Raw genomic sequence first — 144179 nt, 5'->3', positions numbered from 1 at the left:
TTTTTCTTTCTTTTTAATTCCTGGACAAGTTGAACCGATGATTTGCAAACAAAAGAGAAAACTTCTAAGGGCAGCTTGCTGTGGGGTTTTACGAAAGCCCTGGCAAAGGCGAAGATAACAACTCAATTTAGCATGATATTCTAATGTGCCCTTGAGAAAGTGCCCTCATAATTAAGGATTTGCACAATTTCTATTGGGATGGGGGAGGAATCGTGTGCCACATTATTTATCAATATCAAAAGAGTCACTTTGGAATTCAGCAGTCTGGAGTGCCTGCAAACAACAGATATTCTCACCCAATGCTAATCTCAAGCCACATTTAGCCAAAATGCAAGAGGTTTTTACCGGCACATGTGGTGCCCTTGGGTGGCATTGATTACCATCGGGTTTCTAAAGGATTATTTGACAGGGCTTAGCACAATCAGCTCATGAGCTGCCCTCCTCTGCTCCGCCTCTCCCTTTTGCATCTTGTTGGTACAGCTTCCTGAGAAACGCTGGTTGTCTGCCTGCCGCCAGCTCAGTTCATGTAACTGCAGAGGGAACAATCTGGCCCTTTGCTCCACAAAAAAAAAAAAAAAAAAAAAGAAGAAGAAGAAGAAGAAGGAGAAAAGAAAGAAAGAAAAAAGAGACTGTAATTGTGTCATTCCTGACTGCACGCCCTGATCCCCTGGAAACCAGGGGCAGGTGTGTTTCAGAGGGTTGGGCAGGCTGGGACCAAGGTGATCTCTCACTCCCAGTCCATTGGTGCAGCTCTGCTCCTTAGCTGTGCTTTGGTTGCTAATACTCTGCCAGGGGCAAAAGGAAACCCAGATCACTGCCAAGAACTAGCTTGAGCTTGTGGTGCTGACACTTGGAAAAGTCTTGCTTTGACTTGCATATGGAAGGAGCACACTTCAAGCTGAGTGTCAGTGATGGGCAAAAGGAGAAGTGCTTGCAGTGGCTTTCCCACGAAATGCCCGCTTCATGTTAATAGCACTTTAAGAGAGCATGTTCATGAGCAAGTCAGATTTCTGCTGGGTGCTTTGCCATCTCATCGCCTTTACTTTCACCACCATGAGCAACGCTTCCACAGCTGCTCACTCTCCAATGCAAAACCTGGCTGTCTCCAAGTGGTACGGATGGAAAATGATGATGACTTTGCCAGAAGCGTATAACTTGAAGCAACCCAAAGCAGGCTGTCGTGATTGAGAATGGAGAATGGATCTAAAACCAGGAGAATCGTTTTCCTTTGGGAATACATTTTAATAAAGATGAGGACAGACACACCAGCTGATCAATGTGCCCAACAGACACGGCATCAGCCATCTCTGAAGCAGCCTCCACATTGCCAGCAGTAACCTTGCATGAGGATGATAAATGGGAACCCAAAGACAAAATTCCTTCCCTCTAAGAGGGAGTGATAAGGAGCAAAACTAACAACTTGGAAACTCTGAGTAGACTGTAAGTGACCTTCTTCTTAGATTGTGAGGTCTCTCAGGGCTGCCTCTGGTCTCTGTGTTTCCAGTATCCAGCATGGAATTCCATCCTAGGGGCTCAGTAAATATTTCTAGAATGAATGGACAGATATAAGACAGACTGTAATTAACGCGAAGCAAAGATAACCACTGCTATAGCAGTTAAGAAGGGGATGGATAGGCTAGTGTGGGACTGAATGAGGAAGGATCCTGGAGAAAGAAGCCTCATTTAAGAGAGTGATCCTCTCATGAGGTCAAGAGATCAAGACAATCCTGGCCAACATGGTGAAACCCCATCTCTACTAAAAATACAAAAATTAGCTGGGCATGGTAGCACGAACCTGTAATCACAGCTACTTGGGAGGCTGAGGCAGGAGAATTGCTTGAACCTGGGAGTTGGAGGTTGCAGTGAACTGAGATTGAGCCACTGCACTCCAGCCTGGTGGCAGAGTGAGACTCCTTCTAAAAAAAAAAAAAAAAGAGAGAGAGTGGTCCTGGATATCCCGTGGCCCATACATCCCCTGATTCCTATTCCAGGCCTTTCCCTGACTCTTCTGAGCTTCCTGAGACCATAGACGGTCTCAGGCTTCATTCACTCACTGACAAGAAAATTTGATTTACACACTTCTAAACCCGCTGCCCACATTGGGTAACAATCTTAGCATCTCGTGTTTAATACATGCAAAACCTAAAAGACCATAAAAACAAAAAGAGATGCGAATCTGTGTTTTGTTTGCTGCACCAAAGAATTTTATCTATCAAAACTTTCTAATCTTATATTTTACACATATGCAATATAATGCATACATCAGAATGTTTAAAATACTTTCAAATGTAATTGTTTAAATAAGATATAGTTAAAATACATGTTGTATCAATCAGGATAGGTTAGGCTATGAGTGGTAACAAATGGTCTCTGAAATCTGGATGGCTTAACATGCACAAGTTTGTTTCTCACTCTGCTGGATCTTCAGAGGTATGGCAGGGAGAGGAGTTTTGCTTTATAGAAATCAGGCCCTACGATGTCAAGCATCTCCAGACCCCACAGGAAGAGAAGAGACAGCTATTAAGGGTCACACACCAACTCTTCCATGCCTTAGCCCTGAAATGACATATGCCATTTCCACTTGCAGCCCATCGGTCAGAGCTAGTCACATGATCTGCTTAACCACAGGGGGCTGGGCATGGGGGACAGTTGATGGAGTGTGTGTTGAGCTCCATCACCTCTGCTGTGCACATTTGTTCATTCCCTCCTGGAACCACTCTCTATCATGACATTTCAGAACCACCAAAGGGGTGGATTCTTTGCTCTAATGAAGAGTCATCCCCAAAGAAAAGATGTTTCCCTTCCCCTGGAGTCTTGAGAGACATGGCGTGGTGGGTAAAGGTTATGGAATAAAAACCAAATACTTGGTATGGAATTGCCACTGGCATCCCTGCTACCCTAGCAGATGGGAATTCCAAAAACAAAATAAAGAGGAAAATGCTGTCACCACTGGGTTTAAAACTTACCAGGAAAGTCATCAACTCTTACCAGTCAAACCCCGACTACTGGCTAAGAGGTCTCTTTGATCTTCTAGGCCTCCATGTACCTCTCAGTTGGGTAATACAGGTTTGGGAGGCTTTTTTGTTGTTGTTGTTATTTTTTGGGACGGAATCTTGCTGTGTTGCCCAGGCTGGAGTGCAATGGCACGATCTCGACTCACTGCAACTTCTGCCTCCCAGATTCGAGCAATTCTCCTGCCTCAGCCTCTTGAATAGCTGGGACTACAGGCACGTGCCATCATGCCCAGCTAATTTTTTGTATTTTGAGGAGAGACAGGGTTTCTCCATGTTAGCCAGGATGGTCTCGATCTCCTGACCTCGTGATCTGCCTGTCTTGGCCTCCCAAAGTGCTGGGATTACGAGCATAAGCCACCGCACCCAGCCATTCCCTAACAGGTTTGACCACAGGTCAGAGTCTACAGAGGACAGGCAGGCTCAGGAGCCAGCAGGGAGCTGCTGAGGCTAGAGAAGCTGTTGGTCCAATCTTCACATCAGGAGAGCTCTGATTTTGTCTGTGTTGTCATTTCTAGCTAGGGATAGCATACAATTCCAGAAATAGACCAAGTAGATTGAACATTTAAAACATATCATAAGGTGTTTTTAAAGACCCATTTCTAGGCGTTTCTTCATTTTTTAAAATACTGGAAACCTTAAAAAATGGGAAGTTTGAAACCTCAAAACTCTCTGGACCTCTGCGATACCTAATCAGGGATAGATAATCCAGTGAGTTGGTTGGCAAAATCCATTGCAAATACGTGTGGCATCGGCCACCTGGAGATGAGCTGCTCTAATTCAATACCGCTGCACACTCATGAACAAACCACCTCAGCAGGGGGATCAACCACAACAGAGAAAGGCAGGGAGACTTAACCACGGTGCAGACCTTCAAATACAGGTTTCCACCCGGATGGCTTGTACTCAGCCTGCAGCACCTCCAGGGGTGGTGGGGAGATGGCAGCGAGGAACGGGGGCTCTGGCTGCCAAAACTTTGCAGTACAATTTAGAGAAGTTTGTCGGATTTGGGGGATTGAGAAAATACAGGATTCAGCCAGTGTGAAGACTCTATTGCCTTTCATTGCTAGAAGGGTGGTCCCTGGGGGTGGAGGTCTGGCCCAAGGCCCACTCAAATCCCATCACCTGAACAAATATCTCCGTCACGTCGACGTCACTGGAGAAAACAGCTGAGGTTCAGCTAAAGCATCTGCTAATGAATCGTTTACATGGTGTCAGCTCTCCCGCTGGGGGAGTCCATCCTGTACTCTGACACTATTTTTCTTAAATGAAAAAAGAAAACTGAGAGTGGTATTTAGGTTAACTGACTAAGTCAGCACAGTTGGCTCAGTCAGCTTAAAGAGACCTCAGTGATCACCAGCTCCAAACAATCTCAAAGCCAGCCTCTGCATCCTCCTCCTCTGAAGGACAGATGCAAACCAAAGGCTAAGTCCTCTGGGTACCAAAACCACTGCTGCCCTTGATGGGGAGATGCAAAGATGAGCTGTCTCCAAAGGTTCCCAACTAGGTGACAAGCAGGGGAAGACTCTGCCTGGCCTTCGGGTAGAGCCGGGGAGGCTTAATGGGAAACTGGGTGTTCTCTGTGCCTCCATCCCAGGGATGCCTGGGAACTTAGGGAGGTGTAGGAGCCCAGGCTGCAGGCATGTGGCATAAGTGTAGACATGCTGAACCTGGGCCAACTTCAGCAAAGGCTAAAGTGAAACTGGGTTGTGCGGGCAATTGCTTTGCTTTCTTCTGCCAGTGGTAACTTGTGTTTTAAACTGCATTTTGCATTAACATATGGAAAATGGGTTGAGTTTCTTGTACAAGGTAGCGGACAGGGCCAGTTTCAGGCTATTTTCTAAGCTAAGAAAACACTTACTTGAGCTTTCTAAAAGGTATTTTTACCCCAACTTTTAAAGGTGTGTCAATTAAAAGCATTTAATAAGTGCCTGATTGGGCATAGCTGTAGATACATTATGTAACAGAGGGTTCACAGGCACAGATTTATGAAGCTTTATTATCTGGCATCAATGAAGCCAATATGGTGTATATTTTGCAAATCTGAGAAAGTTCAAGGAAGTCTTAGATGGTAAATTTATGATAGACGATGTCTCTCACCTTAGAAGAATTCTTTCATAGTTATATACTCAGTCATCTCCTTTATAGGCACTGTACTCTCTAATTCTTTCCTTTCTTACAGCTTAACAATTCCTTATACTTCCAGAAAATTCTCCAAGAAATGTTGAGGCTGTGCTTCTATATTTAGAAGCACTGAAAAACCCTACTTTTGGAAACTTGGGGATTTGTTTGTGTTTGGGAAATAATGTGCATCTGAACAACTCCTGTAGTTGTGTTTCTCTGGGTTACATCACCCCTAGAATAACTAATTTGAAATATACAAAGTAAAGAAAGCAATGCCAGGTTGAAGTTTATCCAAGCAAATGATGAGGTTAATACAGGGTCAGACTCTTCTGCAAATCCCTCAGCTTCCGTGACATCATCCTCCAGGATATGGACAAACCATGTGACCTGTTACTTATCGCTGACCAGCAAATGGACTCTTGCCAGTAGATTCTTCAAAACCTTCTTTCTCTTGCAGCATTGTTCCATTCCAATGAATTTATACAGATTATGTCTATTAGAACAAAGAGTTGGAGCCATTCATTAAAAACCACGAGACTCAGAATAATGATGCTAACTCATCTGCTTGAGTTGGGATTCTCTGTAGCAGTGAACATAGAAGAAGATCAGAAAGAACAGATTTCTATTTTTCAAAGACACATGGATATACATCTCTGGGTCTGTGCAGTTTACTTAGCATCTGCATGCTTTCTAAAGTAAAGTACATAAGCCAAGAGTATAGTTACTGCCAAACAAGCTCTCAAATTCCTGTATTTATACTAAAAGGAAGCAAAATTCTAAGCAAAAAGAAGAAGAAATTGTTTATAAAGATCTAATCAGAGAAGAAAAACTTACTCATTGGGAAGGTATGCAAACTCATTCTAAAATAATAAGCCAATGTTAGGCACTATGATTTTATATTTTTCTTTAACAAATATATTATGAGCACTTCTTATATGTCAGGCACTGTGACAGGTGCTATCTTAGATACTACGGTAAGCAAGGCAAACTTGGCTTTGCTCTTGGAGTAGTGACAATAAATGAATTTGAATAAAAGGACGTATTAATAAAATAATTACAAATTGCAATAAGTGCTACAAAGGAAACTAACAGAGGACTGACTTAGAGACTGGCATGTTATCAGAAAAGGCTCCTCTGAGGATGTCATACTTTAGCTGGGGTCTGGAGTATGAGGAGGGAAGAGGGCAGAGTGTTTCCAAGCAGAAGAACAGCACAGTCAGAGACTCAGAGGCAGGGAATCATTGCGCACATTTGAGAAACTAAAAGGCCAGCATGGCTGAACTTCAGTGATCAAAGGTGAGAATGAGGTAAAGCACAGTTAGAGATGAGCAGGGGCTGGATTGTCAGAGCTTTCCACACCACTGTGGAGTGTGGATTTTACTCCATGTGCAATTAGAAGGGTTGTAACTAGCAATCATGATAGAACCTGGCTTACATCATTAGATTATGCTGAATGCTGTGTGGAGAATGGGTGGAGGGTAGGGGTCTGTTACTATAACTCAATACTTAAGACTGGGCATTTATAAAGAAAAAAAAGTATGTCTTACAGTTGTGGAAGCTGGGAAGTCCAAGACTTAGTAGCTGCATCTGGAGAGGACCTTCTTGCTGGTGGGGACTCCCTGCAGAGTCCTGAGGTGGTGCAAGGCACCACATGGTGAGGGAGCTCACAAGAGATAGCCAAATTGGCTTTTATAACAGATCCACTCCCATGATAACTAACTAATTCCCTCCATAACCCACTAATTTATTAGTCCATGACTAGATTAATCCATCCATGAGGGCGCTCATGACCCAATCACTTCTTAAAGGCTCCACTTCATAATATTGTTACACTGGGAAATCAATAGTGAGCTGTGCCATGCTGTCCCTGGCAGTGATTCACTTACCATGAGGGAAAACTGTCTTACAGGAGAAAACACATTTACTTTGGTTCTTTCACTGAAGGCAGTTCTTTAGTTGATATTCTGCTGTATTTATTGGTATGTGTTGGGACCCTACCAGCCTACCTGCTGGAAGACCCACGGTACCTGATCCATAAGGACTCGGCTGCTTTCCACTCCATCTTCCACTTCCCAATAAGCACCTCTTCATGCTCAATTTCTTTCTTTCTTTCTTTCTTTTGTTTCTTTTTCTTTTTCTTTGTCTTTTTTTTTTTTTTTTTTTGAGATGGAGTCTCACTCTATCACCCAGGCTGGAGTGCAGTGGCGCCATCTTGGCTCACTGCAAGCTCCGCCTCCCGGTTTCACGCCCTTCTCCTGCCTCAGTCTCATGAGTAGCTGGGACTACAGGTGCCTGCCACCATGCCCAGCTAATTTTTTGTATTTTTAGTAGAGACTGGGTTTCATAATGTTAGCCAGGATGGTCTGGATCTCCTGACCTCATGATCTACCCGCCTTGGCCCCCTAAAGTGCTGGGATTACAAGCGTGAGCCACTGCACTGGGCCTTCATGCTCAATTTCCTCTTCCATCTTCTCCATTCTACACCGTAGGGTCTTTTGTGCCCAAGACAAACTACCCAAGAGGAGGCCACCTCCCTGTCTCTACCTTCCCTCATTCCAGTGACAGCAAGCACACAGGTTATTTACCTTAAAAAAAAAAAAGGCATACCTTTTTTTAATGACCAAAATTAGTGTCTACTGTAAATAAAGTAGAAAATGCATATAAGTTTAAAGAAAAAAAAATGAAAGTAGCCATATTTCCAGAATCCCAATATTATTACTATTAATCTCTTGGGTAAGATTTTTCCAGATCTTTCTCTGTGAATACTAATTTATACATGTTTTATTTCATTTTTCTTCACTTTTCATTCTCTTCTCTCCCCTCACTCACCCTGTTCCTGGAGCCTGGTCATACTGAAGGGGCCTTCACGGGCAACTCAAAATAGGAAAGGAAATCAAATCATTCAGCTCACCAAGCCAGAGAGCTGAAAGGAGGAAGAGGTCACTCAGGTGGTATGGAAGCTCCAGATGGTCTCAGCCATGTCCCCACCCCCAGGGATGGAATGATGAGGACAGCCACTTTTCCCACCTCCTGGTCCCTGCATGCCTGGGAGGAGCTGAATAGCTGACAACCAGCATCAAAGAAGAAAAATTGGGACTTACAGAAAGAGCCAGGACCAACCCTTACTGGGTATGGTTTATGAGCACTTCCCAGCTTACATCTTTATTCCACCTAATCTTCATAATTATAGGCATCACTACAATTGCTATTCCCATTTCACTGGTGAAAAAACTGAGGCTTAAAGAGGTTGAATATTCAGAGGCCAAGGGAAGGGAAAAGCAAAATGAGAGTCAAAGGGTTCAGAGCTCGCTTCTCCTAGGGGAAAGGCTCCAGCAATTCTAGAAGACTCCACTTCCAAGGAGGAGCTATGGTCCAGTTCCAAAGACACAGAGAACAACTCTCTAGTCCCCACACCCTTGGATAATTAAATTCTCTAAAGCTTGGTTCCCTCACTGATAACTCAAACTAATAAAGCACCATTTGGTTGTGAGACTTAAATAAGATTGTGCATGTGAAGGTTTGTGCACACTGCCTGGCCAGGGGCAAGCACCCAAGAAGTGGGCGCTGTCATCATTGTTATTATTGCAGTGCTGCCGATGATTTTTATAAAATGTTTTAATACATACAGAGCATTGCCTTGGACAGATTATCTTAATTTATTTATTTAATCCCCTGTTATGGGAAATGTAGCTTGTTCACAAATTCTTTACCATAACTTCTCTTAATTGTCATAGGGAGAGGAAGCAGGGGATATTGCAAATACAAAAGTGGGAAAGGAACCTGGCTTATTGCATCCTATGAAGTTGGGGGCTCTTTCCTAGAGAGGCCCCTCTGCTTTGATGACTGAGGAGAGTTCACCAACCTCCACCTGATCTCACATAAATGCAAGAGGAATCTACACCCCGCACGCTGAAGCAGGCCTGCCCACAGCATTTGCAGGCTTAGAAAACAGTCCCAATGGAGGTCACACATAAATACTTAGAATGCAGAAACCAAGCTCACAAACTGCCTGATACATAATCTTCTATCCTCCTGCCTTCACCATGACCTAGAAGGCCGACTTCCAACATGGAATTTTCAGATTTCTTAGAGTTCCATGTTGAAACTGGCCCCTAGGGTTGTGTACGTTGGACTGCCCTTGAGAGGACAGACGTGGGGAAAGATCCTATGTAAGCTGTGGAAGTGGGCTTGAGGTCCTTGCACAGGGAATTCTGGATTCTAGAAAGAAGGCACTCTAGAAAGGATTTCTGGAAGGATCATATCACCTTCTAGACTGCACTCTGGGAGGACACATCCCTTTTGCCCCTTGATCCTATGGGGAGCAGCAAGCCCAGAGAAGGGTCAGAGTAAGGCCCCATAAAGCAACAGGTCCAGGATAGAGGTTGCTTTTGTTCAGGTCTAAGTAAAGGCAGAACTTCTTAGGTGAAGCCCTGTCTTCTAGCTGTTAAACGTCTAGACTTCTATAGGGAATTGACCTCAAGTAGGTACTTCCTTTCATTCATTCATCTTCCAACAAGTATTGTTTTGATCAACTACATGCTAGGTAGGGATACAACAGTGAAAAAACAAAGTTCTTGCTTTCATGACACAGATTCTTACTCCACATAATGATAATTACACAGATAAATAATACTGCTACTTCAGAAGATGATGAGCATGGTGAGGCCATGGCCATGGAAGCAGGGCAATCAGAGAGAGTGGGGATCCACGGCCTGATTTACTTTGAGTGTGGCCTCTTTGAGATCTCTTTGAGAAGGTGACATTTGACTCAAGACCTAAACATCAAGAAGGATCCAGCCATGTAAAGTCCTGAGGGCACAAGGAATAGCAGGTGCAAAGGCCCTGAGGCAGGAGAAAGCTTATAGTGTTAGAGAAGTCAAAAGAAAGCCAATGGACTTGAGTCCAGTGACCAAAGGGAAACGGGCAAGAGATGAGGAAAGAGAGGCAACCAACACTAGGTCAAGGTATATAACTATATTTTATGGCAGATTATTATTCAAAGTGTCATGAAAAGCCACTAGATATCCAGTGACCTGATTTATATTATTGAATAATACCCCATGCTGCTATGTAAAGAACAAGGCAAGGAAATAGTGACTGAAAGCAGGCACACCACACGGGAGGCCTAGTCCCAGTGAGATTTCGTAATGTCTGGATGAGTCGGTAGCTGCAAAGGTGGGAAGACATGGAAAATTCAGGATATATGTTTCGGAGCTAGAGCTGAGAGGACTTCATGATGGATTAGATGTGGAAGGTAAGGTAAGGAGGGGAATCACAGATGAGGCCTAGATTCAGATCTGCTCAACTGAGTTGTGAGTGGTGTCATTAACAGAGATATGGCATAGGAGGAGTCTTCTGAGAAAGACAGAAGGAGGAGGTGTGGGTAAATCAGTGGCTCCTTATGGGCATGCTAAGTTTTTAATGTCTATGGGAGTAGAACTATCAGGGAAGCAACTGAATACATGGGTCCTCTGGGCTCCTGATCAGAAATAGAGATGCGAAGATGGGAATCGTCTGCATAGGGATGGTGTTTAAAGCCATGGACTGGGGGAACCACCTGGGGTGCCAAGGGAAGGAGTTCCAGGATATAACTCTGGGGGGTGCCCTAAAGTTCAGATACGGAAAAGGGAGGGAGAAGTCAGCAGGAACTCGAGGATTCCCCCATGAAGTAGAAAGGAAACCAGGAGAGGACAAAGACATAGAAACCAAGAGAACTTGGAGACTGACTAAGAAGTTTTCATCTGCAAGTGTCTCTGTCCTCCTAGAGGGATGGTTGCCTCTGCCTTGTGCCAAAGGAGGCAGAGGAAATGGTGTCAACACCTTATTACCTCTGGGTAAAGAATCTCAGGATGGTCACATTTCAAGGTGAAGAATAGGTTATGAGTAGCAAACCTTGGCCAAAGCACCATTTTGCTGCCTTCTGAGAAGTAGAAGCTGGCTCATACGAACAAAATGCTGACAGTGAAGGGGCTTGACAATCAAGGGTCATGGGTGCACCATTCAGAATGGGCCAGGCTCTACTGCAGGAACAGATGAGCCCTTGAATCTCAGTAGCATAATACAGTAAAGCCTTATTTCTTGATTGCATCAAAGTCTAAAGGGATTCAGCCCGCTGTCCTCCATCCTGTAGGCTTTTGGAGCACGTGCTTTTTGAGATTGCTAAGGTAGGAAAAGGAAGGGAGGGAGGAAACAAATGCCCTCTTAGCCGGGAAGATATACACAGTGCTCCCACTTCAATTGACTAGGACAAGTCACATGACCCGATCTAATTGCAAGGGAGGCTGGAAAATGGAGAGGGGCATAGGGAATATCCAGGAAGCAGGAATCATCTCTGCCACAATGGGCCACACACAAAATTAAAGGGAGGAAATCGATCTTTGAACTCTTCCTATCTGGAATCCCATGCCACTCTTTCTTTTCATCCTTTCTTTGCAAATGTAAGCTCCCACCCTGCCTCATACCCTCAGAACTTGGCCGTCCGTCACTTGAGAATCAGTAGCACCAGAAGAAGACACTGCTTCTTTGGGAATCCATTATTATCTATTAAAATGCAAAGCAAGTCTGTGCAATAACAGCACTTCTGGCCCAGTAACAGGAAGAGTGAGGGGTCAACATAAATTATACATTTATCCAATTTGTGTAATAATGATGCTTCCTTTCAGTGGGTGCTCACTGTGTATGGCCACTTATTGTTTTTTATTGTTATTACTATTTTTTTTTAGAAAGTAGCACAGTCACGTCAAATCCCAAGTCTGAGACTTAGTGACCTTGAGCGAGTTACCTAACCTCTCAATCCTTCTATTTGCTCAACCATTTAAAATAAAGATAGTAATGCCACCTCCCTTGCAGGCTTGAAGAAGATAAGAAATGACAGATGCAAGGTTCAAGTCGTAAGACAGGTGCTCAAAACACAACAGCAAAAGCAGCACTGTTATAATAAAGAGCTGTTCGAACAGAAAGACTAACAATTACGGTTTTAGGGAACCAGGGTGGGAAACCCAGCTTGTCCACTGGACACTCTTTCCTGAGAGAAAGACAGACGCTGGCAGAAGAGAAAAAGGAAGTCAAGTAATTTCATAGGAGGCCTTTGAAAGGTTTGAGGCCCTGATCCAGGTCTGGAGTGCAGCTGTGTGCACAGCCTGCAGAAACCACAAAGCAACCAGAAGCCCACACTAAATGGCCTTTCCATGGAGGGACTATAGGTTGCATCTCTATACTGTTTTCCCTCTAGCGAGATTCAATTCCCCTCTGAATCCGTGCTTGGCAACCCAACAATGTTTTCATCCAAGGGAAGAGGTGGGTGGCATGCTAAGAATATTGACACAGCAGTGGCTTAATTAAATCTTTAGTTGGAAAAACACAGCTAATAGGTGGAGCCTTCCCTGGTGTCCCTCTGTGAGCAGCCAGCTTGCGGGGAGTCTGAGCTCTCGCCATCCATCCCCTGGTACCAGTGCTGGCGTTAATACCATCACTCTTGCCATGACCTCACTTTCAAAGGTGTTGAAGTGTTGTTTGAAAACACAACCCAGATCTTGAAATCAGACACCTTCAGTGGAGAAACTCCCAGGGTGGAAATTCTGGGTGTGACCTTAGGCCAAGCAGAGACTTGGATGAAGTGATTCACGGTGTAGTGAGATATGAGTTGCAATAGGAGCTGGAACAGAGGTGGCAGAGGAACCCCGGGAGACCGAGGACTCAAAGAAGTGGCAAAGGAACCCTGGGAGACAGAGGACTCACATTCTTGCCTCCCCAAGCCACCCACAGGCTGGCACCTGATCTTTCCTGTTAGACTGCATCTCTAGGTCACTTCAAGTCGAGAAATTCTGGGATCCCATACCAAGGGACAAGGAGGAAAACCAGCAGGAGAGGCCATCAGACCTTTATTTGATACAACCCTCCAAAGTTCCCATTTCTTCCTCCTTCAATACCAGGACCAAGCATATTTCCCAATTCCTGTCGTTTTTCATGATATTTAATGTTTCTTAAGCATTTTTGATGTCCCAGACCTGCACAGTCCAATAGGGCAGTTGTTAGCCACACTTGGCTGTGCAGTGCTTAAAATGTGACTGGTTGAATTGCGATGTAAGACTAAAACACATACTAGATTCTGAAGTTTTCAGTTTTTAAAAAGAATGTAAAATATCTTCTTAATAATTGTTTACATTGATTACACATTAGAATGATAATGTTTTGTTGTTAAATATACATATACTGTTGTGTTTATATATAACAAACATATACAGAAAGTTAAGTGAAATATTATTTAAGTTAATTTCACCATTTCTTGGCATTTTTAAATTGTGGCTATTAGGAATTTAAGATTGCTTGGGTGGCTCACATGATGTTTCTATTGGACAGGCTGTGGTGTTAGACCGTGCCAAGTACTTTTCATATATCATCTCATCTAACCTTCAAACAACATCCCTAGGTCATCTGCGTTTTACAGATGAGACCCTGCCCGAGGCCCCATGCTCCTCCCCTCTCTGACTCCCCTCATCAGCTCCTATCCCTCACTCACTTGCTCTACACCAAAGGCTCAGCTTCCTCTGTGTTTCCAGAAGTTCCAGGCACTGGTCTGCCTTGGGGTCTTTCTTCAACTGCTCCCTCTATCTGGAATGTTTTCCACTCAGAGAGCTCCTTGGCAAATCCTTGGTTGATATTATCCAAATAGAGACTACATTTCAGCAGAATTTTATGAATGATCCCCAGCTGCCTTCAAATTTTACTCTGTGTCTTCCCTCTGAAACGTATCCTGACGGTCCAACCTTTGCACCGCCCCCCGTTTCCTTTCCTGCTCTACTTTGTTTTTTAAGAAGACAGAGTCTCATTCTGTCCCCCAGGTTAGAGTACAGTGGTGTGATCACAGCTTACCGCAACCTCCAACTCCTGGGACCAAGGTATCCTCCTGCCTCTGTCTCCCAAGTAGCTGGGATTATAGGCATGAGCCATGACTCCTAACTCTGCTCTACTTTGTTTTTACTAGCACTGGTTTCTAATATTACACAATTTATTCACTGAATATGCTCCTGAGTCTGCCAGTGCTAAAAATGTAAGCTCTCTAAGGTCAGAGATCTTGGTCAGTTTTGGGCCTTGCTAAAACCTAATCCCCTAGGACAATGCCTAGCACTGAGTAGAGCTAATATCAGTTTGTAGGATGAATGACTGTGGTCCCTGATCTTCAGAGGTCATAGCTTAGTGAGGGAAACATCACAAATAAGAGTAGTGACCACTGAGGGGATCTACGATGGTGTAGGAGGCTCAGATGCAGGCAGCTAGGGAGATCAGTGATGCCTAGGGAAATAACACTGCATTTATTCAGCTAGAAGTTACTGAGCCCTTCCTCCAGACCAGGACTGGATCAGCCATCGACGACATGGCAGCAAAGCCATTACCCAGATGGGAATTAAGTTTGGCAGAATTTTAACTAATAATCCCTAGTTCCTAACATGTATATTTTATCCCATCACCTATGGAGTCCAGAGCACTTTAAATCTGACCTTGAAAATTAAGCAGGAAGAGACATTTGGGAAGAACATTCCCGAAATGATTTGCCCATTTAAAAGTTCCCCCATGAAATAATGCACCATATGCTCAAGGGACAACTAGGACTTCTTCATGGCTAGCATTTTTGATGAATAAAAGAGGGTAATGATAACAAATCTGAAAAAGTAGCCCAAGTCAACTGTGGAGAGCCTGGCGTGCGATGCTGAGGTGGTGAGACTTCCATCAGCAATAAGAAGCCATCTGACATTTTAAAGTAGCAGACACCATCCAATTTGTTTTTGAAAGCTACAGTGGTGGCCATTTGGAGAATGGACAAGAGCAGGAGCCAATTAGGAGTCTGAAAAGCAGGCTGTATAAAAGAGAAATGCTCCCACTGACGGACTGAGAGGAGACACTGAGAGGGATGGATAGGAGCAGAGACTCCAGGAGCGGAAGGGACAGAAACTGGGAGGACCCCACAGGGGAGCTGTGGAAAGAGGCTCTCGGGTGACTCCAGTGGCTTCAGCATGGGTGACTGGGTGAATGGCAGGGTCACTGTCTGAGATGGAGAACAGGACAGAACACAGAGATCATGTCTAACTGAGGACCCCTTACATTTGAGGTTTCTCTGCACCCCCTGGCAGAAGTGAAGAAGAGGGCATCTGACAGATCTGACCATGGAGCCTAAGGTGGAAACCGCAGGTAGATGAGGACCCCAAAGACAGGCTGGAGAGAAACGGCAGAGGGCAGAGACCTGGGAAATACCAAGGTTGAGGTGTACGTGGAAGAACCTGAGCCAGTGAACGACTGGAAGGAGGAGACATTGGAAAACACCTGAATGAGAATGAAGATGTGGAAGTGAAGGGAAGAAAGAAAGTGTAAGAAGAATGAGTTTTCTCATGGGACAGTGTCAGTTTCTTGGACCAGTGCCCAAAGCCTATTGTATGAGTCAGGGAGGAAACACACAGCACACTCAAATTGGGCAGCCTAAGCCAGGCATGGTGGCTCACGCCTGTAATCCCAGCACTTTGAGAGGCCGAGGTGGGTGGATCACAAGGTCAGGAGTTTGAGACCAGCCTGGCCAATATGGTGAAACCCCGTCTCTACTAAAAATACAAAAATTATCTGGGCGTGGTAGCACACACCTGTAGTCCCAGCTATTCGGGAGGTTAATGTAGAAGAATTGCTTGAACCCAGGAGGCGGAGGTTGCAGTGAGCCAAGATCGTACCACTGCACTGCAGCCTGGGCAGCAGAGCGAGACTCCGTCTCAAAAAAAAAAAAAAAAAATTAGGGAGCCTAGGAGAATTTAACAAAGGGATTGTTCACAAAGATGTAGGCAAGATGAGGGAAATCAGAAGGGACAGGGCAGTAACTTCGAGGATAGTAATGACAGGCTTGAATAAAAGGATTGACATCCGTAAGAGGTGGTTAGTCGATTTTTATGAGAGAAGTTTCCGTGGAGCATAGACACAGATGTACACATCCAAGGAGCTGTGGGAATCGAGAAAACATGCAGAACATAGCCAGCTTCAGCAAGGAGGAAGGTGGCACTGGGAAGGATCAAGCAGAGCAGCTTGGTGATGCAGCAGGGTCACCGGTTTTGTCTTAGGATAGCAAAGACTTGCTTGTGTTTGTAACATAAATCTGTGAAGCTTGTGATGAGGAAAAGTTTAATGGCTGAAGAGGGATAAAGGAAAACTAAAAGGTCTGGGAAGAAGGGCCCAGCAGCACACCATCACTCATTATAAAAAGTACAAAATTGTGTCATGAAAATTTTCCCAGAGGCTGAGGCAGGAGATAATTTTGGTCGAGCAAAATTGTCGTCTCTACTTGACTGAAGAAGAAGCAGGCTTATGAAATTAAAAACCCCTTTCACTTCCTCTCATATGTCATTGGCTAGAACTTGTCTCATAGCCTTTTGTAAGCCAATACAAGAGAATGAAATTATCATCATGCTTTAGACCAACCTAGATTTACTCCTGAGCTGGGCACAGAGTCACTTCCTCTGATAAGGAGGTATTTACCTAAATAAGTTGAGGCTCACCAGGCAATTAGCAAAGTCTGTTACAGGAATAGCTCTTTTAGTGTGGGATTCCATGTACTTTAATTTCATATCTGAATTCTGTTTGAAATCATCTTGAGTATGACCCATGGAGTATGGCTGACAGCCAATAAATGCAGCTTTGCTTGCCTCTAAAAGAAGGTTTGTGACAATAAGTCAGATAGAGATAGATGTGGTGCTGGGTCTGCACCAGGGGCCAGATGGCAAACAAGGTAGCTTACAGTCTAGACACTGTGACTGGAAGACTGTTTCCTAGCCAGGAACCAAGGCCTTTCAGCCATTTCTCTTCATCAGAGGGTCTTCCTATGTGTCCTCTTCCCACAGGAAGCCGTCTTCAGGACAGCCAGAACTTGAAAAATCTGTGATCAGTACAGTATCAATAGCAAAAGCAGCCTAACACAAAATCTTTCTTAGGGAGATCTATATTTATATGGGAGAAAACACATCGATGCAAAGGAAAAACATGCTAACAGGGACATTTGAGGTGTGGGGCAGGGCAAGCATGGTGATTATTTGACATAGGAGACCTTTCTTCTTTTAACTGGCATATTCTCCAATTGCCCCTTGCAGGTACACCTATTCTCTGCTGCTCATGCATACATGACATGTATCTTAAATACAGATGATTATAAAGTAACAAGATTAAGATTCATTTGTCACTTATGAAATCCATCTTGTTGCATTTCAGTTAGGGTGTCATATGCCCCAGTTCGCCCAGAAAAGTGCCAGTTTACCTGTTAACCAGAATAATTAATAATAGTACCCCCTTCACTCTCAAAATTAAATGCTTATTCTAATTACACTAACCTATATGCATCAGTATCCTCAAATACATGTGTAAGTGTGCACACAGAACACATACGCACATGAGCAGGAGAGAGACTACGTGCATCACAAATGGGTAGTGGAACTTGGAATGCATTTTCCTTCAGGAACAATATCACACAGGGTGGGTGGGTTTGTAAACCAAAGGATGTCTCAATTAATTTAGAAGTTTATTTTGCCAAGGTTATGAATCATGACCCGTGGCACAGCCTCTGGAGGGCCTACGAACATGTGCCCAAGGTGGTGGCGCTACAACTTGGTTTTATACATTTTAGTGGAACCTAAGGCATCAGTCAATAAATGTGAGATATACATTGGTTCGCTCTGGAAAGGTGGGATAATTTAAATTGTTGGTGGAGGTGGGCTTACAGGGGGTTTCATAGGTGGATTCAAATATTTTTCTGGTTGGCAATTGGTTGAAATAATTAAGTTACGTCTAAAGACTTGGAATCAATAGAAAGGAGTGTCTGGGTTAAGATAAGGGATTGTGGAGACCAAGGTTCTTATTTTGTAGATGAAGTCTCGTAGGTGGCTGCCCTTAGAGGCAATAGATGGCAAATGTTTCCTATTTAGACCTTTAAAAGGTGACGGGCTCAGCCGGGCTCGGTGGCTCAAGCCTGTAATCCCAGCACTTTGGGAGGCCGAGACAGGCAGATCACGAGGTCAGGAGATCGAGACCATCCTGGCTAACACGGTGAAACCCCGTCTCTACTAAAAATACAAAAAACTAGCCAGGCAAGGTGGCGGGCACCTGTAGTCCCAGCTACTCGGGAGGCTGAGGCAGGAGAATGGCGTGAACCTGGGAGGCAGAGCTTGCAGTGAGCTGAGATCCGGCCACTGCACTCCAGCCCGGGCGACAGAGCGAGACTCCGTCTCAAAAAAAAAAAAAAAAGGTGCCAGGCTCTCAGCCAATCTCTTCAGGATCAGAAAAAGAACTGGAAAGGACAGGGGATTCTCTATAGAATGTAAATTTCCCCCACAAGAGATAGCTTTGCATATTTCTTTGACAAAAACACATCAAATAAATATATTTAGGGCTAGCTAAAACACTTTGATTTATTTCAAGGCCCTGCCATCTAGGCAGGGATAGATGTGATGCTATCTTAGAGTCAGGTTGGAATTTGGTACCTTGCTGCTCCAAAGAGTCTGAGTCTATTCTGTTGGTCTTAGGATCTTTGCTTTAATGTTAATGCTGGTCAGTTATGCCTGAACTCCAAAGGGAAGAGACCATAACGAGGTATGTCTGACACCCCTTCCCATCAGGGTCTGAACTGGTTTTTCAGGTTTCAATGGGTCCCCTTGGCTGAGAGGAGGGTCCATTAAGTCAGTTGAGGGGCTTAGAATTTTATTTTTGGTTTACAGGTTCTAAGACCTTTTAGAAAACCATTTCATGATTGCAGACCCCAGTCTGCCCTCTTTCATCCTGCTCCACCCAAAAGGCTGATCTGAATGGTCTGCACTCACTGGCCACTTTGTTCTCTGGCTTCTGGTTGGGTTCACCCAATGGGTGAGGGGAGATGGAGGTTTGGATGTTGACTCTCTGGCTCCCTGCTCACCACAAGCTGGCTGTCTCTCTCCACTGAAGATGGCCTGGCTGGTGGCTGTACCCACACAGCTCCCTGCTCCAAGTTTTGATAACTACTCCTCTCATTGCCTCTTGAGGCCCAGCGTGGCACCTGAGGTTTCCCATTGCCATTCTCCATGTGACTGCATCATCCCTTGTGATTTCTCTACATACTGCCAACATCTCTATAAACAATCCCTTTATTAAACTCTCTTAAATTACCCAATTTGAGTGTGTCATATATTTCCTCCCTGACTCATACAAGATTCTTTTGCAGGCTGCTCCAAAATATCAACTACCGTGTAAAACATTGTTCCCTGGGAAAATTTACTTCAAGGAGCAAGTCAGATTGGAAATTATCCATTCTCAATGTTGCCCCAGCAGGAAGAGGGGATCTCACCCTCCCATGTTGAGTAAAAGGGGGTAAGCTGCCCCACCCTCCAGTAGTTCTTGACATTCCAGTAGTTCCATGAAACCAGATGGAAGGGCTGCGAGGTGGCCAGGACTGCAGGCAGCAGCAACAGGAAAGGCCAAAGGAAGAGGCTGGACCTCTACAGTCATATTCATGTGCAGGGACTGAGCTCAACTGAGGGTTTGTAAGTCAGGGGTGGCTTGAGCACATGTCCCTTTGTGCATAGAAATATTAACTCAGTCATCATGTATTTACTGAGTGGCTCTTATGCACCAAACATTGTGCTTGGAAGATTTTACATCCATATCTCTTTAAGCCTCAAAACAACCAAGAAGTAGAAATTTTGTTTACAGCTAAAGAAACTACATATACTTTGGGATGGTTAATTTGAGGTGTCAACTTGACTGGGTTGAGGGACACCTAGAGGGCTGGTGAAGTATTGTTTCTGGGTGCTTGTGAGGGTGTTGCCAGAGGAGACTGACATTCCAGTCAGTGGACTGGGAGAGGGAGAGGGTACGTAATGTGGATGAGCACCATCCAGTCAGCTGCCAGTGCAGCTAGAACAGGGCGGGTGGAAGAAGATGGACAAGTGTGCCTGCTGAGTCTTCTGGCTCTCTTTCTTCTTCCCATGCCAGACGCTTGCTTCCACTCCTCCTTCTGTTGGACATCAGACTCCAGGTCATTTGGCCTTAGGACTCTGGAACTTGCACTGACGGCTGCCCAGGGACCTTTGGGCCTTCAGCCACAGACTGAAGGCTGCACTGTTGGCTTCCCAAGTTTTGAGGCTTTCGGGCTTGGACTGAGCCACTACTGGCTTTTCTCTTTCCCCAGCTTGCAGGCAGCCTATTATGGGGCTTCAATATGTAATTATGTGAGCCAATTCTCCCTAATAAACTCCCTTTAATATATAATTTATATCCTATTTAGTCTATCCTTCTGGAGAGCCCTCACTAGTACATATATTTATGTTTATATTTATCTATCTTTCCACTCACATATACAAAAACAAGCACAAACAATACCAAACAACCAGCAATGAAAATTTGAGCTTAAAGGTAGAATTGAGAAAAAGCTTAACCAACTGCCTCCAGAAACAGATCCAGAGATGTTAAGTGACTCACCGGGGAAGGCACACGAGAAAGCCCTGGTAGAAATCAGTGGCTCTCACACCAGACTTGGAGGATGTCTATCTGACTGGTCGGCCATCCTTCGTCAATGCGTATGTCATTTCCTATCCATGAACATATTATTAGAGTGCTAATAGATACATGTATGCCCGTGAAGAAACAGCTCTCCCATTCAAGCAATGAACTCATCCCATTCATAATTCCCATGACAGTGTTAGGAAAGGACAGAACCCAGGGGACACTGTCGTGCCCACTGTGGGAAGAGTCGCACTGACAAAAGTACACTGGAGCCTCTGTGACCAAGGCTGAAGACAGAAAACCAAGATGGCCAATGGGACAGTGTACACATACAAGAAGGAGGACAACTGAGCAAAGAAAATGCACTGCCACATTCAGTTCAGATTCAATGCAGTCCATAGGGAAACTGTAGCCTCATTTGCTGCAGATGGCTTAGTGAGATGCTGCAGACCACATTTCACAGGAGCCCTGGCAATGGACATAATCAAGGTGCTGACCTCAGTCTCTTTCATCGTTGGCTCTACTGTCTGTTTCATATCCCTGTCAACTCTTCAGAGATTTCTCCTTTTCCCCACTACTCTCGTTCCCCAGCCTCTCTCACCAACTGCTGGTGAGCCCTCTGGGCCAGCTGGAAGGGAAATATCATACGTCCTCCTGTCTTCTTGTCCCCACCGTTTAACACCAAATGCTGATCAACCCAGTGTTCTCTCAAGGCCTGATACCTTGAAAATGCCAGAAAGAATTAATCCATGAAATCTAATTCCCTCTTGGGTTCATTCGTCCTCATCTCACAGTTTGGGCAGAACACACAGCAATGAGATGGCTGCCAGGATACTTGCAAATCCCATATTGTTCCCTGGAGGTGCCCCCATATTGGAGCCAAAAAAATGAGTCATGGATGATCAGTTTCATGGTGCTAAACCCCAATCCCATGACAGCATCATACCTCATCGGCTTTGACATTCTTCTTTGCAACTGAATCTTTAACAGAACTGGATTTTCATTGACAGCCACTCTCAAGAAGCAATATTAACTGCATGGGGTAATTCTCCAACCGAGGTCAGAGGCCTTAACTTACAATCTGGATAGGGTCCTGAAATCATGAGACAATATAGCACTATGGATTGTGGCATGCTATAGTTATCCTAGGAAGGTCTGAGTGGGTTTTCATTTTTTTTCAACCGTATTCGGTTCCTTTTATGAGCAGGAAATTGACTGCTTCCCACCAGCCCCTCGGAGATACGATCCATGTTAGTATTCATTTTAAAGATGCAAGAAAACATTTAAATAGTCTTGAGAACGAAATTTACAGTGAATTTTGTGGCTCCCTCTACAGTTCTTTAGTTTCAAGGTCAAGGCTAGCCTAACAATATCAACATTAAGAAAGACCTAAAAATAATAATATTAAAATTATAGTTGCTTAGTATTTAGCACCTAGTCTTTAAAAGTCCTTGTTCTAAGTACTGTACATATTATCTTGTTTAATCCTCATACTAATCTTATAAAATAAAGTAGTGCTATTTATCCCCATCTTATCAATGAGAAAACTAGAAGTTTCAGAGGCCAAAATAAATAAATGTTCAACGTCACATGGCTAAGTGTGACAATGCCAGGATTCAAGTCAAATCTCTCTGACATCAGAACCCTCTTCTTCACCTCTAAACAAAACTGGAGCAGAGGGAAACGAGATTTGATTTACTCTTCTCCCATCTTTTCTGACTTACGTTTGTTTTTCCATTTTTCCTCTTTCTGCAGTGTTTGGCTCAGAACACTGCTCAGAACTCTCAGTGGAAGGCTGAGGAGTACAGCTCAAGTCTCAAAACAATTTAGCATCTGCTTGAGTCAGAGGCAGTTGACCTTAGAAGAACTGGGCAGGTTTTTGTTTGAAGCTCTATTTGTTGAATCATAGCTTATCTCTAAAGAGAAACATTTGGATGCCAAAAAGAAAAAAGGAGGAAAGAAAGATAACACCTAAAATCCAGCCCAACATAAACGATGTTGAAATCTCTGTAATACATGAGAGCTTTCCACGTGAATGATTTATATGATTAGGGAACAATATGTGGTGATGGGTGTGTGTGTGTGTGTGTGTTATAGGGACAGGGTCAGGATGAAGGGAATATTATCCCATTATAAGGAAGTTACTCTAAATCTCTCAGATTTCATTTAAAATTTTTAGAAAACTTGTAAGTCCTCCCCTGCCAGAAGAAAAATTAACGTGTCTATACACTTGTTCATTAATGTATGAGTTCATTTATTTATTCTTTCATCAAACACTTACCCATTCACATTTAAGAGTCTGAAAATATATACCATTTAAGTTGTAATATACTATATATATATTCCAATTTTGTGGGTGAAATATTTAATGCAATATAATATTTTATAGTAGTTACATATCACATATTGTATTTAATTCAATATAATGTTTTATACTTTATTAAAAATCATATCACATTATATACTCTGCCTGGGTTATATATCCAGTATTTATTTTAATGTTACATACAAACATTAAAGTTCTAGAGTTATAGGTGATTTTTTCTTTTGTATTTTTTGGTTCTCCTAAATTTTCTATAATAAATGTATATGATGTACTTAGAACTTTAACAATTTTTTTTTCAAGAACATAGCCTGATAACTAAACTATCCTACTTTCTCATTTCACAAATGAAAAAGCCCAGGCTTTCCTGTGTGATAGTATCAGCTCTGTTAAAGAAACATTCAGCCTCTATGAACTTGTTACAAACCTTTGTCTTCGGAATTCTAGATCGCCACCTATTAAGTACTTTCTAAGCAGGCGGGGAGAGGACTGTGGGCTCACAGCACACACAAGCTCACTCACACTGGAGAATAAGGAGAACGCAGGTTATCACCCTGAGTGGAGCAGTTTGAGAGCTGCAACTTCTCAGTGCTGGCTGTGAAACTGTGGCCTCTGAAAACCTGAGGAGTTGTGATCTGCCTGCACCCACCTGGGCATTCATCATCCCCTTTATATAAATGGAAGCAGCAGCAGCCAGTCCCATCAGCCCTATAGAGAGACATTGAACATGTCAGTCTAACTGCAAATGTAATTGAGCGCATATTGCCCTTACATGGCAAAGCAAGTTCTCCCCTGAATCTTAATCTAGAAGGGAATGGGTACTGGTTTCAGCAGAATGGGATCATCAGACGTAGCTGCCATGGAAGAAGGGACTGGGAAGAGATTGCTAACAGGGCAGTGTGTTTTCTAAAGGCAAACACTGGACAAAATCTCTCCCTGTGATCACGAGACTCACAGAGACACAACAGCTGGGTGAGTCAGCTGGCTTCTCCCCAGAATGAGCATCAAGACCCTTGCCACCCTAAATACGTATCAGGGTTGAGATACACATGCCAGCTTCTGGCACAAGCAGGGTTTCCCTCAACTCTGCCGTTGTATTGGTTCCTCTTGTTAAAATAGTTAGAAAATTAAGACTCTTTAAATAAGCTTTAATAAGCTTCTGATATGATGCAACCATCAAAAGCAACACATGTCTGTTATGGCAGCTATTGTGAACCTAGAACTAAGGAAGGTGCAAGTATAAAACATGATCTCTGCCTCCCCAAGAACTTAGCAGGAGAAGTAAGATTGAAGAACATGCAATAACCAGAAAATACTGCAAGAAAGTGTATTTCCATAAATGTATATACTAAGTAAGAATTAGGCCCACACTTGAGTATGAGAGATGTGCTACTTTCTTTCTTCTAGGTCAGATAAATCCAGTTTCCAGTCCTTATCTATCTGACTAGCAGAACACCTGGCATCAGTATTTGTAGGCTCCTTTCTCTCCTCCATCACATTCCATGGATTCTTTTTTTTTTTTTTTTTTTGAGATAGTTTTGCTCTTGTTGCCCAGGCTGGTGCAACCGCCACCTCCCAGGTTCAAGCAATTCTCCTGCCGCAGCCTCCCGAGTAGCCGGGATTACAGGCACCTGCTACCACACCCGGCTAATTTTGGTATTGTTAGTGGAGACAGGGTTTCACCATGTTGACCAGGCTGGTCTCGAACTCCTGAGTGATCCACCCGCCTCGGCCTCCCAGAGTGCTGGGATTACAGGCATGAACCACCACACTGGCCTCGAGACATGAATTCTCTCACACCTTCTTTGACTAAGCCCACTGTTGAGTGAGCTCTTCCTTTATCATGAGTCAGTCACTAACACACACAGGACAGGCCCAAAATGTATATAAATACCACATTTCTCAAAGTATGGAGCTCAGCGCCGGGCTGGGCTTCAACACTGGAGATCAGTCCCTAGACAGCCCCTAGACATCTACCCAAAGCTCTGCTCCCTCCTGGGGTTCTGTGGGAGGGCACCCCTCACTCCTCCTCATCTCTGTTTTTCTCTTTTGAAACAGTGAAAACAAGGCAAAACTAGTATCGCGATAGATTTTTCACAGATATATATGTATATGTGATATGTACCCTGCAAAGCACAGGGTCTTACTTGAAAAGACAATTGATTTCCTATACAATGCCAGAGAGAACAGAATTATCCCATCAGCCAATAGCTTTTCCCAGGGTTGCCCTAAACTCCCCTAGCCATATCACACACTTGGCTGGAAAGCCAAGGCTGGCCTAGACAGCACACCAGAGAGTGTTTTGAACTCCTTCTTGGCCAATGTGAAACACCTTTTGGTTAAGGAAACCTTGTTGAAGGCCAGAGCACACATTTTCAGTCTGCAGTCCTCTCTCTCTCTGCTGCACTCACCTTTACTTTATTAATTTTTCTTTGTTGGACCTTTCTTATTTGGGTAGGGACTAAGTAACACTGTTCTTCTAGGCCATCTCAAGAATTGCCCCCAATACTTAACTCCCTGTGCTTCTTTTCTCTTAAGTACTTGTTTTCTTATATTCTTTCATCCAAGTCATGATCAATCTGGCAGAGCCTTTGTGTACATCCTCCTGGGAAATGAAGTGGTAGTGGTGAGTTTGGCTTCAGAAAGACCTGAAGTGGAGCGTAAATTCCAGTTCCAATAATTACAAGCTGTGAGACCTTGCACAATTTCCTAACCTCTCAGAACTCCATTTCCTTGGCTGTGCGATGCTAATTCCTCCCTGGAAGCACGGCTGTGAGCTTCGAATGAGGGGCTGGGTGAACTCACCACCACATCCCTTTCCCTGACTGTGCTAAGAGATGCTATGGAAAACGCTCCCTCATGTCTGAGTGGAACAGGATGACCAGGGAATTCACTGCACCATACTCTTACTACAAACTGTTGGGGCAGAGAAAAGACTATATTTCGGGGGAAACGGCTCAACTTTCTATGAATGATAAAAGCTTCCCTTTCTCACCTCTGAATTCCTCTCAGGCTGTGTTTTAGAAATGCAGTTTTATGATTGATATGGTTTGGCTGTGTCCCCACCTAAATCTCACCCTGAATTGTAATAATCCCCACATGTCAAGGGCGTGACCAGGTGGAGATAGTTGAATCATAGAGGCTGTTTCCCCCATACTGTTCTCATGGTAGTGAATAAGTCTCATGAGATCTGGTGGTTTTATAAAGGACAGTTCCCCTGCACATACTCTCTTGCCTGCCACCATGTAAGATGTGCCTTTGCTCCTCCTTTGCCTTCTGCCATGACTGTGAGGCCTCCCCAGGCATCTGGAACTGAAGTCACAGTTACGTGACTCCATTAAACCACTTTCCTTTATAAATTACCCAGTCTTGGGTATGTCTTTATTAGCAGGGTGAGAGTGGACTAGTACAATGATAATGCTATTTTAGTTACTTCACATTCCTAGGTGTAAAATGTTAATCTTTATGAAGTTATCACCACTTGCAAGAAATGATTCCAAAATTTGAGCAGTATCTTGTCATTTTTAGAGGTAAGTGGTTAGTTTTCTTGAAATTTGTGGTCAGTCAAGATAAGACTCTTCTTCATAGATGAGACAGGTCAAATTCTCCCATCTCCAGGCAAAAAGAGACGTCTTCAAGGATATCAGTCGGACATTTATACTCCTACCTCTGTCCCCTTGAGAGCAGAGTAAGTACAGGACTTCTGCCAAGTTCCCAGGAGTAACCCCAGGATCTGCATCAAGGAGATGCTGCATTGCTGCATGTAGTAGATGACACAGGCCCATAAAGTCTGTGCTGCTTCCCCCAACGAGCAGAGCATCTCCATCTTTTCATTCTGGGCTGCCCTGTGACCGGCTTTTGACAAATAGAATGTAGTGACATTAATGTTGTATATACATTCTTGAGTCTTGGCCTAAAGAGGACTTGTGGCTTCTCTTCTTGCCATCTTGGAAAGCAACCTTGAGACTGCTATGTAAGGAAGCTTGTCCAGCCTCCTGGAGGATGAGAGGCCATGTGGAGGAGAATCCAGGCACCCAGGCCAAGAGCCAGCACCACCTGCCAATCTTGTGTGGGAGGCCATCTTGAGCCCTCTGTTCCAGCTGGCTCCCAAGATAAGTGCAGCCACATAAGTGAGCCCCAGGAAAAACCAGCAGAGGAACTGTGCCACCAACCTACAGCATCTTGAAAAATAATATTTCATTGTCATTTAAAATCACTACATTTTGGGGTGGTTTATTACACAGAAAAGTTCCACAAGTATTTTCTATAAGAAACCAATTCTTCAACCTTGATCCCCAAGTATTAAAGATCAAGGTCAAAGCAGGTTTCAGGCATAAGCAGATTAGGACGCCACTGGCAGGATGGGATTTGGAGTCAGAAATAATGTCTGCCCCTAATTGATATGACTACCCTGGTCTCATACCTTAAACGCCCACTCTGTTCTTTTAAGTTCAGTATTGTGCTACTCCAAAAAGTTCTTATTGAACTTCAAGAATGTCAACAGGATAAAGAGTAATGCATTAATTTATTAAAGAACATTTATACATAGGTTTCTATTTATATAACAAATTTTTGAGCAATGGGTTGGCAGAGAATACAAAGATTAAAATGATGATGATGATGGCACTCCAGTCACAAAGACAGTGTGCAGTCTATTAGGAAAAAGATATGCAGGCTATCAGTGCCTTTGTCAGAACACTGGGAAAGTTATGAAAGAGTGCAGGAAAAATAAACCACTTCTGATTGGGAAAATCGAGGAATGCTTCCTAAAAATGACATTTGTTTGGGATTTTTAAGGAAAGATAGGATTTAGCAGGATGGGGGAATTCAGGTAGTTTATCAAATTAAATATAGATACAAACATGTGTATGATTTGAACGTATATGTAGTAATATAAATATAAAGCAATTTTTTTTTGAGACAGTCTCACTCTGTCGCCCAGGCTGGAGTGTTGTGGTGCGATCTCGGCTCACTGCAAGCTCTGCCTCCCAGGTTCACGCCATTCTCCTGCCTCAGCCTCCTGAGTAGCTGGGACTACAGGTGCCTAAACCCACGCCTGGCTAATGTTTTTGTATTTTTAGTAGAGACGGGGTTTCACCGTGTTAGCCAGGATGGTCTCGATCTCCTGACCTCGTGATCCGCCTGCCTCAGCCTCCAAAGTGCTGGGATTCCAGGTATGAGCCACTGTGCCTGGCCAAGCAATTTTATAGTGTGTGTGTGTGTGTGTGTGTGTGTGTGTGTGTGTGTGTGTGTGTATACAGTAGAGGCCAGAGAAAAGAAGCCTTAGAGGTTTTCATTGGCAGGGAACGGCCTGAGCATGTGGCTTTTCTCGGAGGAGTCAGACCCAACTGTGAAGCCTGGGCCTGTCTGTCCTAGACTCAGACCCATTGTGAAGCCTGGGCCTGTCTGTCCTAGACTCAGACCCATTGTGAAGCCTGGGCCTGTCTGTCCTAGACTGCCAAACAGCAACACGAGGATGCTGAGCGAAGGATGAGGCTGGGAATGGAGACACAAGGGCCACACGAAAGAGGGTTATACAGACCCCCAGTGCATAGCATGTGCCTGGTTTAGCCAAGTGCTCTATAAATATTTGTTTGAGTTTAACGGGAGGTGATACGAGAGCTCCTCTCACCAGCACGAGGTATCACCATCCACTACTAGACCCTCAGAGACTCCTAGTTCCACTTTTTGTTTTCTCTGCTTTTCACATTCCCGAGGTCTTCTGCTGTTTGTTCTTTCTTACTTTTATCAAGCTGTTATTTCGTAGTCTGCACCAGCTCCATACAACATAAAGAATCATAATTTCTCGGCTGGTCATTCCCTCTAATTCAACTAATAATGAAATAAATGAACGGGGAAGGTGAGAGATAATAAAGAAATAAGTGTACACACATGCACAAGCACACACACATGTACTCGACAAAATTAGGATGGCCACTTTTTACATGTGAGAATGTTCTCACACTTTGAATCTCTTACCAGCCCTCCTGCCTAATCCAGTAGTTGTTTAAATCAAGCGGTGTTCAATTGAGGGCAATTTTTGTCCCCCAGGGGACATTTGGCAATATTTGGAGACTCTTTTGGTGGTCACAACTGGCAAGGTTCTACTGGCCTCTAGTGTGTCCAGGCCAGGGATGCTGCTGGCCATCCTGCAAGGCACAGGGTGGCCTCCCACAACAGACAATTATCCGGCCTGAAATGTCGCTGGTACCAAGGCTAAGACACACTGTTTGAACCCAACTCTTATGCCATATTTACTTTTTTAAAAACAATAAGCTTCATTTTTAGGATAGTTTTAGATTTACATTAAAAACTATGAAGACAGTATAGGAAGTTCTCATATATCCCATATTCAGTTCCCCCTACTATTAACTTCTTACATTGGTATGGTCCATTTGTTACAGTTAATGAACCAATCCTGATACACTATCTAAAGCTAATTATTTAGATTATTAACGAAAGTAAATACTTAATTCAAATTTTCTTAGTTTTTTTTTCTAGTGTCCTTTTTGTGTTCCAGGCTCACACCCAGTATACCACATTACATTTAATCACGTCTTCTTGTTATTCCTCAGTTCCTCTTGGTTGTTTCTCAAACTTTCCTTGTTTCTGATGACCTTGACAATTGTGGAAGATACTGGTCAGGTATTTTGTCTAATGTTCTTTGATTGGGATTGGTCTGATGTTTTCCTCATGATTAGTTTGGGTTTGGGGGACCAGAATGCTGTTCTATCAAGGGTGTATCTTATCAACGTGTCTTGTCACTGTAGATGTTGCCCTCGGTCACTGACTGGGGTGCTGCTTGTCAGGTTTCTCCACTGTAAGCCTAGCAAACCCACTCTTTCTCCCGTGCTCTTTCCATACCGCATCCTTTTGAAGGAAGTCGCAATGTGTGGCCCACCCTTACAAATGGGAAGTGGTGTTCCACCTCCTCAATGGCAGAGTATCTCCATACATTTTTTGGAAACCTTCTGCACCTAAAACTTGTTCTCCTCTCCCATGTATTTATTCAATCGCTTATTTATATCTGTGTGAATTCAAGGATATTTATGTTATACTTTGGGTTATAACACTATATGCTATTTTATTTATTTTCTTGCTCAAATTGTTCCAACTCTGGTCGTTGGTAGCTCTTTCAGTTGGCTCCTGTGTCCCTTTGACATTCCCCATTATTATTATTGATATTATGAAACCGTTATTGTTATTGCTTGTTTGGGCAATGCCTTATTTGGGGGACTAGAAGATGCTCCTTTCATTTCCCCATCCTAGGATCACACATTTATCCAACGAGTTGTGGTTCTTTTCATTGGAGAACAGTGTTAGCAACTAAGACCTGGGTGCTAAGTGTGCTCATGACTACTGGGTCATTTTTACTTTCCATTTTGAAAACCTTAAGTATATAGTATGCCTGGAGATATTAGCTGGTAATAGTAATACATGTAGATAACCTATCAAAATAAACATATTAGGAACATGTGACCCATTTTTTTTTTCACCCAATCTTAATGGAAAAAAAAAGGTTGGCAACTACTGCTCTAGAATACTGTCATTAATGGGGCTCAGCGCTCACAAATCCTGGCCTCTGTGAGTCCCAGGATCTCAGATTCCTGACAGAGACAATCTATTGCTCCAGAGCTGGGCATCCATTCCTCAGCCAGGGTGGTAAGACCTGGCTTCTGCTGGTCACCTCGTGCAGTCAGGGGCAGGTGTGAACTGAGCACTTCCTTCAAGAGATGCCACTGCAGAGTGACAGGAGGGGATGTGGTCAGGGAGGAAGGGGAGGAGGAAGCAAGAGACGTGGGGTGGGTGGAGTGAGTTAACTCTGACTTCAAGCTAGGGGACCCCTCAGATTCCTCCCTGTACCACATATTGGTTCTGTTCTCATCTCAGGCACCATCTCCTGGTTACCTGCCCCTTTCACACGGAGCACCAAGGGAGAGACTGGGGATTGGTCAGTGCTTCTCAGCCAGGAGAACAAGAACAAGAGAGCAAGAGACAGGAACAAGAGAACAAGCACTCTTCTACTGCTGGGAAGAGTCGCTTGTATACATGTAAACACACAAACACAGAACGTTACAGAAACGTCAAGAGGACTGTTGGGGCATGAGTCCATCCACTCACACTCCCCCATCAGCCCCATACTCATGGACCTCTTCATAAGCTTTTATAAATGACCTCATTTATCTTCAAAGCAGGCAGATCCTGTAGTTGACACGGGTAAATGTTGGTCTTCTGTTTCTTCTTTTTAGAAAACACGCTGAAAAATAAAGTGTCTTGCTTTTAAAGAGAACATTCCCAGAAATCCTGTTGCTACTGCTGACTGCAGATATGGCAAATGGTAATTGGTGACTAATGTAGGAGTTTGGTCTTTATCCCAAATTTGTTGGGACGTTAGCAGTGATTTGGCGGTGGCCATGGTAAATAATGGGCTGGGTGCGAAAGATCCCACAGATTTCACTCTGCGTAGGACAAGACTGGGTTTCACCTGAGAGCGGTCTTCCACCTGGGAAGTGGCCTATTCTTCCTTAACTTTCCTAATAGAGTGTAAGGTGTTATGACCCGAGATTTCGCCTCAGGTCTGGAAAGATAAGCTCATGAATACTTATCCATCTGGATTCAGACATAGAGTGGCCAAATGGGGTCCCAAGCCCACCTTCCATGTTAGTCTTTCGAAGCCCTCCATCTGCAAAGCTTGCTTCCCAGCAGCTGGAATTCCAGCAGAGAAGAACTCCTGAGGCATCTGCCCCAGCGCCCCCAGCCCTCTCCTCTCCTTACCTGAGGCTGTCCCAGAACACTCCTCCCCACAGCCTGGCCAGGGGAACAAATGAATTTCTGTCCATGAACCCACAAGACTTCAGTCTGGGGTTAAAAGCATAGAAAATCATAGTATCAGCTATCATTGTTGCAGCTCTAATGTTACCCTAGTCAAATCACTGCTGATTAAAACCAGCCCTGTTAATAAACCACAGGCTTTATTTCCCCTCAAATGTCTATAACCACTTTCTTCAACCCCTATTAAAAGGCAAAACCCAAAGAAAAACACAGCTTTGGAGCCCAAGTGCTGCTTATTCTCCAGAGGAGAAAAAAATAAGCATGAAAAAAAAAAAAAAGGTTCTTTTTTCCTCACCTTTCCGCCACTTAGTGGAATCAAACCTTTTAATAACTAAAGGGAGAAATCAATAAAAAGCAGGCGGGTGTTATCAGTGGTCTGTAACGTTAGAGCAGCTTGAAAACAGTCCTCCTCTGCCTCCCAAAACGAATGCATTTGCCAGCAATTCCCTGCGTCTGACTCACATCCTTATTACCTCCTTCTCCTCTTGCTTTCCCCTTAAGGGACTGATTTTTCCTCCCATCTAAGCCAAAAAGAATTTCTTTGGATTAAGAAGACTGATGAAAGCATTTTTAATATTTGAGCTCAGGTTTGCAAGCTCCATAAAACTGACTTCTCCCATTGCCTGCTTTGTCTCCCCCCACCTCCCTTGTCCGTAGTTTTCTCCTTCATTTGCTCTGCAGAAACCAAGCAGGGACCCTCTCCAGAGGCGGGGGTCTCTGGCCCCCTGGCAGCTTCCCCCTGTAGGACTGGCTGCAGACTCTGCTCTGCTGGCCCCAGATACAGGATGTGACATCTTTCAAAATCCTCAGAAAATGGGGAGAGGGGAACTTCTGTGACAACCTTCATGTTGATGCTGTATGTCTTGCAAGTAAAGACCGGTTTGACAACGTGCTGAGTGGCTCAGAGGAGAACATGTTTTAAGCCTGGAGGGGAAAGTCTTGACAATTCATTCCAGGGAAAACTGGAACCTTCCCCACCCACCCTGCCTTTGACTAAGGAGGTGGAAAGGAAGGGAGGCCTGAACATAATGGCCTTTGTTCCTAGTTCTTCCCACATTTGCATCACTGTTACAACACCGCTTTCCCTTGCTCCTCAAATTAATGGTAGCTTTGCCAACTTTATCTTAAATTCCTGGAACCTTGAAATTATCACACGTAAACAGCGCTTTGTTGGAGTAACCTTGCCAGGAACTGCTCAATTAAATGGTTTTGGGGAGGCAAGAGACCCAATTTAAAAAAAAAAAAAAATAGTGGTGATTGGGCCACTCTGCTACTGTTCTGAGCCTGGGTTGTGAGATTTGATTGCTCCATAGGGAAGCTACACAACACCAGGCAACTCTTTCACCCCATCGTCATACCAAAAGTCCCGCTGGCTTCCCGGCAAAGCATCATTTTGAAAGAGTAAAAAGGCGTCTACCACCAAATGCCTCACTATATGATATTTTCCATCCATTTTCATATCCAGTCAAGTCATCATCCACTGAATAATTATTTTTGGATGACGGCAATGTACTAAATGACAGATTGATTTGTATCTGTGTGTGTAAGTGTGTATTTTAGGGGACATGATAAATGTCATCTCAAGGTATAATTCCCAGAAACGACTGGCTGACACAGAACCACCAATCAGTGCAATAAATCACACAAGAAAATCGTTGCTCTAATGGAGAGATGAGCACTTCTGTCTAGATCAGTGGATTTTATAGTGTGAGTCCTCTATTTTTTTCAGGGGTGGTGCTCTAGAAATTTTAATATTTATGACCTTAATGGTCTTTTAAAAATGATTTTTTTAGCAACAAAAACAGCCAAAATATCATTTCATTGGTGTTTCTTCAAAAGAGTGGGGAAACTAATATACTTTCTGCCAGGAACTTCTTTTCCATAAATTACAGTATTTATTCTTGATAGAGTTCGATGGTGTAGGTATTGTAAATCAAATGAGGTGCAAAGAGACTGTATCACTTACCCAAGATTATTTATCATCATCCCCATGATGGTCATTATCATCCCCGTATCTACTCTTTATTTAGCACCAGCTTTAGGAACTGTTTGAGATATATTATAAGCAGAATTTCTAATGCTATCAATAGCACTGCAACGTAGGTATTTTGAGTTTCAGTTCATAAATGACTAAAGTGAAGTTCAAAGATTCATCAGTTTGCCCCCAGCAACATAATTAACAAGAGACAGACTGGAGATTCACATTCATGTCAATGACTTCTGAGGCTCATGGTGTGCTGCTTTTAAAATATGTCCACAAATTCTTTGAGACTCCTCCCTTCATGAGGTGGACACTAATTTTTCTACCGTTAAAAGTAGATTGTACTTAGAGGCCCACTTCAAAACTGTGTGACTTCCGAAATTAGGTCAATTTATTTTGACTTCTTGTTTGTTCTCTCTCTCTTACTCTCTCACAAGAGTGTGCATGCAAACCTACGCACGTGGTTTGCTTTAGGAAGCCAGCTGCCATATCATGAAGATACTCAAGAAGCCCTATGGAGACACCCAGTGGGGAAGAGCTGAGGCCTCCTGCAACATCCATGGGACAGAGCCATCTTGGAAGGAGATGCTCCAGCCCCAGTTGTGCCTTCATATGGCGGCAGCCCCAGCTGACACCTTGTCTGCAACCTCACAAGAGATTTTGAACCAGAATCACCCAGTTAAGCCACTCCTGAATTCTGATCTGCAGAACTGTGAGATAATAACTGTTGTTTTAATCTGCTAAGTTCTGGAGTGATTTGTTATGTAGCAATAGATAACTTACGCACACACTTCCTCAAAAGTAACTCCATTTGCCCATGGAACAAACATGGAGCAGACACGGTTGAACCCAGTTTCCCACTGCACAACCAAAATAAAGGCTTACTTGTTTTCCATTCACCACACCCCATGTGTGTCCAGTGTACACAAAATTCAGTGACACAAAGAAATTAAAGCCCATTTCCAGCCTCCTCCAGACTCAGCACACTTAAAAGTGTACTTAGTACTGTGAAACTTCACGACTTGTCACCCTGACTCTCCAGAGAATCACAAGGAGCTAAAGTTGACTATCTGCGGTTCGACCCAGTTTCCCATGGTTCAAACCAAAGCACAAAGTAGTGTTGCTTATTGGGTCTACATTTAAACATTCTGAAGTCTCCAAACAATGAAGCAAAAAGTGTCATTCCACGAGTCCCATGATATTATGGCACAACCCTTTATACTAGGCAGACACCACTTGACTGAGAAGACTGGAGACTGACCACCGAAATCCCTCAAAGGCACTTTTGATTGGCAGAAAATGTCCCCCTGATGAATTAAATGACTTGAACATGTCTCTCAAATACCCACCGAAGCCTGAGGACATTTGGCAATATTCAGACATACCTATGTTAAAGACTGAGTGTCTCAGTGTCATCTTTGCCAGGCCCTTGATAAAAACACTGAAACACTGTAGCTTGAGAAACGTACACACTATAAATGAACTTGCTCTCAGAGACACAGAATCTAATATGGTCCAGACGAAAAGTTCAAAGAGTCTGGACAAGTTTCCAAACTTTATCAGGATTTCTGGGACTTCCAAACTCATTCTTCCTGTCACTGCTTTTTCAGCATTTAGAAGTTCTTGCCCAAAAGATTAAAATTGTGGAGGTTTTCCTTCTTCATAGAACTGCAAATCAAATATTCCCAAGAGAAGGTCTCCTTGATGAATAAGCACATGATTTTCATTTGCCTGGCTCTGCAAAAGTGCTTTTAAAGTAATCCAGGTGAAATCTCCACGGGCCACAACTCACAGGCTGCCTGCTCCCCGGTCCTAGCAGGAGGACAGCATATACCATGTTTTTTTCCTTCCTCTTTTTAATCAAATGCATTACAGCATGCTGTTACTCTTGGGGCTGTGTTTCTCCAGATGATTTTCCAGTACCACTGTGGACTCCTTTCAGAAGGAAATGGAACAGTATTTTCCAGTTTAGTAATTTAAATCAGTTTGTTTTCGCCAGGCCTCTGTACATGCTGACCTCACTTTTCACTGAACTCCAGGAGACCAAGTCTGTATCACACCAGGCTGGATCAACTATGCCTGGGATTATACACTGATGCCGAAATATAAGTAGTTTTCTCTCCCCCACTGCAGAAAGTAGGGGTTTGAATATCGAAGGCCAGAACAATACCTTGAACTTCTTTTGTCATAGATTCATAGTGGCCATGCAATAGGTTAACTCAAATCCATAAAATATATTCATATAAGATTTTTGAATGATTCCGTCCAGGTCATATCCATCTTGGTTTGAAATTCCAATGGTGACACAACTAAAATGAAAGCCTTTTCATTTTCCATGCACCACACCCGCAATCCAACAGCTCCAGGCTAGTGCAGTCAAAACTCACATCCATCTTCTCTCAAGGACTGCCATTGGTTCCTTAGTAAGAATCTCCCTTCAGCAGCCAGTGGTAATAGCCGCACCCACTCCTCTAAATCTGTTACTTGAAGCCCAAAGCGCAGGAGAAAGCTTTCCATCTGATGGCACCCCCAGTCCCAGAACAGCTCCAGAAAACAGTTGATATCTGCATTGATATTATGCTGGTTGATAATAACAACAGATAACGCCACGTATTAGATAGTTACTATGTGCCTGGTGCTATATGCTTCATCTCATTTAATCCTCGTAACAGTCTTATTTGTCCTTAAATAAGCTGAAATAAATTGGTCCTTTTTAATAAACTAAAAATGAAGTTGAGGGGTTATGTAATGTGCCCAAGGTCACATGGTTAATAAAGGGTAGAGTGAGAGGCTCTGTGAACCTAAGTCTGAACTAGACACAGGCAAGCACTAAAGGACAGGCTTTGGAAATTCCAGCTCTGTACGACGATCTCCAGGAGAGTCATGCAGAAACCACAGTGTCCTGGAAGAGGGTGCGATTAACTGGTTAAGTTGAATGGGTGGGGAGGCTGGGAGGAGGACTTCTCAGAAGCGAAGGTACTTCAGCTGGATCTTGAATGGTGAGTAGACATTGACAAGGCTGATATGGAGAAAGGAGGAGTGAGAGGCTGGAGGGGGGGGGTATTCGAGGAGATGGTACACAGTGTCACAAGTGTAACAGGGGCACAGGACATCTGAGAAGGGACAGAGAATGGAGGACAAGGACAATCATGTGGTGTGGGATCAGATCATCAGGGCTTTAAATGTCCACCTAAGGACTGTATTTTACACCGTGGATGACAGCATCCCATTAAAGATGGTCATTACAAATTTCTATACATTGAAAAGATGTCTCTGCAGATAGCAGGGGCTGGAAAGAGAGTGACCAGTTGCCTATTCTAAGTAATTAGAACTTAGAGACTGGAAGGAAGGAGGGAGAGTTGTGAAACAAATTTAGGAGGTGGACTTAGTAGCTATGAGCTTGAAGGGAAAGCAAGTAGTGGTGGAAAGAAAGTTGGATTTTAGGATGATATTCAGTTGGTGCAAAAGTAATTGTGGTTTTTGTGATTACTTTTAATTGTAAAAACCTCAATTACTTTTGCACCAACCTAATAATAATGTTTCTCAGTGGATGGTAGCAACCCAAAGAATGCAAGGAAAAACTATTTTTTGTTGGGGGGAATGTAGAGTTAATTTTTGTTATGGCGTGCTTTCCATGAAATACGACAATTCCCATCTGGATGTGTTGGAGGCACCTCAGAGAAGATCTGGAAGGCTGACTGAGATGTAGCCATCAGTCTAATTCTGAAACCCTTTAGGGGAAAAGTTGACATCCAAATCTCCCACATTTGTTGACAGCATGAGAGAGGAATCTTCACAAAGCCTGTGTCATCCTACAGAGGACATGGAGGGCTTGGAGTAGAAGACTTTGCCTCATGCAATCAGCCCTGTTCACCTTTCAGCATCTTGTCCAGGTCTCTCAGCCAGACGTCACAGTGAAGGAAGCACTCCACAGGGTGTAACTGATGAATAATACCCAGATGGGACCCACAGCCCCTCTTCCCAGAGGATGTCTGTACTTGGAATCACAGAGGCAACAGGAAGGTCTAGTTCAATCAAACTCACATTTATTTGGCAGTTGCTATGCAACAGTCACTGTATGGAACATTAATACTCAAAGGTAGGACCGTGGTTCCTCCTCCCTAAAGGAGTTCACGGTCTACTCAGGACTAACAGAATGACGGGGGCAACTGAAGAATATGGCAGTGGAGAAAAACCCAGGTCAGAAGGGCAGCAAAGGATGAGGTCCTCCTTGTCTAAGCTCAGTGTGACCAACCTGTTTACAGTCAATAAAGACAAACCAAGTCTGAAACCCAGGACACAATTAGGGAAGCTTCCATCTTCAGACCGAGTGGCTGAAACATCCACTGCTGTGTTCTTCTCCTTCCTAACGTTTTTATTCCGAGTAAAATCGGCGAGTAGTTGGTGGTCGTTTGCTTCATGCTTGTGTCCCCAGCAGGACTGTGGATCACTTGCTTATTGCTCTACTTCCTTTGCTTAGTGTCACTGCAGGTATATAATCAGTGTTTAAGGAAACACTTCCTGAAGGAAAAGCTTCCATAAGGGTTGGAGAAGGAAAAAGAAGGCAAATATACGAACACAGCCCTCCAGGCCGGGTGCGATGGCTTACGCCTGTAATCCCAGCACTTTGGGAGCCGGAGGCTGGTGGATCACTTGAGGTCAGGAGTTCAAGACCAGCCTGGCCAACATAGTAAAACCCTGTTTCTACCAAATACACAAAAATTAGCCAGGTGCGCTGGCACGCGTCTGTAGTCCCAGCTACTTGGGAGGCTGAGGTAGGAGAATTGTTAGAACCTGGGAGGCGGAGGTTGCAGTGAGCCAACATCACACCACTGCACTTCAGCCTGGGTGACAGAGTGAGACTCCATCTCAAAAAAAAAAAAAAATACAGCCCCCCTAGAGAAGCCACCCAGCCCCCTGCCCATGCATGCAGATGCCAAAGATGAGCATTTCACAAAGCAGACTTCACTCCACCAGTCCTTTCTTCAGGTCTGAGATTTCTCACAAAGACTACCTCTATAAGCAGTAAAAATAAAGGAAACTGCCTGGAAACAAACACACTTTAGGAAATATTATTCATCTCCCTGGGATGCATTCCCCATTTATTTCTCCTCTTGGATTTTAATTCCCGAGACCTTATCCTCTAAATGCTTTCTATCCATAAATAATCCATGTCCATTTCAAAGGCTCCAGCTATCCATGACCACTCAAGAATTATAATGAAACCTGGCTCTTGACTCTGGCCCCCTCTGACTTTTGCATGATCTCCTAATGATGCAGCTAACTGGGTGCAATGTGGAGCTTCTCTGGATGAGATCATCTGGATTGCATGGGAGTGAGCTATATGTGCAACTGGGCATTTAGAGGTTGACAGACCTGAAATACAGCATGTGTTGTGTTGTAAAAAATGCAGAGTAAACTGTCATAAGAAATTATTTTTGTTGTGGATGTGCTCCTTGAAGGCAAGTCTGTACCTTCTTTACATGACCTTCCCCAGCTACCCCACTGAAATTCACTTTTTAAGGAAAAATTTTCTATCAGTCATTTACACCTTAGTAAGAACTTTAGCCAAGGTGCTACGTCTGTAGAAGTTTTTGTCTCCTATATCCCATTTTAGTTATAAAATGAAAGAAAGTCATGGGGAAAGAAATTTCAGGAATCTGTAATAGACAGGACAAAAAATACTTGGGAGAAGCAAGGGGAATTTCCTGGTTTCCAAACCACTTGTTACTGACCCATTCCATAGATCAGAAAAGCCTACCTTGGTCCACATTTCCTAGACTGTACTTAGATTCTCAATATATCTCTCACAGACAATGTCTTTGGATAAAATACTTTATAAAAGAGAGTTGAATTTGCTAATGAAAATAATGCTAAGTGTAATAGAATGGGCAGTATTACATGGTTTGTAGCACATTTATCTATGTGCTAGAGGAATGATAATGAACAAAAAGACCCTAAGACAGTCGAGTGTGGTAATGTACACCTGTTGTTCCAGCTACTTGGGAGACTGAGGCAGGAGGATAACGTGAGCCCAGAAGTTTGAGACCAGCCTGGGCAACGTAGCAAGATTCCCTCTTTAAAAAACGTATTAATAAAAAATACTAAAAACTATCATAAGACATTTTTAGCATGTTTTAAACAGAATGAATTTTCTCCCTGCTTATATTTAGAGATAATAATATTTAGCAAGCCTATTTTGGGGCAGTTTTTTCCCTTTCTGTGGCCTGTGGGCCCATCTGTTCTTCATAAAAATTTGGCTTTAACCCCCACATTGTTAAACTGTGAAACAATGCTATAAGTGACTTCACTTCAGTTTGTGAGGGATTGGATACCTTCTCTTTTAGGTGGAGTGGTCTATTTCATCTCCTTAGCACATTCTTTGACTGTAGGCTGAAGTGAAGTCCAGGATTTTGATATTTCCTGTCAAATGTCAGGTTTGGTTTGTTCAACAAAAATATATAAGCCCCTACTCCTTTCTCATGTTTTATCAGGATGGGTGAAACCCACTGAGGGACATATCTTGGTCCTCCCCGGGAAGGGTAGGGACAAGTGAGAGGTAAGATCTGTGCTAATTTGTGGGACAGATCGGAGAAGGAACATCACTTATATTCACTGCTCAGCCTCCTCTTCTTTAATTTACAGAAGAAAAAGGACGTCAACATAAATTCCTGGGTTCACAAAGAATATCACACGATCTTATAACTGGAGCTTGAAGACCATCTAAACCAACGCTTTCATTCTTAGTCACAAAAGGCCAGTTACTGAGTCACTTCTCCAAGGTCATCCATGTAGTAAGTGACAGGCCTGGATTCAAAACCAAGTTTCTGACTACTTAAGTTCAATCGCCAAACATTCCTAGAATTTTTACTGCAGAGAATGTATATAGGATTTGCCAATATCACATCTACAGAACATGAAGTGAAGTGGAAACTTAAACCACTCTCTAGAATAATTCAGGCAAACCAGGCAAGTTGAGGGAATTATTTTTCCTTTAACTGAACAAGAAAATTCAACTCATGAGAACCCAAACTAAGAAAATGTAATGCTGTTGCCTTTTATACATTATCTTTATCACTGTTTATAAGAAAGCTAATACACTTAGAGATGGATACTACAAAATGAGAAAACTTCTAAATATAATGGATTCAGTTCTTCCATTTCCATTTAGGACATCTTTCCAGAGGAAATATCTGCTTTTCCAGCAGATGTCTTCCTTTTACCTTGGGTTAAGTCTAGGAAAGGGAAGATTTCCAGTTCCACTTTGCAGCGCCGAATGCCTTCCTTGAATGCGTGCTTTTTAAAGTGTTTGTTGGTGTCCACAGGGCTAAAGATTTGAGACTTAACAGCAAATGTCAGAGAAGATAGAAACTTCCCACTTTCTAAGCAGTTCTTACTCACCGTCAACAGTGTTTCACCTGGGGTGTCAATGTCATGGGCTACACATAAGCTTGAAGATCACTCTTTGTGAAACCAAAAGAAGGCAAGGCTGGTCACCTTCCCTACTATTTCCACTGCCCTCACGAGATGTGTTAGGATCTGCTGCCTTAACATTCTGGACTCCAGAAAGTGGCGTTGCTCTCAGCCCACTCCCTTGCATTCCTTCTCAGGGGCACAGCACCTTCTAAACTAGCAACAGAAACTGAGATTGTCAACAGAGCCCAGCTAGATCTAGTTTGTGGTGGTCCTCCCTTTGGGGTTTTCACACTGAAATCCAGAGCAAAGCAATTTCTGAGTTGAGATTTTTCCCAACTGTGTTCTTTTGGGAAAAGTCCACATTCTCTTATTTTACCCAGTTCTTCCCCCAAGTCTAAGTCATCCATCTTTAGGCCACTGGGTAGCATGGCTCTTTCCATAGTTCAGAGAGAACCATACTTCATGCATCTTCCTGGCATTAGAACTTCCAATGAAAGCCAGGTGTGGTGGCTCATACCTGTAATCCCAGTGCTCAGGGAGGCCATGGGTGAGAGGACCACTTGAGGCCAGGTGTTGGAGACCAGTCTGGGAAACACAGAAAGATCTCATATGCAAATAAAATAAAATAGCCAGGCGTGGTAGCATATTCCCGTAGTCCCAACTACTCAGGAGGCTGAAGTGAGAGGATTGCTTAAGCCCAGGAGTTTGAGGCTGCAGCAAGCTATGATCACGCCAGTGCACTCTAGCAAGAGTGCAAGGGGTGACAAAGCAAGACCTCCCGCAAAAAAACTTCCAGTGATCTATTTATTCATTCACTTACTCAATAATTATTTACCAACCAACTGTACTCTGTATCATGTACAAAAGAGACATAAGTTCCTGCCCTTCTGTGGCTTACACTAAAAGACAGAGAGATAGCCAATAATTAAGAAAAAGTACAAACTGATATATATGTAATGTTACATATATAAGTGTGTATATGTGTGGTGTGTAAAATTATGCTCACACACATATACAAATTTACACACACACACATATATACAATATTAAATTGTGATATATGCTATAAATGGGGTATTTGAAATGCTATGAGAAAGAACAAACAGAGGAAACCTACTTATATTAGGGGTAAGTAAAAGGAGGTGATATTTCATCTAAGACCCAAAGAGTGTGAGGGGGTCAGTTCCATAAATAGGGGAATGAAAGATCCAGGCAGAAGGAGCAATAGTTGAGCAGTTTCTAGGGAAGGAAAAATCCTTCAGCTAGTTTCTGACCCTCACCAAGTTCTCCTTCCTTCCTTCTTCGTTTCCCTATGCTTCTTTTCTTCTTGCCCCATACCTGGCTCTCAGCATTCTCTTGCCTTTTCTCTATTATTGATCTAGGCCCCATTGGGTCTCTGGGGTCCTGAGGATGCCTTCCAGACCGTGAGCACCTTATACCAACCTGTTTCTATGAAACTTGGAGTCCTCTTCAGCGCAAAAGCATGCAAAGATATATTCTGCAGAGAAACAAACTTGTCTTAGTAAATGATCTTCTGAAAGCAAAGCCAATAGGCAGCCTGGGTTTGTCCAAGAGCAAAGATTCATCACACACACCTTCATTGTGCAAATGAAATCTATTTTCAGAGGGCCATGAAAAGGCAGTTCTTGAAAACCAACCAGATATGAAGATACTGAGAGAATCTGAAGGCACAGGAATATAGATAGAACAGAGGCTTTCCTTCGTCTTCTTCCTTCTTGAGTCAAAGCAGCTTTCAACTAAGAAAGCTTTTTAAAAATTCCTTAATCTGGGAACCTATGGAATGAAAGTCTGTGAAGATCTTCAGAGGGTCCGTGAACATCCTAAGTTGCATGCAAAAATGTATGTGCATATGTACATTTTTTTCCCTAGGTGTATGTGGAAGGGGTAGTGGTCCAGTTTTTGCTAGGTTCAACAGGGGCCCATTGATTTGTGGGAAAATGTAATACTTAAATAGAAAAAAAAAAGAGAGAGAGAGATGCTGTCCTGCATGCAGAGATGCTGGCCTTGTCGCTTCTCCATGCATATCTCCTATAAGACTCCCAGCCCGGCTCTGTGAAAGCCCCTGGGCTCTGCAGAGCACTGTTTCAAAACTCTTGCTATCAGCACCACTTAAATCAAATTCTAAATTCAAAGGTTTTGAGCTATTTTTTGCCCATAGACACTCCCCTCGACAGCTGTGGATGGCATGTGGTCTAGGCCTACCAAAACGAGAAACTTATAAAGCAATTAGGAGATGACTAACATCTGCAAATGACTTTGGGACTTTCTTTACAATGCTTTGTGGAGAAGCACTTACTTTTCATCCAAGAAAACAAGTTAAATCCATTCCCCAAGCACGTCACTTAGAGTTAACTACAAAAGCAGGAATTGGTGTATACTCAGAACCAATAGCATCTAGACATTTTAACCTCTCTGAGAGTTCAATAAAAAATAAGCCTTTATAGTCTAATAAAAAAATTTACTCACGCCTATAATCCTAGCACTTTGGGAGGCCGAGGCAGGTGGATTACCTGAGGTCAGGAATTTGAGACCAGCCTGGCCAACATGGTGAAACCCCATTTCTACCAAAAATACAAAAATTAGCCGGGTGTGGTGGTAGGCGCCTCTGATCCTAGCTACTTGGGAGGCTGAGGCAGGAGAATTGCTTGAACCTGGGAGGTGGAGGTTGCAGTGAGCCAAGATTGTGCCATTACACTCTAGCCTGGGCAGCAAGAGCAAAACTCTGTCTCAAAAACAAAAACAAAAAAATGCCAGGTTCGGTGGCTCATGTGTGTAATCCCAGCACTTTGGGAGGCTGAGGTGGGTGGATCACAAAGTCAGAAGTTCAAGATCAGCCTGGCCAACATAGTGAAACCCCCTCACTACTAAAAAAATACAAAAAATTAGCCAGGCTTGGTGGCGGGAGCCTTTAATCCCAGCTACTCAGGAGGCTGAGGCAGGAGAATTGCTTGAATCTGGGAGGCGTACTACCCAAATGATTAAAAAAAAAAAGTCATAGTTTATAATTTTGGTAATTTTAAGCATTCAATAGATTCCCCTAAAGACAGTTTTCAGCATAAACCATAGGCAAAGCTTTTGTACCAGTCTGGGCTTTTGGTGGCAAACAACAAAAAGGGGCTCCGATGAACTTAAGCAGAAAGAAAGAACTTAGGAGACAAGTAGAGGGAAGCTTGGGAGATGTGTTGGACAGCTAGAGAGCAAGGCTTGGAAGGAACCCAGGAAGGCGGAGAGCAGCCCTGACCCAGTCACAGGAGCAACAGTCCAGGACATGCCCAATGGTGCCAGGGACCTCAGACACACTGTAGCCACCACACCACCTTCAACCACCTTCAGGCCCTTCACCCCACGGCACTGGACGCCTGCCTCTGCAGTTAGATCTGTACCATTTCCCAAAGACCCTCTGGAGAGTCCATATCTGGCCCCACCAACTTCTACCTATCCTGGGGTTCCCTCTCTAAAGAGAAAAGCATGCAGTGACAGGCAGCCAGTTATTTGTTTTCCGAATGTCTTTGGCAATATTATACCAAAAATGTAAGAATACACATGTGCTGCTCTGAGAAAGAGACAATGTGAGGGTCTTCAACAGCTGACACCAGGATTTCCTTTAAGAAGCAACTGTGAGCCGGGCGCGGTGGCTCAAGCCTGTAATCCCAGCACTTTGGGAGGCCGAGTCGGGTGGATCACGAGGTCAGGAGATCGAGACCACCCTGGCTAACACGGTGAAACCCGTCTCTACTAAAAAATACAAAAAACCAGCCGGGCGAGGTGGCGGGCGCCTGTAGTCCCAGCTACTCGGGAGGCTGAGGCAGGAGAATGGTGTAAACCCGGGAGGCGGAGCTGGCAGTGAGCTGAGATTCGGCCACTGCACTCGAGCCTGGGGGACAGAGCGAGACTCCGTCTCAAAAAAAAAAAAAAATAAAAAAAAAAAATAAATAAAAAAAAAGGAAGGGAAGTTGTTCTGAGCATTGAAAGGACACCAACTGCAGGCCCCAGACCACCTGTGAGGGGAGGGAGGTGAAGCTGGGAGGGAGAGACAAGGGAGGAAGCGGTGGAGCTCCTGCCGGTGGAAGGCTGGGAACTCAGTGATGTGCTCACCCCATGACTGCTCCACACAACAATTTTCTTTTTCTAGAAAGTCTGTCAAACTCATGAGACCTCAGTGTGAGAAATAAGTACATTCCTCATTACAGAAGCAAAGATGTTTCTTACTGGGAACAAAATGATGCCATCAAACCCAACAAGTGAACAAAGTCAGGTAAGCAGAGAAAGTCGGGAGAATGTGGTCCCCCATGTTACACACACACACACACACACACACACACACACACACTTACATTCCCCATATTCAGCAGAAATCTAGAGAGGGCCCCAGATTTCCACCAGCCTAAGAGTGGATGTAGAAATGTCCAAAGCAATTAGGGGACAAAGTGACACTTAAGCTACCCAGAGATGAACAATCTAGTAAAAAAGACAAACTCATAGAAAAGTAAGATTAAACGAGTACAATCACCGTGTATCCAAATTCAGTGGGAAGTTCAATAGATGGAATAATTTACTCTAACAGAGAAAGGGACACATATTGTGTCCTTGTGAATAAAATATTGTGAATAATATTTTAAGGTAAACTCTAATGAATGAGCAGAGTTTTGACAAGCAGAAGAGTGGCCTGGGGTAATGTGCAGGGAATAACAAAAGAAAAGAAATAAGCAGGTACGGATGTGCAACAGCTCGGGAAACAGGCTACTTCACGGAGGTTACGTGCCACGATGGCCTGAAGGTAGGTTGAGCAGCCTCATCATGGGAACTTGGAGCACCTACTAAGGATCTGGGACTTTATTCCTTTATAGGGCCATAGGAAGCCATGGCATGTTTCAACAAGGAGATAGAAATATCTGATCTGCGTTTTAGAAAGATGATCATTTGTGGTGGTATGTAGAGTACGCGAATTCAGTAAAAGATTAGAGAGACAGAGAACAGCTGAAAGGTTATTGTAATAACATAAACAAGAATTGCCCAGAGCTTGAAGCCAAGCAGTGGCAAGAGGGCAGAGATATGATACGCACTGGGGATAAACTAGGTATAATTGACTGACTGGCAGACACACAGCAAAAGGAGAAGAGTAGTTGAAGGTGTGCCAATGTGTATAAAATGGACAATGAGAAGAGGAAGAGCTGGGATTTGAAAACAAGGGCTCCACTTAGTGAAGTCAAGGAAGCAAACATAATTTGGGAGTGTCCAATTTTATCAAATGTATCACAGAATCTGATTTTGAGCTAAAATGTAAACCATGGCTATAATTCCGCAAAGTTAGTGTTCTGTCCTGAGGTTATCGCAAACCAAGCCACCATCCAAAAACCCAAAAATCTTGCATTGTTGGAAACAGAATTTCATGCATTTTTCACCTTAGGGCTGGTGGAAGCCCTCATCTCTTCTCTGATGAGATGGCCCAGTGGTAATAGCCCAGCAGGGAGTGGAACCTTCAGGTCCAGGGGTATAGATGTGGGAACAAAGGTACATTCCCAGAGTGGAGAATGAAGACTGGACAGAAGTGAGGAGCTCCGAAGCCCACCTCTAACGGGTGAGCCAAAGGGGATCAACCAGCAGAAGAGGAAAAGGGACAACAGATTTAGAAGTGACAGGAAAGTGATAGGAAGTGATAGGAAAAACAACAGAGCTCATTCCAGTTGTCAGAAGGGTCTCTGCCTTCTCCTTTGGGAACTTTCTCACATATCGAGGCAATCTTCCATTTGGCTCTGGAGAGATGCAGCTAACAACAAGATTTTTCCAGCAAGAACAGCAACAACACTGTCATAAACATAGATGAAAGTGGACATTCTGACATTAATCTGAGGCCCCTACCTGGCTTCCACCAACCCCTAAGGTGGGAACGCATAAAACTTTACTTCCAACAACCCAAGATTTTTGAAGAAATCTGGCAGGTGACTTGGTTTGCAATAACCTCAGGACAGAACACTAATTTTGGTGAATTATAGCCGTAGTTTCATTTTAGCTCAAAAACAGATTCTGTGATACATTTGATAAAATTGGACTCTCCCAATTATGTTTGCTTCCGGCCTGGGTTAGTTAAAAAAGTAAATAAATAAAATAGATCTGACAATAAAGGTACAATCAAAGCTCTAAACTAATATAGGACAAGGGCTTGGGGGTTGGGGGGAAGAACTAGTAGTAGGTCCTGAGCCCATGCCTAGAGGTGAAATGCAAATATCCTTCCAGAGACGGGTCCCCTCCCAGGCAAGGTGATGGGCTGAGGGGAGAACCGGAGCCCTTGTTTAATGAACTTGAAGCAGGAGGGCTTCTACCCAGGAAAGGGCTGAAGACAGTAGTTCTCAAACTTGAGAGGACATCAGGATCACCTGGAAGGCTTATTAAAACACAGATCACTGAGCCTTTCTCCGCGGCTCCAGGATTTCCAATTCAGGAAGTCTGAGGTCAGACCTGAGAATTTGCTCTTTAGTAAGTTCCCATGTAATGCTGATGATGCTGGTCTGGAGACCACACTCTGTTAACCACTGATTAAAAGACAAGGAACTGTGAGTTTTGCTGGATTGGTGAGTCTCATACAATCATCTTAAGAATGGAGGAGGGAATATTGAGTCCTGGCATGAACCAGTACAGCCCAGAGTTGGTTTGTCCTGCCTGCTCTTCCAGTGAGGTTTGGGCTGGGGTTTGTGAGAGGCATTGCCTCAAGGGGCAGACTCTGAAGACGACGAGAGGTATACCAGCAGATCCCCTCAATGCCACCCAGCAGTACAGAACACAATGATTTGGTGATTATTAATTTTCATCAAATACATGTAAGTGTCCCCTCATTGGGAATAGAACCACCTTTTATTCATGGTTTTTACTTTCCAAATACCTAGCTCACAGTACATTTTTCATTGATGTTATTAGTAGTAGAATAAGCTACTTCTAATAAAACATCAACTAATTCCTGTTTATCATCTCCCTACAAAAGTTCATACCAATTCATATCATCAGAGGGACTTTTCTTTTTTGTAAACATTAGAAATAAAATATTGGAAGACTAAGGTGGATAGATAAGAGGACAGGAGCTCCCTTTTCCAATAAATCAGTCCAAGAATTAAGCAACAGAACCCTTAACATTTTAAAAAATCACACAAACACACAATCACACAAAACATAACACTGAAGGCAAAATTCACTGTACAAGTAACAAAAAAGACCTCATAGAGCGTGGGTAGCACAATATTTTGGTGTTAGATGATTCACACGATGCACTTAAGAGGTTGAAATGGGAAAATATTAAACCAGCAGGTCAGCCTTTCCATACGTGTTGCCAATGTTTACTTCAGTTCCGGTAACACAGTAGGCTTGGGTAGTTTTCTTTTCAGTAGGTTGAAGAATATGAGTAACATATGTGGCGTGTGTTGATACTTGTTGATCCAGAGCTCAGAAATGTTAACCTAAAGAGAGTAAGCCTTGGAGGAGACTGGATGCTGGACAGCCTTGGATTCTGATTCATTTGAGACTTGGCATAGAGATGAGGCCACGATCTCCCACATCCCTTAAATTGCAGAGGATGAAAAAGGGATGTAATATAATACTACACCTCCAGGTATCAGAGTACAGAAAATAAAAGTGTTTACTTTTTGCTTGGAGAAAGGTGAAACTTATGGACACATTTAATGGAATCAAACATTTTGTGAGAGCTGTAGGCAGTTGTGATTGCTCAAGTGCTTCTTCTGCATCATGGAACCAGGACTGAGGAGAAGAGTTCAGCCCCAAAGGAGAGGAACAGAATTGCTTCTGGAAGCAGCCATGAGAGCTTTCACTTCCCATGAGAAAAGAATAGCAGAGGAGGAAACGGTGGTCGGGAAAGAGCTTGCTGTCCGAGAGGCAGAGGATGCTGGCGGACACAGAGCTAAGAAAGGTAAGGAGGCAACAAGGAAAGACACTGTTCTGGCTGAGTAACATCTCCATGAGTTGCATCTTTTCGGCAATTTTGTTCAGATACCATACTGTGTGGTGGTTGCTGTAACTATGATGAAAAAGATGTTCTGGTAAAGGCAATGATAGAGCCTGAGGCCCAGAGGGAAGGAAGTCACAGGGAGGTCCCCTGCCTCTGAGCTTGCTTCTCACCAGCATCCAGCAGCTCTCTCTCTGCTCACAACACTGTGAAAGAGAAAAACACAGAGTAGATTGTTCCAACGCAAATGGGGTGAGCCCAGGTGATCTGGAGGGAGATCACCTAAGGTAGAGAGTGAGGGTCAGCGATTCAGAGATCTTTAGAGCTGGGGATGACACATATAGGACTGAAATGATGGGTACAAGTCAGGGCACTCATCAATTCTACTCATCAAGCATAACTTGACAAACAGACTGCAGTTAGGCTATCAGCCAAAGAGACTTCTATCCGTCCGGCTGCGCTACGGTTGGTTATTTCCCAACCTTGAGAAGGCCAGGTGCAGCTACTGTTATGTCTCGCTAAGCAGTAGGAGTACTTTCTAAGAGATGCGTTAGGGATTTTTGTTGTTGTGCAAACATCCTAGAGTGTACTTATACAAACCTAAATTGTATTGCCTACTGCACACTCAGGCTATATGGTGTAGTCTATTGGACCTAGGCTGTAAGTCGGAACAGCCTGTTACCATATTGAATACCATACGTAATTGTAACACATCATATCTGTGTCTCTAAACAAATCTAAACATAGAGAAGGTACAATTAAAATATGATATAAAAGATAAAACATGGTACACCTGTATGGGGCAGTTACCATGCACGGAGCTTGCAGGACTGGAGGTTGCTCTGGGTGAGTCAGTGAGTGGTGAGTGAATGTGAAGTTCTAGGGCATGACTGTACACTACTGTAGGCTTTATCAACACTGGACACACTAGACTTACAAAAAAATTTCTTTATTCAATAATAAATTAACATTAGCTTACTATAGTAATTTTACTTTATAAACTTTTTAATTTTTTTAACTTTTTGACTCATAGTAAAACTTAGCTTAAAATTCATACATGTTGTATAGTTACACAGAAATATTTTCTCTCATGTCCTTATTCTACGTGTTTTCCTATTTAAAAAATATTTTTTCTTATTAAATTTTTTGTTAAAAACTAAGACACATGCACACACAATAGCCTAGGTTACACAGCATCGGGATCATCAATATCACTCTCTTTCACTTCCTCATCCTGTCCTTTGAAAGATCTTTAAGGAGTCATCTCCCATGGCAACAATGCCTTCTTTTGGATACCGTCTGAAGAATCAGCCTAAAACTGTTTTACAGTTAACTTTACATACATATACATATGTGTGTGTACGTGTGTATAAGTAGAAGGGGTATACTCTAAAATGCTAAAAAGTATAGTATAGTAAAAAAAAAAGTAACAGTTGTTTATTGTCTTTATTAAATATTATACACTAATCATAATTGTATATGCTATACTTTTATATGACTGGCAGTGCAGTAGGTTTCTTTATACCAGCATCACTACAAACATGTGAGTCATGCATTGTCTATGTTTTGACAGCTATGACATCACTAGGCAAGAGGAATTTTTCAACTCCTTTATCTTATGGGACCGCTATAGTATATGTGGTTTGTCATCAACCAAAACGTTGTTATGTAGCACATGATCGTACTGTGTATTCGTAGAAGTAGAACCCAATTCCCTCTATCCTGGGTCATCAGAAAAAAAACTCACAATTTACCACCAAAAATTTATCACCAACATATTTCTGTTGATTTAAAGGATGGCTTTGTAGGGAACTGCCTCTGAGTTTTCCATCCTTTAGGTAAATACTGCAAAAATGGCCCACGTTGAGGAAGGACAAAGGTCAAAGTATTTTTGAACTTGCTACAGAGAAAATGAACTTACTGAGGCAACAAAGGTTGAAGATGTTAGAAAAACACATAGAATTAGCAATAGACTATAAGAATCAAAGCTGATAGTAAGGTATTGTGTGATCTTAACAGGGCCCCTGGGCAACATTGTCAGCTGTCTAAATCACAGCCCCTGAAACTGCATCATGTTTATTCAGGGGGTCTCCACAATGGTGCTCTGAAATACTCTCTGATTTCATCAAAGTGTTTTCAGAGATTATTTCAGAAACTCTGTTACCAATGTTTCTGAGACACTCCGGATTTCGAATTTTTACTGGATTCTGCCTTCAGCCAATCATGTCCTGCCTCTGGGTACCAATTTCCTTCTCTATAAAATGAAAGTGTTAACTAAATTAATTCAAACATACCATTCCTCTTTTAGTACTCAGTGAGGCCTGTAACTCATCTTTTGTACATGTTACCTTTATTTTTGGAGCCAAAAATTAATTACATGGGTAATAAATACATTTTCCTTAAAAAAGAAAAAAACATAATAAATTAAACCCAGCTTTATCACTCCCTATCACAGCTTCCTCCCTCTCTCTTCTAATCATCATTAGCTTGCCAACTTTTTAAAAGATACTTTTACTTACCTATATTTGCTCATGGAAAGCATAAATCCCTGTTTAATTTGTGTGTTTTCACACGAATTGTACTCCTTAAACACATAATTCTGTAATTTGCTTCTTGTTTATGTTACAATACTCATGAGGTGGTTTCCACCTGAGTGTGCACAGGACTACCTTATTCTGGAGTATGAATGCATCATCATCGTTTCATCAGGCTAATGCACATCATTTTATTCTACTGGGCATCTTTAAAAATGCCTCCTTGTGCACACATGGAAGTGTGTGCTGAAGTAAATTGTGCATAATGAACTTGCTGGGTCATGGATATGAATTCTTTAAATTTTAGCAAATATCAAATTGTCCCAAGTGACTATCCCAGTTAACGCCAGCAGTTCATAAGTATTTCCTCTTCTTGTGAGAAGATTCTTTCTCATATCAACCGTTACAAACTTTTGCAGCCAGATGGGTAAAAAAAAAAAAAATGGCATCTCATATTTGTGTGATCTTGATTACTGGGAACGTTGAGTACCTCTTCACATGTTACTTCTTTTGATTTCAGTTTACATATGCCACCCACTCAGGTATACTGGGTATGGTCTCTGAAGATCTCATTCAAACCCTATCTCTGGTATTTACTGACTGGGTCAAGTCACTGAATCCCTTTGCCCACAGTTTTCTCAGCTATAAAAGGAGAATAAAGATACCCATTCTGCCTCAGTAACAGAAATTGATTGCATACCTCCTGGGCACGTTTTAGGGCAAGATTGTGAAGGGCTATGTAACTGTATCAGGCAGAGTGAGATGAGAGGAGAAGAATCACTACAGTGATATAAAATAAGGGATTTGTTATGAGAATTTGACCTTACACAATGATAGGTGATGATTAAACAGTCTGTGTAAGGCTGTAAGGCTGTTGTGTCTGTGTTGGCCCTAACAGCTGGGAAACAAAGACGGAATCTAAATGGGGGAGAATAGCACAAAAGTGGAGCCCATGGCAAAGCGCTTGAACCCACGAGGATGGACTGAAATCCATATTGGTTTCTCCAAACATCCAATTAAAGGATGTGATTCTGGCACCTTTCTCATCACAGAGCAAAATCTATACTTGGCCAGGAATTGAAGAAGCTACCAACAAGGTGCTCCTGTACCCCAAATGTCACTTCTACCTCTCACTTCTTGTGGTGCAAGCCAACCTGGAACTAGGCAGGTAGAGAATTCTGGGAATGTAGTTTCACCTCCGCCAAGCGCCCACACCACAAATCCATCAGAGTAACTTCAGGAAATTACAGCAAATGTGAAACATGCAAGTTGCAGATCCATTATGGAAAGGTATGATCTGTGCACATCCTGCTCATTCCATTTGACAGGCTGCGTCTACATCCACTTGTCCATGAGGAGTGAGATCAAGGGGGAGTGGTGATCCATTTTCTATGCGTTAGCAGGCCAAAAGAAAAACAAGATTTTATGAGAGGAGAGACTGACAACATACGCTGAAATAAAATCTGGGGATCTATAGGCTGCTTCACAGGCAAACAGAAGAAAGCTGAACCTACTTCCCTTTTCTATAGATTCCAGCCACACATGAGTGCCTGGAGAATCCAACCATGTGGATTTCCTGATTGCCAAGTGAAGTACATCTTTGTCTTTTGAAACAGTCTAGTTTTACAGGAAAGAATTAAAAAATGAGGATCATATTAGCACTACACTAATTACGAACTGGAATGTGTCAGCCAGGAATGAGTTACAAGCTGGCCGGGGCCTGCAAACTCTAGCTGGATATTTCATAAAGTTCAGACATGCAGCTGTGAGCCCTCCTGGATGCTGGCCACCATTTATTATGGCGGCGCCTGGCAACAGACTCATCGTTAAGGGTCTGTCAGCCTTTCCATTAGAAACTCCATCTTTTCAGGATTCTCCAGCTCTCTCCTTTTAAATCACATGAAGTAGAAATTTCTACATAGCTCATCAAAAATAAGGATATTTTGTAGTGTTGTAGTTATTATCGTTGGTTTTTTTGTTTTTGTTTTTTTAGATTTTGAGAAACTTATTCTGGTTCTGCCATTTACTGTACGATTAAACAGAAAAACCAAAAAAGCCAAAGTTAATAGACAGTCTGTTCGGTTCCAATTTTTCCTGCAGAAATAAACTTTTTCTTTTCCCTTTCTGAAACCATCCTGAGAAAGGAAAATATACTCACTACAGACAAAGTGTTCTGCCTAAAATATGAAATCTGTCTTGAGGTAAGTCCAAAGATAGCTAAAGGTGGGGAACTTCAGCTGTCCATTTCTTGTTATGAGATTGTGAGCTTGATAACATAATACAAATTAAGGAACAGTTTCATGCTTAAGAAGCATTCTTCCACTGAAAAACTCACACTGGCAATATTAAACATTAGAACTTTCACTGCTTCTCGGCCTTTTGGCTAAGATCAAGTGTAGTAACAATAGAACTTTCTCACTCACAAGCGGGTGATAAAAATGGGTAGACACGGACACAGAGAGTGGAATGATAGGCAATAGAGACTAGGTAGGGTGAAGGGTGGGAGGGGGGTAGATAATAAGAAATTACTAAGCAGGTATAATGTACATCATTCAGGTGATGGATACCCTAAAAGCCCTGATTTGGCCACTATGCTGTTACAAAACTGTGCTTGTACCCCATGAACGTATACAAATTTTTAAAAAATAGAACTTGCAGTCAGCCATGGTGGCTCACACCTGTAATCTCAGCACTTTGGAAGGCCGAGGAGGGAGGATCACAAGGTCAGGAGATCGAGACCATCCTGGCTAACATGGTGAAACCCCGTCTCTACTAAAAATACAAAATATTAGCTGGGTGTGGTGGCAGATGCCTGTAGTCCCAGCTACTCAGGAGGCTGAGGCAGGAGAATGGCATGAACCCGGGAGGCGGAGCTTGCAGTGAGCAGAGATTGAGTCACTGTACTCCAGCCTGGGCGACAGAGCGAGACTCCATCTCAAAAAAAAAAAAAAAAAAAATTGAGCTTGCAGCAATTCCTCAGCTCTGATTGTAAGATACAATATGGTTTTAATAATAGCTATTCAGAAAAAAAAAAAGAAAAAAAAAGAGAAATGGAAGGAGGGAGGGAAAGGAAGAAAATTACCTCCATAAATGTACTTACTGGTGCTAAGATGCATCCCAATTTCAGAAGAAAATACACACACACACACATACATGGTAGGAGAAATGTCCTCCTACATATAACTCATTCTCATTTGCAAAACACTTTCAACCAAATTTTGCCAAATCATTCTTCTCTGCCCTAGAAGAAATACCAGGAAGATTCCATAGTTTCTCTAGCTTTTTTTTTTTCCTTCAGGTACCAGAAAGCCAGTTAAATGTAAAGTTAAAGTTCCAAGCTCTTATCTAATTCTAAATTTCTCCCCTGCCCTAGCTTGGGCAAGAATCATCTTGGAAACCTGCAGGAGTGGTGTAGTCTGTGGTACTGGCCATCACACACAGTGATGTCTTTTATCATCTGTGATGATAAGCCTCTCTCTGATTGTCTTTTAAAAATCTGGCTCTTTCTCTTCTCCTCCTTCCCTCCCTCTGCTGACTCTGGCTTCTCCGAGTTTCAAATGAGATGAGGATTTGGAGAAAAAGGTATCATAGACCTTTTACATAGAGAGTAAGTCATCTTACAGCTAGTTGACCCAAGACTGGCTTACCCTGGGAGCACCCAGACATGCCTGCTGTCTGGGATGTTTTTAAAAGAGTACATTTAGCCAACATTTGTCGTAATTCACCAGGAGAGGTCTAGTAGACTTCCAAGTCATGCTGTGGGTTTTTCTAGCACCTTAGGAAAATCATGGAAAGAAAACAGAGTTCTCCCATAAATATGTGGTTAAATCTGAGAGTTGACCATAGTGATAGTCCCCCTGTCATACCTGACCCTTTTCAGATACAAAGTGACTAATATTTCCTTGCTCAGGGCAGCATGTAGGGCATTCACTGAAAAAACTGGAGCAAGGGATGTTACTCCTTCCAGTCTTCAGTTAGTAACACTCCTACTGGCAACTTGGTATACCAGACAGTTGTGCCATGGCCAGTACCATAGACTACACCACAGCCTTCAATGTGCAGAAAGGCATGAGGATGTCAAGTGGGAGGCTCAGTGGGAAAGGTGAAAAACTGTAGGCTGGTTGTATGTGAAATATGTGTGGAAAACAGAACTGAGAAATCTTGCAATATAGAGAGTAGTGTGAATATATATATTGCAATATAGAGAGTAGTATGAATATAGAGAGTATAGTAGTAGTGTAGCTTTTGCTACAAAGGTTTCCCCTGTGTTATATATATAGCATAAACCTACAACAATTTATTTTATTCTTTGGTAAGTAAATACATTGTAGATGACAAGAGCCAGACTTCTCATCATTGGAGAAAGAAGCTACAGACAAAGAAAAGGACAGGCTAGAATAAACATGTGTGCTGGATTGGGAGGTATCAGTATGAACTCCTGAACTCAGTATGAATTCATATATATGCAGATAGGTAGATATAGGAATATAAATGTATTTGTGTGTGTACATGTTTCCTAGCTCTGAGACAGCCTAGGAACAATGACAATTCCATAGCAATTTGAGCACCCCTAGTGTCCAGATGTTGGTTCCTATATACCATTTTCCAATGAAAGAAACAAGGTTCCTTGGAAAAGAGGTTGATTCCAAGGCTGGGACAGGAAAATTAAAAGATGAGCTTGAAAGATCTTGTGCTGTCAGGAAATAAGAAAATCCACAAGAAAGGATGGGACATGCCAAAAGACAAGGACACAACCTGGAGGAGATCCCCATGGGCAAAGCTGCCATAATTGGAGCAAAGAAAGAATTAATTGTAGTACCGGATCATAACCCACAGAATAAAATAATTGTCTAGGAGTGTATCAACAAATAAATGGCGGAGGAAGGAACAGTTCTTCCTTACAGAAGAATCCCAATTAATGAATATAGAAGGAATGAGAGTTTCCTTTGTAAGCTTCCTTTGGGGTTCTGCAAAGAATAAAGTTACATGATGCTTACATGTATGTTTGCTCCGGAAAGGGCTGTGGGCTAAGACTCTACAAGCTTCCATCCCAAGGATTGCTTGGCCCACGTATTGTGCTCCACAATCCACTCCCTTCTCCCATGTAGTTTTCTACCTAGAAGATATACATGGTTTCTACACAAGACCTAGTTGTGTTGCACAGTCCAAGGAAAGTCCACCATATTGTTTTCCAGGGCATTCTTTTCAAACATAAAACAAGTCAAAAATTATTTCTGTTCTTCCACTTCTAAAAAAAACTGAAAATCTTTCCCTGTGTGCACAATGTCTCTAGTAAATTATTTTCACATGTTGTCTGCAGACCCACTGACTCTGCTGAAAGCCCACCCCTTCTCATGCCTGGGATGACCTCTCACCCAAGAGGTCAGTACCCAAAAGGCAGCATGAGCCAACTGCATTGTGTGTTCCATTACCCATGAGATTATGAATAATTGTGGATAATTGCTGAGGCAAATGAGTTATAGCTAATTACTAGCATGTTTTTAATCCCAGCAACCAGTGAAAGCCAAAACTCATTGCCATTTCACTCTTAACGGTAATGAATACAACTTGCAGTTTTAGTTGATGCCAAAACAGTCACTATTGTGAACAGAGCCTGAAATCCCAAGGGAATTAGATAGATAAGTTTTTAAATGTGGAGGATTTTTCTTTCTCCACTTTTAATTTGCTGCCAGGTATTTTTAAGGGCAACTCAAGTTCCTTTTCACCCTAAGCAATTGCATGGGCCTTCTGTTATAGTTTGCAAACATTATTTAGAGATTTCTGATTCTATAACCTGCTAAAAAAATACAATATTATGAGAATTTAAGGTATCATTTGTAAGGATAAAATGAGATAATAGATTTTAATGTTCTTTGGAAAGATAAAAAGCACAGTATAATCACAGAGTATCATCATTATCTCTTTAAAACTATTATCTATAATGTCTTGTCAAAAATAATCAACACAAACCTGGATAATCATAACATGTAGCCTTTCTTCAACAAAGAATCCTAGAGTATTTCCTCTCATTTTCTAAATCTGTGTCTTATTTGATCTAATTTGAGGATGCTTTCTGTTTCTTAAGAAAGAGTTAGCTTTGAGACGGGTAGCACAGACAGAGACAGCAGCACAGGACATTACACAGCAGCAAAGCCAAGACTAGAATCCTGGTCTTCTGATAAGTAATGAAGTGATCCTGGGAAAAGCTTGTAATCATTTTGAGTCATGGTTTTTATACCTTCTAAAATGGGATATAACATATCTAAGAATGTCACAAGTATAAAGTGAAATATAAAGGAAAGAGCACTTTGAAATGTCAGGTGTACATGAAATCAAAACTTATATGAACAGTAGAATTCACTATTCATAATAAGAGTAACTGGTAATTTCATCATGAAATGAGGCCATTGAACCTCTTTTCCAGTCATAACTGTTTTAATACCACATTTCTGTATTTCAGGGGTTTTGGCGAGGGTGACAGTTTTGTTTGAGCTTCAAAACCAAATGGGAGAAAGGTGGTTGTTACCAATTGTCCTCTGATTTGAGCCTGAGGGAAGGGATGGTTTAGCAACTTGTATATCTCCAGCTTGTTTTTGAATTTGGTTTGAAGCCAGCATCACCTGCTTTATCTAGAAGTCTGTCTTCTTTCTCAAATGAGTGCAGTTCTCCAGGGAGACAGTGGCCACAGTCAAACAAGGAACTTCAGGAAGAACTCCTCTCAGTCTTTTTCCAAAGGAAGTTTGGACTGTAGTCCAGGTCCTGATGGCCCGAATGAATTTGAAGAAAAGACAGAGGATGTAAATGCAATCGCTGAGTCATCTTTACTAATATTTCCTGTCTTGCCAGAATCCAGACCTCAGTAGACTCAGTAGACCCTCTAATGTTCAAAAATAAGAGTAAAGTCAGGCGAATTTATAAAGTATATGCTTGCTCAGCCAACTAATATTTATGGATTGTCTACTGTGTGCAGTATGTACTCTAGGTTCTGGAGACTCCACAGTCAATAAGACAGCCATTTATCTCTTATTCTAGCAGAGTGAACTATAAGAAACAAATAAACAAGAAGATGTCAGGTCATAACACTTCCTTTCCACATCATTAGAAAAGGCCATGCCATAGAAGAAACTGGGTGATCAGGGACGTCCTCTCTGAAGTGGCCTTATAACCTGAAACCTCAGTGACAGGAAGGCTCAAGAAGCTTACCCTATGTCTCTTCCTTTACTCAGCTCCTTTCCTTCTCCTTTTCCTCTACCGCAGATTCGGGATTCTTATGCTGCAACAGCCTTCCAAGGCCAGGCCTTCCACTAAGCAGGCCATTCCCTTGACTTCCAGTTTCATTTATTCAACAGACTGAAAAAGGGCAGTAGCCTCTGTTCACTCTCTGCCAGAAGTGTTGGATGATCCTCAGAACAGCACTATGATGCTGGTATTATTAAATCTATTTTACTGCTTGGGCACAGGAATAAAAACAACTAATATGTATTAGGTGCTTACAATGTGCCACACAGGTCAATGCAAAGCAGCAATGGCTGCAGCCATCACCAGGCTTAGGACTGGGGACCTTTTATATTTTCCTGGACTTACAAAGACTGTAGGGATTCTGTGCAACCTAAGGGAAAGTGATTAATGTTGGGAAGTTTCAAAATCAACTGATAAATGCTGTATATACCTTGGCAGTGAACGACTGAGCCAGATTTATTTCTACTTAAAAATATATGTATAGGACAGTGACATGTGCCTGTAGTCCCAGCTACATGGGTGGCTGAGGCACAAAAATCACTTCAACCCGAGAGATGGAGATTGCAGTGAGCTGAGATCATGCCACTGCACTCCAGCCTGGGCAACAGAGTGAGACTCTGCCTCAAAAGTAAAAAATAAAAAAATATGTATAATATTTTGTATATCTTATATAACTAAGATATATAAGATTGTGAAATAATAACAATATATAAAATATTACTAGCACCTGAGTATTTCCAATCAAACTAATTTGATCATGTCATTCTTCAGTTCATTAAAGCTTCAATGATTTCCTGTTTCTCACATTAGAAATGTTAAGCCAAATGAACACAGGCCTGCCAATGTTTTAGGGGGAGGTGAGGAGACACACATAATGTCATAAACATCAGAACATTTTTCAATAAAAATCTCAGATTCCTGAATTTCTTTGGAAAAAAGAAACAGAAGTTCTGCCATTTTTTAGCCCCCACATCACCAGTTAGAATTGAACAGCAATTGTCCACAGATTTCCATAAACAGCAGTTTTTTAAAATGTTAGTTTTACATAATTTTCTAATTTTTGTATTGCTTTCTTCTTTGATTCAGGGAGGTTTGAAGTATATTTTTAAACGTCTAGGCCCACAGTGTATCTTAAAGTTATTTTTTGTTATAGATTTTTAGCTTAATTCCATTCTGTTTCTATAATGTGGTCCATATGGCACTCATTCTTAATTTTTGTTGGGAATTACCTTATGACTCACACCCAGGTCAGTAGTCATAAATCCTCTGAATGTACTCCACTGGTTGGGGGAAGTATTCCATATATGTCCATTAGAGCTGCTTAATTTATACATTTACTGATTCTTTATCTGCCTTGTCTATAAATGGCTAAGGGAATAGTCTGAAAATCTCCCACTAAGATGGGTGATCTGTCCATTTAGTCAAATGTTGAAGTTTTCAAATTAGACATCTTGTAATGATCTCCAGAATGTCTTTTGCCTTAAAATAGATTTTTGTCTAGTATTAATCTGGCTATAACAGGTTTCTTGAGTTTGTATTGTCTGGTATAATTTTTTTCCATCCATTTACTTTCAACCTTCTATAACCTTTTGTTTGAACTTACAACTCATCCATATCTGAATTTGTGGCACTGATGTTTATTTGTTGATGTTTTTCAACCAGTCTGACAGTTTTTGACTTTTAACTATAAATTTTACTCAAATCATACTCATTTTCTTAATAATACATTTGGATTAATTTTTAGCACTTAGTTTTGTATTTTCTTTAACTTTTTAACTTTTCCCCCTTGTTTTGTTTCCTTTTGACTTGATAGTGTTGCTTTCCCTGCCATTTCACTTTTTTCCTCTTCTCATTTGAAAATCATACTTTATATGTTTATTCTGTTAGCAGTATACTAGAAATGATCAACATGCGTATTTAACTCTAAAAAGTAGAGGCTAATCAATATTTTTACCTTCCTTTGAAAATAAATGAAACTTAGAGCACTTAAACATTGGTCACATGCCTTCTGATTTATATGTTCTGTATTTGAGGATTGTATTGCAATTATCAATCTTATATACCCATAGGATAGATTTTTAATTTGTTTATGTAGTCTGTGTTTATATTTACCCAAATGTACACTGTATTATTCATTGTTCCTTTTTGTATCTTGGGTACTTCTTCTGGGCTCATTTTTTCCTTCCTGAAATATAGCCCTTAGGCATTAATGGTGAGCTATTCATAGTTAAATCCCCTCAGGTTTTTGCCAGTTCTGTTGCTTGTTTTTTCTTTTCTCTTCCTTCCTTCCTTCCTTCCTTCCTTCTTTCTTCCTTTCCTTTCCTTCTTTCTTTCTTTTCTTTCTTTCGTTTTCTTTCTTTCTTTTTTCTTTTTCTTTCTTTTCCTTCCTTCCTTCCTTCTTTCCTTTCTTTCTTTCCTTCCTTCCTTCCTTTCTTTTTTTTTTTTTAATAGTTTCACTCTTGTTGCCCAGGCTGGAGTGCAACGGCACAATCTCGGCTCAATGCAACCTCTGCCTTCCAGGTTCAAGTGATTCTCCTGCCTCAGCCTCTCGAGTACCTGAGATTACAGGCACGTGCCACACCGCCCAGCAAATTTTTGTATTTTTAGTAGAGACAGGGTTTTATCATGTTGGCCAGACTGGTCTCAAACTCCTGACCTCAGGTGATCCGCCTGCCTTGGCCTCCCAAAGTGCTGGGATTACAGGCGTGAGCCACCGTGTCTGGTCTTGTTTGTTTTTTCTAAAAATATCTTTATTTTGGCTTCATTCTCCACAGGTATTTGTGATAGATATTTAATTCTATGTTAAATTGTTTGTTGTCAATTATTTTTTCTTCAGTATATTGAGGAATATTATTACATTTTCTTCTGGCTTCTATTGTTGCTATTGAGAAGTTATATAAGTGAACACACCTCTGCAGATAACCTTTCTTTCCTCTCGGACTGTTTTTTCTTTTTCTGATTTCTTTCAAGATCAACTCTTTGTCTTTGGTTATTTTCAGTTTCACTAGGATGTTTTCAGATGAAATTTCATTTTAATCCAACTTGAAGTTCCTTGAGCTTCCTAAATGTAAGGATTGTAGCTATTCATCAGTTAAGGAAACTTCTCAGCTACTATCTCTTTGAATATTATCTCTCTCCAATTTTCTCTATTTTATCTTTCTGGGTTTTCAATTAAACACTTATTAGACCTTCATACTATATCCTCTATGTCTAAACTTCTCTTTTGTACATTTTACCTTTTTATTTTTGTGCTATTTCCTGAGTAATGTCTTCAGATCTATCTTCTAGTTCACTAATTTTCTTGTTGGCTGTTTTTAATTTGCTGTTTACCTGACAGTTTTAAAATGTAATACTATGGAGTTTTATTTGTAGAAGTTTTATTTGATTTTATTATAAAAATCTGCCTTGGTCAGGCACAATGGCTCACACCTGTAATCCCAGCACTTGGGGAGGCCGAGGTGGGTGAATCACTTGAGCCCAGGAGTTTCAGACCAGACTGGGCAATATGATGAAACCCCGTCTCTACAAAAGATACAAAAAATTAGCCAGGTTTGGTGGTGTGTGCCTGTAATTCCAGCTACTTGGGAGGCTGAGGCAGGAGGATCGCTTCAGCCTGGGAATTCGAGGCTACAGTAAGCTATGATCATGCCATGACACACAGCCTGGGCAACAAAGTGAGATCCTGTCTCAAAAAAAAAAAAAAAAAAATCTACCTCATCAATAGTCATAGTTTCTTCTTCCTTTACCATGACTTCAGTATCTTCACTGATTTATTTAAATGTATGAAATATATTTGTTTTATAGTCTGTGGCTGTTGAGCCTGCAGTTTTTATAAATCTGATTCTACCATTTGCTAGTTTTCTGTTGTCTCTCTCTCATAGTGTCCAATTTTCTTGTTAGTGATTTTTAATTTTTTTTTAATTGTGAGCTCATGTTTCTTTCAGAATTCTCTGAAACCTGTGTTTAACATGCACCCTCAAAAAAAAGATCTGTTTGCTTCCATCAGTTGCCTGCAGGTGCTTATCAACATAGGACCACTTTTGACTAAATTTCCATCCTGAAATTTTGTTAAGACTACTCATATAGTGTGAACTATGGCCTCCAAATACAAGTCCATTCTGGCTTATGGTTAGGAATTCTCATGTGAGGCTTTATTTTTCCTTGTCATTTTTTATAGAATTCAGGGCAAAGTCTAAGACGGTCAAGTCCCCTTTGTGGGGTTGGGCTTTCTAGTTTGCCCTTTGTGAGTGTTAACCTTTAGGGTCTCATTTTCTTCAGGGTTCCCCAATCAGATTTCTCACCTGTCTGGAGTCTAGGTTTGGACTGTGACTTCCATACTATAGTCCTTTAAGACCACGTCTGTAGAACACCATACACTGACAGATGTACCCAAGCCAAAAAAAAAAAAAAAAAACAGGTGTTCTCTCATCATTTCTTACCTTTGGTATTTTCTTTGTTGTCAGCTCAGCTATGCTTTTTACATTTTTATTTTAAACTACATTTCATTCATCATTTTAAGTGTTATGCACCCGGAGGGACACATGTATAGAGTCTAGGGTGTTTTTTGGCTAACACTATTTATTTACTTATGGAGTTATCCTTCCTTCCCAACCAGATTGTAAGTACTCAAACTGCTCTATTCTGCTACATTAGTAATTCCTTGCACACATTAAAGACTTAATAAATGTTTCTTGATTGAAATAAATCTATTCTCTATTATTTGAATAAAATTCTGAAAAGACTTATAGAGAAACAACATAAGTTCTCCCTCTTGGCTTTTCATTTTTACTTCTTTTCTCATACATAGAAATGTTTTCGTTTGATTAACACGCAGTCTTTATACACACTATATTAATTAAAAATACCCCTCTGGTTTCATGAACCAAGGAACCTAATTTTTACCTGAAAACTCAAATTAACAGGATGCCAGTCCAATATCAGCTATTTGAAATAAGATGATTATATAAAGTACAAGACTTGACTTGTCAATGAAATTTATTTATCTCTAGGCTTCTTGTAGAAGTCATTATCCAGTGGTATCATATACTCAAGTGATCCTGACATCAGAGTTGAGTGACCACATGCCTGAGGTGAGGGAATGTAGCCAGGGTTTTTTAATCTTAGAAAAAAGTCATCCAGATATTTATTTATACTCTATATTAAATCCATGCTTGTTTTTAACAACGTTTTAAATAATTTACCAATTAAATTGCACACCATCATCACACAAATTTCACACACTGTGTAAGATGTACAACATTTGTTTGATGGCTTTGTCTGCTTCCAAGACATAGGTGTGCACCCTGTTTTTGGAAGCCACATTATAATGTTCAAAATGAAGAGAAAAGTGAAAACTTACCAAAAACAGACTGCTCTGCCAAGAGATCCCAACTCTCATCAGCTCAGCCCTTCCACTTCCTAACCCCACATGAGGCTCTAATTCAGAAGTAGCAAGCTTAATTGACTAGGAGGACTTGCGTGGAATGCCAGTGAGTACAAAGAGCAAGGTAGGGACCTTGGCAAGGCAGAGAGAACTGGTCCTGTCCAAAGGGGCAGGCCTGCCCTTCACCTCCAGCCAATTGTTTCCATGTGGAAGTATAGGGTAGGGCTGCAAATCTCCCAAACCAAGTCTCCAGATTTTTATGTAAATTAACCTCATTTTATAAGTTTGTCTCAATCAGATGAAGAGAAACTGCTTGATTCATAAAAGTAAAAAATAAAACATGGAAGATGTTTTTCCTAATCTTAGAATGGAAAAAAATCTTTTTAGGTATGGCAGGAAACAAGGAAAAAAACACAAAACATGATTATATAAAAAAATTTTAAATTCTGCATAACAAAAAACAGCAAACTCACACTCAAAAACCAGTAAAGATGCACATATGCAGGCAAAATGCTGATGTTCTTAATACAAAAGCGCTGTTGTAAGCAAATTTCTTATATATATGTTATACATTCTATTAGAAAATTATTGGCAACAATATGGAGATATGGTTTACAGAAAAGGAAATACAAGTGGTTCTTATACACACAAGAAGACAAATAACATCACCCATGAATAGAGAAATGCTAATTATATGACAACGAGATATCATATTTCACTGACTAATTTGGCAAAGATCAAACAGCTTCAAATCACACTTTTGGCAAAGTGATGGAAAACAGGCCTCACATACATTGTTTGGGGATTATAAGTTGAAAAAAGCTTATGGGCGGACATTTGACAGAATTTATCAAATTTACAAATATGCATTCCTTTTCATCTAGCAAGTCATTTTTGTATACAGATATACAAAATAAGCCAGTGACACACATACAAAGATATTTACCGTAGTATTCTCTGTGCACACTCTAAAATGTAAAGCCTCTGAATTTACTTAATTTAAGCTAAAATTAAGGGTAAGTAAAGGGAAAACATGGCCTGGGGGAAGATAGCCAGAGTTTGAACCCAGAGCCAAATTGCAATGAAGAGAATAACAGGGCAAGCTGCCCCTCTGCCCCCAGATTGTAGAGGCAGGATGAGGTTTATTCAGGTGAACAGGAAGAAAATCAACATGTTCACAGTCCCTGAGCTCATACGCCTCAGTAAGACACACTTATTGTGTGTCTCTTCCGTCCAGGCTGTACTAAGCATCATCCTTACATGTTTTTTTATCCTCACAGAAACACTTGAAGGAGAGTACCTTTCCTTATGCTTTTAGGGATGCCAATATCCAGAGAGGTTAAGCAACTTGCCCAGCTTACATAGCTTATCTATATAGACGTGTCTAATATCATAGGTAAGAAAACACAGGGTGAAGAACTTTGGCCTGGAAACCAGATTTCTCATTATTTAAGTAAAATTATCTTATACAAACCGTGTACCCTTGGACCAGTTATTTAGTACCACGGGACTCAGTTTTATCATCTGCAAAATGGTAGTGATAATAGTGACTACTTAAGAGTTATTGAAAGGCTTCAGTGAGTGGAATTTATGAAGAAGTATCTTGAACATGTCCTAATGTGACAGACTGTGTTTTCCAAAGATGGCTACAACAAAGACGACCCCCATTGCACGTGCTCTTTTTTGAGGTGACTTTGACACTCCTCCATCAAGAGGTGCACTGTATTTCTCTACTCCCTTCAACCTGGGCATACCATGGATCTGCTTTGACCAAAACAATGTGGAGGGAAGAGGCCAGGCACGATGGCTTATGCCTGTAATTCCAGCACTTTGGGAGGCCAAGATAGGAGGATTGAGTACAGAATGGAGTACAGAAATTCAAGACCAGCCTGGGTAACATAATGAGACCCTGTCTCTACAAAAAAATAAAAAACAAAATCAGCTAGGCATGTTGACACATGCCTGTAGTCTCAGTGAATTGGGTGGCCAAAGTGGGAGGACTGCTTGAGCCTAGGAGGTCGTGGCTGCAGTGAGCCGTGACTGTGCCACTGCACTCCAGCCTGGGTGACGGAGTTAGACTCTGTCTCAGAAAACAAACAAACAAACAAACAAACAAACAAAAAACAAATAGGGAGGAAGTGATGCTGTGCCACTTCTGAGCATAGCCCATAAGTGACCTGGCGGTTTTCGCTTCTACCTCTTAGAAACTAGCTGCCACAAAAGAAGTAAAACTGCTCTGAGACAGCCATGATGTGAGAAGCTCAAGCCACACGGAGGGAGGCTGGAGGAGAAAATGCCATGTGAAGCGAGAAACCAAAAAGCAGGGAGGAGTCAGATTTCGTGATTGCAGAAGACACCTAGCTAGTGGAGCCCCCGGTGCCAGCTGCCCACGCTGACGTCAGGTGGAGCAGAGACAAACCACCCAGCCAAGCCCTTCCCAAAGTCCTGACCCACAAGATCACGAGCAAAGCAAAATGGCTGTTTTAAACCACCAAGTTTTGGTGTCATTTGTTACACAGGAATAGATCACCAAAGCATCTAGTATAAGGCACTTGAGAAATGATGTTATTATTTTATACTCACTCTTATTTTATGCTCACTTACTATTATTTTTAACTCCCACAAAACACTATAATAAGTAGCTGTAATAATTTCATTGGTAAAAACAAATTTTTAATCATTTTTAAAATGATATATTAACTGGTCACAAAAGGTCTTCAGTAATTCCCCCGAAGATTAAAAAATATGAAGGAAGGAATAAACTAACTCTAATTTGATTAATATTGTCGAGAGATACTAGAGATACTAGACTTGTGCAGGGCAAGATTGACTTTTATATTTATTTATTTATTTATTTATTTATTTTATTTTATTTTATTTATTTATTTTTGAGACAGAGTCTCACTCTGTCGCCCAGGCTAAAGTGCAGTGGCATGATCTCAGCTCACTGGAACCTCCATCTCCTGGGTTCAAGGGATTCTCCTGCCTCAGCCTCCCAAGCAACTGGGGTTACAGGCATGCACCACCATGCCCAGCTAATTTAAGACTGATTTCTAGAGTCTAAAGATAAACTGAGAATGTTCTCATATTTCATGGATCTTTAGAGCAAATATTCTTGAGAATGAACATGGGGAGAAGACTAGAGATATATTTCTGCTGGCATATACATTTACCACTTAATTTTTATTATATAAAGTTACTCTCACAATGGGACTGAGATAAAGACTCTTACACGTGAAAACGCTACTGTAAAATGTAAACAAAGACAACTGGTTGGATATCACTTTCTTTTCATCCAAATTTGGCTGGTAAATACACTCAGGCTACATTAGTAAAACATAGTTAAACTGCTCTAGCGCAGCAGACATAGTACAATAACGTCTTCTCAATACCATCATATTCAGATGGACCCAAAGGACATTGTTCTAATCTCTGCGATCTTTAATCAGTCTCTGTAGCCTGGTAATCCCGAGAACCTTTAGGGTAACACCTCAACCCCTGACTCCTGCATTGGAATTGTTTTGTTATGAAGGGACAATGGCTTTGCTTCTACTAATGAAGAATTCCCTTTGTGTGCCTCCCCATTCCTCCTCAGCAGACCTTTGCCCATAGTAGATGCTCAGTCTACTTAAAAATTAATTGAATTAAGTTTAAAAAATGAAAAAAAGACCAAGTTTTGAGACAGAGTCTCGCTCTGTCCCCTAGCCTGGAGTGCAGTGGCACGGTCTCAGCTCACTGCAAGCTCCACCTCCCGGGTTTACGCCATTCACCTGCCTCAGTCTCCCGAGTAGCTGGGACTACAGGCGCCCGCCACCACGCCGGGCTAATTTTTTTGTATTTTTAGTAGAGATGGGGTTCCACCGTGTTAGCCAGGATGGTCTCTATCTCCTGACCTCGTGATCCGCCCTCCTCGGCCTCCCAAAGTGCTGGGATTATAGACGTGAGCCACGGCGCCCGGCCCCCAGTCTTGTCTTAAGAGAGATTTCAGTCTAACACACAAATATGTCAGCAAACAGCTACTGACCTGGTATACAAATGCCTTGGCAGGGACTTAAACCATTTATTTAAAGAGTAATGAGCCATTTACATGATCAAACCCTTTATCCCTAAGAGCAATTTCTGCTGTGTCTTATGCCTAGAAACAGGAAATGGGTTCTAGATTATGGGTCCTGGGAGCTGAGATCACAGCTTTTGATTTTTAAAAAAAATGTTATATATGGAAATTGACATAAAGAACAATAATTGAATAATAGTTACCAGTCATTATATGCTCACTGTGTGCCAAGCATGGTGTAAATCACTTTCCATATATTATGTTTTTAATCTTTACATCAATAGAGTTAAACGAGTATTATCTGGCTTTTGTATCTTAAGAAACAAAGGTTTAAAGAGGTTTAAAGGAAATTTAAATAGCATTCCCCTTCTCCCTCTCCTGCAACCACCAGAACCAAAAATTTGAAAAGGAAGACTGAAGTTAATGTATCTTACTTTGGACCAATGGGCATCCACCTCATGTGATGCTGAAGAGATTTCAATGACAGGACCCTCCTCCTGACCACATGAGTAGCTCATCAGATTTGTTCTCTCAGACCCTTGGATGTCGTCCCTAAAGTCACAGGGACAGCAGTAATGTGCATGAGTCACCCAAAAGCAGCATCTTGAGATAGTCTGTGAGTTCTGTGCTCTCAAACCCTCAAGGCTTCCTTGGCTCCTCCTTGAAGTTGAGTGGGCAACTCCTTATTTCTTCTTCCAATTTTGTTAGCCACCCAATATCCTTCCAACAATTGCTTCATTCTTTACCAGACTATATTTCTGTTGAATATATGCAAACCACCACAGTGGATAACATCGTAACAAAGAGTACAATGAAAAAAATGTGGTTATCATACTGAGATGAGGCACAAAAGAAGTGGGATTCCTATCTGTGATCTGAGAGGGGTGGGAACCAGCCCATGAAATCTCTAAGAGCTACATCTGAATGCACAGGATGAATTAAAGCTACAGAATACACGTGGAAAACTTGGAGTTTCCACTCCCGGGCATGGAAAACCAACAACACACATGGCTTTTCTGTGAGTGCTGAAAATGTTTTTTATCTTCTTAGAGTTGAGATGATGGAAAGCCAAAACCCAAAAGACTGATACTGTTGTTCACTGATTTCAAATACCAGTTAAATCCTTGCAAAGTCTATTTGCAGATCTTGTCCTTGATCAGGAAGGAGCAGAATTCCCACAACTGGAACAGTGGCATCTGGAGGGAATGCAGAACCTTGAGAAGCCCCAACTTGATACCAACTCATTTTCACAAGAAAATAATGGAGGGAATCATATTCTGCACCTACTTTGCATGCAAGAAAATATTTTATAGACAAGAAAAATTTACAGGTTTCACACTATAAGTGGCAGAGCCAGAATTCTAACCAGAAAGTCCTACCCAAAGCCCATGCCTTTAACACGAGTTCAGCAAACTCTTTCAGAAGTCTCTGCCAGGAGGGCTCTACTCTACCACTGCAGTGCAAACACAGCTAAAAACAATATGTAAACATATGGGCGTGGCTGGAATCCAATGAAACTTAATTTATAGACACTGAAGTTTGAATCTTACAAAATTTTTACATACCACTAAATATTATTTTTTGATGTTTCAACATAAGTTTAAAATGTAAAAGCCATTCTTAGATTGCGAGCCATACAAAAGCAGATATTACTGTAGTTTGTGAACTCCTGCTCTTACACTGCATCAGCAGAATCAAAGCCAATATTTGAAAGTGGATCCATGATTCCTTGAAAATATATCCGTGAAAGGTTTTTTCTAGATAAAGACAGGGTGTGTTTATTCTCTGGCTTATGAGCAGTAGGGTCTCATTCTGTCAAGTGATGGCAAAGCATACTTCTCAATTGTTCATGCAGGCCACATGTGCAGCTGTAAACAGGACAGAGAGTTAGGTTTTCATTTAAAAAATGAAAGAAGATCACGTTAGAAGAAGGAACTTGAGTGTTTGGGAAAAGCACTCATGCTGACCTGAGGCCAGCTGGAATGGAGATTTCTGCCAAGGAACTAAAATACAAAGAATCAGGCATGTTTACTTTGAATCCTATAAATGATTTATGAGAACTTTAATATGGCTACTGAGTATACTTGTAGGCTTGTCAGACATTTTATTTTTTAGAGCAGGGAAACATTTGTAAACCAAAGACCCTGATGTGTGAGCTCAGATTTCAGAGTCAAAGGTATATTTCAGCATTCTGGAAGTTCCCCTCTTACCCATCTCCTCCCTTCTGCTATTTTGACCAATGTCCATTTCTCCATTGTCACCAAAACTCAGAAGTTACTAATATAAAAAAAGACTCAGTCTTGACTAAGAATTCCACATCTGCTTGCAAGAAAGGCAAAGAAGGCAAGAATGGGGTGGAGATGGCGGTCAGAAGCAACTCTAGATTTGGTCACAGAGTTAAGATACACTCAACCGGTACGCAGACAGAATCTTATTTCCGTCTTCATATAAGTGGCTGAGAATGTTGAACTTTTTAGAAAGTCAGCCCAAATTTACCATGTTTTGGTTTATCACAGGATAGCAGCTGAAAAGATTTGTACCCTCCATCCCCGGTGAACCACACCCTGAGATTTAAGAAAAGAAACTGGAGAGGTAAATGTCTTCCCTTGATCCTACCCCATTTTTGTTTTATTTTCACGATAGTCTATGTTTATAAAAGAATTTTAAAGATATATTCTCACAGCTTTGTTTTGTTCTGTTTTGTTTTTTGAGGCGGAGTCTCGCTCTGTTGCCCAAGCTGGATGGAGTGAGGTGGTGCTATCTGGGCTCACTGCAACCTTCAGCTCCCAGGCTCGAGCAATTCTAGTGCCTCAGCCTTCTAGTAGCTGGGATTACAGGCATGCTCCCCACACCCAGGTAATTTTTGTATTTTTGTAATTTTTTGTAGAGACAGGGTTTCACCATCTTAGTCAGGCTGGTCTCAAATTCCTGGCCTCAAGCGACCTGCCCACCGTGGCCTCCCAAAGTGCTGGGATTACAGTTGTCAGCCACCGTACCTGCCCTCATTTTCTACTTACTGATTTATATGTGGAATAGCAGAAAGGAGTAGAAATAGGAGGATAAAGGGTAATGGCTAAGAAGTACAGGGTTAATAGAGATACCAAGAACTGTTCAAGAGGTTTGACCACTGAATTTGCACCAGGCATTCAGATACAGAGACAATAGAGTTTTCAAAGTCCTTACTTTCAGAAAGCTAAGCTAATGAAGTAGAATAAAATATGTACAATAAACAATGATGTTTTAACTCCAGACTAGCAAGGATACACTCTTTTAGCACTGTAAGATAAAAGATATGAAGATCTAATACTGTTTTTGTTTGTTGCCATCTCGATATTTTCCTAAAGCCCAGAACAATTTGAGGACCTCTTTTGCCATCTCTCCTAGAGCCTCAGATCTGAAGATCCGTGCCCCTACCCCATCCTTTGTAGGGGGAATAGAAAATTATTATCATTTTCATCAAAAACTGTATAGAATAGGAAATGAGAGTTTGGGGGAGGGCAAGGGATGGCAACTCTGGTCCTTGGGTCAAAGTGGCCAGCTGTCTGTTTCTGTAAGGCAAACAAGTTAACAGAGGTTTATTTACATTTCTAAATGGTTGGAAAAAAATTAAAAGAACAATATTTTGTGATGTAATAATTATATAACATTCACATTTTAGTGTCCATAAGTAAGGTTCACCAGAACACAAACACCTGCATTTGTCTGTGCATAGTCTATGGCTGTTTGGCACTGCAACAGCACAGTTGAGTGGTCCAGCAGAGACCACATGGCCCAAAGCCCAACATCTTTACTCTCTGGCCCTTTGCAGGAAAGGCTTGCCAACCGCTGGGTGAGATAAATAAAAGAGAAAGACCAAGGAGGAGAGAAAAGAGCAGCATGAGAGTAAGGGGCCAATCCAGGGGCCACTTTCATTTCTGACTGCAAGACTACACGTAAGGGGAACCTGAAGAACCAGGAAATAACACCAGTGTCCTCAAGAGATCAGGACAACATGGATAAACTAGGAAATCCACTTGTGAATTTCTCTATGGAATGCATCATATTCTTTAAATCCAAATTAAAGGACAGACTGAACATTCTTTGCAGTTCCACATATGTGCTGCAGCAGCTGACAGGAAGCCTACTTTGCAATAGATGAAACCTTCTCTAAAAAGCACAGTAAGTCTGTGTGTGTGTTTAGGAGGAAGGGGTGGTTATGTGACAGATACAGATTGAAAATACATTATATTATATTTTATTTTATTTTAATTATTAGTACAAATTTATGGGCTACATGAGAAATTTTTTCCATGTATATATAACGGGTAGTGATCATGTCAGGGTATTTGGGGTGCCGTCACCTGAGTACAATATATTTTTTATGTATAGTTATCCTACACTGTTATCAAACTTTAAATTTATTCCTTCTATGTTACTGGCAAACACATTTTTAAAAGGTCTGTAGTGGGGAGTGAACTGATGCAGATGACAGAGGCTTAGGTTTTTATTCTGTATGCTTCTGTAGCACTTAAACACATTCATGCCACACAATAGTGCTTCTGTCAACAACGGACTACATATTGATGATGATCCCATAATATTATAATGGAGCTAAAAATTCCTGTTACCTAGTGACATTATAGCTGTGAGCCATACAAAAGCAGACATTATTATAGTTTGCTAACTCCTGCTCTTACACTGCAACACACTACCTTTTCTACGTTTAGATATACAAATACTTAACATTGTGTTACAATTGCCCACAGTATTCCATGCAGTAAGATGCCGTATGGGTTTGCAGCCTAGAAGCAACAGGCTGGCCCACGTAGCCTAGGTGTGTATTAGGCTATTATACCTCTAGGTTTGCGTAAATAAACATTATGTGGGCACAAAATTGCCTAATGACACATTTCTTTGAACATATTCCCACCATTAAGAAACAAATAACTGTATTACAATAAGCATTTTTAGTAATTTAATAAAGCAATACAAATTGAATGTAAAAGAGAAAAAAATATGCACCATTAAAGAATTATAACCACAAACTTTGCATACTCAAAGATAATGCAAAATCCCTATTTAACTACACAATAAAAAGGAAGTAGAAGAGGCAAATCAGGAAATGCTTTAGAACAACATGACGTTTTCAATAAGCCTTTGAGGATCAATAAGATCTGACAAGGCGAAGAGGGCATCCTATACCAAAGAAACAAACAAAGGCACAGGGGTGCAAGGACTCCTGCCCATGGTGAAGGAAGGATCTCCCCAGACGGTCTTCAGGCTTATTGACTTTGGAAATGGAATGTATTTGCAAGGCTGAATTAGTTGTATGGACAGATACACTTCACAAAATAATCAACTATAAAGGAATGTTTAATTACTTGCCATCAGACTTTGTAGCTTAAAAGAAAAATAGGAAAAGGGAGGTAAGAACATTTCTATTATGCTAACATAGATGCTGAAGATATTGCACCATCTTGAAGAATTCTAGCCACACTCACTTACCAATGCTTTGCAGGTCAATAACCAAACGCAAATCAATCCAACAATTCTGATTTCCAAATCAATTAGCAGTCATATCTTTTTCTGATGCAAACAAACTTGAGCAAAGCCAGCTTCCAGGTTTAATAGAAGGTTATTTTGCCTTCCTATCCACATAGTCTACCAGCACTTCTCAACCACATAACGAAATATTGTTTCTCGGACCCTTCTCCAGACCTATCAGATCAGTATCTTCACAGGTGGAGACGGAAAGTTTTTATTTTTATTAAGTTCCCGGGTGATATTTACAGACTAAAGTTTGAAAACCTCAATTCTAAAATTTCCACAGCCTTGTTTCATACCCTCTAGGATTAATAATCCTGCCAATGGCAAGTTGGAGCATCTGGAGACCTTGCTTCTAACTTGACCTTTCCAATCAATAGTCACTGCAAGTTACGGAATGTAAGGTCACATTCTTTCTGGCTTGTCGGTGCTCCATCAGGAGCTACGTGGACTTAGAATCAGTAATGTTTCTCTTCTTTCCCAAACCTTTCTCCTACAGTTTCTAAGGAAAGTAAATGGAATTACATACGTAAAGCTTTCAGCACAGGGCCCAATATTTAGGAGATGCCAGTAAATGCTGGCTGGTTTCCTCCATTCGATTCATCTCTTAAATCTCATAGTGGTTTGTCTTGAGGATTCCCCAAAGAATGGTGGGGAATTATTACAGGTCCTTAAAATGCAGCAGCAGTGAGTGACTCCAAGGCTCCCAGACTCTTAGACGCTTTTCTTCTAGGTCTATGGCTGAAGACAACACACTCTTCGTGGTACTGACAGTTAATGGCTCCTCGCTTACTTCGATGCTGTCAACCTTGAGCTACTCTCTTTTCAACGTTTGGTCAACGGTGGAGTCCTTCATTCCAGTGGAATCTAACCCTGAGGTCAACGCTGGGGTTGAAGCAGGGATTTGAGAACCTGGAACGTGCATTCCCCCACTGTCCCCTTCACACCCTTCCACATGCATCAAACTGGGGTCCACCAGGGGCCCCAGTTTGAAAACCATTCTCTAAGTCTTAGAGTGTGTTGGAATCTAACTGATGGAAGAAATGAGGTGTGAATTTTGTAAAAACCCAGATTCCAGAGCATTGGAGAGAAAGCAAATCCCTACATGAAAAAGAAATAATAACTTGTAACTACAATGCTTTCATTATACAATGAATATTTAGAATAAAACTAATCTAATTATGTTATTAATAACTTTGAGAGAAGTTCTCACTGACCTCATTGCCCTAATACAACTGCTGCTGTTAACTACTTGGGACATGTGGAAAGATGATAAATGTCAAAAAGGACAAGTATAGAATCATACTAAGTTGAATAAAGGTCCCAAGCATAATAACATATCAAAATTATGCTATAGGATGAGAGACCTGTCTTACGGATGCTCTATCACAGAATGTAAAGAACCTGTGGCTTTCTCCCAAACTGCCAGACCTTAGGATCTGAGGCTGCTTCTCCAAGTATGGCCAGGGTCCTGAAGAAAGGCAGAGGAGTAGGAAAAGAGATGGAGAGAAGGAGAAGAGGGAAGGAGACAGAGAGCCCAGGGAAAGAAGAGAACTTCAGGATGGCCAACAGACGTGGGCTCTGCGTGGGTTACCAGCCTCTCAACTGGGTTACCTGTTTGTCATCAGCATAATTGCAAGACTTACTCTCTGGGGAAGTATTGCACTTATATACTCTCCAGTACTTATTTTTGTTTTGTGTTGCTGTTTCTGTTGTTGTTGTTGTTGCTGTTGCTGTTTTGAGATAGGGTCTTGCTCTGTCACCCAGGCTGGAGTACAATGGTATGATCATAGTTCACTGCAGCCTCAAACTCCTGGGCTCAAGCAATCCTCCCACCTCAGCCTCCCTAGTAGCTGGGACTATAGGCACGTGCTACCACACCTGGTTCATTTTTTAAATTTTTTGTTGAGACGACGTCTCACCATGTTGCCCAGGCTGGTCTCAAACTCCTGGCCTCAAGTGATACTCCCACCTCGGCCTCCCAAAGTTTTGGGATTACAGGCATGAGCCCCCATGCCTGGCTCCCTCCCATACTTCAGGCACATGACTAAGAAGCTACATAATCAGTGTCACTGCCCTTTAGCAGCTCCTGGCAACTTTAGCATAAAACCCAAATTATTTAAGGCAGCTGGGAAAGTTCCTATTAACACATCCAGACGTGTTCCTTCCCAACCCTTTCCCCATCATCACCATCCTCCCACTAACAGTCAACATTTACAGAACATCTTCGGTGTGTCATGCTATAAAGACTATGTGCCCAATGCTGAAGAATCACTGATCATCAAAATGTCCACCCAGGAATAGCTACCCTCTGACTCCTTCAAGGCCTTCACTCATGTGATCACCCTCTTCCCTCCACCCGGGAACTTATTTTCCCCTCCTCTGACCAGCTCTAATTCTTCCTCTAGACAGGAGTGTAAATGTTTCTCCCTTAGGAAGACTTTCCTTAACTGTCTTAGCCTCTCTGACCAAGCTAACTGCTTCATCCACACTGAGGGAGCACACGTCCCTCCTCCAGACTTTATCACAAAACTTCACAGTATTACTTTCCTTTTTGGCTGGAATGGGACGAGTGGGAGAGGAGAAACTGCGTTTATGATCCAGCCTTTGTCAGTGGGGGCCACCCAAGGAAATTAAGCCCTGTAGAAAATGGGTGACTATTTTCTCAGTTCTGCTGTTACCAGTTGAAGATGTCCAGGTTCCTAGCGTTTTTGAACAAAAAAAATTGGACAAAGTGCACAAACAAAGCAAGGAAAGAAGGAAGCCACAAAAGCAGAGATTTATTGAAAATGAAAGTATACTCCAGAGAGTGGGAGCAGGCCTGAGCACAGGGGTTCAAGCACCAGCTTACAGAATTCTCTGGGGTTTAAATACCCTCCAGAGGTTTCCCATTGGTTACCTGGTGTGCAGCCTATGTAAATCAAGTCATGGCCCACAATCAGAGGCTGAAGGGAAGTTACAAAGGTTAAACCCTATGCAAGCATCTGATTGGTTGTGGAAATCAACTAATCAGAGACTAAAATGAAGTAACAAGGTTAACTTCTATGCAAATGAAGACTTGGCTGCAATCAGCCTGGTTGGTTGTGAAAAGCAACCAGTCAGAGGCTGAAATGAAGTTACAAAGTTACATTCCTATGCCAACGTCTGATTGGTGCAGAAAACAACCAATTAGAGATACTTTCCGTTTTCTATCTGCCACACAGAAAACGAGTGTGTGTGGGGGGCGGTGGGGGTGCTTTGCAAAGGGAGTAGCATCTGGTCCTTCTGTTACTTAAGTGTGGAAAGTTGGGGTTTTCCTTTTGGTTTAGTTCTAAGAAGTTAGCTCAAATCGGCCTTAGCTTCCCTGCCTCCAGACCCTATTCTCTTGCTTCACTCCCAAGGATACCTTGTAGCCAGCATCATTCTAGATGGGTAGGAAAAACATTAAGATATACTATAGATGCTCAATTCTCTCAGGGAACCCCACGGAGAAGGGCCAGCTATCCACCCACGTGGTGTTTGACACACTGTAGCTCTCAGTAAATGTGTGTTTAGTTCAACTAAATGACTAAGGTCTCCAGGTTTGGGGGCAAGGAGAAGGATTCATTGTGTCCTCACCAGTTTACAGGAATAAAACTGGCAAGGAAAAGAAGAGCTAAGCTTTAAAATGCTGGGTAGCCTAAATGAGCTGTGATTCTTTCAGCACCAAAGACGTATTATGTCTATAGGTTCCAGGCCTGAATGACTTCTCACCTTGCCTTCATTCACTGTCAGCTTTTACTCACTAGGTGCTTTTATGACTTTCCCTTGCAGATGCCCCTGTTTCTAATTAGAGCCAGAGGCCGGACCCCCGGAGAGCTGATAACAATTTTGCCCTTCGATGTACCTTATTGGCTAACTGGAAAAGGCAGGTTAATGGTGTCTGCATGGAAGGTATATTATTAGAAGTGAGTCTGTGAAGCAAACTCCCCGTGACTCTAATCTTCAGAATGCTGACTCCTGAGGTCAGTAATTGGGCACCACAGAATTCACTGGAGCAGCAGGCCTAAGCCTGTCTTCAGACCTCTTTGAAATGCAGTTCCTGAGGTCAGAGAAATAATTGCTTCATTTGAAGGGGGTGGAAAGAGATGAGAGGAGAAGAAACAACCTTCATTATTTCTCCAGTTTATCAATGCACCATGTTCTCAATATCCTGGTCTAATTAAAATAACACAGGCTGCTTGAGAAACTCAATCATTTCCACAGTGATTCTTGTCAGTTTGCTCCTCCTGCCAGCTCAGAGATGCCTAATGGCAGATAAGCCTGGAGCCCGAGACCCCCTCGCTTAGTCATTAATTCAGCGACCAGGGTGCCATGATGCTCATTAAAGTTCTTTACCCCTGTTATATGAAAACTCTTAATTAACAGGGAGGATATTTTAATGTCAATGCTTTGCAACTTTCCAAAGAGAAATGCCAATGTAATCAACCTGAACCCTTGACCACCCCTCCCAAGGTGAATCTGCCCTTCTTCTCAACCCCTCCAGGGGCTGATTCTGGACTCCGTACGCCATCAGAGAAGACTCTGCACGCCTGGTATTGGCTGTCAGGGAAGGGCTTGAAAAATGACTCAGAGTTCAGCCACTGTATTGCAACCCTGGTAATCTGAGAAAAGTTCCAGGCAAGATCCTGAGATCCACCTTTTGTGTTCAAATGCCATTAAAAAACAAAAAAGGCACGAGGAAAAGGGAATATTGCTCTTTTCAATATTTCAGCCAACTCTGCACACCTCCTGTAGGCCAGACTTAATTCAGCCTCACAGAGAAAGAAAAAAATCAGTGCAGAAGAGATGTGAAAGGAATAAAAAAAATTCACACATTGGGCAAAAAAGAAGCAGGGGAAAAGTTAAATAAAAAAAAAAGACTCAATCCTATAATTGCACCAACAGTATCAAGTTCTCCGGGCCCTGCAGGAGATCCTGCACGCACCCTGCAGGGGACCCTGGCCTGGCCCTGGATGGCTGGGCATAGAGCACAGAGAATCCACTACAGAGGCAAGGGGGCAACCTCTGGCCTGCTCACCTCAGGACCCACACCATGGATCTTTAATCCAAGCAGCTTTGGGGGTTGGTCCATGATTATAGCTTCCATACCCATGCAAGCTCTACCTCTGCTCTGGCTCCCCACATTTCCAGTATGTTCCCAGACTGTCACTTTCAGAGCCAGAGCTGAGTGCCTTATAAGACATCAGGTCCTTTGAGTTTCTGCTCCTTCCGTATCTGACCCAGAATCTACCCGCCCAGCCACTGACATGGCTCTTGTGACCTGCCTTGCTGGTGAACCATTAGCCCTGGTAGGGCAGAGGATCTCATTTGTGGCAGCAGTCGGCATGCTTAAGTGGTGGGAAAATAAGAGATGACATGAAAGGCAGGGTTGTGGATATAAACCAGCTTCATCTGACATAAGAAAATATTTTAAAATAAAAGCTGCTTTTCTTCCTGTACCTTAAGATTCCAGTGTTATGAGTGTTATTAAGGTAATTTTAAAGATTGTTTAAAATTTTCCTCTCCTGTTTACCTTAATTGCAAGGCAGATGCAAATGTCCCCTCTTGCTCCTCAGGCCACAGCAGAAAAGTATTAGAAAGGAATATATCAAAGCTCAGAGGCTGGAATTTTAAAAATGAGATTCAGATGTGTCTATAAATATGACAGGGAAATGCAAGGAGACCCTTGAAGCCAGTGTGGGCAAAACATGTCTGGAATTTGGTCTGTGACCTCACCTGGCCATTTGCTTCATTAAATCTCCTGCTTTCGGGCACACATGGGTCTGGGGGTCAGCCGGTACGTTTTTATCCCATTTACAATATGCAATATTGTTTGCTCGCCTTAGGGGCTGCTGAGCCTTCTGTCTCCTGCTCAAGTGTCATGACTCAGCCAAACTGAAGAGGCAGGAAACAGAGCTGGATGGATCACTGGTTTGATCTCAAGAGAAAAATCCCTTGTTGTGACTTCTTTCAGAGGCAGGAGATTGTTGGAGGCTGGGAGGAGGGGGCAGGAGGTAGAGTCAGAAAAGGCTGTGAGATGAGTCTTCACTATGCTTCCAGCCTTGTCTCCTGCTCCCACATGCCACCTGCATATCCGCACGCCTATCCTGCTCCTGTAAACCACCTGCACATCTGCATACCTATCCTGCTCCTGCACGCTAGCTAAATGTGCACTCATCTCTCCAGAGTGAATTTGAGAAAGTGCCCAGGAGTGAAATGCAGGGAGATGGCATCAAAAAAAACCCAGCAGGTATTCTGGAGGAAGATGATTCTACGTTTAATACATGGGTCTTCCCCTCAAGAGTGAGCTGTGCTTAGCCACGTGATTTGGCTTTTCTGTGCCTTGGTTTTCTCATCTGTAAAACAGGAATAATAATATTCATGTATCATAATTTCCAAAAGGAACAAGTACAAAAACATAGGCAAAGTGTTTGGCATGGACAATTGATCCCTTCTTAGTATATGTGAGATTATTTTGCTTTCCTTCTCCGTATCATCCACTATAGAATCATCAACTGTGGGGCAAGTAAAGAGAAGACCTGAGAAATATAACTGTGTTCTCTTAGCAATAGGGAGCAACAGAGGCAAGATGAAAAATGATAAAATCAAGCCTCTTTAGCCTAAGAGGTTAGCTTCTCACTAGCAGTGAGAAGAGAGGTTTGGGGTGAGAAAGTAGATGCATGGAACACTGGCCCATTTACTTCTGAAAACATTAAATCCCTTTTCACAACCTGATCACTCAGTTGAGCGACTAAGATGCTCACTATCTGTTGGAGTTTGTTTTCCAAAAAGCCTGAGCACTCATGGAAGTACCTTATGGGATCTTCCTTAGGGATGACCTTGCTTAATAGGTAAACCTGCTTAATCGCCAGCCAACAGGCTCATCCTCTACAGGTCCCAGGAGTCCCCATTCCTGTGTCCTAGCCTGACACCATGTCACAAAGTCCAGCTCTCCTACCTTCTTTCTGGAGTGCAGACTTTGCCATGAGATCCCTGAGAGAGAGAAAGAGAGAGAGAGAGAATAAGGGGCCCCACTCACTCAGGCTATGGCCCAGCTCTTGCTTCATCCTATGCCAAATAGCACTTTCTCCCCAGGATTATCAGCCCTAAGGGTCTCCATTCCCTTATCACTCCCTCTTGGCCCAAGGGCACTTAGCCATCACTAATTATACTAGTCCGACTTCAGTATGTTCAGGAATACTCATTTTCATGCATGCCTACGTGTAGTCCAGTTTGTTTTTATAGATTATCCTCCTGCGCAAGTGAAGGATACACTGCATAAACTTCCTGAAGTCCTCTCCCTCTCAGCTCTGGGTCTCCTGAACATAACCACTCCAAAAAGAATTCACACCGTTTCCTAAGAACAGACAACAGAGACTTCTCAAGTTTCATGACTGCAATGGAATTGGCAGTTGGGGTGTTTTCCTTCCCTTTCTTTTATTCCAGCTACATAGAAGATAGAAGACGTTTTCCATGCAGCACTCTGCTTGTTTATAGGACACAGAGAGTGTGGGGGACAGGTCTTGACAGCCCTCTTCAACATGTCTCCCATAAACTACTTTATCTCCCATTTGAAGGAGAAAAATGAAGAAAAAATACCCTTTCCTCAGAATCTAAAGTTATCCATCTTTATAAGCATTATAAATGGAGCAGAAATGGACAGTGGAAAAGCCAAAATGGAAATATTTAAAAGTACCTTCCCACACTGTATTGTGTACTACACTCTGGAGATACTACATTTTGTCCGAGAACCACCACCCCCAAGAAGGAGCTGTTTGTGCCCCACAGATGGACTGTCCTTTACGGGATCCAGATTGCCATATGTGTCGGAGAGCCAGACCCAAATTCACAAACAATTATCAGTGGATTGAAGCACTTCAGGCCCGGACCATCTCCCTTCGACCTGCATCTCATGGGCAGGACTTCGGACTGCAGTTATGTTTCAATTTATAGAGGCTTTTTCAAGATGTGTCAGGATTTTTCTTGGGTTTCCTTTTCAAATAAATCCTCCAGCCTTGACTCCTCTGTGTCTGAGTCGGCTCCACTAAAAGCATATTCATTTCTGTGGGAATGTTAGAACGAAGAAGGAGGGGTGGAGGTAGGGGTGGATTTTTCTTTCTGCTCACAGCTGCCTCTAATCTCAGAGTCCAAATCTCCAAAGCTGATAGATCATCATTGAAGTTTGTTGAATCCAGGGTATCTTGGCACCATTTCAGATCTTTTGGCTGGCAGAAGTAGTAAGTTCTCTCATGATCACTGGGGTTTGGTACCACCTTAAACAATCTTTTAGATGAATCGCTTAAGTTAAAATAAGTAGAAATAAACTATTTCAGTGACTTAAAAACAGAAATCATGTTTACATCCTCTTCTTCCTACCATGGTTCACAAGAAGAACTGTAAAGGTTTCTTGCTTGAGGTAGCCCTCTGGGTGAGACTTCAAGCAGTCTTGCAGTGCAAAATGAATTCTGCAAAGATCTTGCATAGCATGTTGAGTATCAAATATAAATTTTTTAGAAATCATCACTGATTATAGACACACAACATTATCTTTCTTGACTGGCAGAATGATATTTGGTGATAGAATACACCCCATTGGAAATAAAAATTCTCTCAGAAATACTAATCATTTTCTCAAACATTTTTTCTGTCCCCACCTGATAAGACATATTCTCTTCAGTCATAGGAACTGGCATGGATTGGGGATAAAGAAGGAAGTGGGTGTTCCATAAAGGAGGTAACAGGTTCTGCCTATCATAATCTGCCAGGAAGACAAGGCAGTTTTCAAAAGCCCCAGACTACAAGGGGATGTACCCACCTATCCTCCCCAGCAGCTCTTCTTCCTGCCTTTGTATAAAACACAAAGTGAACATATTCACTGCCCCCCAAAGAACCAAACACCAAAAGGCTGCTGAGGCATCTACCACTTAAAACAGACGCTTAAAATGATCATTTACCCAACCATGCCACATTTACTAGGAAGGGCTGCAACAGGTCCTTCACACTACCCCATTAAGGAATATAACATAATATATACATCTTAGTATAACTGGACAGTAATTATTATGGTTCTGCATGTGCTAGTACATTTAAAATATATTTGCTATTTATCTGTTAGTGATTACAGTTTATATTTATAAAGCTAGTTTAACAGCTTTTACTAAGATTATATGCAATTTTTTTCTTTTCACTACCACTTTTTAATTTGTTTCCTTAACATGCATCCTCTATCATTTAACCAAATTTGCATGTAAAACTGTTAGACAAGGAAAAGTGAAATGTTTTACTCCTACTATTTTCTCAGAGTATCCTAAACACAATAAACATAAATGGCCTAGATTTAAAAAAAAAAAAGTAGAATGTGAATACAATAAATCATCCATTGCTTAATAGCTCTCATTTAAATAACTTGGAAATAGTTTTATGCTGCCTCCTACCCTCCCCTTACTCCAGCGAGAAAAAAATAAAAGCAAATGAAATACTAATCATGGCTGTTAAGAGTGCAATACACAGTCAGCAGAACCCCCTAGAGTGTGAACCACTAAGTTTAAGTCAAGTGATCAAGTTTGCAGATTTCCCCAAATTAAAAGTTTGACTTAGACCTTTTATTTCTGAAGAGACTTATTTCCTGTTCTCATCTTATTTCTTAAGCTACCACCAGAAAAGAAGTTGAAGGAGTCTGTGGGAGAATTTCCACTCTACCCCATATAGCACAGCTTTGGGGTAGCCTCATTGTCTGTGTGCTTGAAGCCACATAATCGGGGGGAAGCATAGGAACCACTCATGTGTTTGTCATTGAGAGGAAAACTAGTTCCATATGTTCACACACACACACACACACACACCTCATTCTGTGTCTGGCCTTCAGACAAGTAACATCACATAGCGATGTCAAGGAAACAGGGACATAGCAGTCTGGTTTTGCTTAAACCTATGTACAAGAAAAAAGACGTTTAGATGACCTATCCAAAAGGTGTTTTGACTTTATTCCAAGTGGCCAATAGAACTTGTGTGAAATAAGTAAATTTTGTATCCCTTAAAAATATGAACCATTAATATTTTCAATTAAAAGATTTGTTTTAATCAAGTGTTCAAATAAATCTCCAAGAAGTTTTCTCCCTTCTTTCCTAGGTTAAAAAAATCATGCGTCCAAGAAGAGAAAAAGAATTCCATTGAATTCACTATTGAAGTTTAGAAATGAGAAGAAAGGGATGGTGTGCTGCAGGGGAACAGCTGGGAAGGAATGCCATCAGAACAGAAAGAGGAATTTGGATACAAGTATTGAAAGTTACATAGCAATTTGGGAGGAGGGTTCTTAAAACACACATACACATAGACACACATATACAACGCTGTTTAGCAACCTGTCGGGATCTCTCCATGAGATTCTTATTCTTGCAGCTCTCAGGCTAGGTTCAGTTATAGGAATTGATCATAATTCATCTACTTCAAGCCTATTTATCTGATTTGCACAAGTTCACAAAAACTTTGCCAATTTGCCTGTGAAATGCACGTGTCAATTACCCTTCAATGGTTCAACAACCCAGCACCCTGAGCCCACTGGCATCTCACAGAGCACTGAGAGACTTTGTCTTCAGTCCACCCCAAAGCACCCCAGCCCTGCTATCAATAATCACACAAATGAGTTTTCTCAGAGTCAGACTAGGAGTGTCAGCAGTGAATTATTGGGGAGATCTGGGAACTCCCCATGGCTCAATGGTGTTCCTGAATTTCACTCTCCAGGCTATCACTTTTTCCAAGTTTCTTTATTGCTCTATTACCAGGAAAAAAACAGGGTGTTAAAAAGAGCCAGGCTGCTATCACACCCCAAATGACCTGTAGCAGAGTCAGCAACAGGCCAAAACATGCACAAGAGTGAAGATGTTTTTCTTCCCCAGATTTCTCCCTGCTGCTTGTGAAGTTGGAAGTGCAGTTGCTGACTCAGCGGGAAGAGGCAACAGTTGTCTTGTGCACCTGTGCCCTAAATCTCCTCTACTGGTGATGAGCCCTTTACATCTCCAGGGATGCAATTTCCCCTCCCTCAAGTTTCTCTCTTCCAATAGAGCTTGTGTGTATGAAAGCTGAATTAACCACATTCAGACTTCAGGAATGTAATGGTCTCTTTCGAAATGTTTCCAAAACAAGGGAGCAATGGCAGCTATTAATCTAAGAACTTAGATCCAACAATTCTCTCCAAAAAGACAAAACAACAATTTTCAGCCCAGCAATAATGTATGACAAATAAATTGATTTATGAAAATGCATTAGCATTTTACACAGAAAAAAATAAACATTTCTGAAAGATAAACTGTATTACTTGCAAGCTGTTTACTTTCAGCCACCCATATAGGAAAACTGCCATGGATTCAAATTTTATAATTGAATATGATATACTAAAGTATAATTTAATTATAATTAGATATATAGCATTAAATTAAGGCTAGAATTCATTAATATACTGTGGCTAATAATTTTAACATCATATTTAAAAAGTGATTCAAAGGCATAATATTATTATTGTTGGTTCATCTCACTACTGATCTCTACCTATGGCCTTACCAAATACAGAGATGGTGATGTAAAATCAAAGCATCCTAATTAGAACCCACAGAATAAATGTCCCACGTGGCCACATACCCATTTTGATTCTTTTTGTTTTGTTTTTGTTTTTTTTTTTTGAGGCGGAGTCTCGCTGTGTCGCCCAGGCTGGATAGTGCAGTGGCGCTATCTCGGCTCACTGCAAGCTCCGCCTCCAGGGTTCACGCCATTCTCCCGCCTCAGCCTCCGAGTAGCTGGGACTACAGGCGCCCGCCACCATGCCCGGCTAGTTTTTTGTATTTTTAGTAGAGACGGGGTTTCACCATGTTAGCCAGGATGGTCTCGATCTCCTGACCTCGTGATCCACCCGCCTCGGCCTCCCAAAGTGCTGGGATTACAGGCTTGAGCCACCGCGCCCGGCTTGATTCTTTTTTATGTATAAATCTAATTTGGTTTTGGATGTTGGGCTTTATTGTCCATGTTTTATTATAACATTTTAACTAATATGATACTGACAAAACTTTTTCTTCTTAGCTGTAGATTGATTTGATCAGCTATAAGGAAAGTGGAGGAGCGAATCCTTGGGTTTAAATTGTGAGGAAGTGAGGCACAGTCATTACGGGACAGCTAGGGTGGAACATTACCAGCTGTAGCTGTGTGACTTCAGACCAATTACCACACTGTTACTCAGTTTGCTAATCTATGCAGTAGGAATAAAAATAGTGTATCTTTCAGAAAGTTTTAGTAATGATTTCACAAATTAATGTATATAAAGTTCTCAAAAAAAGAAATACGTAGTAAGCACACAGTAAATCCTAACTCCTTTTGTAACTTTCCAGAATTTTCAACCTCTTACTGGATTTTTCTATTTGCACCTCCAGGTCAACATATTGAAAAAGGCATTGTTCCTTTTCTCTTCAGAGCAGCTCCCCTCCCAGCTTCCTGGGAAATATAGCTCAGGGCAGTGGTGCTGCCCCTATTTGATAACCATTGAAGTGTCACCAACTCATTCAAGTTGTCACCAAAGCCTCTTGATTCTTCCTACAACACTGGTTGCCTATGTCAACTCCTCTCCATTCCAGCCTCCACCTTCCAATGGAAACCCTCATTACTTCCAACCTCAGTATCGCCACAACCTTCTTTGGAGCTCCCTACCCCCAGGAATGCTGTCTTCCTGTTTCTCAAAACAATGTCAGTTGCATCTTCTTGACATGCCGCTGCCATGGGGTCGCCTTCAATCTTGATCCTGGCATCAGGGCCCTCTGCAGTCTGCCCCCAAATGACCTTCTAACCTTGTCTGTCATCATTTGTCTGAGCCAATCTACTCTGATGGGCTACTCATCCACACCTGGGCATTGTGGAGCATCAGGTGCAAGAAGAAGAACCTCTCTCAAGGTGACCTCAGTCAATGGAGGTGTAGAATGAGCAGCCATGGGTAGGGTATGTACCTGGTTCTGTGTACCAGGAATACAAGGCCAGGACACCATCTCAGCACCAATGCTGCTTTGCTTCACGAAGAGGCCAGAGAAAATGTCAGTATTGAAGACATACTTACCCTGAAAAATCATTTGTTGTTTGTCTGAAATGTAAATTTACCTGGACATTCCATTTTATTTTGTTCTTGGGGGTGGTTGTTCTGTTTCAGTATTTTGTGTTTGCTAAATCTAGCAACCCCGCCTCACAGAAAACCAGGAGGACATTAAGGTCTTTGGTTTACAACAGCAGCCTCAGTGTCCCAACAAAAGAGATCACACTGTCCAGTGACTGCAGAGGCTGGGTAGGCAGTGCCAATGTGTGCAGCAGGGCCTGTGTGGGATGATGCATGATGACTCACACTCATCTCAAGTGTTGGAGCCACCCCAGGGAGCAGTGGACATGTAATACACTGGTGTGCACTATACATGCTCCATCTAAAGTGAGTAGTTCCTACTCACCTCTAGCTATTGAGGCAATTAGGGATGTGGCAGAAATATTCTAAAATTTCCCACATTTGAGATATTCATATTTGAAAACCTTTGATATTTCAATGCTGGCAACTAATTTAATAATAAAATATTGTTCCGGCAACCCTATGTGGATGGCCCAAAAAAGGGGTCACATTGGCCACCCCAACCAACCAGCCTATGGATTGCGACCTCCGCTTCTCAGCAACAATGGAGGTCAGTCCTCAACTGAGGAAAGGTGTCCTGTGCCCCAGCCCCAGTCTCCATTATGGTGGCTCAGCTGCACTTCTGCTCTTGGCCAACTGGCTCTCTTGGTGCATCTTGATTTGAACTCTTTGAAAGATAGGACCTGATTGGACTGGCCAGTCACCTTCCAGCATGCATCAGTCTTGGTCAGACTCTCCTAGGTCTTTGGCCAGCCTACAGAAGGGTGCTGTCTAATCTAATCCACCGTGCCCTGCATTACAAGGTCCAGACAGTTCCTCTTTCCACCATCTTCTGTCCTACCATAGAGCCCTCCTACATGACTCCTCTGAAGTCATGCTTTCCTCTCCCTCACCACCAAATTCACACCTTTACACACTTAAGATCTCAGCTCAGTGCCGCTTCCTCATGGACTCCTTTACTGGACTCTTTGAAGAGGTCAAACACCATCAGTAAAAGACCAGAGAGCACCCTGTAACCAAGGTTGCTACTCAAAATCTTGACTGGTACTGTGCAGATATCAACCAACCAGAACCTAGGCCCCATTAGAATGGATGCTGGGACAAGATCATGGAGGCTTCCTTCTGGACCAGGAATTAACCACTTAGTACTAACACACAGGTATGGGGAGCAGTCCCAGGGGTACTGGAGACACGGCGTGAAGGGTCCAGGACACAGGGGAGTGGGTGCTCTGGGAGCCCATGGCAGCAACTCTACAGCTGTATAACACCCCTCCCGCAAACTCCATCCCTTTAAACAACAATTTATTCTTTCTCACAATTTTTCAGTCCGGACTTGCTTCAACTGGGTGGTCTTCCTGCTCCCTGTGTGTTTACTAGGGCAGGAATGTGCAAGATTGCTTCTCCAATCACATGCTTGGTGTCTCAGCTCGGGTGGCTGAAGAGCGGAGACATGGCTGGGCATTGCTGTCCCCATATAGCCTCTCGCTCAGAGCAGCTTGGTTTCTTTACACCACAGTTGTCTCTGGATAGTTGGGCTTTTTATATGGTCAATGGTTTCCTTGGGTAGAAGTAGATCTACCCATTCTCTTAAGGCTTTGGCTCAGAAGTCTCAGTGTCCCTCCAGTATACTGTTCAAAGCAATTCCCAAGGCCAACCCTGATTCAAGGGAAGGGAAAGACTTCACCTCTTGAGGGGCAGAGAGGCATTGTCTGTACAGAGGGGAGGAAAGGGAAGGATGGCAGAATACATATTAGCCAAGTATGTCCCTCTCCTTCATGTCATTGTTGCAATTTTACATTTGTTTGTGATTTATTTGAGAAGTCTCCTAGATGGCAGGGACCGTGACTACACATGCTCACTGCTGTGTCTCTTGTGTCTAGCATGGTGTTGATCATATTGCAGAATTTAAAATGCATTTGTTGAATGAATGAATATCCCCTTCAAGATGCAGCAGTCACAGTCACATTGAACTGCTTCAGAGACTGAAATGCTTCCATTTAAGTGTGGTGAAAGTTTGATAAAGGGTTTTTAGATGGGGTGGGGTACAGAAAGCTTTGATTCAGTGTTCTTGCTGGCAGAAGACCTAGTATTGCTTGAAGGCTCTAGAATGCATATTTTGGCACTGGATCGCAGATGTCTGTGGGAGGCCTTAGGGTGGGGGAGAACTGAAGTGAGAGAAAAGGACTTAATACAATAGGTTTCCCCCCCATACCTCCCCTGTTTTATGGATGTTCTTAGCACCCAGCACAGATTTCCTACAACTGATAAAATCATCAATAACAGGAACCACCCACCAAGACTTGCTGGAGCAACCGCCCAGGAAGGCTCTCCTTCAGCAAGAATTAAGACCTTCCTCCAGTTTGGAATGCTTAGTGTGGGGTAAAGGTTGTACTTGGGAGGCAGCCTCGGGTAAAGACAAGAACAGAGTGTCAGAAAAACTGAGTTTCCTTTTTAGCTTTCCCATGCACTGAGGAATAGCCCTGAATAAGGCACTTCTCCTAGCACCAAATCACCTTCTGAGATCCTTGGAGGGCTCAGCCAGCTTCAGTTCTCATCCCCTCCTGACACACTTAATTAAGCCGTGCCTGCCTTGTAATGGAATATAAAAATCCCACCCTTCCAGGCTCTTTGCTCCCATCGGTAATGCCCCATCTTCCTGCCGATCCAGCCTGGAACACTGAGACTTGTACTTGATTGAGTCACTCTCTCATCTGCCACATCCACTCACTCACCAGGTGTTGAGATGCTTGCCTCCTGGGCCTCCTACCTCCCACATCCATTCCACCCCTGCTGCCTCTCCCCTGTCCAGGTCCTCCTGGATCGCAGACGCGGCTTGGTTCCTGCCATCCCTTATTCCAGACACCCTTGCCAGAGAGAGATCAGGATGAAGCTCCTGAGGTTGGAGCTCCAAGTGCACTCACTTGCCTGGGCTCTTTTCCAAGGCCCAGGAAGAGGCAAGCATTTCCCTGACAAGGTTACATATTTGTGTAAGATATTTCAACCACCGTGGTTGTGACCCCTGTCATTTTTCACCCGTTTCCCTTGTGTTGAGTGGCGGTGGGGTGTCTGCGGGTCTTTTATGATATGCTGATAAGGGGAAGTGGAGTTGGTGATACATTCAGTTCAGGTTCAGTGGAACATGTTTGTGTGGTTTACTTAAAGGTGCCCGCATTGGTTGAAAGCAAATAGTGAGGTTTGGAAACTGTTTTGATTATACTCAGAACATTCTGGGGAATAAAAAGCAGTAATGCAAAGAAATTATAAATGTTTGAGGTGATGGATATGCTAATTAGCCTGCTCCGATCACTATGCAGTGTATGTTTTGAAACATCACTATATACCCTATACATATGGACAATTATGGGTCAAAAATAAATAAAAGTTAAAAATAAATAAAATTAAACTGTATCTCCTAAAAAAAACCCTGAAAACTCATATGTATTCCTACATTTAAATCAACTCTACATAATAATAAATAAATTTTTAAAAAACAATAATACATTAGGAAGAAAGGACAGATTTTGAATACAAGTGATAAATAGGCTCTTCGATTATTTGATAATTTCAATCATGTGGACACACTGGAAACAATTTTAATTTCTTGCTGATTTGGCACAAAATACCAATGTCAACAAGTTTAACCCAAACCTCATATTACACATTACAATGAGAACATTGACGATAAAATGTTTGATGAGTGTAATGAATGAAAAGAGTATTTGAGATTAGTCAACACATAAGACAGCTCGAAATCTGAGATCTCTTACAACTCATGTATGAAAGAAGCTGGATGGAGGCTTGTTCGACTTTAGCAACAACCCTAAATCTTTATCTCACATTACCCACAGCAAGGCATCAGGCTGAAAGGAACGTTTTTAAACCATCAATTTTAAAAATTATTTGATTTACCATGTTGAGGAAAAACTGAATTATATCTCTATCATGATTATAAAAGATAATACGCAAAATCATTGTCATGTGAAGAGACTTTTAAAGACTATACAGCTCCTGCCTCAAACAAAAAGCACGAAAAAAGTCATAGGAATAACCCAGACAATTACTTAAAAAGTCATTTTACATTTTTAGATTTTGTAGTACATTTTACCATTTTTTTTGTTTTGTAATTTGTTGTGGTTTCCTTTCTCAATCTGTGAAAATACTCTTTTATGAAAATACTTTTTTCATTCTTATTTTGTATTTATAAGTTTGTACGCCTTTTCTTAAAGAAGACCCTAAAGTACATGAGCAGTGAGCCCTATAAAACCTGAGCTATCTTGTCAATAGTCAATTCCCCTTCCTTTCTCCTAAGATAATACAAATGTATTCAGGGACCCACTTTCTTCTCTCTGACCTTGGGTTTCAAGGGAGGTGGTTCCAGCTGTACTCCCACAGGATCCCATTCCTCTGCCAGCAATTGCTTTAGGCATACACATGTGGTATAACTCTGGTGATGGATAGAAAGAAAAGTCTGCTGGGGGAGTTGGTGAAAGGTTTGCTTCTTTGATTAAAGCTTTTTTTTTTTTTTTTTTAAAGCCACCTAGGGTGGAGTGCCCTGTCTTGTCATCTGGACTTTGTTGTGTTTGGATGTGATTTCTGGAATCGCAGCAGCCATCTTGTGACAGGGAGGAGAGCCAAGCCAACCAGCAGAGAATGATGGAAGGAAAAAAGCCAGCCCCAGGCCCCACATTCAGACTTCTGGGTGAAGTAATAATATGTTTTATTTTTCTTAAACCCAGTTGAGTCAAATCTTCTATTACTTGTAGCTAAAAGCTTCTCAATGGATACATTTTCTCTCAAAGCTCTCCATTGCCTCTGACAAGTCTCTTAGGGGTGATTTTTTTTGCACAGTTAAAATAAAGGGATGATCAGAGAATAATTTCACGAATCACATGGTTTGCCATACAAAGTTTTACTTTCATTCATAAAGTTTAAGAGGGGAGTAACAAGGACAAATCTCATTGAAAATATACTTAATAGGCCGGGCGCGGTGGCTGAAGCCTATAATCCCAGCACTTTGGGAGGCCGAGACGGGGGGATCATGAGGTCAGGAGATCGAGACCATCCTGGCTAATACGGTGAAATCCCGTCTCTACTAAAAAATACAAAAAACTAGCCGGGCGACGAGGCAGGCACCTGTAGTCCCAGCTACTTGGGAGGCTGAGGCAGGAGAATGGCGTAAACCCGGGAGGCGGAGCTTGCAGTGAGCTGAGAACCAGCCACTGCACTCCAGCCTGGGCGGCAGAGCAAGACTCCGTCTCAGGAAAAAAAAAAGAAAAAAAAGAAAATATACTCAATAGACTTTATTGTATACCATTATTTTGTACACGGTATATGTTGCATACTGTACTGTATATATAGTGTGCAGTGTACATTACTGTGTACTATTCATGTGGTACAGTAACCATTTAGTTCCAATTTTGTTAAGAGTCCAATTATTAAAGTCTGGTTGCTCAATGACAATAGATGCAAGCCTTGGTAGAACGTAAGTCTAATTAAAGTTTGAGGTGTAGCTTTATACAAGAGGTTCTTGGAAGAGAAGGCTCAATCAACACAGTGAAGATCTATAATGAGATGCAAGAATGCTCAGCGCTAGAGAGAGGTGCTAGTGTAGGCTGGTGAGGCTCCAGAGATCAGCTCCAAAGCCAACAGGGTGTGGCCCCACTGTAGCCTGAGTTCTCAGATTTTAAAGAGGCGACTGACGGCGTGCACCCTGCCACAATCTAAGCTCCCAAAGTCTCTGTCAAACTCTTAGGTTTATATATATGATGGAGTCCAGTGGTTAGATCAGTAACTCACATACGGAGTCTGATAAAGTGGAACCATCACATTCCCAAGGGGCAGGGCAAGATCTTATCACAGTAAAACATATGTCAATCACATAGCAAACTATGGAAGTGTATGGAGTAATTTCAAAGCCATACAACAGTCATTTCCTAGGCTCTTGTATTTGCCCCCATCTTCCCCACCCTACCATATTTCTGAGGACTCACAGCCACACAGCCTCAATCTTAATGGGACACATGCTGTATGTATTCCTTCCCACATTTCATGTGCACAGTCTTACCTGTCTGGTTTCCCTCCCCTTTATCTTCAGGGTACCATATCCAACTCAAGCTGCGTGGTCCACGTGAGACTTCCCTGATTAATTCAGCTGAATCATCTCTGTTTTCTGTATATTTCTATGGCATCTACAGTTCTTTATCACATTATATGGTATATGATGTTGAATTATACAAATGATAGAAAAGCATTCTACCTCTGTTAGCCTTGTCTCCTTAACTGTTTTCCCACGAAGCAAGAAATCAATCCGCACATATCTTTTCTATCTCTAAAGTAAGAATTACACAAACACTTATCCAAATTCTACCACCTGAGAAATTTAAAATTAAAATTATTTGCAGGATCATCCATGTTTCTCAATTACTTACCTGTCAATTTTGCACCCAGTATGGCTTGAAAAAAGCCACAGATGATGTTAAAGGGCCAGCCAGACCATCCATGACCCCTAAGATAACTGATGCTACAAATGAGTCACAAAACCAGACTTTGAAATTGAATAAAAACTAATAGCAATGTTGGACTGAAAAGCAATTATTTATATATATACATATAAATGTGTATGCATACTGCATGATGAATAACTATCAATACTTGCTTTAGAAGCCATTTACAATGTTTTAAAAGTAATCACCTCAGCCCGGCCAACATAGCGAAACTTTGTCTCTGCTGAAAATACAAAAATTAGCTGGGCATAGTGGTGCATGCCTATAGTCCCAGCTACTTGGGAGGCTGAGGCACGAGAATTGCTTGAACCTGGGAGGCAGAGGTTGCAGTGAGCCGAGATGGCACCACTGCACTTCAGCCTGGGCAACAGAGCAAGACTCCATCTCAAAAAAAAGAAAAAATAAAAGTAATCATCTCTCATGCAGTGCATTGGGACAACTGGCAAATTAGCATCGGCATCTTTACAAATGAAGACAAATGTACATATATTCTACATAGACCAAAGCTGAAACAAGACAGGCAGCTGCACTGATTTTTAGATGGTCCCCAATCTATGATAGTTTGACTTATGATTTGTCTACTTTACAGTGGTATGAAAGCAAAATGCATTCAGTAGAAATCATACTTCAAATTTTGAGTTTGGTATTTCCCCAGGATGTCGATAAATGGTACAGTACTCTTGGGATGCTGGGAAGTGACAGCGAGCTGCAGCTCCCAGCCAGCCCTGTGATCATGAGGGTAAGCAACCCACACCCTACAGTGTGCCGTGTTGCCAGATAATTTGCCCAATTGTAGGGTAAGGTAAGTGCTCTGAGCATGTTTAAGGGAGGGTACGCTAAGCTATGATGCTTGGTAGGTTAGGTGTATTACATGTATTTTCTACTTAGTGGTATCTTCAACCTGTGATGGGCTTATCAGGACACCATCATAAATCAAGGAGCATCTGTATAATGCATATTTATTATTTTTCATGTCTCTGAAATATGCTATTGCATATGACTTCACAGTAGGGTACTTAATAATCATTTCTCCTGTTACATCTCAAGTGTGCAGGTTTCTCTCTTCTGAGCTCTGAGACAGGAAATCTGCTGGCTGTGGATTGTGGACCACACCACAAACTTTCTCACCCCACACCCCACCACATCCTGTGCCTTTTGACAGAGACAGCTGCTCCACACCCACTGAAACACTCAAGGAATGCTCAGTGATACATATCTACATATATTCACTCATTCGTTCATAGTTATTTAGGGACACAGTGATAAATTGATTCAGTCTTTGCTATGATGGATTTTAGAGTCTAGTTTAGGGAGTAAACATTAACCAACAATCAAAAAATAAATGCTTGTACATATAACACTCATTTTAACACCACTTTACATTAACTCTCAGTTCTAATGCAGAATTAGAATCTCAGCGCTAATGCACTGAGTCTTTATCTTACGCAATGAATATCCATGAAGAAGATTCTGGAGGTCCAGTGAAGTCCTATAGAGAGAAGACCAGATCCAACTGCAGAGACCCAATCTTCAGGAAACCTAGTTACCAACTTTAATAAGTTCCTCCTTTCTTTTTTTTTCTAAATGGACCATAATCTCTTTATGCCATTTCTTCACACTACATTGAGTCATCCTCTTGCTAGGCTTAAAAGGGGTGCACTCACTAGAACACGTTATGTTCAGCCGAGGGAACAGGCACTCCTAAAATAACAGTAGCTAAAAACAGCAAAGGTTTATTTCTTGTGTTACATGACCTTCACTTGGAACACATTCTTCTTTTTACTACCTTCACTCAAGAACCCAAGCTGAGGAAGTTTCACTTCTGGAGAAAAAAAGATGAACTGTTCTAGCTTGAAACACTTGTCACAGGTCATTGGCCAGATCAGGTCAGATGGCTCTGCTCCACCACAGAGGGGGACAGGAAACAACCTTTTGTGTGTCTTGAAGAAAAGAAGAATTGGGTACTAGTGTAGCACTAATGACTACCTCAATGTGTTTCATAGGATCAAAGTCACCCGAAAGGAAGGCTGGTGTCAGCCCAGGAGCAGCCAAATCCCATTGTACCACTGTTTTTTCTTGGGTGGTATCTTTAGTCAGATAATATCCTGCCTTTCTTTACTTACTCGGTAGTAAAGATCCTTCTCAAGACAACTGATACTCATTTGAAAAACTACAACCAAATATACTCAAAAGGGTCTTCTACGGAAGATAGCTACGAGAATTATGCATGAAAATTGTATGTTTTCTTGAGGATGCTTGGGGGCTAGGGCCATTGAGGACATCCATAGATGAAGAGGCAGCAGCCAGTAGTCAGGTCCCAGTGTATAAGAGATGCACACAGGACTGAGTTCTCATCTCAGTGCAAAAGGAAAAGATGTGTGCTGGAGCTCAGCTTTGGCCCTTTCAGATATTAAAGGATGCAACTGTGTTGACTGCATCATGTGGAGGGGGCAGTTGCTGGCTTGCTTGTTTTTTAAAGACGGTTCATCACTAGCCCCTAACAACAGCTCCACAGGCCACACTTAGCTCACTAACAATGACTTCACAAACTCTAGAGCTGTGCTGTTCAATATGGTAGCCACCAGCCACATGTAGCTCTTTAGATTTAACTAAATACAATTTAAAATGTAATTCCTTGGTTGCACTAGCCACTTTTCAAGTGCTTAATAGCAACACAGAGCTAGTGACTACCATAATTCTACAACACAAATATAGACTGCTTCTATCATTACATGAAGTTCCATTGGACAGAGCTATTCTACAAGACCTGATCCAGGTTTGAGAACAGGACACTTTCTAACATACTCTTGCCAAAATAATAGAACTTGAATTTTAACAAGACTATGATTCACAGGAAATGCAGAAACTGGAAAAACATGTAAAAATGGCTGGGCACAGTGGCTCACACCTGCAATTCCAGCACTTTGGGAGGCCGAGGTGGGCAGATCATCTGAGCTCAGGAGTTCGAGACCAGCATGGCCAATATGGCGAAACACCGTCTCTACTAAAAATACAAAAATTAGCCAGGCGTGGTGGTGGGCACCTGTAACCCCAGCTACTCAGGAGACTGGAGAATCACTTGAACCCGGGAGGCAGAGGTTGCAGTCAGCCGAGATTGCATCACTGCACTCCAACCTGGGCGACAGAGCGAGACTCCGTCTCAAAAAAGAAAACAAAACAAAAAACCCACACTACAGAGAAACAATCAGCAAAGTGCAGGCTATGGGAAACTCAAAGAGACAATTCCATTTCTAAAAGAAAAAAAAAATTCAGAAAAAAGAGACAAAAGAGGAAACCTAGAAATACTTTTAAGATACATCAAACAATAACAATGTGCGGATCTTACTGGAATAGATTCAAACATAAAGCTATAAAAGTGTGTATGATAAGCATGAGAAAACTGGAATTTGAACACCGCCTAATTGATGAGAATAAAGGTGAATATTTTATTTATTTACTTCAGATATGATCATGGTTTTGTGGTAACGGCACGGTAAAAGGTCCTTATCATTTAAAAATGTGTACTGGGATATTTACCAAATAAACGATACAATGTCTGGGATTTACGTCAAAATAATTTGGTTGGGGGGATGAATGGGTGTGTGGATGGGATAGGATTGGCCATGGATTGATGATTGTTGGTTGTCACTGACGGGTCTAGAGGTGTTCATTTGATTATTCTGTCTACTCTTGCATATGTTCAAAATTCTCCATAATGCGAAGTTAGAAACAAAACTGAGTGAGTCTGCCATTTGATCCAGCAATGTACTCCTTGGTATTTACCCAAAAGAGTTCAAAACTATGTTCACACACAAAAAACCTGCACATAGATGTTTACAGGAGCTTAATTCACAATTGCCAAAATTTGAAGGTAACCAGATGACCTTCAGTAGGTGAATATGTAAACTGTGGTACATCTAAACAATAGAATATTATTCAGCTCTAAAAAGAAATGAGCTATGAAGCCACAAAAGACGTGGAAGACCCTGTAATGCATATTATTAAATAAAAGCAGCTGATGTGCAAAAGCTACATATCACATGATTCCAACTCTATGACATTCTGGAAAAGGTAAGACGAAAAAGATCAGTGGGGAGAAGAAGGCATGAATAGGTGGAGCACAGAGGAAGTTTAGGGCAGTGAGAGCACTCTGTATGACACTACAGTGCTGGATACACACCACTACACACTTGTCCACGTCTATAGAATGTACAACACACCACTACATACTTGTCCAAGTCTATAGATGTACAACACACCACTACACACTTGTCCAAGTCTACAGAATGTACAACACCAACAGTAAACCCTAACGTAAACTAAGGACTGTGGGTGATGATAATGTACTGATGTAGGTTCATCAAATGTAACAAATGGACCATGTTGGTGGGAATGCTGATAATGGCATCAGCTGTGCATGTGTGGAGGCAGGGGATATACGGCAAATCTCTATACCTTCTGCTCTATTTCACTGTGAACCTAAAACTGCTCTAAAACAAAGTCTATTTAAAAAAAAAAAAAAAAAACCCTACAGTGAGATACTAAATATATAGTAAAGCAGGAGCACAGTGAAGAGAGTTACAGAGAATGGAGATTGTCCCTGAATTCTTTCTCCAGGCACTCCACACGGACATTGCCCTTGGCCTTGGCTTTTCTCAACACTCCTTGGAGAGGATCTGCTTCATGCACAGCCCTGAACAAAGGCATCTGGAAACCAGAGAACACAGGATGGGAAATGAAGCTTGGTAATGTGAATAAACCAGGCCTGGGGATTTCTGAAGCAGGTCACCCCCACTTTGTCATATGAATGTCTCAAACCCAATAGCACCATTCTGAGAAGTAGAGAAAAAGGAGGACTTATCCGAACTCCACGCAAAAGTGGAGTTTGGATAAGTCACCTGGATGCCTGTTTGGACACTTTCTAGCAGGAGAAAGAACTTTACATGCTACACCACAGTGTGAGTCCTGTGGAAACAGGTAAGCTGATGAGAGAAGTGGCTGTTTCACCATGATCAGCCTTAATGACCCAATGGAGTTTCACTCCACAGATCATTTGTGACACCTTTAAGGGAGGGAGGAACGTGACAAAAGTAGGAATTAATATCTATTAAGTGGTCACTGTAACTGGTGTTCTGTGAGTGTTGGCTAGATATTTTTTATGATGCAACATTATATGGTTTTCCTCTTATGTTTTTCCTTTCCTTTCTGTAATCGTTGACCCAAGGGATTATAAATGGAGGCGGCCTGAAAATCTCCCTGACAATCATCTCCCAGGAATCTAAGCCGCAAGACCCTAGAGGATTCAAGAGCAGGAATGGGGTCTTTGCCAGAAGTAGGGGGTGCAGCAGAACTCCTCCTTTGGTCTCCCCTCCCCTAAGTGTTCCCTAGCTTAGCAGAGGAGTGGGAAGAGTAAGACTAGCGGGCCTCTCCTGGCAATGCCACAGAGGAAGGGGCAGGATCCAAGAGGAGCAGCTGCATGTCCATCCAGACAGAGCAGACGCCAGGAGTCTCTGAAGGTCCCCTACCTGAGTGGGTCCTGAATTCTTTAATGAGCTACACTCAAATCTCAGCACTTTGGGAGCCCAAGGCAAAAGGATTGCTTGAGCTCAGAAGTTCAAGACCAGCCTGGGCAACATAATGAGACTTCATCTCTACAAAACATTTAAAAATTAGCCAGACATGATGGCACACACTTGTAGTCCCAGCTATTCAGGAGGCTGAGGTGGGAGGATCACTTGAGCCCAGGAGATCGAGGCTGCAGTGAGCCACGACTGTGCCACTGCACTCCAGCCTGGGTGACAGAGTGAGACCCTGTCTCAAAAAAAGAAAAAGAAAAGAAAAAAAGAGCTACACCCGGAGCTGTGTAGACATGGCTCTTGGTTCTTGGCAGTAACTTGGATTGCCCTGCCTCATGTAATTTTGGCATTACAAGGTATTCCTGAGCTTGGCACACATCTGGGAGGAGTCTGAAAGAGGAAGACTGTGGTTATCATGTCTGCTTGTCTAAGAAAAAGAAACTTTCTACTTAAAATTGCTATAGGAAATGACAAATAACAGAAAAGAAAATAATTATTGCTTTCAAACATCTGAGCTGGTGACTGATTCATAAAGTACAACCAATAGGCTATCCCATGCATTTTAATCCTCCAACACCCTTATGAAGTAAAAGGCCCTCTGTCGTATGTGATTCATTCTTTCACTGATTCATTCTAGCCACAGCCACTGAGTCCCTTGGGACCCAGGCATTCTCCTTGGTGCTGAAAAGAACAGGGAACAAAACAGATGAAGTCTCTGTCCTCATAGAGCTTTCAGCTTAACGGGGTAATAAAAAAAATACACAGATAAACTAACAAGATCAATACAAACTGGGATAGACATTGCTCACATCACATCATAACCTGGATGATGTGATCAAGAATTCTTGGCCCATGAACAGGATAAACAAGATTGGGAAAGCCTCCCCAAGGAGGTATTTTATGAGCTAAGACTTCCAGCATGGGAATAGCCTAGCCATGCAAAGAGTTGGGAGGCAAAATAGAAAAAACAGGAACTGCAAATACTTGAGAACACATTTGAGAAATAAAAAGGAAGGCAGTGTAGTCAGCCTCTGAAGAGAGAAGGTGAAGACTGGGGAGGGGAGATTGGAGGGAGAAGTGAGATCATTCAGAATCTTGCAGAGCAAGATAGAGAGCTTGAATTTTATTATTAAAACAATGGGAAGCCATGGATTAATTTTAAGTAGGGGATTTGCCTATGACTAGTGCATGGATTAAATAAATTAATATATGTAATACACTTAGAACAGTGGCTGGCAGACAAAGTACTGTAAAAACATTTTTATTTTTATCCTCATTCTTATTGTTAAAGATAGAGAAGCACCAGGTAGACCAGTTGAGAGGCGATTTTCACAGTCCTTTTTGGAGGTGAACCAGGGTAATGGCTGTGAAATTGAGGAGAAATTGATGTACATAACAAAATTGTAACTCAGGCATAATAAATAGGACTTTCTGATGATTAAGGAAAAAAAAAGGAATGGAGGACTCCTTCTGGGTTTCTGTCATGTCATCTATCAGATCCATTAATTAGTCTTAAGAAGACTGCAGAAGACACCAATTCAGGAGGAAAAAAATCAAAAGTTCCATTTCATTCTGTTGAGTTTGAGATGCCTATCAGATATCTAAGTGGGAACATCAAATTTGTTATTATCCCTGTTGTACCATGGAAAAACTGAAGCTCCTTTACAATGAGGAAGCTGAGATTTAGAGAGACCATGTAATCTGCTCAAAGTTGAACAGTGGTTGAGAGGTAGAGTCAAGCCTGGGATCTAGGCTAAGAACCCCTTAAAACCAGAGATCTGGAGGCCGGACGCGGTGGCTCATGCCTGTAATCCCAGCACTTAGAGAGGCCGAGGCGGGAGGATCACGAGGTCAGGAGATCAAGACCATCCTGGATAACACCATGAAACCCCGTCTCCACTAAACATCCAAAAAAAAAAAAAATTAGCTGGGCGTGGTGGCAGGTGCCTGTAGTCCCAGCTACTCAGGAGGCTGAGGCAGGAGAATGGTGTGAACCCGGGAGGCGGAGCTTGCGGTGAGCAGAGATTGCCTCACGGCACTCCAGGCTGGGCGACAGAGCGAGACTCCATCTCAAAATAAATAAATAAATACATAAAACCAGAGATCTCATTCTCTCACAGTTAAATACCTGTAGGCGGAGCCCCAGGTTCCTTGTTGATGTAACTGGAACCAAGAATCAATGACAGCAGTACCATCAGTACTGATATGGTTTGGCTCTGTGTCCCCACCCAAATCTCATCTCAAATCGGGAGGGACAGACCTCCAGGGAGGGAACTGGTGGAGGTGATTGATCCTGGGGGTGGTTTCCCCCATGCTGTTCTCGTGATATGTGAGGGAGTTCTCATGAGATTGGATATTTAAAAGTGGGCAGTTTCCCCTGAGCTCTCTCTCTCTCCTGCCATTTTGTGAAGAACAGATCTACTTCCCCTTCTCCTTCCACCATGATTATAAGTTTCCTGAGGCCTCCCCAGCCATGCAGAACTGCGAGTTAATTAACCCTCTTTTGTTTATAAATTACCCAGTTTCAGGTAGTATCTTTATAGTGGTGTGAAAACAGACTAATACAAATACAATCATCTACAAGTCACCTGCACATGGCTGGAATTCCAGAAACCCCAGGGCAGTACATGAGCCAGCAACAGAGGCCATGAAACGTCATTTGACTCTTGGTGGGCAGATAATTCACCTAGGCAAGAAGGAAAGGCCAAGCAAGAATTGTGTTCAGTTAAAGGGGGTGACATTAGCTTACTAGGCCTTAGTTTCCTATCTGTAAAATAGGCATGGAAACCTATCTAATACACACAGTGTTGGGTCCAATATAAAGGATTATTGAAAAAAAGAAAGAAAGAGTTGGAGTATGTGCTTCATACGCCTTCCAAGGGCTACATGTTCTTTAACCCTTACCATCAAAATAAAGTTTAAACCGGGAGGCTGGGGGAGACAGACACGGGGAGTTAATGTTTAACGGATACAGGGATAATAACAGACTGCTGGAGATGGATAGTGGTGATGGTTGCACAACAATGAGAGTATACTAACGTCACAAAACTGTACACGTAAAAATAGTTAAAAGGTAAATTTTACATTATGTATTTTTTACCACAGTAAAAGAAAATTTTCTTATATTATTGAATCAAAGTTGGCTTAACATACTTTTATTGTGTTTACCTCATATAGAGCTAGGTGGTGAGTCAGACTCATTTGTTATCCCTTCACACGTGAGGGAGGACTGGTTCTTACTTGGACAGGAAAGCTGCTGGAATCAAGAAATAAGCTATGAATAAAACCATGGATGTTGTTTTTTAACTTGAATTAGGGGCTAGATTTCAAATTGCATCTTATATTATCTGAACAGGATCATTTTGGGCAAGCAAGCATCTGTCTGGGTTAGTTTATGATCCCCCTGAGGGCCAAGCTATGCCTTTGCCTGTCTTTGCAGTATTTTCTCAGTGCCTCACATATGAAAGTGCTGTTACACTGCCAGGAAAATTGACTAGAGAATTCTAATGATGGTATAAGTCACCGTTAGATAAAGAAAGAGAGACAAAACTAGAGCGCCCACCATCCAAAACTCTTATGGAACTGAGGTAGGAGGCAGGACTCGACTCCAGAGGCAGGGTTCAGACGCAAGACCAGATTGAGGACTAGCTAAAACAGGGCTGGGGCAGAAGAAGCTTTCCAATCAGACATGCCCACCCGGGAGTTACCACCCCTTTCCATGGCAATGGTCCAATGATCCAAAAATTACTACCCCTTCCCTAGAAATTTCTTCATAAACTACCAATTAAAAGTGGGTATAGATATGACTGCAAGACTGTCCTGAGTTGCTACTTTCTGCCTACCAGGTAGCCCTGCTCTGCAGGAGCGGTCACAGAGCTGATACACCATCACTGTAGTAACACTGCTACCTCAATAAAGCTGTTTTCTTCTATCTCTGGCTTGCCTTTGAATTATTTCCTGGGCAAAGCCAAGAACCTTCATGGGCTAAGTCCCACTTTGAGGCTCACTTGTCCTGCATTAAAACCATCATAAGTCAGGGACTCCCTCTTCTGTAGTACAAACAACTCTACACACATAAAATTGACACTTAGAGGACATGAACCAATTTCTCACAACTCACCCAAAATGAAATTGATCACTGGAAAATCTGAATAGCCCTACAACTACTAATGAAATTGAATTTGTAGTTTAAAAATTCCCAAAAAAGAGATCTCCAGGTCCAGGTGGTTTCATTGGAGATTGTTTAATGAAGAACTAGTATTAATTCTACATAATCTCTTCCAGAAAATAGAAGAGGAGGTTATACTTACCAATTCATTTTATGAAGCTTCTATTACCCTGGTACCAAAACCAGATAAAGACAATAAGGCAGTATAAAAAGGGAGAAGGAAAAAAAAAACACAGACCAATATTCCTTATGAATTTAGATGCAAAACTTCTTGACAAAATATGAGCAGAAAAAATTCAGCAATACATAAAAATAATTATACACCATGATGAAGTGGGCTTTATTCTCAGATACGTAAAATCAATTGATATTTGAAAATAAATCAATAAGATCTACCATATTAATAAGTTAAAAAAGAAAAAAGTCACATGATCTTAATTGATATAGGAAAATCATTTGACAAAATCCAATACTCATTCATGATAAAAATTCCCAGAAAAACAGGAATAGAGAAGAACTTCTAGAACTTGATAAAGAGCATCTACAAAAAAACTTACAGCCAAAATTATACCTGATGGTGAAAGACTGAAGGCTTCTCCTCCAAGACTGAAATCAGACAAAGACATCTGCATGCATCAGTAATCCAATATACTACTGGACATTCTAGTCAAGACAATAAGGCAAGAAAAGTAAACAAAGGCATATAGATTGGAAAGGAAGAAATAAAATTGCCTCTACATGCAGATAGATTTTCCTACACAGAAGATCTCAAGATAGCTACCAAAAAAAATTCCTAAAACTAATAAGTGACTTCAGCAAGGCTTCAGGATATAAGATCCACATATAGGAATTAATTGTGGGTCTATATATTATGAATAAACACAGGGTAACAAATTTTAAAACACTATCATTTACAGTAGCTCAAAAAACAAGGGAGGTGTAAATCTAACAAAATACATATAGGACTTCAAAATACTGATGAAAGAAATCAAAGACATAATATATCTCACATGGACATGGACTAGAACCCTCCACATAGTAAAGATGTCAATTTTCCCAAATTAAAGATTTAGGGTAGTTCCTACCAAAACACTGCCAAGATTTTTTTATAGATACAGATGAGATTATTCTAAAATTTATATGGAAATGCAAAAGAAACTAGAAGAGTTAAACAATTTTGAAAAAGAAGAATGAAGTAAGAAGAATCAGTCAGCTCGATTTCAAAACTTTTATTAATCAAAACGTACATTAATCAAGATTGTAGTATTGGCAGAAAGACAGACACACAGATCAATGGAACAGAATAAAGAACCCAGAAGCGGACACATAAATATACTCAACTTTTTGACAAAAGTGCCACCCATTTAATGGAGGAAGGATAGTCTTGTCAGTAAATGGTGCTAAAGTAATTGGACATTCACCAACGAAAAAAATAAAACTTGATTTAAGTTTATACCTTATACAAAACTTGACACAAAATGTATTATGGACCTAAATGTAAAACTTTTGGGAAAAAATTTAGGAGGAAATCTTCAGTATCTAGGGCTAAGTAAGGAGTTCATACACTAGATGTCAAAGCACAATTCATAAAAGAAAAAAGTTGATAAACTGAACTTCACCAAAATTAAAAACTTTTACTCTGTGAAAATCCCTGGTAAGAAAATGGAAAAAACAAAATACAAAAAAAAAAAACAAACAAGCTACAGACTGAGAGAATATATTTACAAATCACATATGTCACAAGAGACTAGTATCTAGAATGTATGCAAAATTCTGAAAACTCAATAACAATAAAGCAAGCGGTCTAATTAGAAAGCGGGCAAACAACATAAACAGATATTTCACCAAGGAGGAAATATGGATGGCAAATAAGCACATGAAAAGTTGTTCCGCATCATTCACCACTAGGGAAATGCAAATTCAAATCATGGTGAGATATTGCTACACACCTAGTGTGAATGACATAAATAAAAATTTATGATAACACCAAATGCCGAGGAAGATATAGAGAAACTAGGCCACTCATACATTGCCGATGGGAGTGCAAAATGCTGCAGCCACTCTGGAAAACAGTTTGGTGGTTTTAGAAAAAAAATTAAACATCAACTTTGATATGGCCCAGCAATTATAATCTTGCACATTTATCCCAGAATAATGAAAACTCACGTTCACACAAAAACCTATCCATGAATATTCATAGCTGCTTTATTCTCAATAGCCAAACATTGGAAGCAAGCTAAATGTCCTTCAATAGGTAAATGGTTAAACAAACTATTAGTATAATGACATCATGAAGTAATACTACCCAGCAGTGAAGAAATGAACTGCTGGCCCATGCAACATCTTGGATGAATTTTCAGAGAATTATGTTAAGTGAGAAAAGTCAATCCTACCAGGGTACATACTGTACGGTTCCACTTATATAACATGCTTGAAAAGACAAAATTATAGAAATGGAGAACAGATGAGTGATTGCCAGGAGGTTATGGACAGGGAAGATAGAAGGGAACTAGGTATGTCTACAAAAGAGGGACATGAGAGATGCTTGTGGAGATGGAAATGTTCTGTATTTTCACTGCATCCATGTCAATATCCTGATTGTGATATTGAACTACAGCTATGCAAGATGTCATCACTGGGAGAAACTGGGTAAAGAGTTCGAGGAATATCTCTGCATTATTTCTTACAACTGCATGCGAATCTACAATTATCTCAAAATAAATAGTTTAATTTAAAAAGTTTTGTTCATTAATTTGCTCAAATATGTATTGAGCCACATGTGCATTAAAACCAAATGGACTTCCACAGTTTACAGGGGACATTTCAGCGGTGGGATTATAAAATAAGATATATGAGCTTCCCTATGGGCTGGAGAAAGGATTTTCTTGGAGGGCAAATTCAAATTGTGACATGTTCAGTCAGCTCTTCGGCAAAGAGGGAGTGGTGTGTTGGTAAAATTCTCTGTTGCTGCACCCAGATGTTCCAAAACGATGGGCTGGCTGAGGTGTGATGTTCTCAGAAGACCACCTTCCCTACCTCGGGTCAACCTGCACCCTACACTCTCAGTTTGCTCTCTCAGGAGAGAACGAGCCCTTCGGAGCCTGTGCGATGCGGGCTGTTAGGCTTCTGGGCTCCCAGTGGAACCTGCCCAAATTAGCTTCAGCCCAGAGCATGATGGGAGTGAGGGCAGGTGGCCCCGGGTTGAGAGCACAGGCTTTGGAGACATACATATCTGAGTTTTTGTTCTTTCTTGTCCACCTATTGGTGTGTAATCTTGACCAAATTACCTATCTTTCTTAAACCTGTTTTTCATCCACAAAGTGAAGTATCTACTTCCTGAGCTGGTTCTTTCATTTGTTTAATACATTTTAATAGCACACCTAGAATGGGTGAGTGACTGTTGTAGAGACTAGAGAAATCGCAATAAACAACACAGAAGAAGGGAAGGGAGGAAGGGAGGGAGGGAGGAAGGTGGGAAGAAAGGGAGGGAGGAAAGGAGAAAGGAAGGTAATCTTGAGGGTATTCAGATAATAAATGAAATAAATAAAATATACAGTATATTCAAGAGTGAGTAATATTTTTTGAAGGGAACAAAAGAAAAGGCGGCTAAGATGTGCTGAGGAATGAAGAGAGGGTTTGATTTTAAAAAGCGTAAGTCCTCATTGAAAAGGTAACAGTTTGAGCTCAAGTTATTATGAACGGAATGAGAAGGCCATGCAGCTAGTTGCAAGTTTTAATGAGAAAAAGAGAGGATTAAATGAGATAATATTGGTAATAGGCTTAGTATAATATAATGCTTGGTACACTGAAAATGTTCAATAAATGTTAATAAGAGAGACACTGAAAGGAAAATTAATTGTGGACCAGTAGAATAAATTCTACCCATAATACTGTAAATGGAGATGGCTTCAGATGTCATAAAACTACTTAGTACTTGCAGAACCCTGCCTGACTGCCCTATCATCTGAGGTTATGTCTTAAAGCCTGGTCCACAATTCACCTGCATCAGCATCACCTGGGTGCTTGTTAGGAAAGCACATTCTCAGGCCTGCTGAATCAGTCTCTGTAGGTGGAGCCCAGGAGCACTCATGCTCACTAGCTCGTTAGGGAATTCTGATGATGGTAGATTTTGAGAACCATCAGCCTAGAGGGAACAGGCCCACTTATCATGTGACCTTGAGAATGGTACTCCTGACAATGTCCACACATATCTCAATCCTTACACTATGGTAAGTACAGTCATGTGTCACCTAACGGCAGAGACACGTTTTGAGAAACACAACTGCAGGTGATTTCATCATTGTGCAAACATCGTAGAGTGTACTTCTACACATCTAGAAGGCATAGCCTCCTACACACCTAGGCTATATGGTATGGCCTATGCTCCTAGGTTACAAACTTGGCAGCATGGTACTACGCTGAATACTGTAGGCAACTGAAACACAATGGTAGCTATTTGTGTACCTAAACATACCTAAACATGGAATAGGTACAGTACAAATACAGTATAAAATATTTCATTTTAGGGTTGAGGGCAAGGGCTCATGCCTGTAATCCCAGCACTTTGGGAGGTCAAGGCTGGCAAGATGATCACTCAAGAGTTTGAGACCAACCTGGGCAACATAAGACCGTGTCTTTTAAAAATGAAAAAAAATTATTTAAAAACTTACTTTTTTAACAGTATACCTTTATAGGGCACTTGCCATGAATGGACCTGACGGGACTGGAAGTTGCTCTGGATGAGTTCACAAGTAAGTGGTGGGTGAATGTGAAGGCCTAGAGCATGACTGTGTGCTATTGCAGATGTTATAAACACTGGACACTTAGGTTACCCTAAATTTATTTTTTAAATTTCTTTCTTCAATAATAAATTAACCCTAGTTTACTGTAACTTTTTTACTTTATAAAGTTTTCTTTTTCTTTTCTTTTTTTTTTTTTGAGACGAAGTCTTGCTCTGTCACCCAGGCTGGAGTGCAGTGGTGCGATCTCAGCTTGCCCCCTGGGTTCAAGCAATTCTCTGCCTCAGTCTCCCAAGTAGCTGGGATTACGGGCACTCACCACCACGCCCAGCTAATTTTCGTATTTTTGGTGGAGACAGGGCTTCACCGTCTTGGCCAGGCTGGCCTTGAACTCCTGACCTCATGATCCACCTACCTCGGCCTCCTAAAGTGCTGGGATTATAAGCGTGAGCCATCGCGCCTGGCCTAAAGTTTTCTTTTTTAAGCTTTTTGACTCTTTTATAATAACATTTAGCTTGAAACCCAAACACATTTTATAGCTTTACAAAAATATTTTTCTTTATATCCTTTTTCTACAAGCTTTTTCTATTTTTTAAGCTTTTACTTTTTACTTTGTAAACTTTTTTGCTAAAACCTATGACTAAAAACACACCTAGACCTACATGGGGTCAGGATCATCAGTATCACTGTCTTCCACCTCCACATTTTGTCCCACTGGAAGGTCTTCAGGGACAGAAACACGCGTGGAGCCACCCTCTCCTAGGATAACAATCCCTTCTGCTATTATACCTTCTGAAGGACCTGCCTGAGGCTCTTTTACAGCTAACTTTTTTTTTCAGTAGATGTACACTCCAAAATAATAATAAAAAGTATAGTATTGTAAATACATAAATAACATAGTCATTTATCATCAAGTATTACGTACTGCACATATGTGTGTATGTGCCCGACTGTTACACGGCCAGCATCGCAGTAGGTTTGCTTCCGCCAGGATCACCATGAACACGTGAGTAATGCCTTGTGCTATGACATTACCACAGTTACCATGTCTCTAAGTGACAGGATTTTTTCAGCTCCACCCTAATCTTATGGGACCACTGTCAAATTCTAGCCCTGTCTTGACCGAGACATTGTTATCTGGCCAATAACTATTATTTTTCTATTTGTCATAAGGGACACTGAGCCTCAAAGAATTGAGGTGGGCCTGGAACTCAAACCCAAGTCAGTTAGCCTCTCAACTTCCCGTTCCTCCCACTGCCCTCCTGGCTTCGCTTGCCGGGAACACAAACGGGCAGCAAGGAGCGGGTGTCCGTTACCCTGGGGCTCCTTGAACACAAGACCTACAGCTCTCTGCAGCATCCGCATGCAGACACAAACGCTCAGTTTCCTCTACTCAGAGATTATGGAACACACAACTTTAAAAAAAAAGAAAAGAAAAGAAAAGAAAAAAGGAATGGCTTGCTCACCTAAAAGTCAGTTTTTTTTTGTTTTTTTTTTTTTTTTGGCTTATGATAATTTGTGTTAAAAACCAAAGGGACCGTCACAAAACAAATCAGGCCTTCATCTCGGCCTTCACAGATCTGTCAATCCCTGCCGGGGCCTGGCATCCGCGCTCTCGGAACATCCGATGCTGGACCATGCGCTTCCCAAAACCTCCTACGCCAGAGCCAGGGCCCTCCGCGGTCCTGCAGGCCTATTCACTTTGTGCAGCGGAGGGGAGGGGACACAGTTCCTGGGGTTAAGAGCTGGCAGTGGGGCGCGCAGAAGCCCAGCTACCACCGCCAGGGACAGTCATTCAGAGCTCCGTGTGGGTCGCTTTTGTGCCGGTGGGTGAGGCTTCCCACCATCGGTTCCGGTGACTTGGAATGCCAAGGGCCTAAACTTAATTAACTTCTCCGGGCCGGGACTTTTCCATCTCAGCCCGCATCCTGCTTCGTGGGGCGGCGGGATGCAAGGGCTCCCTGCACAAACAGAAGGCCAGGGACCTTAGTGGGAGCATCGGCAAATACAACAGGGCCAGTGGCATCCTCATTAAACTCTGATTAGCAAGTGGACTTGATCCAGGCCAAATCAGAGCTGAATGAGATTTCTTTCTTTCTTCTTCTTTTTTTTTTTTTTTTTTTTTGCTGCCAGTTGATCAGATGTAGGCAATTAAGAACCCCCACACCTCCAGCTCTTGTATTTTTTTGAAGCGGGGAGCTCATACCAGTCAAGCCATAAAGACACTATTGTCCTAAGAACAATATTCCCCACTAATCTCACTTCTGGCAATTTACTTTTTCTTCCCAAGCAGATTTAGAAACTTAAAAAAAAAAAAAAAAATCTTTGAAAGAGTACGGGGGAGGAATACTCCATGGTATCTAATCCTATCGCAAAGTGGGAGTTTTCTTGTTCCATTCAGCTTTTCTCTGAATGAGCCCTGGATAAATAAACTACTGCATGGTCACATGGAGGCAGAGACCGTGAGGATCCAATTATGCATATGGAGGCATGTGCATTCTGGTTTGCAAATCAAACACAAAGAGTGCAGCACAAGCTCCCTGAAACCAGTCCTCACTACACATTTACAAACCTTCAAGGTGAGATTTGCTTTTGTTAAGTGCTTAAGGGCAATTATGACCTTTCTTTAATTTTCCGCTGGTAATTAGACTCCCAATCCAGTCCAACCTGGTCTGTACCTGGAAGGCAGCTGTACTTCTTGGTGTGACAGTCCTCAAAGTCAGCCAGCCTTGGGGGGGATTCCTGAGAACTCAGAGAACTTTTTCAGCCTGAGGGCCAACAAGTCTGACAGGCATACACTGAGAAGTTGTGTCATGTTTTTTTGTTTTGTTTTGTTTTGTTTTTTGCCTTTAAAGAGAGATGAAAGACAAAGGGAGTTGGAGAGAAGAGTAAAGAAAGGGTAAAAGAAAAGACAGAAACTCTGAGTGGAGAATAAATAAGGCAAGAAAGACAGTGAGGATTATCTATCTAAAACTAAGGGTTTTTTTCTCTCTTTTTTTTTTTTTTCAAGGGAGCCGGCTCACGTTGCTACTGTATTAACACTTTTATACTCACTCACAGGACTCATGTTAATGAGTCCAGTGCCTCTGGGCCCCCATGCCTCAATGCACTGGGCTATTGCATTGAATGAGGAAGCTAAGAGTCTCTCTGAAAAGAAAAACTAAAGAGGAAAGAAAGCAAGGGAACCGAAAAGCCCTGAAAAATAGCTAACCAAAAAGCTACACCTTCCACCATGCCCCAGAGGTCAACCAACTTGGCAGGCAAGATAGACCCCGGAAAGAATTGCCAACAGCTCCAACCTGCTTGGATGTGACACGGAAGCCAAGCCAGGAATTCTGCTGCTCATCTCGCGTCTGTGACCGTGATGGCAAGATCCATCTCCCACCGGCCAGCGTGGCATCCTCTGGGTCTTTTCTAAGGAAAAGCTATTTTTCAACTGGTGAGCTATTGAGAACTAGAAGGCATGCCTACCTGGGGCTGGGGGTGGGGTTAATGATAGTGAGCTGGTGAAAGAACTAGACTGGGAATCTGAGGTGTAGGACTTCATTAAGAAGTATCTGTGTTATTATGGAGAAAACCAGAGGAGCAATGGAGTGAGGTGGGCAACCTCGGTAGTGCCCAGGGTCATCAAAGACCAGCGGAGAAGTTCCAAGTCCGGTAAGAAACAAGAAGAGGAAGTTTTCATCTGTAAATTTAGTCTTTTCTCATGAGATAAATCATTCTTCCCCAAGGTGAAGGTAAAGAACCTATCCTTCTATGACATAAGATTTTAAATCATGTAGATCCCCCTTCAGATCCTGGCCCCGCCACTCACCAGCTAACAGTGTGATGCTGGTAAAAGTCTTTAATCTGTATGAGCCTTAGTTTTTCTCATCTATAAAATAAAGAGAGTCCCTCCTTGAGAGGATTATATAAAATAATGTATGCAAATCACCTAACATGTGCATGTGACTGACACTCAAATCATCTGTATGGGAAATTTAGTCTAATAAATTATTAATATCCAGTGATTACGTTTAAGAGACTGGGTTAAAAAGAGAAGTGAGTACTATTTCCCAAGAATAGCAATATCACTGACAAAATAATAGATTTAAATATAGAGAGGTATGTATGAAAGCATTGCTGTAATTCACAAATGTGATATGCATTAACTGAGTGACCATGTCTTCTACCCAGTCTCCACTGAGCAGCAGCTATTTGATAGGAGCTGTACATATGAACAAGCACCACGTCCGAAGGACTTACCATTTGGGGGTGACTTAGCAACATAGCGACCCTACAAGGCAGAATGTGGTAAGAGGCAAAGGGGCTGAACAAAGAAACGCAGGAGCGCGTTGAGGAAGGAGACATTAGTTCCAGATAGGAGGATTAGGAGAGGCTTTAGGTTGGAGCTGGCATTAAACCAAGACTTGAAGCTAGGTAGAAATAAGAAGAAAGAGCATTCTGAGAGGAGGGAACAGCGTGAATGCAGGAAATGCAAGGTATGCCTGAGAAATGGTGAGAGGTACCGCCTGGCAGGAGCGAGGCTGTATAGATGGGTGAGATCCTCCAAGGGCTCAATTGTCGGGAGAGTTGGACCTTTATCTTGTCAGCAGTGGACAGAACAGAGTTGTGCTTGACTAATATCCCTCCAGAAGCACACATGTGGATCAGAGGTGGGAAGACACCAAAAGCTAGGAACCAGCAGAGGCCTTTGCAGCAAAAGGAAAAATAACAGCCTGAAGCTGGGTTATGGGGATGCTTATAAGGGTGTGGATTCGTACATATCAGGGCACTGTCACCAAGAGGACTGGCATTGTATTGAATGTGCAGGGTGAGGTAGAGGGAAAAGGTGTAGAAAACATTGAGAATCTGAACACTGGCAACCGCAACAGGCCAGAAATGTTATTCTGTAAACACTGAGATCAGAAGACAATTGGAAAGGTCAATATATTCAATTTGGGACATCCTAAGTGCGAGGATTTTGTTTAGGGACATCCTAAGTGCAAGGTTTTTATTTAAGTATGACATCTCAGCCAGTCACTTGTCAGATGCTACTGCTATATACATCACTCAGAGCAGCAATTAAGCCGGGGGCCTACCTTGAAAATTAGGATGTTTGGGGTCAAGTCAGAAAAACAGATATGCATACAGGTCTCTTACACCAAGGGAACTTCATGCCACAAACTAACACAAAGATGAAATAAGAGCTGAGAAGCCAAACGGGAGATGCTGAGGCAACCTAAAGCTCAGAAGAGCACAAAGCTGATGCCTCCCCTAAGGCTAGAGGGACAATGAGTGGTGGAGGGCTCACCAGAGCCCAAAAGCTTAAGCCACCTAGCAGGACTTAGCAGGAGTTAGGGCTAGACCCACAGAGCAGGAGGAGAAGGAGGTATTGCAAAACCTTCGTGCACAACAAAAAAGAGCTCCTCTCATTTTTCTCTCATGCACAAGGAGTAGGGCTTGTAGGTATGAAAAGTTTCTTGCAGAGGGAGGAAAGGTGCTTTGGAGAAGAGAAGGAAAGAGAGCAAGTACTATAGGATGACCCAGAAAGAGCTGGTAGCAGCATCCCAGTGCCTGGGATGAAAGCCTGGGAGGGAGGGGAGAGTGAGTGCCTATAAGTTCTTGACCTCCCTACCCCAGAGGGCCATGGTAAGTCGGGGAAAAAAGAGGTGCCCACAGCCCCCCCATTCCTCTGTGTATCTCCTGAAATCAGTGCCCAGCAGCATCCACAGTGTCAAAGCTGGACGGGTGGCTTCTGACCTCACATCCACACACAGCCCTGTCATCCCAGGTACTCTCCACAGTCCTGGGGCCATGGCACAGTACAGTGACTTTGTCCTCATTTCGCCATTGTGCTTTTTGTCACTAAGGGAATCTGCCCCATTTATGTCCCTGCTACCCCATTCTCAAGGAGAACACCCGTGAGCTACAGTGCATCAGTGGTTTTGAAACGTCTGTGTATGACCTTTCTCTGACGCTTCTCTTTGTGTGTGTGTGTGGTTTGAAAGTCCAGTAATTTTCAGGACTCTCATTAAAGCTTTTTCAGAGATATCCATTGAAGTGGGTTAGGGAGTTCCTAGAAAAATGATGATATTAAAAGGTCATATCCAGAGGGGACCCAAAGGTCATCTAATCCAGTGTTTCCCAGATGTTCCCATGACCATCACCTGGGGCTTTTAATAGAATCTTAGATTCCCAGGCCTTACCCCAGATCTACTGAATCGGATACTCCAGATAAGTCCTAAGATCATGCCAGTTGAGAGAACATTGATTTAATGCAACTTCTTCATCTCAACAAGGAGGCCCAGAGAGTGAGGTGATCCAACACCTTCATCTCAACAATGAGGCCAAAAGAGGTGAGGGGCTTCCCCCAAGAATTCACAAATTCTGTCTGGGAGAAATGGGATGAGAATCCGGGTGCCCACAGTCTGAGCCCAGTTTATCTTCTGATAAAATATCCCAGGAGAGGAAAGTGCTGTAGATGGATAAAATGCAAGGTTGATTGACCAAGACTTTTGGAGTTTTTTTTTTTTTTTTTCCATCAGGCCTGATTTTCACTATATATTATTCATTAAAAAAGAAAAAAATAGCAATTTTTCAAATCTGTTTCTGTATATACCTCAGAAAGCAGGCTGACCCAGATATATACATATAAACACACACACATACATATATACATATATATATGTATAGGTATATACACATATGTATGTATATGTATATATGTATATGTGTATGTATATATGTGTATGTGTGTATATATACACATACACACACATATATATAAAAACATGCCCAGGACCTACAACTATCAAGTGGCAAGAAACTATCGGGTGAATGAATGAGTGCCAGTATCCCAAGAACTGACTGGACTGCTGGTTTTCTGATCCAGAAAGTCATGGTCATATATATTTTCTGCTCAGAGGCAAGCCTTTCACTCTGGAGATTCTGAGTCTACAATGGCAGGAGTGCTGGTTTGCTGTGCTTTCTAAACCAGCCCTGTGAAGGGAAGGATTTTTGTGTGGCTATTCTTCTTAAAAAACCTGTGAATGGTTCTTTTACTAGCATTTCCCGAGTATGGAAGTGTGGGCGAAGAGATTCTCAGAGTTAATTAACCACCCACACCTCCCTCCTTCTTGTTTGCCCAGCTCATTCAAACACATAAATGCCACTACAAACAACCACTAAATCTACAGAGGCTTGTTCTGGCTGTCAAACACAGCCGTAAAAATAATATGCCCTCCAGCATGGGAGGGAAGGCAAGAAGGGAAGGCACTCACTAATTTTCAACAATCCCTCCTTAGAGACATAATCTTCAAATAAATATTTAACTTGCTCTGTCTTTGGTCTTAGATTATTTACAAATCAGGCTTTCAAGGCATTTAAAATGATCCTTCCTTGAGCTATTTGCACACCTACAGTTGCCTGGAGGTAGGAATGAGCCTTCCCGAGGCCGGAGGCTGGCCTCCTGCATTACCATACATGGCCTGCGAGCCAGTTAGGAGCAGGCAGGCTCCAAGGCGGCTGGCAGCCTGTGCACTCTGTCAGGTTCACTGCCCTCCGCCATGGTGAATACAGGGGATGGGCAGACCTGCCCATCTGCAGAACCTTGTCATCCAGTGCTCTTAGAGAGAAGTGGGACGCAGATTTTCAATCCTGCAGTCATTCAGAACATCAGGATTAAGAGAAGCAACTCCTGGGACTGAGGAGTTGGAAAAGAAACAGGGCAGGGAACTTGCTGTGAGAAAAAGGTTGGGATGAGGGTTCATGGGCAACTAGAAATGTGTTTGAGTTTAGCAGTGGAGGTAGAGATAAAAGATAACATGAATATATGGTAATACGAAGGGTCATACGAAGGCCTTCCGATCTTCTGATGACATCTTCCAAGAGTAACTGAAACTCTTAAGAGGTTAATAGGTTGTCCAAGGAAAGAAGGCATTTGAAGCCAAATAAGTGTGAACCCACATGTATTCCGCCTTTTGAAGACATGTGAGCAGAGGTTGGTAAACCTTTTCTCTAAAGGGCCAAAAAGTACATATTTTCTGCTTTGTGGGCTATTTGGTCACTGAGGTAGCTACTCACCTCTGCCATTGTAGTAAGAATGCAGCCATGGAGAATATGTCAACAAATCAGCATGGCTGTGTTCCAATAAAACTTTACTTGCAAAAGCAGATGGCAGGTCAGATTTGGCCTATGAGCCAAACTTGGCTATTCCCTTCACTAGAATGTTAAAAGCTCCGAGAAGTCCTGCATTAAAGAAATCTTTTTTTTAAATTGTCTTGTTTTATTTTTGTATTTTACAGAGAGTTTCACTATGTTGCCTAGGCTGGACTCTAACTCCTAGGCTCAAGCAATCCTCCCGCCTCAGCCTCCCAGGTAGCCTGGACTACAAGCATTTGCCACCACACTCATTGAGAAATCTTTGACTTCATCTAATCCAATTTTTTCCTCAATAATTTGGCCGTAAAACCCTTACATATCTATCGATATCATGTACTAAGCTAGTGTTCCACAGAGCAATTTGGGAAACAGTATCCTGGGGAATGGACCGGGAAAGAAGAAAAGCTATAGGCAAAAGGTGTAATGCCTTGGTAAGCTAAATATCTAATGCTAGAGCTAAAGCTTTGGTCAATTGAGAAAAAAGATCATCTTCCACTTCTGAATGGGCAGAAAATAAGTAGCAGTAGGAAGAGAGCGATAATCAGAGACCAAAGCAAACTTCAGTGATAGAATCACAAATCTACAGCAGGCCTAAGGAGGCACATGGCACCAACTGGGACACACAGGGCAGGCACAAAATCAAACAGGATAGAGGCTCACAGCCAACATGATTCTGACTGTTGCTCCACCTCGTGATGGTTCTCAAGGCTGCCTACAGTACAATGGAAAGCTTATTAGTCAGACAGGCTATTGCTTCAACCAACAATTTCAAACACAACAGACCTTATAAAGTTCCAAGAGGGGTTCCTGGTCAGTGGGAAGCTCTCATCCATACAGTAATTCAGGGAACCAGGCACTTTCTTTTTGTGGCCCTGCCATTCCCTAGGGTATCAGAGTCCTCTGCTGCAACCTCTAATATCTGACCAGCTATCAAGGAAGAGAGAGAGGGCTTGGAGGATGGGGCTGACAGCCTTTATGGCCCAGACAGCTCTGTGAATACCTTCAGGGCCTGCACAAATTGCATTACAGCAGGTGGCCTAAGGCGAAGAGCTTTTGTTTCCCTGAGAACTTCAAGCATAAATATATAGGCTCTATAGGTTTGCACACTATAGAGTCTAACTTGAGTCTAACTTGATCTTCTTCTTAATTTCCACTTGCCATGAGCTCCTTTTATTCGGTTTATTCTCTTTTAGTGTCTCAATTAAGCTATTTTATATCTTTTTTTTTTGGCATGGGGAGAAATAATTAAATAAAATGTAATATTAAGTTAAATTTCAAGGGGGAAAAAGAAAAGAAATGCCCATTGCGGTGGAGATCACTGGGAAGAAAGCAGATTAGAGCTTCCTGAAACTTTCGTGAGCCTTTTTCTTTTCTGGGACAGGAGTCAAGCGTGGGTGGCTGTCTCCAGGTTAGACTCCCAGTGCACTTACTCCACAGGACATGCAGCATCAATGCCCCATCAGTCCAGAGTCTGACCCAGAGAGAGGAATCCAGAGCTCAGCCCCTTCTTTCAATCATCTCGCCGCAGGCACTGACCTCGTTCACAAATAGCTGTGCCCTCTTTGCATGAGTCTGGGGGGATTCTGAACCACAGCCAAGGCGAGGTGGAGGCCATCTTAAGGTGGGCCAGATCCCACCCCCACGGGCAAGAGCGCCACCTTGTGGTCCCTGATCCCCAACCGCTCACGTTCAACCTAGGCTGGAGCTGACAAGTACAGGCTCAACAAGCCCAGCCGGCAAACGCGAAATTCTAATTAGGAAAAAACGGTGGGGAGGGAGGAGGAGAAATAAATTTAAGTTAGGAAAAGATCTGGAATACTAACTGCTATCTTTCCGAGGAGTCTTACAGACACATTGGAGGACACAAACTTACGTGTTTCTTTCGATATTTCTAACCTACTGCTAATATTTTTTTCATCAGGGGAACATTTCGTCTTTTAAAAGCTGGATGTCATGAACTGTGGTTTTAGAAAACAAACTAGAGACAATTGGTAGACCACACATACTTAAAACTGCACGCCCTCTCACCACAAATGAAATCATACATTACTGCACCCCCCTCCTCTCCCACACAGGTTCCTTTCAGAATATTAATCATAATACTGAATTTGCCTCCACTAAGTTCTCCGTAATTGCTGCATTTCACATAAAATGATGACTAGGAAATGATAAGAATAATGCATACATATACATATTTGTATGCATGCACAAACATATATGCATACATATTACATATGTATGTGATATAAGTACATCCTACAAATACATTTCCAAATTACAAATATATTCTCATTTAATCCTCACAGCAACACTGTGAGTCAGGCATGGCAGAAATTCCTCCAGTTTTACAGATGAGGAGGCCAAAGTCGTATCGAGCCAGGGAGCCTCAGAGCAGGACCTGGACACAGATCAGCCGACTCCCCTCCCCGCCTGCTGCCTCTGATAACAAGAGTGGAGAGTAACAGCCTGCTAGGTGCCAGCGGCATTCACTTCATATATTATGCTTATCCACACTTAGGTCCACAGCCACACTTCCAGCATAAGTTATTCTTATCTCCTAGTCGCTGCTTCCAGGGAATGGGAAGAAAGAAACCAGAACACAGAGATGGCTGAGCTGTAAGCTTCCCAGCAGCCAAGGGCAGGAGGACGGTCCGTGGGTTCAAAGCTGTGTGAGACACACCAGGGCAGACATGGATCAAGGTGCCTTTCCTGTAGTTTTCTATCTGTCCGTAATGTCCCCTCCTGACGTTAGATCTAACCACCCACAACTGTGATGTCAGGAACCTGATACTTTAAGTACAAATCAAACACATGCACACAAACACATACACATTTCGAAAACTGTAAGAGAACTGAGACAATGATCTGCTTACTGAGATAAAACATTTTTGACTTCCAGAATATATGTATCACTTCAGAGGATGCAGTGTTTTACCTCAAATCCATTAAAATGCCAGACCTTCATTCCTTTCCTTCTGCACATTTGACAGGAGGAGAGTCCTGGTGGGCGAACGAGGAAGGTGCTGGGTGAATGCACTGCGCCCTGTACACAGGCATTTCCAGCCATAGCAGGTGCCTGGTGACCTATTCTCGCATCAGTTTATGCCAGGGCAACCTGATTCTCATGCCTCTGTCACATTCCACCAAGTGACTTAGTGTATCCTGGTAGAAAGCTCCACTCCTAAATCTCACAAAGTGAGAAAGATCAGTGTTCTCTACAGAAATCTAGAGGTGTCTGTAAACTCGAAGGCATCTGATAGATACACCCAAGATCTATGACTGTCTCTAAAAGTATGGCTGCTCCTACTTTTCTTCTAGAAGCATTACTCTTTTCTTAAGAAATGGTATTAGACTGCCATAACAAAATGCCACTGGCTGGGTGGCTTATACAATTTAAAATTTATTTCCTCACAGTTCTGGAGGCTGGAAGTCCAAGATCAAGCTGCCAGCAGGGTTGGTATCAGGAGAGAGCTCTCTTCCTGGCTTGCAGATAACCATCTTCTCACTGTGACCTTATATGGCCTTTCCACTGTGCTCCCGGGAGAAAGAGAAAAATCTCTCTCTCCCTCTGCTTATAAAGCCACTAATCCCATCAAGAGGTCCCCACCCTCATGAGCTCATCTAACCCTAATTACCTCCCAAAGGGTTCACTTCCAGATACCATCACATTGGGGGTTGGGACTTCAACATAAGAATTGGTGGGGTCGGAGGAGACATAAATATTTAGTCTATAACAGAAATTATCGTGTTTTTGGTGTCGAGAAAACACAACTATTTTTTAAAATGTTACATGACTCTTGCTCCATATGCATGATCAAAGCAACTATGTAAAGTGTACTCCTTGAAGGAAAGGAAAAAAGGAATGTACAAAAAAAAAAAAAAACACAGGGAAATTAGAACTGGAAATTAGAATTTCTCTCTGGGGCCTCCCAGAGAATTTTATAAACACCTTTTACAGATGCCTTGTAGAGTCCCATGCTAGAGCTCCTCCAAGTATTTCTTAAGTGCAATAGCCAATATTGAGAGCCAGCATCATCCTCCTTGTGGAACTGGGTACCCTTTGAATGGTCAATTACTGAGAAACAAGATCATCACCCAGACAAAAAAGACAATGAAATAAGGCTGGAAACACAGAATGTTGGTTTATACGTTGAGTCAGTGACTGCATGGAAGCCACAGGACAGGCTGTGATCTCCCTCCCATGTTCTTGATGTCCTTGTCATACCCTGTTATGGGCTGAACTGTGTTCTCCCAAAATTTGTACATTGAAGTCCTAACCTGAATCTCTCAGAATGTGACTGTATTTGAAGAAAGGGCTCTTAAAGACGTGAACAAGTTAAAATGAGACTGTTAGGAGAGGGCCCTAATCCAATATGACTGATGTCCTTACCAGAGATGCTAGAACAGAGATAAAAGACCATGTGAGGACAGTGTAGAGGCAGTGCAAGCCAGGGAGAGAGGCCTTGGGAGAAACCACATCTGCTGACACCTTGATCTTGGACTTCGAGCCTCTCACTGCCTCCAGTGAGAGGCAACGCAAGCCAGGGAGAGAGGCCTCGGGAGAAACCACACCTGCACACACCTTGATCTTGGACTTCCAGCCTCCAGAACAATGAGAAAATAAATTGTTGTGTAAGCCTCACAGCCCATGGTATGTTGTTACGGTAGCCCTAGCAGACTAATACACACCCTACTAAGCTTAGAGCAGGACAAAGGAATCATTTGACCTTGAAATGAGAAGGTTTGGGGCTTAAGTCAAGCTTTGCCACTAAGTCAAAAAAGCTAGGATTACCAGGAGTCACTTTATCATTGTGAGGCTCTTTCTAGCATTCTGCATGGGTCTACTGCCTTTTCATTGTGGAACAGATACAGCCCCAGCCTCTACAGCATGGCCTGCCATGGCCACGAGGCCTTCAGGCAGCAGCATCACAAGCTACAAGCACATTGCCTGGGACTTGAGATATGACAAGGGGAAGAAAAGCTGCATTCTCAAGTGGCAGGAATTAATGAGCTGAGAAGCAATGATGTGGGCTTTGTCACTCTCCCTAATTGGGTCTAGGTGAGGGCAGGGATGCTTTATGCCTGGAAATCTTTGTGATTATGAATGCACAGGTATTCATTCCACCCCACACCTCTTCTTCTCACACACACCTCTCTCCCCGGGGTTGCTCTGGCTTGGAATTCCACCAAACTCCCACCCGACTCCCAATTAAATATATCATGCAAGGCCTGGCCTAATGGAGAAAGCCCTCACTTGCTAAGGGGCTTAAATCACTTGACATGTGCATGCCAATTTTCTCCTCCATACCACGTTTACTGATTAGCCTTTTCTTTGTCCCTTTTTAAGAAAATGACTGTGACTCATTATTTTTAAAGAAGTGTTGATGGGATTTGGCTAAGATACAAAACAATATTTCCACCAAAGGCAAAGAACATGGATTCTTCCAAAAGATAAAAGGAGGAGCCACCTAAAACCACCTAAGTCAAGGTGAACTAATACTACTCCATGTGCCCAGTATCCCTCCATGTGTCCCCACTCCTGGCCAGGCAACAGCAGCCAGTGTGCACATGAATTCAAAGCGCTCTCATTGTCAGAGAAGCGACGGCTTTCCTCTTATCTTGTCTTTTCTTGCTTGCTAATTAAAACTGTAACCTAAGTAAGTGTGTCTTATGTGTAGAAAGAGAAAAAAACAACAGTGACACCATAAAGTGACAGTGCTGAGTCACATCTTTCTAAACCCCACCTTTTTCAACCAAAAGATCCTTGAATAATAGATTGGAAATGACCGGGGGGCGGGGGGAAAGCTGTTGAATGATGAGAAAATTTCCAAGCAACCCTTAGTTTATAAGTGATGCCTGTTTCCATCTGAAACTAGGTCATCGAGTTTAAACTTCCAGATCAGTAATACAGGGATTTTATTTTTGAGACTGCACATACGCAGAGAGAATTCTTATTTGGAGGAGTGGCTCAGAAAACTTCCCAAAACAGCGTAAGTCCATACAATAATAAGTAGAAAGATAAACATCTAGACTAAAAGACAGGAAAACAATACTGAGTCTTAAAAGAGAAAATTGGCTGGGAAAATCAGTGGCTCACGCCTATAATCCCAGCACTTTGGGAGGCCGAGGTGGGTGGATCACTTGAGGCCAGGAGTTTGAGACCAGCCTGGCCAACATGGTGAAACTCTGTCTCTATAAAAAATACAAAAATTAGTCAGGCATGGTGGTGTGTGCCTGTAATCCCAACTACTTGGGAGGTTGAGGTGGGAGAATCGCTTGAACCCGGGAGGCAGAGTTTGCAGTGAGCAGAGACGGTGCCACTGTACTCTACTCCAGCCTGGGCAACACAGTGAGACCCTGTCTCAAAAAAAAAAAAAAAGCAGAAAATCTATTCTGTATTTAAAAAAAAAAAAAAAACTGAATGTTGTGCAATTTGAGGCAGAGACTGGCAACTCCAGCAGTGTTAAGAGTTCTGGGGCCGGCCAGATGTGGGCCAAATGGTGGGGCTCATGGAAAAGCAGCAGAATACAGGGCCAGGACGCAGTGGACAGGGTTATGACCAGGTCCAAGTCAAACAGGACTCTGGCCCCTCCTGGAGAAGGCGCCCCTGTACCCGAGAACATCACCCAGGAGTCACACACACATACAGGATGTGACATTCCTTTCCGAGTTTGAGCCTCAGTTCACTTCAGTGGGTTTGGGGGAGTTTCCTGGGATCTCTGATGAGAGCCACACTGAGTAGGAGCACTGCGAGTCCCGTGTAAAGGGGGCAGGCCGCCTTCATCTGTGTCCTCTATAAACACACGAGTAAAGAGAGACTTAAGGAACAAGACACAAAGACCCTCCAAAGATCTGTGACCTCCAAAGACCTCCTTTTGGATTGGATTTTCCAAAGAGACAGTAATGAGCAGATAATCCTCTATCCAGCTTGGAGCCCACTTACAATTACAATAAATCATAATTACCTTCTCTACCCAGGGAATGGTCCTCGACTCCTTGATGTATGACAATCTAATCCACGATGTTCTATAACTGAATCTAGGTGGCCTCCTCCCCAGTTACCAATTCACTCTGCAAAGAGCATCTTCTGCAGAGACCTGGAACAACAACAACAAAAATTAATTTCAATGATGTGACACTAAAGCATCTGAGAGGATCAATAAAAATATTACCTAGAGATGGACCAATTTGAGAAACAAGGGTTACATCAAGCAAAGCACATAGCACCTGTCAACAGTATTCTTTTCCTTCATTATTTTTAAATAGCTCTGAGTTACCCCAGGAGGATTTGTGAGCGCCCTCCCCAGAGGTGTTGAAAAGAACCCTGTTTAGTTGTGCATTTACTTGTGTTTATTGGATTTCATGCAAATTAGGGGTGAGGAAAGACTAAATGTTTTCTTTTGATCCTTCCTATGTTTGCCTCTAGGTATGATATTTTGGACACTTTTCTGAGTTTGCTTCAATTTTCACCCACTCCTTTCCCCACAGATTTTGTCTTGTTGCTTTTTTTTTTTTTTGAGATAGGGTCTCACTCTGTCTCCCAGGCTGCAGAATAGTGGTGCCATACACCTCACAGCCTCAAACTCCTGGGCTTAAGGGATTCTCCCACCTCAGCCTCCTGAGTAGCTGGAACCACAGGCATGTGCCACCACACCTGGCTATTTTAAATATTTTGTAGAGATGGGGTTTCCCTATGTTGCCCAGGTAGGTCTCAAACTCCTGGGGTCAAGTGATCCTCCTGCCTCAGCTTCCCAAAGTGCTGGGATTCCAGGCATAAGCAAGGGCACCAGGCTCTTTCCTTGATTTTTATAACTACTTTCTTATAAATAAGGAACAGCTCCACAGCAGTTCATCTGCCTAGTCAATTCTTCCTCTCAGGCTTCTTGATATTTGGGTTGGCAAAGAATAAAAATATAAAGCTCCCAAACCTGTAAGGGATTCTAAAAGTCTAAAATTCCCTGAAAGTACAAAGGCACGATAGTTTCCCACTTGATAATGTGACCTTCGTTGCCTTCTACAACCCTGGATAGAGGAATGAGGCAGCAGGTCTATGTCGTGGCACCAGAGGATGGATGGCTAAGCTCTGCTACATTTCCCAGTTAGAGGCAGCTGATGGGGAGCAGAGCTGGTCAGCTGGCCATGCTCAGTAGCTCTTTGTGTTTCATGAAAATGTGTAGATCCCTTAAACATTACTCTAGAAAGAGGCCTGTCCCTTGACTTCATCATGGTATAGACCATAAATGAATCTTAGTCTACCAACTCAGATAAACAGGAAACAGCACATGTTCACTTCTTTTAAATCCATTTAAATTAGCCTAAAGAGAGAATTCAGTCTTAGTCATTATCAGGCACCATTCCCTCCTTAGGCGCACAATTGTTCATAAAACTCATGCAATGTCCAGACAATGGAAAGGGGAGTTCTTCTAGCCATTCATTGCTACATAACAAAATATCCTAAAAGTGCAGTGGCATAAAACAGAGAAGACTCATATTATTATTATTATCATTATTATTATTTTGGGAGACAGGGTGTCATTGTTTCACCCAGGCTGGGGATCAGTGGTGCAATCACAGCTCACTGCAACTTCAAATAAAAGACTCATATAGGCCGGGCGCAGTGGCTCACGCCTGTAATCCCAGCGCTTTGGGAGGTTGAGGCCGTTGGATCATCTGAGGTCAGGAGTTTGAGACCAGCCTGCCCAACATGGTGAAACCTCGTCTCTACTAAAAATACAAAAATTAGCCAGGCCTGGTGGTGGGCACCTGTAATTCTAGCTACTCAGGAGGCTGAGGCATGAGAATCTCTTGAACCCAGGAGGCAGAGGTTGCAGTGAGCCAAGATCGCACTACTGCACTCCAGACTGGACAACAGAGTGAGAGTTTGTCGAAAGAAAAGAAAAAAGAAAAGAAAGGAAAAGAAAAGAAAAGAAAAGAAAAGAAAAGAAAAGAAAAGAAAAGGAAGGAAGGAAAGAAGGAAGGAAAGGAAGGAAAGGAAAGAAAGGAAGGAAAGGAAGGAAAGGAAGGAAAGGAAGGAAGGAAGGAAGGAAGGAAGAGAAAGAAAGAAAGAAAGAAAGAAAGAAAGAAAGAAAGAAAGAAAGACTCATATAAGTCCATTTGTATGGAATTTCTGGAAAAGAAGGAACTGCAGAGTCAGAAAGCAGAGCTGAAGTTGTCTGGGATTGGGATTAGGAGAGGAAACTAATGACAAAAAGCACAATGAAATTTTTGGGTGACAGACATGTCTTAAAATACCGTGATAAAGCTTATTCAAAAAAAATTAGTGGCATAAGACAACAACCATTTCAGTACAATCATGAATGCTGTGGTTAGGAATTCAGTTGGGGCACACTGTGCATGCTTGTCTCTGTCCCACAATGTTTGGGGACTCAGATGGGAAGAAGAAGAGCAAGAGGCTGGAATCATCTGAAAGCTGTTCAGCATGGCTGCAAGGCTGAGCCCGGCCAATGCTGTCGACTGGAGTGCTTACACACGGCCTGTCCACGGAGCTTGGGTTTCTTACAGCATAGCAGTCAGCTGGGTCCTGGAATGGAGCACCCCTGGAAGGAATGCCCAGAGAACTTGTTTGCCAAAGACCAAAACTGATATAGTTAGGCTCTGTGTCCCCACCCAGATCTCATCTTGAATTGTAATCCCCACATTACCCATAATCCCCACATGTCAAGAGAAAGACCAGGTGGAGGTAATTGAATCATGGGGGCGTTTTCCCCCATACTGTTCTCGTGATAGTGAGTGAGTTCTCACGAGATCTGATGGATTTATAAGGGGCTCTTTCCCCTTCACTGGGCACTTCTTCCTGTTGCCTTGTGAAGAAGGTGCCTTGCTTCCCCTTTGCATGATTGTAAGTTTCCTGAGGCCTTCCCAGCCATGCTGAACTGTAAGTCAATTAAATCTATTTTCTTTATAAATTACCGAGTCTCGGGCAGTTCTTTATAGCAGTATGAAAATGGACTAATATAAAAGCAGAAGCTGCATGACTTCAGGTTACAAGCCAATATCTAGGCCAGCCCAGATGCAAGGGGAGAGAAACTAGACCTCACGCCTCTATAGAGTGTGGCCGGGCCACATCAAAGAAGGGCATGTAGGATGGAAGATATGGTGGAGTCTACCTTTGGAAAACAGAATCTGCTACCAGACCCTATTCTTCTCACTGTCACAAGCCCCAAGGTCTCCCTGTGAGTGAACAGGCTTTTCTTTTTCAAGGGGTAACAGAGACCGTTTACAAAAAGAAATCTTCATGCTAAAGTCCTGCCCTTCCCAACAGCACCAGAAAGCCTTTTGCTTCCTGAGGTCTTGCTGAGATATTTCACTTTATAGGCACAAGTCCCATTGCTGAGAAACTGCTGGCCTCTGACCACACCTCTGATTTAGAAACTGCCCCTTGCTGCTGCTGTCACTGTTCAGCTCTCCAGTGCACTTGTCCCCCTTCCCATTCCCTTGAGGACACCTCAGGAAATGGCTTCAATGGTCTTTACACTGCATAAAATACAAAAAGAGGAGGCTCCCAAACAGCAGTCTTGATTATGTGTTCTGTAAAACCTCTAAAGCTGGGGAAAGAGAGAGAGAGATATTGGGTGAGACAGAGACAGAGAGAGAACCTGTCATTTTCTTTTTCAATTGGGGAAGGCAAGTGACAGAACAAAACACATCAATTTCCCAGTAAATCATTCTAGCTCAATTGCCAAGTGTACACGTGTGCGCAAGCGTGCATGCACAAGATTTATAAAAGGCTCTGCAGTAACTTGCATGAATTTTTCAAATGAAAGTACTGCTTAGAAGCAGAATGTAATAAATAAGGAGGAGAGGAGGAGCTGGTTTCACCTAGAGATGAAATATTTAACTTTTTGTCTTTTTTTGAATAGTTAATGCCACATTTCATATTTGTGGGAGATAGCACTCTAAATATTTTAATCTATAAATACTTTCAACATAACCCATCAATGACAGTTTAGAGATCATTTTTAAATAAACTCACTTTAAATGTGAGTTTAAATAAATAAATAAACTTATTTATTTATTTATTATACTTTAAGTTCTAGGGTACCTGTGCACAACGTGCAGGTTGGTTACATATGTATACATGTGCCATGTTGCTGTGCTGCACCCATCAACTCGTTATTTACATCAGTTATAACTCCCAATGCAATCCCTCCCTCCTCCCCCCTCCCCATAATAGGCCCCGGTGTGTGATGTTCCCCTTCCCATGTCCAAGTGATCTCATTGTTCACTTCCCACCTATGAGTGAGGACATGCGGTGTTTGGTTTTCTGTTCTTGTGAAAGTTTGCTGAGAATGATGGTTTCCAGCTGCACCCATGTCCCTACAAAGGACACGAACTCATCCTTTTTTATGGCTGCATAGTATTCCATGGTGTATATGTGCCACATTTTCTTATTTATTTATTTTTTGAGACAGTCTTGCTCTGTCACCTAGGCTGGAGTGGAGTGCAGTGGCGTGATCTCGGCTCACTGCAACTTCTGCCTCCCAGGTTCCAGTGTTTCTCCTGCCTCAGCCTCCCGACTAACTGGGATTACAGGTGCCCACCACCACACCCAGCTAATTTTTTGTATTTTTAGTAGACACGGGGTTTCACCATGTTGGTCAGCCTGGTCTCGAACTCCTGACGTGGTGGTTCGCCTGCCTTGGCCTCCCAAAGTGCTGGGTTTATAGATGTGAGCCACCACCCCCAGCCATATTTTTTATATATGAAGGAGGACTTTAAGTGACCAGAATAAAATGTGCTGTACACCAGGCAAAGTTCAAGGGGGAATGGAGAATCAAGATTTTATTGAACATGAAACCAGAGCGTGCAAGCAGCTTTTCTTTCATTATATAGTTTAATCTTTCCTATTATGTGAGACAACTATTTGTATCTTGTCCAGTTTTTCAGATTTGGAAACTGGGGCTAAAGAGGTTAAACAATGAGGAAGTCAGGCCATAAATGACAGGATTGGGAATGAAATGCAGACCTGAGCACAGCTTAACCTGGAGTTGCCTGTAACACAGGAGTTGAATCCCAGAGCTTGGGAATATCCCAATACCTGCCAGGTGCCTCTCAGTCTGATAAACTGGAATGATAAACTGAGACCCACTAAATAGAGACATTCTGAGAGGCCAGCAACATCTTTCCTTCCAGATCCACTACGTCCTTCTGGACCCAGCTTAGAATGTCATTCACATGGGAATTCTTTCAGTTAACTACATCCTCACCCAAACAAGTGAGGGCTTTGTACTATGCCTTGCTAAATCTTCCCTCAGCAGCACTCTATCCTTATTCTTTTTTTATTTTTATTTTTTTTGTGATGGAGTTTCACTCTTGTTGACCAGGCTGGAGTGCAATGGTGCAATCTTGGCTCACCGCAACCTCCGCCTCCTGGGTTCAAGCGATTCTCCTGCCTCAGCCTCCCAAGTAGCTGAGATTACAAGCATGTGCCACCACATCTAGTTAATTTTGTATTTTTAGTAGAGACAGGGTTTCTCCACATTGGTCAGCAGGCCTTGAACTCCCGACCTCAGGTGATACGCCCACCTCGACCTCCAAAAGTGCTAGGATTAATGGAGTGAGCTACCAGGCCCAGCTTTCGTTATTTTTAACAGCATAGAACCTTCTAGACTATAAACGGTTTTGAGTGTCTATCTCTCACAATATACTCTATGCTTTCTGAGGGGAGATGCTGTGTCTACTCAGCATTTGTCCTAGTGCTGGGCATGTAGCTGGTGCCCAAATACTTGTGGAACACATGGATTAAAGGTCACTCAGACGCAGTGCCAGAGCCCCTCCCACAGGCCTCACTAAAGCAGGATATTAGACTTACAAATCATAAAGTTCTTTTTGTGGGAAGAGATGGACACAATGACTACACAAAATTTAAAACACATAAACAACAATTAAAAGAGTTCACAGCCTAGAAGAAAATATTTGCAAAGTCAACACAAGATTAAATCCTTAATATTTAAAGAATTCCTACAAATCAATATTAAAAGATGCATAGCACAATACAGAAATAACAAGATTATGCTGAACACAGGGAAAGGGTTCTTTGATAATTGTTTGACCAACTATGCATTTTGTTGAAGGCCTGAATGTTTAGCTTACAAAATGAAATAACATGGTATCTTTCCTTGAGGAGCTTACAGTCTAGAAGAGAGTCCAACAATTAACATATAAAATCATATAACCCGCCGGGCACGGTGGCTCAAGCCTGTAATCCCAGCACTTTGGGAGGCCGAGACGGATCACGAGGTCAGGAGATCGAGACCATCCTGGCTAACACGGTGAAACCCCGTCTCTACCAAAAACTACAAAAAACTAGCCGGGCGAGATGGCGGGCGCCTGTAGTCCCATCTACCCGGGAGGCTGAGGCAGGAGAATGGCGTGAACCCAGGAGGCAGAGCTTGCAGTGAGCTGAGATCCGGCCACAGCACTCCAGCCTGGGCGACAGAGCGAGACTCCGTCTCAAAAAAAAAAAAAAATCATATAACCCATAATGAGTGATACTGTATGGTCTCATGGCCGACTGAAAAGATGAGGGAACGTCAGGAAAGCCTTCACCAAGGGTGAAGTTTGTCAGTTGAGACTTAGACAATGAGCGGAACATTTTTTTCAGGTAATCAAATATGTATTAATTTTTAAAGACATTTTATGTAAGTAAAAATTTTTAAAAATTGCTATTCGCATACAACCAAAAAGTAATTAAAGAACAAAGCAAAAAAAAAAAAAAAAAAAAACTAATTAAATACAAAGTGAAAGAGTGGTTGTTGATTTCTAAGACCTCCTCCAGCTTTAAAAATGTCAATTTTTAAACATTCACTGAACACCTGCAAAGTGCTCAGCTCTGAATTGGTTATGGAGGTAGAGGGATGATAAACTGATGTTCAATTCATAAGAAGCTTACAACCTCGGAAGGAAACCAAACTAACAAACTGAAAATGTGTACCTGGCAGTGCCCAGGTCAACAGGCCATTCAAAGTGTTTATCTAGGCATTACATTGTATGGTGTAGACTCAAAAGATGAAGGCAAAAAATGAGGCAGTCAAAATCAACACACGCTCTCAGATTTGTAAGCTTATGTATGAGCTGCAAATATTCAGCCATATTAGTAACATCTTCAGTGAATCTTATTTTTTAAAATAGTCAAGTTACATGAAATCTAAATTCTGGCAAATATGTATATATAAACTAACACAATATGTGAGTATTGAATGATGATAGGCACTACAAACGTTGGTCATAAAACAAAAGTGGAACTTGAGTTGGGCCTAATAGACACGTGGATTGGGCTCATGGAAGAGATTAGGAAGAATATTAGCGACAGGAAGAGGCCACCAAAGGTTATGGGGTTCCCCTCCATTCTGAAAGACTTAAACAATCATATACTGTTCTTATTACCCTTGCTTATTAGTCACAAAATGCCCAGGGATAAATAAAGTTTGTTGTTCTCACACCTGTAATCCCAGCACTTTGGGAGACTGAGGCAGGCAGATCACAAGATCAAGAGATCGAGGCCATCCTGGCCAACATGGTGAAACCCCATCCTACTAAAAAATACAAAAAGTAGCCAGGCATGGTGGCAGGTGCCTGTAGTCCCAGCTACTCGGGAGGCTGAGGCAGGAGAATCGCTTGAACCTGGGAGGCGGAGGTTGTAGTGAGCCGAGATCACACCAGTGCACTGCAGCCTGGGCCACAGAGGGAGACTCCTTCTCAAAATAAATAAATAAATAATAAAATAAAGTTTGCTCTTGAAAATCACTGGAGAAACTCTGAAAGAAAACTAACCCCACCTGGCTTACAAAAGCAGAAGTGTCCAGGAGGCCATCAGGAACACCAAGGACTTCCACAGACCGGACATTGAAAGGTTCTGAACTTTTGCCTCTAATGAGTCTGGTTGTACACTATTTACTTTCAAAAAGAAAAAACATACTATGAGAAAATAGCACTCCCAAAAGTCTTAGAGGGTATCTAAGAGAGGTGAGTTTACAAGGCAAAGGGAAGTAGAATACTAGAAACTAGAACCTTGGAAGAGGCAATGGGGAGAAAATGAACTGGGGGAGGTTGAGGGAACGGAGGAAAACCAGCTCTTGTTAAGTTTACAGCCAATTAATATTTGCCATACTACAGACTGCAGTGTTTAGCAAGGGCTTCTCAATATTAAAGGCAGCTCTTTGAACAATAGAGCCCTTTTTTTCTGCCGTTCACAGCTGTCAGAGATCATTTAACTCCCTATATATTTCCAAAAAGTGATGCCTTTAATAGGCAGCATAAACACTGGGGTTAGAGCACATTGAGGCTTGACTTGGACGCACGGTGTTAGGGCACAGCTCGCATCTGTCAAGGTCTGGAAACGAGGCCTAAGTAAATAGGCCTTAAACTACATTTAGAAAAAGAATACAAGAAAAAAAAAAAAAGGAGAGAGGGGGGGGGGGGTAGAAGGGGGAAAGATGAGGAAGACAGAGAAAGGGAGGGAGGGAGCAGGAAAGAAAGGAAATTATACAAGGATGAAAGAAAGACAGAGATTAAAACTTCTGCCAGGGAAGCTGAAAATGCATTAATTAAAACTTCAAGTAACTTCTGAAAATGGTTCCTTTCCATTCAAATGTAAACTTGGTCATAAAGAAATATGTTAAATCTCACACGTCAGGCCCAAACAAATTTCCTAGCTATTAGGAATTCAACCAGAGCTCTTGTTATCTCAATAGTTTATATTTAATTTCCAATTTGTTTTTCTTCTTTTACAACAGATCCAGGTATCACATATAACATGTGCTGATTTTTCTGTTCCTCTGAATATTTTCAATGGTCTTACTGTTCTCCAAGACCAATAAAACCAGTGGTGTGATGTTCCTCCCTTTGGAGTAGGATTCTGTATTAGAAATATAAATCCAATACAGTTATTAAAGAGAGACTATGAAACTTAAGAAAAAGGCTCACACTTCTAATTAGGCAAATGTGACCTGCAAGTTTAAATGTTTTCTGAGCTCAGCAGTGTTTGTAAAAATATAAGAATCTTTAAAAAAAAATCTTCCTTTCAAATGAATAGTGGGAAGTAATAACATGGTCTTCTTAATACGATGTTAAGTAAAATTCTAAATATATTTAGGAATTTTACATATAACCTTTAAAATAACTAACCTTTATAAAGTGAATTTATGGGAAAGTATCGGCTAAGTTTATCTTCTTAAGTAATACCTACATGTGTACAAAAGCATTAAAAACTCAGCAATCCACAAAGTTCCAAGAAAGAAACAACTCACTTCAAATCGTGACACCCAGAAATAAGCAATGGTAAGAGTCTACGAATATTATTTTTACAGAATCTCTCCAAACCAACACACAGAAGAATTAATATAAGTAAGATTTGAGAGCGAGATCTATAAACAGATAAAGATAGATACAAAAATGATTTCATTAGAATAAAATTATATAATAGTTATTCTTTAAAAATACTTGATCTTATTTTATGTGCATTTACAAAGATAAAAGAAACTGAAGTAAAAGTGAGGAAACTGCAGAATTTCAGAATAAACATTTCTTTGCCATCTGAGATCCAGAAAGAAATTAAGTAATTCACAGCCTGGAGTCATCATCTGTGGCTGCCAGTTTTAAAAAATACATATTTTATTTTTAAACAGTTTGAATTGATTCCCCACTAAAAAAGATGACACCCAGGTTGGGCACGGTGGCCACACCTGTAATCCCAGCACTTTGGAAGACTGAAGTGGGTGGATCACTTGAGGTCAGGAGTTCAAGACCAGCCCAGCCAACATGGTGAAATGCTGTTCCTACTAAAACTACAAAAATTAGCCAGGCGTGGTGGTGGGCACCTGTAATCCCAGCTGGGAGGTGAGGTTGCAGTGAGTGAAGATTGTGCCACTGCACTCTAGCCTGAGTGACAAAGTGAGACTCTGTTTCAAAAAAAAAAAAAAAAAAAGATGAGACCCTCTTTTACTTCCTCCCACCTCCAATCTCCCTCCCAATTTTTGTTGCTTTATATTATTTCTATTTCATCAGAGTTTGTGACCTTTACATAAATCATAATTCCCCCATTCATTTCTTCTTAGATGTATATTTGAACGGAATCCACACTCACAACTAGTCTTTCTACTACCATCTCTCCATGCTTGACTTCTTCATCTTGATTCATTCCTTGCCCCAGATTTTATATATATGTATTTTTTACATAGGCAAACACTTTTTTTGTAAAACATATTAGAAAGCTTCCAGTTTAGTGTGAACAATGGAAGTTGGGTAGTTGTACTTGTGTGTTTAGTGAGAGTTAGGGAAAACATAATCTGCTTAGACACCTCAGACTTTAAAACACTGGAGATGTAATTTGTGAGAGGACTTGATGTGCCTCCTAAGGGAAACCATGTGAAAACTTCAGGAGCTGACAGGAGAGGCCTCTAAGACAGGGTTAAGGCTCCAATTCAGCATGCGGGGAGATGCCGGTCTCATCCCATCTTTTAGAAGGGCCCAGTTAGGTAGTCAGAAGGTCTGGAAGTCAGAAGGTCTGAGAGTCTGCCTTGATACATTTATTATTGAGAGGCGAGGACTATCTTTTTAGGGGTGATCTGTTGCCTCGTCATGCCACTTCTGTTTAGATGTTTAAAAGTGACTCCAGGCTGGGCACAGTGTGGAGGCTCACGTCTGTAATCCTAGCACTTTGGGAGGCCAAGGTAGGTGGATCACCTGAGATCAGCCTAGCCGACATGGTGAAACCTCATCTCTATAAAAATACAAAAATTAGCCAGGTGTGGTGGCGGGCACCTGTAGTCCCAGGTACTTGGGAGACTGAGGCAGGAGAATTGCTTGAACCCAGGAGGCAGAGGTTGCAGTGAGCCAAGATGGCGCCATTGTACTCCAGCCTGAGCAACAGAGCAAAAACTCCATCTCAAAAATAAATAAATTAATTAATTAACCCCAAACTCAGCCTATCAAAACTTGAAGACACCACAAAAATTCATACCCACAAGGATGGTTATAATTTCAAAATAGAGGGAATAAGAGTGTTTGCAAAGACGTAGAAAAATTGGAAGCTTTGTACATTGCTAGTAGGGGTGTAAAATGGTGCCGTTTCTGTGGAAAACAATTTGGTGGTTCCTCAAAAAGTTAAACTTACAACCCAGCAATTCCACCACTAGATATATTCCCAACAAAAGAGTGGATAAACAAACTGCAGCACATACATGCACTGAAATATTATTCACTTGCAGAAAGGGAATGAAGTACTCATTTATACTATGACATAGTTGACCTATCGTATGATTTCCCTACCATGTGGCTCTCCTCTGTCTTTCCTAGTTAAGTGAGGAGGCGTCCTTGTCTCCTTCATTGCACAGGTCAGAAATGTTCTCTCCCTTACTTTTATATCCTGTATCCAATTCATATCCATCTTTCTCCACTGTCAACATCCTAATCGGCGTTATTTCTTAGGGTGACAAGTGAAGACCCCTCTTCAGTCCAGTGTCCAAAATGCAGAAATGTACCTGTGAAACAGCACTTGCATGACTAAATGGCCTCATGCAATGTTTGAATTATTATGACTATTTTGCTCCAAAAAGGGATATTTCTTAGTTTTCCATGTAAGAGAATCATATGAGCAGAAAATCAGATTTAGCAAACTTTTTTTTGCAAAGGAACAGATAGGAATCGTTTTTGGCTTCGCAGACCACACACTCTCTGTTGCAACAACTCACCCTGCCATTGACAGCAGTAAAAAGCAGCCATGGAAAATATGGAAATCAGTGAGTGCAGCTATGTCTCAATAAAATTCTATTCATAGAAATGGAGGGCAGACATTAAAAGAAGAATTAATACCAGTCCTTCTCAAACTCATCTAAAAAAATAGAAAAGGGGTGAACACATCCTAACTCATTCTATGAGGCCAGCAAGGACCTAGTATCCGGAATACATAAAGAACTCTTTCAACTAAACAACAAAAAGATAACCCAAATAAAAAATGGACAAAGACTTGAATAGATATTTCTTCAAAGAAAATGTACAAATGACCAATAAGCACATGAAAAGATGCTCAATCTCATTAGTCATTAGGGAAATGCAAATCAAAATCACACTGAGACACCACTTCACACCCACTAGGATGGTTATAATTTGTAATAAGGGGGAAGCCAGGTGTGGTGCTGCATGCCTAGTCCTAGCTACTCAGGAGGCTGAGGAAGATCGCTTGAGACCCAGAGTTTGAGGTCAACCTGAGCAATATAGCAAGACCCTGCCTCTAAATATATATATATTTAAGCTGAGCCCATATGGTGGCAGGTGCCTGTAGTCCTAGCTACTCAGGGGACTGAGGCAGGAGAATCATTTGAGCCCAGTTGGAGGCTGCCTTGAGCTATAATCACACCAGTTGTTTGTAGGAATGTAAAATGGTGCAGCTGCAGTGGGAAACAGTTTGACAGTTCCTCTACAAGCTGAACATACAACTCAGCATTTCCATCACTAGATATACACTCAAAATAACTGAAAACGGGGTCTCAAATAAATAGCAAATAGTGTTCACAGCAACACTATTTACAATGGAAAAGGGGTGGAAATAAACTTGAATGCCCATCAACAAAAGAATGGATAAACAAATTGTGGCATGTACCTGTAATGAAATATTATTCAGTTATGAAAAAGCAGTGAAGTACTCACTCATACTACGACACGAATAACCTCAAAGACATGCTACTTGAAATGGGCCATGCACAAAAGATCACATGGTGTGTGCTTCTATTGATATGAAATACACAGAATAGGTAAAATCCATAGAGACAAAAAGTAGATTGGTGGCTAAGAGGTGCTGGGGAAAGAGGGGAATGGAGAGTAACCACTTAACAATTCAGGGGGTTCCTTTTGGGACAATGAAAATGTTTTGAAACTCAATAGAGGTGGTGATTGAAAGATGTTGTGAATGTACTAATTGTCACTGAGTTGTTCACTCTGAAATGGTTAATTTTATGTTATATATATTTCATCTCAATAAATTTAAAGAAAAATTTAAATTTACAAAAACAGGGGTAGTCACATTTGGCTTAGGGACCCTAAGTTGCTGAGTCCTGATCTAGACTGGGCAAGGAGTTCACCGCTAGCTCTAACAGCACCTTTCTCGCTGACACTGGGACTAACAGTTCTACCTACCCCAGGCCTCTTCTCCTCCAGGAAGCCATTCTTGAACCTCCTACCCTGACCCTGCCTGGTATAGTTAGTTGTCCATCCAGTAGGGCCTCCTCCAGCCATGTCACCATCATCTCTGTATGTCTTCATTTCTTCTGTTGAACTATGGGCTTTCAGAAAGCATAGACTGGATTTCATTCCTCTTTCCAGCTCCAGTGCCCTTTCAGTGTCTGACACTTAATAGGCACCCGGTAAGTGTTGTGTAATGAACAGATAAATGAATAAATAATTATCAGAGACATCTGATCTTTCTGGCTGTTGGTTTGTTCACATGTAAAGTGAAGAAAACAATGCCTCATTTTTCCTTCACAGTGGTTAATTGTATAATTGTGCCATTCTGTCCTTATATGAACCTAAACATAGCCATGATTAGATATTACATGGTTAACCTCAGTTTTCATTAAAATATGTCATTGGTGATAACAGAAATAAGCAGGTTGTCAGAAGAAATTACTATATTTTTCAGTTGGGTCTAGCATATCTAATTTCTTTCCCTTTGTTCGCTTAAAGTTTTCTTCACATTTTCTAAGTATAAAATTTAAACACGGCCAGGCACAGTGGCTCATGCCTATAATCCCAGCACTTTGGGAGCCTGAGGCTGGTGGATCACTTGAGGCCAGGGGTTCAAGACCAGTCTGGCCAACATGGTAAAACCCCATGTCTACAAAAATACAAAAATTAGCCAGGTGTGGTGGTGTGCACGTGTAGTCCCAGCTACTTGGGGGGCTGAGGCATGAGAGCTACTTGAACCCGGGAGGCAGAGGTTGCAGTGAGCTGAGATCACGCCACTGCACTCCAGCCTGGACAACAGAGTGAGACCCTGTCTCCAAAAAAAAAATTAAACGTATTCAGAAAAATATTGAAAGTTAATATTTATCCCATCTTTCTCTATGCCCCATCTTATTACCCATACGTTATTCTTTAATAATTTCTGTTTTTAATATTCCATAACTATGAATATGAATTTATATCTCTATTTTTTGATTTATGAACTACAGTATTGAATTTTAAAGATCAGAAAAGAAAAACAAGGAAGGACAGTATGCATAAAACAAGTCTTTCCTGGGAAAACTGATATTTTCACCCAAGTTGTAACCCCATCTTGACCCTCCTAGATTGTACATCTAAGGATAACGACAACTTTATTCAGTTCTGAGCATCTCTGGAACTCCTACCATGGTATGTTGTATAAAGTAGCTGATACTACTTGTAGAATGAACAAATTCAAGCTTGTTCTCTACCCTCTAAAATTAAAACAAAAAATAGATGAAGATTTAGTTTGCACTGCCTCCATCTCTCCTCAAACATCCTCAGCAGAGTTGCTGGGAATAAAAGTGAGTAAGAAGACATGTGCCTCCCCTCACGGAACCCCCATTCTTAGTTGGGGAGAAAGACAAACAAGTGTAAACTGTAATTCAATCCTATAAAAAGAATCAAGAAGCTGAAAACAAAACCAAAGCCTGTAAAAATATGAAGGAGCTGGCCAGGTGAAAAGTGGAGGTTTTTCTGGGGATTAAATAAAATAATGTACATGAAAGCACTGTGTAAACTCTCATATGTCATACCAACTCCAGGTCTTGCCATCGCTGCTGTTAGCATAAGTCTGAGAGAAATTCTAGCTTCTTTTTCCTGCTGGAGTTGCTAGTGGCCAGAAATGCTATGGCACTCTTTCCAAAAAGGTTTTCTTTTTCCATTGGAACAAATGACCCAGGAGCCAGTACTACATTGGATGCCCATGTCACACCTATTATTATTTTCTTAGAAGAAAGACCCAAAGCAAAAAAAGGCATTGCCATTTTTTCTTTTTTCTTCTTATTTTATTTATGTATTTATTTATTTCTTTGAGGTAAGCTCTCTCTCTCTCTGTCGCCCAGGCTAGAGTGCAGTGTTGCAATCATGGCTCACTACAGCCTTGGCCTCCCAGACTCAAGCAAGCCTCCTGCCTCAGCCTCCTGAGTAGCTGGGACTACAGGTACACACCACCACATGCAACTAATTTTGTTTTTTATTTTTTGTAGAGACAGGGTTTCGCCATGTTGCCCAGGCTGGTCTTGAACTCCCGGGCCCAAGCGATCCTCCTGCCTTGGCCTCCCAACAGGTGTGAGTCACCACGCCTGGGCCATCATTAAACTTAATTCGTAACTGAGGACTTAATCTTTCCACATTCAATGCAATTACAATTTCTTGTGACCACAGAGCTGGTGGAGCCTATGACTACACACAGCACTCACATACACATGCACACACATGCTCACAGAGATACACACAACTGGAGAGTTCTCGAATTCTCACTGAGCTGACGCACAGAGCAGGAGACAGAGAAATCGGTCCATGAATCCAAGTATGAAAATCCAGAAAGTAACATTTAAAGGAAAACAGAAGAAAATACAAATTGCAAGAAAGGCTTAAGCCTTTCTGGAAAGAGGACAGAGATGCGTTTTTTAGATGGCTGAGCAGCTGCAAATACTTGTTGTCTATCTTGAATCAGCCAACCATGATTCTTACTACCAGCCCCAACATGTAGGACAGAGAGAGCAGGGTTTGTCATGAAGATCTTCAAAGACCTTCGATGCAGAGAGTGGCCTTTGGTAACAGCGTCAGTTCCCTATCTTCCTAGTAAATAGCACTCCCATCCACTAAGTGTCCAAGCCAGAAACCTAGGAGATGTTCTCAACTCGTCCATTCCTTCATTCCCCTCTCTTACTCAATCACCATGTTCTCATACCTCCTTAATCTCTCCTAAAGGTGTCAATTTGTGGGCACTCCCCTTGCTACTGTTAGAGTTCAGTGTAATTCTCTCAGTGAGACCTGTTACAAAAGCCTCCTCAATGGTCCTTTTCACTTTGACTTTACCCTTTCCAGCGTGTGTTCCTTATTCTATATTCAATGTGCTTTCTGAAACACAAATTTGAGATTTACAACATAACGGTTAAGAACTCAGGCTCCAGGTCAGAATGCCTGGGTTCAATTCCACACACCACCACTTACCAGCTCTGTGTTTGGACAGTTACTTCTTCTTTTATGCTGAGTTGTGACCGCATTTGGAGATGGGGTCTTTAAAGAGGTAGTTAAGTTTAAATGAAGTCATTAGTGTAGACTTTAATCCAATCTGACTGGTGTCTTTATGAGAAGAGGAGGTCAGTGCACAAACAGATATCGGTGGAAGACCATGTGAAGACACAAGAAAAAGACAGCCATCTATAATCCAAGGGCAGAGATCAGGAGAAACCAGCCCTGCTGTAACCTTGATCTTGGACTTCTGGCCTACAGAATTGTTAGAAAATAATTTTTTGGGCCAGGCACGGTGGCTCACGCCTGTAATCCTAGCACTTTGGGAGGCCGAGGCGGGCAGATCACTTGAGGTCAGGAGTTCAAAACCAGCCTGGCCAACATGATGAAACCCCGTCTCTACTAAAAATACAAAAAAATTAGCCAGGCGTGGTGGTGGATGCCTGTAATCCCAGCGACTCGGGAGGCTGAGGCAAGAGAATCACGTGAACCTGGGAGGCAGAGTTTGCAGCAAACCGAGGTCATGCCACTACACTCCAGCCTGAGTGACAGAGCAAGACTCTGTCTCAAAATAAAATAATAATAAGAAGAAATAATAATAATTTTGTTGTTGTTTAAGCCACCCAGTCTGCAGTACTTTGTTCTAGCAGCCTCAGCAAGCTAATAGACTCTACTGTCTAAAGTCCATATTTGCATTGGCAAAATGGAAATAGTAATAGTATCTCTCTCAGAGAATTGTTGGGAGGATCAACTGCAATACTGTGTGTGTTACACCTAGAACACTGTCTAACACATAAGTCATACAAAGGAGCAATGAAAAAGATAGTGATGATGACGATGCTACTCCCTTACTTAAAATTCTTCCATGGCTCCACTTTGCCCAAAAAAGAAATTCCAAACTTCTTAGCACGCTCCATGGCACTACATGACCCACACAGTGCATGCCCCTCAGCTCATCTCTTGCATGTGCTACAGCCACTCCAAACTGCTTAGAGTTTCCCAGAGCACCTGCTGTCCCACTGTCCCAGCCTTTCTGATGCCTCCCCTTCTTCCTAATGGCCTTGTCCTACAGCATTGCTTACTCTCATCTTCAGAACAACTGCTCAGCGAGGATGTCATCTCCTCAAGGATCTTTCTCTGCTCACTTCTGCCCCCTGCTGAAATAGGTGCCCACAGCGCCCTGTCTTTAATTTTATTTTACCACCTGTCACTGTATGATAGTTGCGTATGTCCTATCAGACTTTCCGAAAGGACCTTCTATTCCTTCAGGGATTACGCTTGATTCATTATTGAATCCCCAGCGTAGATCCTAACATGTGCCATGAACTAACTCGTTAAATATTTGTGGAAGGAATGAATGATTCTGACCATATGTCATCAGCCATGCTTTCAGTGGGGGCTTTGCCTGCTTGTTCCCATAGCACACTCAGTGAGAACCTCACAAGGCATGACAATGCATGCTCAGGTGCCAGAATTTAGGACTAAGTCTCTGGTAGATAACTGCATGTTTCAAAATCATTGCAAGAGGATACAAAGGAATGTATTATATTTGACAGGAAAAACCCTGGTGTGCAAACAATACATCTATGTAAGCTCCAAAAGAATGACTGCAAGCTTTTTTGAAAAAGAGGATGAGATGTGTTCAGTAACTCCAAGGAATTTGTTATTTACAAGCACGTTGCTGGTATTTTGGCCATCAGGCATTTCTCAGATGAAATGCCAAGAATGTGCCTGACAGCAACAGATGCCTTTCACTTGGAGGCCCAGCTCTGCTCCTGATAGAAAGTGTATCCCCTTAAAGAACACCCTCCTTGCCCTGAACATGCTGACCCAGAAGGCATTACCCATCCCTCCCTCTCATTTCCTCCGTAGCAGTACCAGGCCCTGTGAGGAAGACTCAGAGGTCAGTCTACACCCAGCCATTCTCCCACATACATGCTGACTAAACTACCCTGATGAAACCAGTCGAGGCCTTAGAGCCCCCCCCCAAACATTTGCATGATGATATTACTTTTTAAATTCAGTATCGACCTGGGTGTGGTGGCTCATGCCTGTAATCCCAGCACTTTGGGAGGACAAGGTGGGAGGATCACTTGAGGTCAGGAGTTCAAGACCAGCCTGATCAACATGGCAAAACCCTGTCTTTACTAAAAATACAAAAATTAACTGGGCATGGTGGCGGGTACCTGTAATCCCAGCTACTCGGGAGGCTGAGGCAGGAGACTCACTTGAACCCGGAAGACGGAGTTTGCAGTGAGCCAAGATCGTGCCACTGCACTCTAACCTGGGTTACAGAGTGAGACTCTATGTCTAAATAAATAAATAAATTCAGCATCAGGAATTTTGAACTGAGGGGCTTTCTCTCACTGATATGTTTCCATTTGTGTCTTAATTGCCAAGACTTTGAGACTCGCACTGAATATCTAATCACAATAACTATGTTAGCCGATGCCGTAGGTCTGTTTCCTTCCTCACTTCTGTATGATACTGAATTGCCCAGTTTTACTCTAATAATATTCAGTATGCTGGCAGAGGGCATGAGTCTGGGCTCTGAAGTCAGACTACCTAAGTTTGGATCCTGGCTCTGCCCCTCATCAGCCATGTAACCTTGGGGAAGCTAATTAACCTTTCTGTGCCTCAGTCTCCTCATCTGTAAAATAGGGACAGTTAAATAAGTTAATGCACATAAACAGAACACATAGATATAAAGATATAGAACTGTATGTAAAAAATAGAACAGTGACTGGTACAAAGTCATTGCTGCAGCAGAATTTTTTATATGTACTTATTAATATAAGTTGCTTGAATGTCTTTGGGAAGCAGTTTAAGTATAAATTATAAACATATGATAATATTAGTAAAACATATTTGCTTTAGGAATTTATAGCTCATAATTTTTCTGATTGGTACAGAGTCATTGCTACAACAGTATTTTTTATGTATAGTTATTAATATAAATTGCTTCTAGTATCTTTGGGAAGCAGTTTGAGTATAAATTGTAAATATATGATATTAGTAAAACATATTTGCTCTAGGAATGTGTAGCCTGTAATTTTTCTTTTTGATAGCACAATTGACTGAACAAATTTGATTCAGGACCTCATGGTGCGTATACACACACACACACACACACACACACATGCTATATTGACTTTGAAAACAAAACTACAGCAATATTCTAATCCTAAATGTGAGTTTTTTGTATTTGGAATTCTGTGATTTGAATTGCTGCAAAACCTATGTCTACCGGACCACTGCCACTTCTTACATTTTACTATGTTTGAATAATTTGGGTCTCAAAGGAGAATCACGGTTTGAAAAGCCAAATAAAGAGAATAATGTATTAATAAGCTTAACTTTATTGGAGGGGTAGCCCTTTAAACTAAACATGGGCTCAGACATCAGACCGTGCTGGCAAAAGGTCACAGATCCTGATGTCTATTTCAAAAACTACTTTCCATACCTACCTACCTGGCAACAAAAATGTTAAAACAGTTCATGGATAAATAAAAACTTGTTTTGTTCTGGAAGTGTTTGATTCAAATTTCATTTCAGGGATAAGGTTCTATCTGGCTCTGGAGGCTTTGCCCAGGGAAACAGTGGTGAATGTGATGAGCCCAGGTTCTCCTCAGAGAAGTGAGCCACCAAGAGGGTGGCCTTGGCAGGTACACAGGTAATTATCATGCTGTGTGGAATCTCACCTTCTCGTGCTGGAAGCAAGTGAGAAAAGATACATGAGCTCAGGTAGGATACCTAACTTCAAGCCACGATACACATTTCCAATATTAGCTACGGCTTGCAGAGAACTCACATTTCATGCTGTATCTGCCAGTCACAGAAACCCAGGTGAGAACAAAAACAAACCTATTAGCCACTTTTAAATGGCTGAGTTCATATTTTCAGTGAAAACACTTGGGGTTGGCAATGACCACTAAATCATCTATTGCTCTGCTTCCCCCCCACTCTCAAAATATTTTTACACACTTGGAGCTCATACCTTTGTTTACATTGTTTTCATTATGACTATTGATCAAGTAAGAAAGATTTATTGAGCACCAACTCTTTGTGATAGAAATTATAGCACACCCAGAAGTAAAGCCATATCAAACTTAGCTTTTGCAAGACTTAAGATGCTAAATACTATACTTTAAAAAAAAAGTGTAGGATGATACAAACAGAAGCACTCAAGTCTACAATTTAGACTTATCCAGCATGCACTGGCATGGGGGTAAGGTTTGAAATGACCCTTGAAGACTAGAGAATAAATGGACGTGTAAGGGACAGAAAGTCTTGCTGCATGAGAAAGGCAGGGCAAAGGAGCTGGAAAGTAGAAATAGAAGAGCAAATAGCAAAGATCTGAAGTTGGGAACGAGCTTGTCATCTTTGTACAAAATCAGGAAATCAGGCTAGAGCTGGGGCCTATACACAGGAGGGGTCAGATCAGAACCACCCCCACACACCTCTCTCTCTGACGTGTCTGTGCTTGCACACTTGCTGCTCAACTGTCTCACTGCTTCCACCACCACACTGCACACAACTCAACTAACTGATGTCCTCAAATAATAGAAACTCATTTTCTAGACTGGACGTGGTGGCTCATACCTGTAATCTCAGCACTTGGGGAGGCCGAGACGGGCAGATCACGAGGTCAAGAGATCGAGACGATCCTGGCTAACATGGTGAAATCGTCTCTACCAAAAATACAAAAACTTAGCTGGGCATGGTGGCATGCACCTGCAGTCCCAGCTACTTGGGAGGCTGAGGCAGGAGAATCATTTGAACCCGGGAGGCAGAAGTTGCAGTCAGCCGAGATTACGCCACTGCACTCCA

Source organism: Piliocolobus tephrosceles, chromosome 14 (genome assembly GCF_002776525.5).
Source record: "Piliocolobus tephrosceles isolate RC106 chromosome 14, ASM277652v3, whole genome shotgun sequence".
Classification (NCBI taxonomy): domain Eukaryota; kingdom Metazoa; phylum Chordata; class Mammalia; order Primates; family Cercopithecidae; genus Piliocolobus; species Piliocolobus tephrosceles.
The sequence above is the reverse complement of the archived record's forward strand: the minus strand, read 5'-3'. Positions refer to the sequence as shown.